The 144,179-nt window shown below is 44.6% G+C and overlaps 1 protein-coding gene across 2 annotated transcripts; it reads left to right on the forward strand.

Annotated features, from left to right (window-relative positions):
- The first annotated feature begins 15,596 nt into the window (after window positions 1-15,596).
- On the forward strand, window positions 15,597-108,068 carry SAMD4A (sterile alpha motif domain containing 4A). Of its 2 annotated transcripts, XM_073638463.1 has the most exons (13): window positions 15,597-15,903; window positions 17,041-17,517; window positions 79,892-80,410; window positions 91,890-92,153; window positions 96,616-96,725; window positions 97,021-97,107; window positions 97,190-97,478; window positions 97,846-97,931; window positions 99,104-99,222; window positions 100,556-100,784; window positions 102,227-102,353; window positions 103,220-103,303; window positions 104,862-108,068. In XM_073638463.1, exons 2-13 carry the CDS (start codon window positions 17,322-17,324, stop codon window positions 104,888-104,890), a joined length of 2,139 nt encoding a protein of 712 aa, XP_073494564.1. In that variant the 5' UTR covers window positions 15,597-15,903; window positions 17,041-17,321; the 3' UTR covers window positions 104,891-108,068. The 2 variants fall into 2 exon arrangements, with proteins under 2 accessions (XP_073494564.1, XP_073494565.1); XM_073638464.1 differs by lacking the exon at window positions 91,890-92,153.
- Window positions 108,069-144,179: the final 36,111 nt, after the last annotated feature.

Below are 144,179 nucleotides of genomic sequence, written 5' to 3' on the forward strand. Positions count from 1 at the left end.
CACCTTTGGGGGCGCTGCAGAATAATTAAACATATGCTGTAGACTTCCCAAACAGATCACAGCAGATTGCTGGGAACGTCTTGTGATCAGCTTATCATCAGGGGACGCTTCTAAAAAGAGATTGTCCAAGGCTGACTGTGTCAGTATTGAGTCCACGGATCTTGCATGTTCTTCCCTCCGTTTATATAAGCTATCACAAGTAATGGTGCGTTATGTGTATGTATTGTGCTGTCGGCTTGTGTTACATTGTCTCTAAACCCATTCATGCTTTTTTTTTTTTTCTTTTGAATGAACTTGCGGTGAGTCATCCGAGCGTCACGTGGGCCAAGTCTCCGGAGCTGCCACACAGGGCACACTGCGATGCCCAAGTAGGGTGTAATCTACAACTCTTCCCACTCCAGCTCTGTCAAGTTCAAAGGAGGAAGTTCATTTAGATAAAATACTGTGAATGCGTTACATTCTTGGGAAACTATGACGGCTATTTCGTCTAACATTCTTCAAGATCTTGTGTCTTTTATTATAATATATTTCTGAGCAGCGGAGCGCAATACGGGTCATTCTTGAGTGTTCTGCGCCCCAGGGCACTTGTGGTCATGGGCCCGATTGTTATACATTTTATATTCCCTATGGTGGGAAGCAGCTACATAAAGATACTGTATATGGTGCAATAATGATGTTAGCCCCCCAAATCAGTGGTCCACTGCCCACTGAGGGGCTTTAGTTGTTCCTGTGCCTGTCTGTGAGATGGAGGGAACTATCTGACCGTCACCAGGTGGTGCACATTCCTGGACCCCCAATGGTTTCACTTGGATAGTGAAGCAGTGAATGCGCTCATCAATCTCTAAATCTTTAGAATTTCAATATAAAAATGATACATTTATTTAGACTATAAGTACTACATATTTGGGATCCAGTGGTTCTACCCCCACAATCATAGACCTATGAACTTTCCTTCTGATTAGATATTATAGTAAGAGTTGGACTCTATATTTTAAAGATGCCAGAAGAAGTTATATGCAAAGAGACCTAAATATCATTCAAGAGGCTGATAACAGAGAACAACCCGAATTCAACATTGACCCAACCTGCTTTCTTAAGAATCGGCTTTTTGCAACAGCAAGAAAAAGGTCAAATCTGATTTCCTTGTAGATTTCACTCCTTTTATAGGTCTAAATCAATCATGTCCGCTGGAATAAAGTGGATATCCTTTTTCTGCAATATATGGCTTGTGGAAAAGTCTGATTGAGGAACACACCAGTGGAACAGGTTGGTATTCGGAATGCAGACTGGTTCCAAGAGCGTGTTCCACTGACGTCATAGGTTGTGATCAGTACAGCAGCGAGGAAGGGGCCAGCTGTCTCTTCTCCTCCCCTCTATCCAGGATCCCCTGAGTCACATTTTTATATTATTTGTTTAATCCAGACGTTCATTTACTGGAAAGTTCTACGCTATATAATAATAAGGATATTATAAGTTGCCGGCGATACAAAACAACTCACAGTGAGAACTACAAGTCCAAGGGTGCTATGACAGTTTTCAGGGCTGGTTCTAGTTTCAGCTGGATAGTCACAGATTGTTGGTTTCAGCCCCCCCCCTGGTAAAGGTTATTGAGGGTCTGGGGCGTTTTCCTTCATTGCTCCACTTGGAAAGAGTCACAAAACGTCAAATGAATTTCAGCTGCACGGTTCAATATCAGATTTCTACACAGAAATGGGAATGTTAATAAAAACAATTGAGCATAAAGCCAAAGATTTCTTAGATAGCACTTTCCTCTAAAATACATTTTATCTGTTTCTGCTACAGTTAGATGACAACCACACTTACCACCATTACAACAAATAGGTTTGCCGTCATCCCCCACCACAAGTTAAAGCTCCTTTTTGTGCACATACAGTTAGGTCTATATATTGTTGTGATCTGCTACAAGAACTAAGGAAAGATAGGAAAACTCCCTACAATAGGACTAAGCTGATTCCCTAGGATGCAGCGGGCAACCTGTTCCTTGTGAACAGACCCGCCTTCGTCCTCAGCTAGTCTGAACGCAGACCTATATATATATAAGGGAGGGGTCCCTAAAAGTACTAAGGACTGGGACAAAATTGGACACCTCCTAGCAGAAGTTGTAGCGGAGCAAAAAGACAAACAGACAAAAATACTTAGAGGTCCAAGGACCAAGCAAACTATAGAGATAGGTACAAAGCACCTGGCTAGATTAAGAGTCAAAGTAACACTGAAGTCCAGCAAAGCCAGAAGGGTGGAGCTGGAATAAATAGGCAGCAGGTCACGTGACCACAAAATAGAAAAAAACTAACAGGAGGGTTCTAACAGTACCCCCTCTTCTATGAGGATCCTCCGGATCCTCCAGGCCCAGGTCTATCAGGAAACCTCCCGTGAAACGCTCTGATAAGTCTAGGAGCAGAGACATCATCTGCCCTTACCCAGGAGTTATCCTCAGGACCGAAACCTTTCCAAGCGACGAGATACAGCAATCTCCCGCTATGCCTTCTGGAATTCAGGATACGAGAAATTTCATATTCACCATCTTCCACCACCGGAGGAACTGTGTCAGTGGCATCCCTATCCGATACATCAGCTTTTTTCAACAAGGAAACATGAAACACCGGATTAATCCTCCAGGAGGAGGAAACCTCCAACCTAACAGCAGACTGGTTAACCACCTGAAGCACCTTAAACGGACCCACAAACTTCGGACCCAATTTCTTAGAAGGAATCCTCAACCGCAGATTCTTTGAGGACAACCAAACCATGTCACCAACAGTAAACAAAACCTCTTGACGTTTCCTGTTAAAATACTTCTTAGACTTTTTGTTAGCCTCTTGAAGGTTATAACATACATCAGTCCAAACTCTCTCCAAATCAGCGGAAAAATTCTCCTCCTCCGGCACAGCCGACACCAATTTGGAGAATGACCCAAACGACGGATGTCTCCCAGTACAACAAAAAAAAGGAGAACACCCAGCAGAGGAGGATGTATGATTGTTAAGAGCAAATTCAGCAAGTGGCAGAAACTCAGACCACACCTCTTGATTGTCTGCCACAAAACAACGCAAAACTGCTCAACATCCTGGTTCTTTCTTTCTGTCTGTCCATTAGACTCAGGATGATACCCAGATGAAAATGACAAATGGACTCCCAACCTGTCACAAAAGGCACGCCAAAAACGAGCCACAAACTGAGGTCCCCTATCAGAAACAATGTTGGTGGGAATGCCATGGAGTCTGACAATTTCCTTGACAAAAGCCTTAGCGAGTGTCTTAGCGCAGGGTAGTTTAATGAAAGGAACCAAGTGACACATCTTGCTAAAACGGTCCACGACCACCCAGATGACAGTGAAACCCTCGGACACAGGAAGGTCAGTAATAAAATCCATTGCAAGATGCGTCCAAGGCACACTAGGAACCTCCAGAGGGCAAAGCAACCCCGCAGCAGGAGCATGTGAAGCCTTTGATCTAGCACATATTGACACACCCATTTAATGATTTCCTTCTGCCACCCAGGCCACCAAAAACTGCGACCTACCAGTCTCTTAGTCTCAGAAATTCCTGGATGACCTGCCAACCGAGACTCATGATACTCCACAAACAACTCTCTCCTAAAGGTTCTAGGTACAAACAACCTCCCATGGGGAGTGTTAGATGGGGCATCCTCCTGGGCTTTCAGAATCCCATCTTCCAAAACGGAGTCCAATGCTGCTATCACAACTCCTTCCTGTAAAATGCTCTCCTCCTCCTCGGTACCAACCATGGGAGAAAAGCTGCGAGATAAAGCATCCGCTTTAACATTCTTAGTACCCGGGATGTAAGTAGCAGAAAAATTAAACCGCAAAAAGAAAAGTGCCCACCTAGCCTGACGGGCATTCAAGCGCTTGGCAGCATCTAGATAGATCAGATTCTTATGATCAGTGAATACCTGAATGGGAAATTTAGCACCTTCCAAGAAATGACGCCAGTGTTCGAATGCGAGTTTAATAGCCAGTAACTCCCGGTTTCCAATATCGTAATTAAGTTCGGTTTCAGATTTTTTTTTTCTAAAAAAAGGCACAGGGATGAACCCCATCCTTGTTCTCCTGAGACAAAACCGCACCGACCCCCACCAAAGAAGCATCAACCTCGACCAAAAAAGGCTTGGTCTCATCAGGCTGCATAAGGATGGGGGCAGAACTGAACCTCTCCTTGAGATACACAAAAGCTTCAATGGCCTCAGTAGTCCACTGGACCGTATTCGCACCTTTCCTGGTGAGATCGGTCAGCAGCTTAACAATTATAGAAAAATTCTTAATGAATTTTCTGTAATAATTGGCGAAACCCAAAAATCTCTGTATTGATTTTAAACCAATAGGCCTAGGCCATTCTTGCACAGCCTGAACCTTCACAGGGTCCATCTCAAAGCCCTCGCTGGAGATAATGTAGCCCAAAAAACTAATTCTCTGCACAGCGAAATCGCATTTGTCCAGCTTAGCAAAAAGTGAATTGTCACTTAATAACTGCAACACCTCACGTACGCTCCGCCAATGGGACTCCAGATCTGGCGAATAAATCAAAATGTCATTCAAATACACCACCACAATCTTACCAATCAAAGGTCTCAGGATGTCATTAATAAGGTTCTGAAAAAACGCTGGTGCATTGGTAAGACCAAAAGGCATAACCAGATTCTCAAAATGACCCTCTGGAGTGTTAAAAGCAGTCTTCCATTCATCACCCTCCTTCATTCGCAACAAATTGTATGCCCCCCGAGATCAATTTTAGAGAACCACTTGGCCCCCACTAACTGGTTAAACAAGTCAGGAATTAACGGCAGTGGGTAGGAATTGCGTACGGTAATTTTATTAATTTCGCGAAAGTCCAGACATGGACGTAAACCGCCGTCTTTTTTTTTTTACAAAAAAAAATCCAACAGCCACAGGTGACTTAGAAGGTCTAATGTGACCAGCAGCCAAGCTCGTCTGTATGTATTCCTCCAAGGCCTTTCTTTCAGGGATAGTAAGATTAAATAAGCGACTCTTGGGAAGAGTAGCTCCAGGAACAAACTCAATGGTGCAATCATAGAGCCTATGAGGAGGTAGAATTTGCGACTCCTTCTCTGAAAAAAAACTTCCAAAAATCCTGAATAGGTACAGGTAATTCCCCTCTTTCCACAGCCGCAATGCGACCGTTACAACATTTATCATAACACTTAGGACTCCAAGATTTAATCTCAGTAGTAGACCAGTCCAGTAAAGGATTGTGCAGTTTTAACCAAGGCAAACCTAACACTACTGGAGAAGGTAAATTATTTAATACCACTAAATCCAAATTCTCTTGGTGAATACCATTAATAGTGAGGGGAAATTCAAAAACCTTGTGAGCAATACATTTCAAAGGAGTGTTATCAACAGCAACCACAGAAAGAGGAGATGACAAAGGTTTAGGTTCTAATTTAAGTTTTTCCAAAAATCCCTTATCAATCACATTCAGTGTAGAACCACAATCCACAAAAACCTGAAATTCAATCAACTCCTCCTGCACTGAGGTACTCCCTGAAAAAAATACTCCCTTAGAGTGTAAACAAGCAATACGGGCGTAACTGACTTTTTTTTTTTCTTTGTTTAACAGAAGCTCACAGTTCTTAACAAAATGGTCAGATTTACCACAGTAAAAACACAATCCCTTGGAAAACCTGCGGTCTTTTTCCTGAGAGCGGAGTGGCATCGCCCCAATCTCCATCGGTTCTCCGTCGTCCGAGCAGACCCTCTGATGACTAGGAGCTGCCATAGCAGGAGTTTTCTCCTCATTAACCCTGGCACGCAGTCTCCTGTCCACCCGTATAGCTAATTGCATGGCTTCTTGCAAGTTTCCAGGTGCAGGGAAAGCAATCAGCAGATCCTTAACCCTTCCACTTAGACCAGCAAGAAACAAACATTTTAACACTGAATCATTCCATCTCACTTCAGAAGAACACCTTCTGAAGTGAGTACAATAATTTTCAACATCACCTGACCCCTGCTTCAAACATCTCAATTCTGTCTCAGCAGATGAGACTCGATCAGGATCATCATACTATAGCCCCATAGCAGAAAAAAAATCTTCCACTGATCTAAAACACGGATCATTAGGTTGGAGAGAAAAGGTCCATCCCTGTGGTTCCTTGCGCAAAAGTGACATGATAAACCCAATGCGATGTGATTAATTCCCAGAGGACCTGGGTCTCAAATGAAAATATAATAAACAAGCATTTTTAAAGGAAAAAAAATCTTGTTGTTTACCATAAAAAAAATCAGGCAGTCCTACCTTCGGTTCAACAAAATGCGCTCCAGGACAGCTACTCACGTGTTGCTGGAGCTCGGCCACCTCAAGAGACAATCCCTGTAGGCGTTGAGCCAATTCCTGAACAGACACCATGCTGATCTCCGGATCTCGTTCCTTAGGAGTTTTTTCTTTTTATTTTGGGCTGGACTTACTGTTATGATCTGCTACAAGAACTAAGGAAAGATAGGAAAACTGTCCCTACAATAGGACTAAGCTGATTCCCTACGATGCAGCGGGCAACCTGTTCCTTGTGAACAGACCCGCCTTCGTCCTCAGATAGTCTGAACGCAGACCTATAGATATAAGGGAGTGGTCCCTAAAAGTACTAAGGACTGGGACAAAATTGGACACCTCCTAGCAGAAGTTGTAGCGGAGCAAAAAGACAAACAGACAAAATTACTTAGAGGTCCAAGGACCAAGCAAATTATAGAGATAGGTACAAAGCACCTGGCTAGATTAAGAGTCAAAGTAACACTGAAGTCCAGCAAAGCCAGAAGGGCGGAGCTGGAATAAATAGGCAGCAGGTCACGTGACCACAAAATAGAAAAAAGCTAACAGGAGGGTTCTAACGTATATATTTGGACAGAGACAACATTTTTCTAATTTTGGTTCTAGACATTACCACAATGAATTTTAAACAAAACAATTCAGATGCAGTTGATGTTCAGACTTTCAGCTTTCATTTGAGGGTATCCACATTAAAATTGGATGAAGGGTTTAGGAGTTTCAGCTCCTTAACATGTGCCACCCTGACAAAGACCTGCCCCCACTTCTTGTAGAGAGTGGAAGACCAGCCCCATATCCTGTAAAGAGTGGAAGACCTGCCCCCACTTCCTGTAGAGAGACAAATTCCCACCCCCACTTCCTGTAGAGTCGAAGACCCACCCCATATCCTGTAGAGAGTGGAAGACCTGCCCCCACTTCCTGTAGAGAGACAAATTCCCACCCCCACTTCCTGTAGAGTCGAAGACCGACCCCATATCCTGTAGAGAGACAAAGACCTACCCCCACTTCCTGTAGAGATTTGAAGGCAGCAAGTTATACGGAAGAGAGACACTTAGTGGCTTGCACTTTGGAGTGATTTTTCGGGGGTACTGCACAGGATACCTCCACTTTTCATGAGCCAGAGACGAAAGCAGCTCTGGCAGACCTGGCCAAATATTACATAGACTTTATCCCTTTTTATTATTATTATTATTATTATTATTTATTATTATAGTGCCATTTATTCCATGGTGCTTTACATGTGAAAAAGGGGTATAATACAAGAACAATTACAATAATCTTGAACACAATGTGACAGCGACTGGTACAGGAGGAGGGAGGACCCTGCCCGCGAGGGCTCACAATCTACAAGGGATGGGTGAGGATACAGTAGGTGAGGGTAGAGCTGGTCGTGCAGCGGTATGGTGGAGCGGTGGTTACTGCAGGTTGTAGGCTTGTCGGAAGAGGTGGGTCTTCAGGTTCCTTTTGAATGTTTCCACGGTAGGCGAGAGTCTGATACGTTGGGGTAGAGAGTTCCAGAGTAGGGGGGAAGCACAGGAGAAATCTTGTATGCCATTGTGGGAGGAGGAGATAAGAGGGGAGTAGAGCAGGAGATCTTGTGAGGATTGGAGGTTGCGTGCAGGTAAGTAACGGGAGACTAGATCACAGATGTATGGAGGAGACAGGTTGTGAATGGCTTTGTATGTCATGGTTAGGGTTTTAAACTGGAGTCACTGAGCAATGGGGAGCCAGTGAAGAGACTGACAGACGGGAGAGGCCGGGGAATAGCGGGGGGGGCAGGTTGATTAGTCGAGCAGCAGAGTTTAGGATAGATTGGAGGGGTGCGAGAGTGTTAGAGGGGAGGCCACAGAGCAGGAGGTTGCAGTAGTCGAGGCGGGAGATGATGAGGGCGTGCACTAGTGTTTTTGCAGATTCATGGTTGAGGAATGTGCGGATCCGGGAGATATTTTTGAGTTGGAGTCGGCAGGAAGTGGAAAGGGCTTGGATATGTGGTTTGAAGGAGAGTTCAGAGTCCAGGGTTACCCCAAGGCTGCGAGCTTGAGGGACTGGGGAGAGTGGGCAGCCATTGACGTTGATAGATAGGTCAGTTGGGGGGGTTGAATGAGATGGCGGAAAGATGATGAATTCTGTTTTGTCCATGTTAAGTTTTAGAAATCTGGCAGAGAAGATAAAGATAAAGTCTGGATATTGAAGGATCAAGGTGTTAGCTGGGGTGCCTGTCCTTAGAAGAGAGCTATCTCCATGAGACCACGCCATCTGGGACAGCTGTGGCTTAGAAAAAAGCTAATGGTGAATTCAGTGGACACTGTGGAAGACAAAAATGCTGCAATACAATTGTTATTATTATACTATTTTAATAACTTAGCAGAAACCAAACATCACGCAAGAGCTTTCCACCATCACTAAAAATATGACGTTGCAAATTTTGCAGTCAACGCAAGGTGGCTTGTGACTTTTCTTCCGATAGGGATATATCAGTCACAAATTTACACAGACTTAGGCTAATAGCTGTGGAAATCAATCCATGTTTTATAGACCACAGGTTGTAACCTAGAAAATGGGTCATCAGACCAGACAGCTTTAAATTGTGTCATTTTAAGGGTAAGTTCATCTGCAGCTAAAGAAATGTATGATCTATTTCTTGCATGTTAATGGGGCTTTTTCTGCAGCATGTGCATGGATTTCTGCAAGCCCCGTTCAGATACATGGAGCAATAGTAGACATTTCTACAAAATAATCCAGTTTACTGGTTTCCTTACCAGACTCATCATAGACAAAAATAGCCCACATTTACTGAAAATACTGGTCTAATGTGAAATAGAATGTGAGTTTTTACATATAACTGTGGATGTTATTAATAGCTTCTAAATTTAGGTCATTTAAAAAGCGTCCTTATGTCACCTACACTGCTGCATAGTTAATTACTTATTTGCCATTCAGTTGTCTAGGAAAGCTGAGTGACAGCACTTGCTAGGTGTCAGCCAACTTTTGCAGGAAGGGCTGCATGAAGGACAGGAAAGGACAAATGAATGACTTATATTTCCCAATGAAATTGTGGCCCCGTCCGCTCTTTCTTCGTCTATTCACCATCCCTTTTTCCTCTCTAAACGTCCAGTCTTTGCTGTTACACTCTATATTTAGACTCAGATCTGCCTGAGACTTCACGCTGCCTTTTGGCCTCTTTATCATACTGAACCCCAGCTACACCAAGCATAGGCACATTCTGTTCCGAAATGACTTACACTTTGGAAAAGTTTTGAATGCTTCTGCGAGGCTGTGAATAGTTGTTATTACATCATCTAATAACACTAAAAATAATAAATTATATAGTATTATATTAATACTCAAGAGACGCACCAGTCCCCGTCCTTTATTAGCCAAAGTGGAAAGCTGCTGCAAAAAGCGATCATAAAGTGATATTCCCTCTGGCATCTCAGGTAACTTTTCAGAATAAGCTGTCCTGTGTGTACATGAGAAATACCACCACTATTTAGGGCCATTACATGACTTTATTCCTGCACTATACACTAATTCTCACCTCTGCAGGCTGTATCTCACATTTTCAGTTGTCTCTCAGCTTTTGGGTGGAGATTAGCTGCTAGGATGTTTCATATGCACAGTACACATGGACTTGATGAATTCCTGCTCTACTGTCTCTGTGCAGCAAGTGTTCAGAAGCAGCAGCTGGAGGATACTACACAGCAGGACTGAGCAGTGTAGCTGTGAATCTAACTCTAGGTGAGATAAAACGCTTACTAGAAAAGAACAACACAGGTCTCTGGGTGTTCCTGCCTCTCTTTTTCACCCTGCATCTCCATCCTATCCCATCTCCATACACTTCAATAGGTAGCTGTAATCTAATCTCTCAGTAAGCCAAACCATAAACACAAATCCCTAGCCTTGTCCAGGCGCTAACTAAACAAAATAGACCCTGGCTACTCATACACAGCTGAGCTAGTCTAAGTTCGGTCAAACAAAACAGCTATTGTCCATAGCAACCAGTAATACTTACAGTGTGGTGCACATGGCCTGTGCAGACCCTTTTCAGAGATACTCTGGTTTGCTTCATTCTAGCTCCAACACAACTCACTCTGCTCAGCCTCCCCCAGCTGATAGAGAGAAAGGTGAACACATGTCCTGGTTCTTAGTCAAAGCTAGCCAGGTGCACCTAATCAAAATCTGCAGTGCTAGGATTTAACCCAGTCCTATCTTCCTAATATATATTACTTGTTTTTTTTAGTAGAAAAATAGGCAGCATGGTGGCTCAGTGGTTAGCACTGTTGCCTTGCAATGCTGAGGTCCCGGGTTCAAATCCCACCAAGGACAACATCGGTAAGAAGTTTGTATGTTTTACCCGGGTTTGCGTGGGTTTCTTCCTGGTTCTCCGGTTTCCTCCCACACTCCAAAGACATACTGATAGGGAATGTAGATTGTGAGCCCCAATGGGGACAGTGCCGATAATGTCTGTAAATTGTCTGAATGGAATATGTTGGCGCGATATAAATAAAAATATTATTATTATTATTGAAAGTACTATTGACTCAAGCAAAGTTTGTTGGAATATCAGTAAGCATTTATGCAATATTCACATAATATGCCATAAATGTCGGGAAAACACACCTTTTGGCAGAATGGGGGAGAGGTGACCCCTATTTGATATTAACCTGTTGCCACATTCTCTATACATTCGTTGGTTCCATGGAAGTCTATGGGAGTTCCTGAACTAATGGATGTGTATGGAAAATACAATGGCTGGAATCTGTCCAGAGAGGGTCAGCAGACCCTGTTCTTACAATAGGTTAGTGTCTGAAGCATTTTAGATAGAACGTCTCTTTTAATATACCTTTAATCCCAAGAAAATCACTGATGACTGTAGTGTAGGACAGCCATGTAGAAGAACGTAGTGAAGTGAGACGACCCCCAATAAACTGTTTCTTGCTGCTATGATTATTTGGGGAAGATATGCTACTACATATGCACCTCCTAATAGTTGAACCCTAAATGGTAAGCATCATTACTGGGTGCCACCACTCAGTTCCCCAGGGTAGTGTGGAAATCGTCTGGTGCCACTTGGGCACTACCAACAGGCCAGTCACTATTACTGGGCAGCTGTCCAAAATTATTTTGGTGCTGAAAAAAATATTCCTAATGGCATCAATGGCTTCCTAGCTCTTTGCAAGCCCTGCCAAAAAAAGGCTGGCAGTTGTAGTTTTGCAAAAGCTGGGAGCTACATTTTGAGACCAGGGAGTCTGAATGATTATTTATGATTTTTGATGGCGTTTTACTTTAAGACATGGTGAATGTTATTCATTAACCTATATTTAGTGCTGCCCTGATGTAAACCATTGTGCATCTTGTGAAATACAATCCTGCTGACATTATACAATTCAGTCATGTGATGATATCCTGCATTTTGGTTTACTTAGTTTATTTGCTTTCTTAAAAAAACTCTATAGGATAATTTCCTGTTTCTTAAAGTTTTGTTTTTTTTTTCAACTAAAACAAAGTCCTATGAGAAATAGACGTCTCTTCGCATAGGAGAGAATTTCTTGAATCAGACATTAAGTAGCCAAATGCATTCAGTTGTCTTTTGTTTTATTTTACGAGATCATATTTTCTTTATTTGTGGTCTGCTGTTCTACCCCAAAAATATAAAATAAAAATCAAATGTAAACTCGCTATGTGTGGTCCATTCATAGACACTGCTAAGTAATGTTGGTGCAGGACAAAGGTTATTGATAAAACACTACATAATGTTTTTTATTAATGTACTCAAAAAAATATCCACATCATTATTACACAGGGATAACAATCACAGGTAAGGGGAAAAAAGGTGATTACCCGGACTCAAAAGTCAAGGTACAATGTGATAGAAACAGTAATGTGGAATGGACATACAAGTGTTAATACATAATGTTACAGATACAAAGATGAATATACTCGAAGATAAAGGAACCACAAGAAAAAAACGATAATGAAATCAATGGAACAAGTCGACTATGGACAAGTCTCTCTGCCCTAGTCCATATGTATGTCACTTGACAAATGGTAAGGTTTTAATATTAGAGTTAGGACTGTCCCATAAGGGTTACCGTGACGTGGTGGGATGGCTTTTACATTATTTTGATCAAAATTATGTTAACTAAATACCCTTTATTATTTATCATTATTTTTGCACTGTGCGATTTATCCATTTACTTCCAGTTATTTGGGTATTTTGCTTGTCTTTGGTTTTTCTCAGTATAAAAATATATATCAATTGTATTAGTCAAGTAAAAAAAAGACGGAGGGGGGTGGACAACATACAAACACGAGAAGAAAGGCACAGTATGAATGATAAAATAGCATGTGCCAAAAATATGAAAGGGAAACATACTGTAAGATGTAAATCACTAGTAGATATAAAATAACAGTTTCATTGGGTTAGATATACATAGCGATATATGTGAGACTACTACAGTGCAATTGCTGGTGGAGTGAGCATGTCTATCAAGGAGTATAACAGGCTCTTTGCTCAAAATATGTACACAGTAATAATTCGGTAAATATAGCATATATCTAGTAGATGACAACAGATTAAACTTAATAATACATACTTGTTAGGAAACTGAAGTTCCCTTTTTATATGCCCACCACGACGCGCGTTTTTGCAATAAAATTTATATATCTTTTTATACTATGATCTACTTGTTCTATTGACGTCATTATTGTTTTTTTCTTGTGGTTCCTTTATTTTCATTGCTACCGATTAGTCTTTGCATTACAATCCGTGATATATTTACATATCACAATCACTGATATCTAAACATCATCCAATTAATTGCTTTGAGTTTACATGTACATATACAGTAAATCACTCTTGTTCCCGTGTAATTTTCTCAAAGGTTAAGGTATCACAATGGTGTATATTACCAAATGGAAGTATTCAATGCACGGTTCGCTTACAAGCTTCATCCGGGGATATGGAACGTTATCGGAAGTGAAAAAAATTATGAAACAGGAAGTTGGAATAGAGAAGGAAGAGTAGGGAGATTTCAATTGATGTAAATTACAATAGTGGTTAATTTCTAAACTTATATAGTTAGACATTAAAGGGGTAGACAACCCCTTCTCAATCACTATGTTTCCCCCTTATAAAATAATAGCAGCTACAGTATACTCAACTCCGGTGCCACTTCACTCTCCCGGCTGCTCTCTCACTTCCTCCGGATGTCTTATTTGTTTGAAGGATGGGAGAATGAAGCAGCCGCTGATTGACTGCAGGGATCACATGACATAACAATATCATGTGAGTCCTGGGAGAGCCAATCCCGACACCACTGGAACGATGCCCGCATCAAAAGGTGAGTATTGCTGCTATTATTTTATAAGGATAGTGATTGAGAAGTGGTTGTCCGAATAGTAGACAACCCCTTTAACTCTTAGGTTTCGGACTACTCTTGTAATGGAATACCCTATTAAAATAAATAGGATCCTTTAGGATTTGTTATACTTTTTTGTTGATATGGTGAAAAACAAACCTTCAGAAAAGTACAAGGAGCGCCTGAATGCCTTTCTTGAAAAATATAATATTACAGGTTATCAGTACCAAATACTGCAATGATCTGACAAAATTAACTTTTTGTCTTTCTATTTATTTATTTAATTATTTTACTCACTTATATAGCGCCATTAATTCCACAGCGCTTTACATACATTATCTATAAATATCTTTGTCATACAATGCCCCTTATCCACGCACTACACATAAGGGCTTATTCACGCATCAGTATTTGGTCAGTATTTTGCATCAGCGTTTCCAAGCCAAAACTAGGAGAGGCATTTACAGAGAAAAATGATAATTGAAAGATTGACACCAGTTCTGTATTTTTGGAGACTCGCCTGGTTTTGGCATAGAAATACCAATGTGTGAATAAAGCCTAACACAGTGAGTGTATCAGTCTTGCTCAGAGTGTTCCTGTAAATAGGTATTCCAGAAGTTATCACCTTTCCATATAATAACTTTTAGATTGATGAGGGTCTGACTGCCGCGACCCTCAGTGATCACCAGAACAGGGGACTTTTACCTCCAAAAGAATGAAGTATCAGTGCACATGCTCAGTCACCGCTACATTCATTCTCTGTGGGATTGCCGGGAGCTCTATTCACCTTTCCCCGGCAGTCCCATAGGTAATGAGTGTAGCGCTTATCGAACAATTGCACTGCTACTTCAGTCTAGTGGGGAGAAAAGTGCCCTGTTCTGACGATTGATATGGGTCCCAGCATGATCTGATTTTCTCAGATGAGGAGAAGATGTCAAAAAAATTTCTCCATTGTCTCCATTCTGTGAGGCTGCGGAAATCAGATTGCACTCAGATGTCATGTGAGTGCAGTCTGGTTTATCCCACTGACTCCTTGACTTGCATGGCCACGTGCAATTCAATAATTGGCTCCAACTTGTGCATGCTGCATTTTTTTCCTTTGACAGGCTCGATCCGAGGAAAAAATTGGACATGTGCACAGCCCCATAGAATAACATTGGTCCGAGTGTGATCCGATGTTTTGTCGGATCACACTTTGGACCAAAAATACGCTCATCTGCACGAGCCCAATTAGTTATGGGATAGGCGATAACTTATTCCAACCAGAACACCCCTTTAAGTAGCACTTAGAATTAGTGGATCAGCCAGGATAGGGGTGGTCTAATTATCAAAATGCAGCAGTGTCACCATTACTAAAATCACCCATCTATTCCGGCCTTATGCCAGTGGTGGACAACTTCTGCCACAGCTAATACATGGCGGACATATGCTTAGTGCAACCTGCGCGACTGCACAGGGGCCCAAGTGGTAAGGTGGCCCATTTCTATCTCCAAAGAAAGTGCAATTTTACATTTTTAGGAGCTCTTGGGCTGCAAATGGCCCATATACTGTTCTTGCACAGGGGCCCTTTTCTACCTGTGTCAACCAGTGGGCTATTATATGGCACAAAGGCATAATTTGCCAACCTTTAGCAGCAGAGAGGAAAAATTGCAACATAAGCAACTTTTGCCATTCTAGTCTGAGCCTGTGCCAAAGACTTGCCATGCATGTTTCATGCCACAATGAATGGGCAATTTCTATTTATACACTACTCACATGTCACTAGGAGAAAAAGAAAATGTAGCATGTGAATGAGTGTGCAAAAAAAAAAAAAAGTGTTAAATGATGCAGAGAGGGGAGGTGGGGGAGATGTAGCACACACACTCAGCTTGCCCTCAGCCCACCCCACCCACTGTCCTCTGCGGTCTCCCCTCCCAAAAGCCTGACAGCAGCAGCGGCGGCGGTGGCGGCTGCACAAGGAATGCGTCCTGCTCCTCCCAAGTGATCCCTTCTCTATTTTGGTGCCTCTCCCCCTCCTCCCCTCTCCTCAGTGCCGAACCCATGACGTAATGGTTTATGTTAATTATTAGCATGTGGGAAGCCTAGGCTGGCGCTTCCCAGCTTCACAGTCTCTGCAAGTGAGGGAGGGAGCACAGAGCCTGCAAGTCAACATGGCAAAGCCCAGGGAGGGAGAGCAAAAGCACCTCTAGCTCCAGCACAGGATCCCTGGTGCAATGCTCCTGGTGCAGGTAGGTGCTGCTGTCACACTGGGAATAGGGAGGTGGGGGGAGATGGTTGGGGAGGGAGACCTTTAGTGTTCTAGATGGAGCCTCTGAGAATCTGCAATACTGTATCTTCTGTTCTACATGATTTGTTGACTTTCATTGGAAACTGCAACATTGTATCCACTGTGCTTCCTGTATTTGTAAATATGTATCTCCCTGTTCTATCAGCTGTGTATATGGACAGTGAGTATCTGCAGTGCTGGATACTGTCTCCTGTAGGCTATAATTTAGTGCAGATAATAAAAAAAAAAAAAAAATATATATATATATATATATATATATATATATATATATATATATATATATATATATATATATATATAGGCATAGTAGTAATAGCATCTGTGTATTTTTCTGTCTAGCACACAAGCCATGTGAACCTCGCTCTATTTCTTGCTGTAGTGTATATATAATCTGTTGCGCTGCTGTCTGCTACCTCAATGACTGACATCTATGAATACATGCAGAGCTGCACTGACACAGGAAATCAACTTTTTCCCCCTTTTCTGCAGCCACTTGGGTACAATCCCCTTATTTCCCCCCTGCATTAATATCTCATTTACCAAAGCTCAAGTCAGTGGTATTATGGATAGGTTAACCCATTGAGTGATTTCCATACAACAGTTGGGCACTTTTTTTTTTTTTGTTAAAAATGTTTGTGCTATGGTTTGGGGGGGATCTGTCACTGGAGGGAATTTGGCTGGTTAATGTAGAATATGTAATAATAGTGGTTGATGCAGATGCTGCTGATTTGCTCTACCTTGGCCACTAAGTGGTTAAATTTGATTTAATCACTGCACCAAAGGAAAAAAAAAAAAGAAAAACATTTTCACCATATTTTGTGGTTCATTGAATGCGTTGTGTATGTTCGCTCCCCCCTGTGTGAAGGTTTAGGTCTTTGGATTTGGTAGAAAGTAGCGGTTTGTTGGAATGCAGATGTTAACTGTTGAGGAAAAAATTTAATAAGAGTATTTTAACTTGCAACATACCACCCCTTCCCAGGTCTGATTGTCTGTAGTGTAGCGAGGCTTGGATAACATTAAGTCAAACGTTTTTATTTTCTTGCAGAGTATGTGTCACACCAATATCTTATTTTCACAGTTGTGAACATTGACTTGGAATGCGGGTGTGGAAGAGTCCGAGCGAGAACCCAAAGGGACGTCAGATCTGGAAAAACACTAACCAGGACACCAGCAAAACCCCACAACGAGCATGCCTGAAGTGGAGAATACAACTATAGATTAATTTGTGCCAACACCAGTGATCGAGCCGACCCTGTATAAGAAAAAAAAATCAATTGAACCATCTTTTTGTGTTCTTTAATCCTTTTTTTTTTTCCATCTCCAAATTTCTCCGTGGATCCTGTAAATCTTTTTCTCATCATGATGTTTCGGGATCAAGTTGGAATGCTCTCTGGTTGGTTTAAAGGCTGGAATGAATGCGAACAAACTGTTGCACTTCTATCCCTGCTGAAAAGGGTTAGCAGGACCCAAGCCAGATTCTTGCAGATCTGCTTGGAGCATTCCTTGATAGACTGTACAGAACTGCACATACTTGAAGGGGAAGCCAACAATCCCGGTGAGTTTTGTATTCCGGAAATGTGGAGCTTAACGTTGCGTAATCTGACCGTATGTCCTAGGCCACATTGACATGTAATGCAGATGCGTCTATGATGCCATCAGTTCGGGTTGGTAGACTTGGATTTTAGCCATAGTTTTCGGCTGCAAAATGCCAATTACAGTTGAGTAAATCATTGTTTAGGCGACTTTCTTACTACGTTTTACAGTTTATGCTTCCTGCAAGCAACCATCTCTGGATGAACCCCAAGAGAGTGCCCTTCTGTCCCCCATGTGGTAGACCTTTTTATTGCTGGCTAGATTAGTGCAGCAGACAGCACTGTTCCATAGAAAGGCATTTCTTAAAAATATATAATGGGAACCTATAGGTGACAGATGTTACTATACGGCTAGGTATATCGCTCAGGCGCTGCAAAACACGGTGTGACCCATAGATAATTGCTTTTTTTAGGCATGAGTGGCGGCGTGGGCGTAACTACAATAGGTACAGGTGTTGCAATCGCACCCGGGCCCTGGAGCCTAAGGGACCCAAAGACTCCCTTTGGACTATATTAAAAGACCAATACTATTAAAAACTTGCAATAATTGGGGGCCCCATTGAAGCTTTTGCATTGGGGTCAGTGAGTTTCAAGTTGCGCCACTGAGTGTGAAGGCCGTCCTTATCAAGTTATTGCCAAAACTACAACTCTGTCTGAAACATGTCCAGTGCCGCCATAACAAGCAATGGCAAAGTTGCCTTAGACTGCAGATTTAGCACAACTTTAAACTGTTGTCACCCCAGTGGCTGGAATTACTTATAGAGTTCACTGTCTGTCCCCAACCTAAGGCAACATCAATGGTAAACTTGTGTCAAGGAAAAATAGTCTTTGGCAGCATTTTTGGAAGGGGTGGATTGGAAGATGCCTAAATTGTTTTCTGGATTATACTATGTCTTCTCAAATGGTGAAAGATGGATTGAAATTTACTTGTGGAGATTTTTTATTTTTTTTCTGCTGACATCAATTGCAGTTTATAGGATTCTTCTATAGGTATCCTAAGCTATTTAAAACGAAATTCTTGATGATGGGCTTGAATATTAATGGCCAGTGGTTTACAAATTAAGCTAATAGAATAATTTATCCTAAAAGTCATTTGATAGATTCTTTTGTTAACGTATATTTGGAGACCAAACCTAGTGAAAAAAAAGAAAAAATGCAGCAGTTGCTCGTCCAGGTTCAACTGGACTCCCTGCGTTTTTTTTTTTCTTTGGCGCAATAGTCATCGCTTCTTCATTATTGCACTTCTTTTATATACTTAGAGAATGAATGATTGACTTTTTTTTTATTTTTTTTCTTGCTGTCTTGCAGTTTCTTCTAGAATAACTAAGTCCGATCACGTAGAGTCTGGATTTTGTAGGCTTTTTGGCAAGGTGGCTAGTTTCATTTTAAGTAACGAGCGGATAATTAATTTGCTGTGCAGTTTATTTTCTGCCATGTGTTTTAACCTGGTCGCTGTAGTGATGTAGCCAGCACTTCTTCTTCTTTTTTTTTTTTCCCCTATGTACGATCTAAATCAATAGCCGGGAGGTTGTTAGAATTTTTGGGTGTATTTTTTTTCTCTACATGGATTTTTGTAAACAAGTAGAACAGCAAATCTGATTGCAATGTGGCCTATACCATACACTAGACTTCCTGTAATCGCAGAGCGTACAAGAGCGGGTCTGTGAGGGGTAAATTCCTCCGGCCGGCAGGGCTGCAGAGAAGAATCTAGGGGCTTATTCCAGCTGTTTTGTATTAGAGGCTCCAAGAATTGGCAGCTGTTTTTTCCTTCTAGTTGAAAAAGGTGGGCTGCTGTGGGCATGGTGGGGGTCCTATGTAGGAGATCTGAAATCTAGCTATATGATTTTATTTTTTTCTTCTTTGCTTTGTGAGACCAGCATTCCCAAGCTTTTATTCTATGTGAATGACATGGCTCGCTTGCTAAAATCACATGGTTTACTCGTGTTTTCAATGTTGTTCCCGACCCTATGCTGAGTCTTTTGACTGTCGTTAGGTAAACAAGTCGGTCATAATGTTGTTGTGTGTTTTTTTTTTTTTTTTTTTTTGTTTAAGTATTGGTTAGTTTTAAGGTGATCCAGCTGCTTCAAGGGTCTGTTAAAGAAGGTTATGCCGTCCTAATTCCGTCACTTTAGCTGAGGAAGTTCTTGTGGCTCCGGGTTAGTTTTACTGAGCGCGGTGGACTCTCAACTATCACAATACAAACTGCATACGTTAATAAATCTTAGACCAAATGAAGCTGGTGCACTAACTTTGAAAATCCGTGTCAGAAAGACCATATGCCGTATCCTGATTGCTAGCTCCTCAGTGCCCCTCTTCCCTGCTGCTGCTGAGATCTCGCTGTTTTTTTTTAAGTTACTTTCTCATCAAATGTTCCCCTTCTCAGATTAAAGCCAGTCTAAAGATGAGCTGATTCCTGTAGGTCTGACCTAAAGGATATTGTATCTGAACCAGCCAAAATAAATGGCCGTCCATGCAATAAATAGATGGGGTATGGCCATCAGAGCTTGTACCTCTTCATTGAGGGACCTGCCTGACATCCATGTGCCCTAATAGACCACATAGAAAGGGTTCCCTTAATAAAACACACATGGCTGCGTAAGGCCTCCGCGTTTCTTTTCACGGATGTCACGCGTACCCATTATAACCTATGCTGCTATGCACATGTCCGTTTTTTCCAGTAGCACTGATGTGAAGAGCCAATGTAAGTCTATGGGTTTGTGAAAAACAGGTAGAGCACATGGATGGTACCCGTGTTTAACATTGCAAAGTATAGGAGAAGCTTTGTAATTTATTTATTGCCTCATCCATACCAGGGAAGACACTGATGGTAAAAACCGACATCTGGATGGAAAAGTGACACCATTATGGGTTTACCATGATGTGTGAAGGAGGCCTTAAGCTGGCCATACACCTTGGATGGCAATTGACCCAATGGTTTCCCTTCTTCCAACAGTGATTGTTCCCGAGGCCCCCCCCCCCCAACCCTATGAACTTGGTTGAGTTTGCATGTGTTCTTAGGTGTCAGAGGAGTAAGGGTGGGTTTACCATAGCCAATTTGCACCATTAAATGATCACAGGCTACTAAATGACTGCCTTCGTAGCCAGTTTCGCCAAGCAGACGCCATTTCCCGTTGCTCACTGTAATCGTCTAGTGTAAATGCACCCTAAGCCACTGCTGGACATATCTAGCGATGGCTTATCTTGCGTGGTCAGCTGGACATGGATCGTTCGGCCGACGGCCATCTGTCCGAGTCCCCCATACACAAGAACACTCGGTTCAGTCACGCTCTCCTGTGTTCACTCTGAGACTCCTCTGCCATAGAAGAAAAAGATCTCCAAAGTGCTGGATCCTCCTCTCACCCGACATTATCTGTCGGGAGATTCGGACGCCCGCACCCACACATCAGACTGCCGGCCGATACTGGCAGGTGCGATCAACTTTAGTCTATGAAGTGTAAGGAGCATTTTGCTGTGCTTGTCTTATATAAGCTAATGAAAATACTATAAAAAGAGGAAGATGAATGGTATATTCCCATGCAAGATATAGTTTCTTGTAAATATTTTATATTCTTCTGGAATATAGATTAGAGGAAGTGAAGAAATAAGTGATGACTTCCTTTGTCCAAACTCCTTTTTATTTAATCTCACAGGTCTTCATTCCTGATTGTATTTGCAGAAAAAAAAGGAAACTTTTTATATCAACCAAGCAGGATATTGGCCTGTAGTAGTAAAATAAAGTCTATTTTTTAATGGCTGCTGTGCCATCACTCCAGTAAACTGTGAAAGCAGTAACGGGTGACTGAGAACTGGTCTAGTGATTGCAATCCTACATATTCTATTGATCAAGCTACTTGGTCCAAAATACCTTTTAAGGCTGGAGTCCCACGTAACATATGGCACACATCCAAGGTGTGTCGGCCAAGGAGCAAACGCCAACACAGGTGGACGTCCCCAACTTAAAGGTGTGTTTTCATTAGCCAACTTTACGGCATTAAACTATCTCCAATCATCAATTATTTTCCGATGGGCAGTGGTTTAACAACCTATTTTTATAGGCAGACCCCCCCCACCCCCCTCATCCTTGTAGATGTGCATTGATCACATGGGGGTTCATAAGATTCTGTGTGCTCATGGACTATGTGATTACCCATTCCTTTGGATTGACTCCATCTAATACCGTATTACTTTTTTCTCTTCTGAATTTTTTCCTACCAATATTCCATTTTAAAAAGGGTCATCTTCTATAAATAAATACCAATAATGCCTTGTAGTAAATTATTCTGGATTACCAGCCAGCATACACACCGAACGTGGCTTCCTCTGCCATTGATTGAGAACCTTACCTACTGTATGTACTTGCGGGGTTCTTCTTGCCACTTTTTTGATATTTTGTTTACCTAAATTGGAAAAATAGAAGTACGTTTTATTCCTCTGTTTTTCTATCTATTGTTATCTGTGTCCATTCTAAGAAGAAAGTGTGAATGAGGTCAAAGGCGAGATGCACTATTATTTCTATACACAGCAGCCCAATATCCCGGTGGAGGAGAGCCTGAAGTTCATCATGTCCACCGTGTGATCTATATCAGGTCTAAACATCCATGTATTCTCTCAATAACATGTTTTTTTTCTTTATTGCATCACTGTATTTGCGCTGTAACCTGATGAAACCATCCAGCCACAGGGACGATTATTGTGACCTCCGTGTGGTTCCACGTGCAGGATTGCATCCAATGTAATTTTTTTTTTTTTGCAAATTTGAGGCAGATTGTGACTTATACATTTGGATTACCTGTCACATTTTACCAACATTTGGCTAAATATGTATTCTGTTTAGAGTGATCAGTACCAGGGCTGTAGAATCGGTAAGCCAAACCTCCGACTCCTCAATTTCCATGATTCCGACTCCACGACTTCCTCATATATGGCTCATGTTAAGTGATAAATTTACTGTAGCACAGATTCATCTCGGCTAAAAGTCCAGACCCTTAGATCAGGAATAGGACAGACATTTATAGGACATTTCATAACTTTCCCAAATTCTTATGAAAAAATATTCCCACAAACTGCATTGAACTACTGCACCCAATTTATTATATATTTTAGGAGTCGGAGTCAGTCCATTTTATACCAACTCCACCAAAATGGGCACCGACTCGGACTCCACAACTCCGACTCCACCAAAATGGACACAGACTCCACAGCCCTGAATTCAGTACTTGCACTTAGAGGAAGGGGCATGATTGATATCTTAAACTTTCACTGGTGACTTCTTGCAACTTTTTGATGGGTAAATGTTGCATTGACAGCAAAGTTTGACTAATGCAGGAGACGCACAGACATGTTGAGGGTTTACAGAATCCATATATGTACAGTACAGACCAAAAGTTTGGACACACCTCATTTAAAGATTTTTCTGTATTTTCATGACTACGAAAATTGTACGTTCACACTGAAGGCATCAAAACAATGAATTACCACATGTGGAATTATATACTTAACAAAAAAGTGTGAAACAACTGAAAATATGTCTTATATTCTAGGTTCTTCAAAGTAGCCACCTTTGGCTTTGATGACTGCTTTGCACACTCTTGGCATTCTCTTGATGAGCTTCAAGAGGTAGTCACCAGAAATGGTCTTCCAACAATCTTGAAGGAGTTCCCAGAGATGCTTAGCACTTGTTGGCCCTTTTGCCTTCACTCTGCGGTCCAGCTCACCCCAAACCATCTCGATTGGGTTCAGGTCTGGTGACTGTGGAGGCCATGTCATCTGGCGTAGCACCCCATCACTCTCCTTCTTGGTCAAATAGCCCTTACACAGCCTGGAGGTGTGTTTGGGGTCATTGTCCTGTTGAAAAATAAATGATGGTCCAACTAAACGCAAACCGGATGGAATAGCATGCCGCTGCAAGATGCTGTGGTAGCCATGCTGGTTCAGTATGCCTTCAATTTTGAATAAATCCCCAACAGTGTCACCAGTAAAGCACCCCCACACCATCACACCTTCTCCTCCATGCTTCACGGTGGGAACCAGGCATGTAGAGTCCATCCGTTCACCTTTTCTGCGTCACACAAAGACACGGTGGTTGGAACCAAAGATCTCAAATTTGGACTCCTCAGACCAAAGCACAGATTTCCACTGGTCTAATGTCCATTCCTTGTGATCTTTAGCCCAAACAAGTCTCTTCTGCTTGTTGCCTGTCCTTAGCAGTGCTTTCCTAGCAGCTATTTTACCATGAAGGCCTGCTGCACAAAGTCTCCTCTTAACAGTTGTTGAAGAGATGTGTCTGCTGCTAGAACTCTGTGTGGCATTAACCTGGTCTCTAATCTGAGCTGCTGTTAACCTGCGATTTCTGAGGCTGGTGACTCTGATAAACTTATCCTCAGAAGCAGAGGTGACTCTTGGTCTTCCTTTCCTGGGGCGGTCCTCATGTGAGCCAGTTTCTTTGTAGTGCTTGATGGTTTTTGCAACTGCACTTGGGAACACTTTCAAAGTTTGCCCAATTTTTCGCACTGACTGACCTTCATTTCTTAAAGTAATGATGGCCACTCGTTTTTCTTTACTTAGCTGCTTTTTTCTTGCCATAATACAAATTCTAAGAGTCTATTCAGTAGGACTATCAGCTGTGTATCCACCAGACTTCTGCACAACACAACTGATGGTCCCAACCCCATTTATAAGGCAAGAAATCCCACTTATTAAACCTGACAGGGCACACCTGTGAAGTGAAAACCATTTCCGGTGACTACCTCTTGAAGCTCATCAAGAGAATGCCAAGAGTGTGCAAAGCAGTCATCAAAGCAAAAGGTGGCTACTTTGAAGAACCTAGAATATAAGACATATTTTCAGTTGTTTCACACTTTTTTGTTAAGTATATAATTCCACATGTGTTAATTCATGGTTTTGATGCCTTCAGTGTGAATGTACAATTTTAATAGTCATGAAAATACAGAGAAATCTTTAAATGAGAGAGTGTGTCCAAACTTTTGGTCTGTACTGTATGTCCACCGATAATTAGTAAGCGTGCCTGCAAAGGGGAAAAAATGTAAAGAGAAAATGTATTCTTCCTTTATGTACATATTTATTCTGAAAATTCACCTGAAACGATAGGTACGTTTGAAAGGTTCTGCAGTAAACACCCTGCAAACAGCTCCCTATATCTCAGCTTCATGGTGTCTCGAGTCTGCAGCAGGCAGGTAACAGGTCTACATGCACAGGAGTCTATGGACGTTCTCCTTCTAGAATATCCGGTTTTGGATCGATCTTCCTTTGATAGTTTTGTTACTTAATGCTTCATATTGTGAGCGCTCACGTCATGCAGCAATCTATGCTCTTACCTGCTCTTTTACCGTTACTCTGGCTTTTCAATACTGTAATTTATTTTCATCCCTTGTTGACTCATAATCTACGGGGGATCGGCTGAGTCACGCATGCATTGATCTGTAGGTGCACGGCTGCAAGAAAAAGGATGAAAGAAGAATAATTTAAAGCTTGTTCATCAAAATGAATTAAAGGGGGACACCCACCTTGCACATGCATGCTATATAAATGTGGACCCTATTTTGGGTATTTGTTCCCTTCCTCCTAAGAAATCTAAAAGTTGGAAAAACTTTAGAAATTAAAGACTGTCGGGTGATAGTTTGCATGCAATGACAAGAAAACCCCTAACAAGTCCCAGACGCCTGTAGCAGCTTTCTCTAATGTAGGGAATGCCGCAGTGGAAATATTAATACACCTACAGGCCATTCCTGAACTTCAGCAGACCCCAAAACCCAGACCTCCAGTTATATAGGGTTATCATAAGGTTTTACGTTAGATGGACATTATTATGTTCATAAAGCTGATTACAGAGGGTTGGAGGGGGCAAGCTGGGTCCTTTCTTCTTGCCCCTTCCAGCCCCCTTGCAGCTTCTTGTCATGGCAGCAGCTTTCTCAATTCAGCATTGTAGCCCCCATCTGATACCATTATTCAGGCAGAGGGCAGATATTTGTGTTTTTGAGACTTATTGGATTTGCTGACAATCTTATGTGTATTGGGGGGGGAAAGGGAGGTCTCTGGGATTCACCTCGACAGAGGAGGTCCGGTAATAGAAGGATCACGAATGTGTAATTTCTACACTTGGAGTATTTGCTCTCAGTGGGGAGAAACTGCTGCTAGAGGAGCCTGGCAGGGACCGAGGGGCCTGGCAATGGCTTACTTCCATCTCTCCATTAAAAAACCCATGCACAAATGGCCAAGTGTGCAAGTCTACGGATGGGGCGGGGGCTTGAAGTAATGGATGTTGAGCTGATCTAGCCAACACCCATTGTTGGTTAATGAGTAGCGAAAAAGGTGCCCATTCTCCCTTTTAGATGTCATCTATTAGATAAGGGATAAGTGAATCGCTGAGGTCCCATCCTGTATGGAGTGGAGGTGCACATGCTCGGCCTCTGCTTCATTCATTGTCTATGGGAATGCTGGATATCGCTGTACTTGGCAGTCCCATAGACAATGAATGGAACAGAGGCAGAGCCTGTGCACCTCCACTCCACACAGGACGGGACCCCAGCGATCAATTGATCCCTAATTTTTTTGAGGAATAAAACTTTAATTTGTATAGGGACCTTAATTGTAACAGGTCTTTGTCTATAGTTTTCTTATCAGACCTGTGTAGGGTTGTTGTTGTGTTTTTTTTTTTATTTTATTTTTTTGTAGCTTTTATCTGTTTATTTTATCCTCCCCATTTTCCAAAAAAAGTGCTACACCCCAGTGTTTTGCCCCAGGCCCTGACTATAATTCACTGATCCAGAAATGTCTTTATTAGCATCTCTGATGGTGTCAAGGTCGACCTTCTCTTTTTTTCCTCCGGCTATTAATAGTTTTGGGTAGGCCGGTCATTTATCTGTTACCATTTATAGCAGCGGCTTTTCTTTAGCCGTTTGCATTGTTTGGTCGGTTAGCGCGGCTTTTCCGAGGCTTCTGCATTGCAGACATTGTTTTAGCGTTTTCTAATCTGTTGCTCCTGTCTGCAGGCGTGCGCCGAGCCTCGCGTCTGTCACAATGGAATAAAGCTGTTTTCGTCAATGCTGCGCTAGGCACTTGATCCTTCTGACGGCTGTGGTTTTCACATAGAAGAATTATCAGTTTCTGTTCAATGCCACATTTACACTCTGGGCTATTTTAGTTTTTCTTTCCTTACCTGATCTACGTTCTGGTGAATGAAGCCTTGCCCTATAAAATGATTGCAGCAAAATGCGAGCAGAGCGCGGCTTTCCATAGCGCAGGCTTATAAGGACACACAGCCCTCGTCATTAAAGGTGTTCTCCACAATTAGAAAAACATGGCTGCTTCCTTCTATAAACAGCGCCACCTCTGTGCACTGGTTGTATGTGGTATTGCTGCTTGTCTGGGCTGCAGCTCCACACACAAGCTGTGGACAGCAGGTGGTGCTGTTTTTGGAAGGAAGCCGACTTGTATTTCTTATTAAGCACAATATAACGATCAATCGTTGATCATCCAGGAAGAAATCTGGAGGGATTTTAGTCTGACTACAAACCATGTTTCCATTCCTTGACTAGTAGCATAGATACTTACATTTAACATTCAATTGTAAAGTTGCAGGTGTGCCACCCGCCTCTGCCACGACGAGGGGTGCCGCCAGTCCCTGCCTGTGGCCTGTGCCGCAACGAGAGGTACCGCTAGTCCCTGCCTGTGGCCTGTGCCGCAACGAGAGGTACCGCTAGTCCCTGCCTGTGGCCTGTGCCGCAACGAGAGGTACCGCTAGTCCCTGCCTGTGGCCTGTGCCGCGATGAGAGGTACCGCTAGTCCCTGCCTGTGGCCTGTGCCGCGATGAGAGGTACCGCTAGTCCCTGCCTGTGGCCTGTGCCGTGACGAGGGGTGCTGCTAGTCCCTGCCTGTGGTCTGTCCGCGACGAGGGTTGCCGCCAGTCCCTGCCTGTGGCCTGTGCCGCGACGAGGGTTGCCGCCAGTCCCTGCCTGTGGCCTGTGCCGCGACGAGGGTTGCCGCCAGTCTCTGCCTGTGGCCTCTGCCGCGACGAGGGGTGCCGCCAGTCCCTGCCTGTGGCCTCTGCCGCCAGTCCCTGCCTGTGGCGTCTGCCGCCAGTCCCTGCCTGTGGTCTCTGCCGCGACGAGGGGTGCCGCAATCCCTGCCTGTGGCCTCTGCTGTTATGGGGGGCGCTATTAGCGATGTCTTACATTGTACTTCCTTCTGTAATGATGAATTATTTGCAGGCGCGCTGACTCGTTTTAATGCCAGCGCTTTTTATGTCTCCAGAATAGGATTCCTCTCCAGATTGGCACAGCCACGTCTGCATATGGCGGCTTGTGCCGAGGTCTGTGAGCACAGCTGAAAGATGTCTGAACACAAATGCCTATAGCAATCATTTATCTGACGGGATGTTTGCAAATATGTCCAGTAAGGATTCACTTCATTTACATTTTGCTCATTTCTTTCCCGGCTTTGCACTCTCTCGAGTGCTACAGAATTAAAGTTAAAAAAAAAACACGGACAAGGCACTGTCAGCATAATGAATATCCTAGGTTTTTTTTTTGTTTTTTCTTTAAAGGGATTTTCTACTTAGGAAACCACAGGATTGACCAAACAAAAAAAAAAAATTGATCCTCCAGCGATCAATGTGCGGAACGTGGCTGCGTGTCTTCAACTTTACTACAGCGCCACCACAGGTGACATAAAGCATTGCACAATTTTCATTGAAATCCTTGCGCTGTCCATATAATTCAGGGCAAAACCCTCTTCTAAAATGCAAACCTGGTGATGATCCCACATGTGGTTGAAGATAGAGGAATGATCGCTGTCGCTCCAGCGACTGAAATCCTCGGGTGGTGGCACAGGTGGAGTTGTAGAGAATTCTAAATGAATAGAGAGTGGGGGTTTCCCCATAGAGGAGTCTTATCTATTATTCAGAGCAAAGAGCTGGAGGACCCCGCACATCCACACATCACATAGACGGCCGGTGCAATACTGCATCTTTCCTGTAGTGGCGCTGCAGTAAAACTCAACACTTGCTGCCAGGTTTTCCAAAGAGTATAGGTGTTTCCTTGGGGGGGATCCAGCAGCAGGGCATCCATCCTATAATCCGTTTGTCACGGGACTTGAAGGTTAAAAGAAAAAAAATAACATTTCAAAAGAAAATTGGAAAACCCTTTAAGGAGCTTGGAACTGAAATGCTCTGCAGTCTGAACTCATGCAGCAGGTTGATGCTTTGGGGGAATTCCTGAAAAGGAATGTCAGTGCTGACACACCCAATGGGATTCTTCACCTCTTCTTTTTTTCAAAAATAGTAAAAAAAAAATAATAATAATAATTTTTATTCCACTTTGGTGACTTGAAGTTCAGAGTTTAGCCAGGAAAACATAGTAACATAGTACACCTCAAGCAGTCTACATAACCAGGTTATGGTGAGGAGACAGTCATGTTCCTAGCAGATTCACACATATAACATGCAAAAGTTTGGGCACCCCTGGTCAAAATTCCTGTTATTGTGAACAGTTAAAGATGAAATGATCTGTAAAAGGCCTAAAGTTAGATGACACATTTCCTTTGTATTTTAGGCATAGAGGTATGTATGTATGTATGTATGTATGTGTGTTTTTTTTCACCTTTTTTTACATTTTAAAAATTACAAAAGAGGAAAATAGGCCGATGCAAAGGTTTGGGCACCCTGCATGGTATCGCAGCTTGTAAACACTTTTTGTAGCCAGCCAAGAGTTGTTCAGTTCTTGTTTGCGGGTTATTCGTCCATTCTTCCTTGGAATATTCTTCCAGTTCTGTGAGATTCCTGGGGCGTTTTTCATGCGCTGCTAATTTGAGTTCTAGCCACAGATTTTCAATGATGTTCAGATCAGGAGACTGTGAGGGCCATTGTAAAACCTTCAACTTGCGCCTTTTGAGGTCGTCTATTGTGTGTGTTTAGGATCATTATCTATCTGTAGAAGCCATCCTCATTTCAGCTTCAGCTTTTTTTACAAATGGGGTTATTATTGCATCAAGAATTTGTTGAAATTTAATTGAATCCATTCTTCCCTCTACCCTTGAAATGTTCTCCGTGCCATTGGCTGCAACACAACCCCAAAGCATGATTGATCAATCACCATGCTTAATGGTTGGCGAGATGTTCTTTTCTTGAAATTCTGTGCTTTTTTCACCACACATACAAGTGCTTCTCACTAAATTAGAATATCATCAAAAAGTTAATTTATTTCAGTTCTTCAATTCAAAAAGTGAACCTCATATATTATATAGAGTCATCACACACAGAGTGATCTATTTCACGTGTTTCTGTTAATGGTGATCATTATGGCTTACAGCCAATGAAAACACAAAAGTCATTATCTCAGTAAATTAGAATACTTTATAACAGCTTGAAAAATAATTTTAAAATCCGAAATGTTGTCCTACTGAAATGTATGTTCAGTAAATGCCCTCAGTACTTGGTCGGGCTCCTTTTGCATCAATTACTGCATCAATGCGGCAATGTGGCATGGAGGCGATCAGCCTGTGGCACTGCTGAGGGGTTATGGAAGCCCAGGTGGCTTTGATAGCCGCCTTCAGCTCGTCTGCATTGTTGGGTCTGGTGTCTCTCATCTTCCTCTTGACAATACCCCATAGATTCTCTATGGGGTTAAGGTCAGGCGAGTTTGCTGCCAATCAAGCACAGTGATACTGTTGTGTGTAAACCAGGTATTGGTACTTTTGGCAGTGTGGACAGGGGCCAAGTCCTGCTGGAGAATGAAATTTCCATCTCCGAAAAAGCTTGTCGGCAGAGGGAAGCATGAAGTGCTCTAAAATCTCCTGGTAGACGGCTGCGCTGACTTTGGTCTTGATAAAACACAGTGGACCTACACCAGCAGATGACATGGCTCCCCAAACCATCACTGATTGTGGAGACTTCACACTAGACCTCCAGCAGCTTGGATTGTGGCCTCTCCACTCTTCCTCCAGACTCTGGGACCTTGATTTCCAAATGAAAAGCAAAATTTACTTTCATCTGAAAAACAACACCTTGGACCACTGAACCACAGTCCAGGTCTTTTTCTCCTTGGCCCAGGTAAGACGCATCTGGCGTTGTCTATTGGTCATGAGTGGCTTGACACAAGGAATGCGACACTTGTAACCCATGTCCTGGATACGTCTGTGTGTGGTGGCTCTTGAAGCAATGACTCCAGCAGCAGTCCACTCCTTGTGAATCTTCCCCAAATATGTGAATGACCTTTTCTTAACAATACTTTCAAGGCTGTGATTATCCCGGTTGCTTGTGCATCTTTTTCTATCACAATTTTTCCTTCCACTCAACTTTCCATTTATATGCTTGGACACAGCACTCCGTGAGCAGCCAGCTTCTTTAACAATGACCTTTTGTGGCTTACCGTACTTGTGTAATGTTTTAATGACTGCCTTCTGGACATCTGTCAAGTCAGCAGTCTTCCCCATTATTGTGGAGCGTACTGAAACAGACTAAGAGACCTTTATAAAGGCTTAGGAAGCCTTTGCAGGTGTTTTTTTGTTAATTATTCGAATTTACTGAGATAATGACTTTTGTGTTTTCATTGGCTGTAAGCCATAATCATCAACATTAACAGAAATAAACACTTGAAATAGATCACTCTGTGTGTAATGACTCTATATAATATAGGAGTTTCACTTTTTGTATTGAAGAACTGAAATTAACTTTTTGATATTCTAATTTTAGTGAGAAGCACTTGTACCTTTTGATCATTGTGGCTAAAGAGTTCTATTATAACCTCATTGGTCCACAGGACTTGTTTCCAATATGCATCAGGTTTGTTTAGATGTTCTTTTGCATACTTCTGACTCAGAATTTTATGGTGAGGACGTAGGGGAGGTTTTCTTCTGATTACCCTTCCATTAAGGCCATATTTGCGCAGGTGTCTCTGAACAGTATAACAATGTACCACAACTCCAGTGTCTGCTAAATCTTTCTGAAGGTCTTTTGCAGTGAAGCGGGGTCTGATTTGCCTCTCTAACAATCCTACCTGCAGCTGTCACTGAAATTTTGCTTGCTCTTCCATACCTTTATCTTGACCTCCACTGTTTCTGTTAACTGCCATTTCTTAATTACATTTTGACCCGAGGAAAGGGCAACTTGAAAACGCTTTGCTATCTTCTTATAGCCTTCTCCTGCTTTGTGGGCCTCCACCATTTTCAGAGTGCTAGGCAGCTGCTTAGAAGAACCCATGGCTGCTGTTTTTTGGCACCAGATTAGAGGAGGTTGGGTTTTTATAAAGCTGAGAAATTTGCATCACCTGGCCTTTCCTAACGATGATAGTGAACAAGCTATAACCCTAAAAAGCTAATTAACTTTGACCAAGGTTTCAGACCTTATCTGAGTACACAAATGTCACGCTGTCTCTGTATACTGGAGGTAGGGGGCCTAAGCTGACCCTAAGCTGGGGCCCTGACTAATCCCTCAACCTGGAGGTACTGTTAAAGGTACAGAGGTCCAGGCCGCCAGCGTAACCCCTACCTCCTGAAGATCCCTGCACCTCAGTAATCTAGTCCTGAGAAGGACCCCGATCACAACCAAAGGGAACAAGAAATAATATGCCCAAACACAGTATTTAGACGAACGAGACAGTACAAGGGAAAAACCAAAACCACCTTGCATACAAACAACTTCTCAACTACAACAGAGGGAAAACCAACGGGAAAGGAGATAAATGATAAAGCGAGGAAAGGGAAAAAACACTTCCAAATACACTTATCTCAGCAACTCCAAACACCACGATCCGCTCTGTCAGTCTGAATGAAATGCTTTCACCGACACCTCCCAAACAGACCAGCAGGTATATGAAGGAGTCTCACTACAGAAGTATTGATTGCAGCTGGGCGAGGCTGGACCTCATCTAGCCCAGAGAGAGAGAGAGAATTAACTCCCTCACTGCCGAGAAACACAAAGCACCAACAAGTCAGCTGCGAGAAGTCAGGCTGTGTACTCGTGACGATCTTCGTGGCAACACACCCGTGACAACAAGTCTCCAAGGGTGCCCAAACTTTTCCATAGGCCCAGTTTCCTTTTTGTAATTTTTAAAATTACTATATCAAACAGTGTCTGTTTGTGTGTGTGTGTGTTATTTTATTTTTATTTTATTTTTTTTAGTTGCCTAAAATACAAAGGCAATGTGTCATCTTTTAACCTTAGGCCTTGTAGAGAGAATTTTACTCTTCAACTTGCTTAACTGTTCACAATAGCAGTAATTTTGACCAGGGGTGCCCAAACTTTAACATGCCACTGTGTATATAAAATGGAAAAGCATAGTAATAGAACAGTATTTTTCCAATATATCGTGTCAAACAGCTAATGTGTCATAGCCGCCCAGTCCTGCCCATCCTTAGCGCTACTATATGCCACCAGGACCTTCTTTCGGGGTGCAGATGTTGCTGGGACGTCGGAGTCCTCTACCACTGGAGAGGACCTCAGCACGTGTTTTGGTTGAGTATCTGTAGCGCCCCGAGGGTTCGGCCGCTACAGGGGTATTGCACCTCAACCAGAGGTGTGGTATTCCACTCCCGGGTAAGGATGGAGTATGGACCAGGGCTCAGTTAGCTGCACACATATACACTCCTCATTTCCGGGGGACAGCTCTACGGTGCTCCCATTAGTATGCAGGCACGACTGACTATGTCCCTGGCTGGAGTGGGGAGGGGGGGAACCCTAGTGATGTGGGAGCAGATAGGGGCTGGTTTCTGGGCATAGGAAGGAGCTCATTGGTTGCAGGTCACCTGAGCTCAGACACGGAGGAGGAGGTATAAAAGGTGGGCACCATCTTAGTTCTAGAGAAGAAGTTCAGTCTGTGAGGAGAAAGTGAGAGTTGAGGAGAAGGGGAGCAGAGGCTCCGCTGGAGTTCTGCTCCAGAGCCAGGCCTAGGACATGGGCAGGGCGAGAGGGAGAGAAAGAAAAGGAACAGAACAGAAAGAGAAAGGAACAGAAAGGCCCAGAAACACAAAGGTAGAAGGGACCCTAAGGACCCAGGAGATTACGGGTGACGGGTCAGGCAAGAAAAGGGTACCGGATCCCAAGTTGGTGGAGGCAAATAATCCTCAGCCAAGAATCTGAGGTCGTGATCATTTAATTGTGCGACCCCTCGCTAAACCTACTAGGAAGGCACCACATAGGGCCAGGGAAGCTGGCGCCAAGTTCTCCCAGAGAAGGCCCGAGGCAGCCGGACAGAAGTTTGGTCACTGGTGGGGCACGGCCAGAGAAAGGATAGAAGGGAGTTCTGTGCCATGCTCCTGAATTGCCTGGGGGTTGACCGAGCCCCTCACCTGGTGGACGCAGCACGGCTTGGGCGGTCACTACCTGTACAGAAGTGGCTTGGAGTATACGAACTGTGAGTAAAAGACCCTGGACTGCGACACGTTGTCTTTTGTGTTTCTTACCTCGCCAGCACTAACGGTACTGTGACGCCCTGCACCACCACCCCCAACATTCACCTATACTGCCCTGAGGCTACACTCTTCCCGTGGGGAGTTATCCTATCCCTGTGCTGCATATCTACATCAGCCTCAGCGGTCTACCTTGCAGCGGCCGTCCTCCCTGACTGCAATCCACGGGTGGCGTAGTCGGACATTGCAAAACATATAGAAGACTGCCACTGGTCTGACCACCCTGAGCGAGTCAGCTTTGGCGTAGTCGGCAGGATTGTGACCAACCCGCCACAGACGGGTATTGCGTGCCTGAAAAGAGACTGTTTCACTGTATTAAAGATGGCGCCCGCCCCAGATGAACGGACGCCATAATGTGCACGCCGAAAGATAACAGGAAGCCGCCTCCCATCGTGGGCCAGGTCCCAGAATGGCGCCAAAGAAGGAGCCCACCCCCAACAGCCATGAGTGCGGCTGTGGAGATGTCCATCAAGGGGGGGTGGGCTGTCCCTGAAAGTGATTATCAGCAGATTGCCCCAAGACCACCCCCAGTGGGGGCAGAAAGAGAAGAAAACTGTGGGGCCGGGTGTGGTTTGGATTAGTCTCACCGGACCACACCCGGAGATGGAGAGAGGAGCCAGCTCAAGCACTCTGGCGAGGGGCCTGCTGCAGGCCGAACCACCATGCAGCTTCACGGAGCTGCTAGCACAACTCCCCAAGGAAGACCCGGAGTATGTGCGGGCTGCGCTGGAGGAGTTGGACCGGAGGATGGTCCGGGCGCAGCGGGACGTGATTGCCGGGTGGAAGGAAGAGATGGCCCGGCGGACCGTGACCCAGCAGCAGGAGGCACTGCCACCACCCAGCAGCACGCCTGCCTCCGAGGGCGGTGAGAGTGGATCGGAGGCCATAGCTGCGGAGGCCGGTAACGGGGAAGTCCTTACCCCGAGTCCAAGGGCCGCAACCCTGTCCCTGTCTCCCGTCACGGCACCCGAAGCCCCAGGAGCCGTAGCTGCCATCACACCTCCCCCGCTACCAACTGGGCCTCAGGCCGTAGACGCCGCCGTTGAGCCCCGCCCCGCGCCGTGCCCTCTGACCCCGGGCGCGACCAGAAGACTACCACCGCAGGCATGGTCGCAAGGCCTAGTGCCCCCGGGCGCTGCTTCCCCGTCAGCGCCCCCTGCCTCTGCTGTACCGCCCCTGGGCGCGGATCTGTTCGCCCAGCACACCGGTCCTGGTGGGATCCCTTTCATCTGGCCCCCCAGATATGTTAACCCCCGCCTGCGGAGAGGCCTGTCCGCGGAGGCCGGAGTCCCACCTGAACCCCTGATACCTGCTCCGGAGCACATGGAAGTCTCCCAACCCCCGCTCGAAGACGCCCAGTTTGAGTGGGACCCGACTGGAGAAAATCTAATGGGGTTCACCCAAGAGACGCGGGCAGACGCAGCCCGCCGACGGGAGTCCTGCCGCCAGCAGTTGGCAATTTTCGAGAGGGAGCAGCGGGAACGGCGTGTCTGGCAAGAGCAGCTACAGGCCCAAAGTGCAGAACAGAAGATGAGGACCCGGCGAGACCCCCGAGCTGCCCGCAGTCCCCGAGCCACCGGGACTGTCGTCAAGTTCCAAATGGAGCACGGCTGGGGTTTCATCAGAGACCCGAACACCATCAGCGACGTGTTCGTGACCCGGAGGGATGTTGAGAGCCACCTGCCGGAGGGTCACCGAGGGCGGGACCTGTATCCTGGGGACGTGGTGACCTACACCAGACATCAAGGCGTAAAGGGGTGGTACCCCCTACACATCCACAGAGTGGTAGAAGAGGAGGAACAGCGCCACTCTGCCCAAGAATATCAAGAGGGCCCGGACGGGTCTGAAGATCAGTACGAGGAAGAAGGAGCATCAGGAGGATACCGTTACTGATGAGCGAGTGTGTAGAAGGAACTGTTGCCCCGTTGGGACGGTTACCTGCTAAAGTTGTCCCTTTCCCTACCTGGCTGAGGACTGAGAGCAGCCACTCCCCTCTCCTAATCTGGCTGGGGACTGAGAACAGCCATCCCCTTCCCTACCTGGCCGAGGACTGAGAGCAGCCATCCCTGTAAATAGTTGCGCTTCCTAAAGCGCCCCCTATTGGTTTTATAAAAGAACTGCAACGTCTACCTCAAGACAAGTTTGCTAGTGTTGCACCTTTAAGAAGAATGAACACCTGGTCGCAAGTTGCACCGCGGCCAGTACCCAAGAATATGTTTTACTTAAAAATGTTTTATATGCTGCTAGGTAATAATGCAAATGTTTTATATGATGTTTTATATGACAAGAGTTCCGGTAGTATTAACAATGTCTTAAAGAAAAAGATGTTTCCCATAAAGGGAATTGAACAATGTCGTCCGTTTTCTAATGTGAAAAGTTTTGAAAAAGTTGTGCATGTCTTGTAATCAAATGTCTTTACTCTTTTCCAGCCCGAAGACGTGCTGTGGTTTACCAGGGGGGAATGTAGCGCCCCGAGGGTTCGGCCGCTACAGGGGTATTGCACCTCAACCAGAGGTGTGGTATTCCACTCCCGGGTAAGGATGGAGTATGGACCAGGGCTCAGTTAGCTGCACACATATACACTCCTCATTTCCCGGGGACAGGTCTACGGTGCTCCCATTAGTATGCAGGCACGACTGACTATGTCCCTGGCTGGAGTGGGGAGGGGGGGAACCCTAGTGATGTGGGAGCAGATAGGGGCTGGTTTCTGGGCATAGGAAGGAGCTCATTGGTTGCAGGTCACCTGAGCTCAGACACGGAGGAGGAGGTATAAAAGGTGGGCACCATCTTAGTTCTAGAGAAGAAGTTCAGTCTGTGAGGAGAAAGTGAGAGTTGAGGAGAAGGGGAGCAGAGGCTCCGCTGGAGTTCTGCTCCAGAGCCAGGCCTAGGACACGGGCAGGGCGAGAGGGAGAGAAAGGCCCAGAAACACGAAGGTAGAAGGGACCCTAAGGACCCAGGAGATTTCTTGCCTGACCCGTCACCCGTAAAGGGTACTGGATCCCAAGTTGGTGGAGGCAAATAATCCTCAGCTAAGAATCGGAGGTCGTGATCATTTAATGGTGCGACCCCTCGCTAAACCTACTAGGAAGGCACCGCATAGGGCCAGGGAAGCTGGCGCCAAGTTCTCCCAGAGAAGGCCCGAGGCAGCCGGACAGAAGTTTGGTCACTGGTGGGGCACGGCCAGAGAAAGGATAGAAGGGAGTTCTGTGCCATGCTCCTGAATTGCCTGGGGGTTGACCGAGCCCCTCACCTGGTGGACGCAGCATGGCTTGGGCGGTCACTACCTGTACAGAAGTGGCTTGGAGTATACGAACTGTGAGTAAAAGACCCTGGACTGCTACACGTTGTCTTTGTGTTTCTTACCTCGCCAGCACTAACGGTACTGGGACGCCCTGCACCACCACCCCCAACATTCAACTATACTGCCCTGAGGCTACACTCTTCCCGTGGGGAGTTATCCTATCCCTGTGCTGCATATCTACATCAGCCTCAGCGGTCTGCCTTGCAGCGGCCGTCCTCCCTGACCGCAATCCACGGGTGGCATAGTCGGACATTGCAAAACATATAGAAGACTGCCACTGGTCTGACCACCCTGAGCCACGGGATCGGGTTGCCACTACTACTCCCAGCATTGCCCTGAAGCCCGGTTCCGAGTGCCCCACGGCTCAGTGGGCGAGTCATATCCAGTTACAGGTTTTTGCACTGGGTCATCTACAGATCTGCACGTTTACCCTGGACACGAGGGTCAATATCACAGGAAGCCAATTAACTTTTTAGTTGTTCATGGATAGGAAAGCCATAAGTGAATGATTGGGGAGGATCTGGCCTCAGTAACCACCATAATCGCTAAAAGTAAAGCCGGCCATAAACATTAGATGAACTCAGCCAAATCCTATGACTTCTTAATATCAGCAAAACATCTCGCTTGGTGGGGGGGGGCTCCTGACTTTTCCCTGACTGCAGGGGTCATGGAAGAGAAAGATTGGGCCTTGGGGTTTCAAAATGCCAGTGCGTTCATCCTCGGGGCAGGGGAGGGGGAGTTTAGAGGGGTTGTCCGGTCTAAAACGACAAGTCTGCAGTCACTGTACTGTGTGCGGTTAGGATTCTCCGGTGCCTACGACAAGACTTGGCGGTCATGTGACTGAGTGTGCGATGAGCATATTCCCGACCACATTCCGACTAGACTGTTTCACTTGCGGTGAGTGAGGCCACGTCCAGCTAGTCGGATTGTGGCTGGGAATATACATACTCACTGTCACGATTGCTGTTCCCGTCGCTAACACCGGAGAACCTTCACAGCGTGCAGTAGTGACTACAGACTTGTTGTTTTAGACTGGACAACCCCTTTAAGTGTATGTGGTGTAAATGGTCTCTGGATCTAATAAAGTAGCACCACATAGAATGGAAACTCCACGCCAAAAATAGTGCAAATTTATAGGTCTTAAGTGGCCTGTGTGACAATGTTTCGGTTCATAGTGTGAACCTTTTTCAAGCCAAGCATCTATCTATATTCCAAGTTCATTTATTTACATAGCACCAACTTATTTTGCAGTGTAGTACAAAAACTATCAATGCTCTGAGTCCCATCTAAACCTCAAATTAATAATTAGCATGTTTTACGAGCGTGGATTCAACAGAAGGACAAAGTCCAGTACCTATAGTGCTGGTAGAATGCTTGTAAATGAACTATCCTCATGGAACATTAAAGAGCAGGAGGACCAGGACTATTCCTGGTCATTTTTAGAAATCAATGTGGCCCAAAAGCTGTACTTTATATACTATGAACCTACAGTCACATTTTCTGTTCGCTGTGTATGCGGACCTTCACCCGACATGTCACAACAGCTGAAGATTACATTGTGCGGGGAGGATGTGCCGTCATAAAGGATACTATTGTCTGACATACTCATTTCTATAGACAACTGTTCTTTTAGATTTTGGCCTCTCTGAATGAAGGCAGCAATATAAAGGGAGGGTCTCCAAGAAGAGAAAAATTACAGAAGAGGGGTGAAAATAATTCAGGGTCTCCTATTTGTGGTGGCCGATCCGTGTGCAGGTTTGTAATTTCAGCGAGCTCATTCATGAACCAAACAAGGGCTTAATCTGTAGTTTGTTTTAGTAAAGCGCAGTTCCTACGTCCAAGAGGAAATGATTCACAGTACGAGTCCAACTCCAGCTCTTCACCCGCTCCGCTCTCCCCAGCACACACAAGCCACTGTAGAAGAAATGAGATCAGCTTTTCAATTGCATCCACCCCTCCTGCCCCCACCGTGGATGCGGGTGAAAGTCACTGATGTAATACGGCGGATGATGGGCCCCCTTTTTGTCTTATGCTATTAATATTTTTTTATTTTTTGATGTTTGCAATGGGGCCTTTTTTTTTTTTTTTTTTTTGGGTGCTGTGGAATTTATGCAGCAGCAAATCATGGAATGCAAAAAGTGAAATAAGTGGTGTAAATTGACATGCCATGGATTTTTTTTTTATTTTTTAGATTTTAAAAAGTGTGTATACTAGATAATGCTTATATCTAACACTAGATACGGCCCCTTTCCGTTTTTGTGGTTTCGTTTTTTACTCCTCCTCTTCCCAGCCATAACTTTTTTTTATTTTTTGGTCAATATGGCCATATAAGGGCTTGTTTTTTGCGGGACAAGGGACAAGTTGTGCGTTTGAACAACACTATTGGTTTTACAATATTGTGTACTGGAAACGGGAAAACAATTCTAAGTGCGGTAAAATTGCAAATAAAGTGTAATTTCACAATTTTTTATCTTTTTTATTTTTTTATTTTTTACCACATTCACTATATGGTAAAACTGACCGGCCATTATGATTCTCCAGGTCATTACGAGTATGCAGATACCAAACATGTACAGGTTCTTTATTTTAAATGGTGAAAAAGAAAAAAAAATCACCATTTTCCGAGACCCGTAGAGTCTCCATTTTTCAGGATTTGGGGATGGGTAAGGGCTTATTTTTTTGCGTGCCGAACTGACATTTTTATTGATACCATTTTGGGTTAGATGCAATATTTTGATTGCCCGTTATTGCATTTTATTGCAATGTTGCAGCCACCAAAAAAAAAAACTTAACTCTGGCGTTTTTTTTTTTTTTTTCTTGTTACGCTGTTTACTAAGCGGATTCATTCTTTTTATATATTGATCGGATGATTCTGAACGCGGCAATACAAAATGTGTATGTTTGTATTTTTATTTTGAATGTGGCGAAAGGGGGATGATTTTTTTTTTTATATATATATATAATATAATATAATATAATATAATATATATATATATATATATATATATATATATATATATATATATATATATATATATATATATATATATATATATATATATATATATATATATATATATATATATATATATATATATATATATATATATATATATATATATATATATGGACCAAAAGTTTGGACACACCTTCTCATTTAAAGATTTTTCTGTATTTTAATGACTATGAGAATTGTACATTCACACTGAAGGCATCAAAACTATGAATTAACACATGCGGAATTATATACTTAACAAAAAAGTGTGAGACAACTGAAATTATGTCTTATATTCTAGGTTCTTCAAAGTAGCCACCTTTGGCTTTGATGACTTCTTTGCACACTCTTGGCATTCTCTTGATGAGCTTCAAGAGGTAGTCACTGGAAATGGTCTTCCAACAATCTTGAAGGAGTTCCCAGAGATGCTTAGCACTTGTTGGCCCTTTTGCCTTCACTCTGCGGTCCAGCTCACCCCAAACCATCTCGATTGGGTTCAGGTCTGGTGACTGTGGAGGCCATGTCATCTGGCGTAGCACCCCATCACTCTCCCTCTTCGTCAAATAGCCCTTACACAGCCTGGAGGTGTGTTTGAGGTCATTGTCCTGTTTGAAAATAAATGATGGTCCAACTAAACGAAAACCGGATGGAATAGCATGCCGCTGCAAGATGCTGTGGTAGCCATGCTGGATCAGTATGCCTTCAATTTTGAATAAATCCTCAACAGTGTCACCAGCAAAGCACCCCCACACCATCACACCTCCTCCTCCATGCTTCACGGTGGGAACCAGGCATGTAGAGTCCATCCGTTCACCTTTTCTGCGTCGCACAAAGACACGGTGGTTGGAACCAAAGATCTCAAATTTGGACTCATCAGACCAAAGCACAGATTTCCACTGGTCTAATATCCATTCCTTGTGTTCTTTAGCCCAAACAAGTCTCTTCTGCTTGTTGCCTGTCCTTAGCAGTGGTTTCCTAGCAGCTATTTTACCATGAAGGCCTGCTGCACAAAGTCTCCTCTTAACAGTTGTTGTAGAGATGTGTCTGCTGCTAGAACTCTGTGTGGCATTGACCTGGTCTCTAATCTGAGCTGCTGTTAACCTGCGATTTCTGAGGCTGGTGACTCGGATAAACTTATCCTCAGAAACAGAGGTGACTCTTGGTCTTCCTTTCCTGGGGCGGCCCTCATGTGAGCCAGTTTCTTTGTAGCGCTTGATGGTTTTTGCAACTGCACTTGGGGACACTTTCAAAGTTTTCCCAATTTTTCGCACTGACTGACCTTTATTTCTTAAAGTAATGATGGCCACTTGTTTTTCTTTACTTAGCTGCTTTTTTCTTGCCATAATACAAATTCTAAGAGTCTATTCAGTAGGACTATCAGCTGTGTATCCACCAGACTTCTGCACAACACAACTGATGGTCCCAACCCCATTTATAAGGCAAGAAATCCCACTTATTAAACCTGACAGGGCAAACCTGTGAAGTGAAAACCATTTCCGGTGACTACCTCTTGAAGCTCATCAAGAGAATGCCAAGAGTGTGCAAAGCAGTCATCAAAGCAAAAGGTGGCTACTTTGAAGAACCTAGAATATAAGACATATTTTCAGTTGTTTCACACTTTTTTGTTAAGTATATAATTCCACATGTGTTAATTCATAGTTTTGATGCCTTCAGTGTGAATGTACAATTTTCATAGTCATGAAAATACAGAAATTTCTTTAAATGAGAAGGTGTGTCCAAACTTTTGGTCTGTACTGTATAAGAAAAATATGGATTTCTCTGAAATAAATCATTGGATCGCAGATTTTTAAAAAAATCATTGCATACAACTTTTTATGACCTATATGCCCATATAGACGGGTAAGGGGGGGGGGTTGAATCTACTGACAGATTCCCCTTTGAGTAATGGTGTCATCATTTCATAAGGAGCTGTATATGACGCGCCCCTGGGCCTGAGTCGCGCTGCGTTGCGCACGCGGGAGCCTACCCGGAGCCGGATCAGATGGGGGTAGTAGTCTCGTGGCGATGACCCGGTCCGTGCCCAGGGAGTCAGACTAAGTGGCAGTCTATTAGCAGTAGATGGTAGATGACTACGCCACCTGTTGAATGCAGCTATGGAGCTGCCGCTGCAGGGCAGACCGCTGAGGCCGGTGGAAGGATGGTGCAGCGTGGATGGTATAACCCCCAACGGGAGGGGTATGGCCTCAGGGCAGCCGACGTGGATGATGGGGGTAGCAGGAACCACTCAGAGACGATGCGGTGTAGTTCAGGGTCTTTACTGGTGACAAAGATAGACCCTCCCGGAGTACTTGCTAGCAATCGGGGCCTGGTCAGTCCTTGAGCAGATGGGATCTCCCCTGGCCAGGCGGAGTTGTAGGCCTTCCCAACTAACTGTACTCTTCTGGCTACCTTGCTAGAGGCGGGTAAAAGTAGCCCACGTCCCTGAGTGTACCGTGTGGTGCTCACCCATATGGCCGGTGACTCGGGGCCTTCTAATGGCTTCCGCTCCACGATGGCGGTGCTGGTCCCACGCGTGTGACCGTGCCTTCGGGTTTCTGGGCCAGAGGACCTGCAATCCCCTGCCGGTTGGTTTCTGCTGCTGGGTAGAGATTAGTCCCCACAGCCTCGGACTCCGGGTCCGGTAAGAAATCTTCTCAGTCAGGGCGAGCTCTGCAGCTGCCAGCCCCTGACTCCTTGTAACACTGCTCCCACAGAGCTCCTGATGTTCTTTTCCTATATCTGCTTCTCTGTCTCTACTTCTTCTCTACTCACTAACCCTGCCTCAGCCCTAGGTTTATATAGGGGAAGTTCTTCCCCTCCCAGGACTGGGCAGGAGGTGTGGCATGCATAGGATTCCTGACCAAGAGACCTCCCACCTGCTCTCAGACGTAATATCTCTATCACTGTGGCAACCAGACCCCTGGGGTGTCACATATAGCCAAAACAAAGGGATTTACCATGTGTAATTTTTCCCCCACCCAAGACTCTTTGCTGGGCAGAATACATTTTTATTGACTTTGTATGTATACCTGTATAATAAAGCAAATGATCTTAAATCACCAAGAGCCTCATTGTCCCCCAGTTATTCTTCTGTATGGTATTTTGCTTAGGGGGTGTTTTTGGATGCACGATAATGGTGCAGCGCCCAGATAGGTTTTGCGTATAATGCGATCAGTGATTGACAGTTGTAATTTATGTCCTGGGCACCTCGTGGTTTCTGCCAGTTATGTGGACAGGCGAGAGTGGAATTCTTCCCGTGTTTTATCGCATTCTCCATTTCTTGTTGTGCAGGGCGGACGGGTACAGTGAGATTCTAAATGTATGTTCCCTGACCTGAGCGTACCTCAGATTGTTGTGATGTGTAGTCGGCCTCTAGTAGCTTTCTGCCGTACGCCGGATCGCTGCTCGCTAATGTACTGCAGAGAAAGCGGCAATTTTTCTGTGTTATCTGGAGTTCATGACCATTACTGTGAGTCAAGAAAGATCCTATAGGAGCTTGTTCTCCGCAAAGTAAACCTAAAATCCAATTCTGAGTTTGAGTGAAAAAAAATAAGTGAATATAGGGAACTTTTGTTTTATTCAATATATAATGATGTTCTTGGTGTCTGTGGGACCACATGGCCCCTTCAGTATGGCTGCACCTTTCTGTCTTGAGCTATGGCGGACTAAATGTAAGTTAAGTTTGGTCTCTAATTCTAAGATTCTGCCTTACTCGTGACCATATGTATACTAGCACCATATGAGTTTATGTAGTAATGTGTGAAATGCTTATTTTGCAGTTCAGCATGACAGAGACCTGTGTACGTGCATATAGGTGTTCTGTGTGGGTCAAATGAGCGTTTCAGTGGTACGTTGTAGACATCTCAAACTAGCCGCAAGTTATGTGAACGGGCAAGACTGAAATTCTTTCAATGTGTTGTATTTCTTGTGGTTTTTTTCATACTTAACATATATTTTATATTATATTTTAACATGGACAAAACAGAATTCATCATCTTTCCACCATCTCATTCACCCTACCCCCTCCCCCCTCTTTCCCCCAACAGACCTATCAATTAAAGTAAATGGCAGCTCACTCTCTGGACCCGCAAGCTTGCTGCCTCTGGGTAACCCTGGACTCTAATCTCTCCATCAAACCACATATCCAAGCCCTTTCCACTTCCTGCTGACTCCAACTCTAAAAAATATATATTTCTTGAGTAACGAATGTGCGGGTCTGGGAATCTGCAAAAACACTGGTGCACACCCTTATCATCTCCCGCCTTAACTACTGCAACCTCCTGCTCTGTGGCCTCCCCTCTAACACTCTCGCACCCCTCCAATCTATCCTAAACTCTGCTGCCCGACTAATCCACCTGTCCCCCCCCCGCTATTCCCCGGCCTCTCCTCTTTGTCAATCCCTTCACTGGCTCCCCATTGCTCAGAGACTCCATTTCAAAACCTTAGCCATGGCATACAAAGCCATCCACAACCTGTCTCCTCCATACATCTGTGACCTAGTCGCCCGGTACTTACCTGCACGCAGCCTCCGATCCTCACAAGATCTCCATCTCTACTCCCCTCTTATCCCCTCTTCTCACAATCGCATACAAGATTTCTCCCGTGCATCCCCCCTAGTCTGGAACTCTCTACCCCAACACATCAGACTCTCACCTACCGTGGAAACCTTCAAAAGGAACCTGAAGACCCACCTCTTCCAACAAGCCTACAACCTGCAGTAACCACTGTTCAACCATACCGCTGCATGACCAGCTCTACCCTCACCTACTGTATCCTCACCCATTCCTTATAGATTGTGAGCTCTCGTGGGATGGGTCCTCGCTCCTCCTGTATCAGTCAGCAACTTGTATTGTTCATCATTGTAATTGTTTTCATCATGTATACCTTTTTTTTAACATGTAAAGCTCCATGGAATAAATGGCGCTATAAAAAACAATAAAAAAAATATATATTTTATATATATGTGACACCCCAGGGGTCTGGTTGCCACATTGATAGAGATATTACGTCTGAGAGCAGGTGGGAGGTCTCTTGGTCAGGAATCCTATGCATGCCACACCTCCTGCCCAGTCCTGGGAGGGGAAGAACTTCCCCTATATAAACCTAGGGCTGAGGCAGGGTTAGTGAGTAGAGAAGAAGTAGAGACAGAGAAAAGAAGCAAATATAGGAACAGAACATCAGGAGCTCTGTGGGAGCAGTGTTACAAGGAGTCAGGGGCTGGCAGCTGCAGAGCTCGCCCTGACTGAGAAGATTTCTTACCGGACCCGGAGTCCGAGGCTGTGGGGACTAACTCCTACCCAGCAGCAGAATCCGTCAGGCAGGGGATTCCAGGTCCTCTGGCCAAGAAACCCGAAGGCACGGTCACACGCATGGGACCAGCACCGCCGTCGTGGAGCGGAAGCTACTAGAAGGCCCCGAGTCACCGGCCATACGGGTGAGCACCACACGGTACACTCAGGGACGTGGGCTACTTATACCCGCCTCTAGCAAGGTAGCCAGAAGAGTACAGTCAGTTTGGGAGGCCTACAACTCCGCCTGGCCAGAGGAGATCCCATCTGCTCAAGGACTGACCAGGCCCCAATCGCTAGCCAGTACTCCGGGAGGGTCTATCTTTGTCACCAGTAAAGACCCTGAACTACACCGTACCGTCTCCGAGTGGTTCCTGCTACCCCCATCATCCACGTCGGCTGCCCTGAGGCCATACCCCTCCCGTTGGGGGTTATACTATCACGCTGCACAATCCTACCACCGGCCTCAGCGGTCTGCCCTGCAGCAGCAGCTCCTTAGCTGTACTCAACGGGTGGCGTAGTCGTCCAACATCTACCGCTGATACATCGCCGCTCAGTTTGACTCCCTGGGCACGGACCGGGTCACCGCCACGAGACTACAACCCTCAACAGATCCGGCTCCGGGTAAGCTCCCGCGTGCGCAACGCAGCGCGACACAGGCCCAGGGGCGCGATATATACATACATACATACATACATACATACATACATATGTTTTTTTCCTCTTGAACACTGTGGCACACAGATCAGGGGTGCAGCATTAAATCTGGATTTCACCATAATACAGCTAAGTGGGTTCACACGCAAGAATAAAAAAAAACGCTGTGGTTTTGCAGCAATTTTGGAAAACTGTTGCAAAGAATAAAATAATGCACAAAATGCAACGTGTGAACCTGGTAAATCCTGAGTAATCTAGGTGACATTACAGCTTCTACAGAGGTTCTCATTCATCTTCATGAGGCTCCTGAATGCCAAACGTGCTGGGAAAGCTGATTAACAGCCCATGTAATTGGATTCATATCGCTTTCCCACATACAGATATAACCAAGTAGCGGCTATATAGACTTGTGAAATTTATTGGTGATTTTATTTTAGGGGGAAAATGCTGCAAAAAAAATTGCAATGAAAAAAAAATTTCACATTGCTAATTAAAGTTCTATTTCTTCAGAAATGATGGAGTTGCATGGAAATGATCTTGTCTTTCTCTGTAGTTTTTTGCCTCAGATTTGGTGAAAGGGAATATTCATGTTAAAAGCTGCTTAAAGAGAACAGAACAGCTTTGTATCCAGTGTCTGGTGAGTTCTGTAGGAACGCTTTACTCAGCAAAGAAAATACAAAAACAAACACACCCTTCCTCCATGAGAGAACGGCACAAGTAACGATCCAGAGCCGCAAAGTGCGCGGACGTGTGTCTGTCCTTGCTTTTGATCCAGTTCCGGTTTGGAGCTTCGTCCAGAATCTATGAAGGTCATGGGATGCTAATCCAAGTGTGTTAGTCGGCTTTGTACAGAATCTGAAAAACATGGCAGCTTCCTTCCAGAAATGGCGCCACACCTGTCCATGGGTTGTATCTGGTATTGCAGCTCAATTTCATGTAAGTGAATGGAGTGGAGCTGGTGCACCATATACAAACTAAGTGCAGGTGTGGAGTGGTTTTCAAAAACTGTTCTGATTTAGGACTCTCCCTTTTTAAGTTTTCCAGTTATGTTTTAATTTCTGTGGTCTCCTTACCGGTGGCTCTCCAGCCGCGAGCAGTTACCACTAACAGCACTGTAGAGTAATGTGATGTAGGGAAAACGACAAATACTTTCCAGCATTTGAATCCCTACAGCAAGATCTGTGCAGACACTGAACAAGCAAGGAATGCTGGCAGACTAGATGTCTGGACTTGCGTGCAGTCTCAGGCTATGTGCCCACGATCTGTAATGGCAGCGTTTTGGACGCTGCTCTGCGTGGTACAGTAGAAGCACAGTGGATGTAATTTATAGAAATCCCATGCCCACGGTGCTTCTATTTGACGCTGTGTAAACTCACCGGCGCTCTGCTTTACAAGCCGCAGCATGTCTGTTTCTGTTGCGGCAATATTTCCACAATAGAATGGATAGGGTTCAATGAACATATGCGGATTTACCTGCGTGATCGGATGCAGCGCTTTGGACGCAGCAACAATACACTGCGTCAAAAGCGCTGCTATAGCCTGATCGTGGGCACATAGCCTCTGACTATAACAGACTGTAACTGAGTTCAATATATGTAATGTATGCACACAGTGACTGCACCAGCAGAATAGTGAGTGCAGCTCTGGAGTATAATACAGGATGTAACTCAGGATCAGTAATGTAATGTATGTACACAGTGACTGCACCAGCAGAATAGTGAGTGCAGCTCTGGAGTATAATACAGGATGTAACTCCAGATCAGTAATGTGATGTATGTACACAGTGACTGAGTGCAGCATACCTGGCTGAAATGCCAGTACCGGTGTCTGATTTAGCTTCCTTGTCACATTACACGTGCAGTCCGATATAGGCAGTGTATTATACAAAGCAGATTTTGTATTTTATTTTTTTCCCCCCTTTTTCATTCTCATTCAGACCCATTATGGGTCTAGGAGTCCAGGAGGCTTTTTTCACTCACTGATTTATTTCTTGTGTTTCTCCTACGTTACAACCAGCATTATTTTCACATGTTATATTCAGAGGCCTGCAGTCATTGCTAGAACCAGCTGACCCTTTAATACCATTTCGAACACCTTGCCCGTCTGTTTATTGAATGCATCCAGAATACAAACCTGCAGGTTCTTAACAAGCAAGGGTTAATAATTATTGATGTTGGTGCTGAATTCTGAATGCAGCTCTGGATCACAATTGGCTAGAAGTCCTGTTTTATGGTTCAAGATAAGTAAAGTTTTTCCGGAGTTTTTATAACTTTTTACTTTGTATTATACCTGGGTGTCAGTTGCCAAAACTGTGTTTTTAAGTAAACCTCTCTAAGGCGCACGGCAATGCTGTGTTTTTGCTAAACGAGGCTGGAAAAATATGAATGAAGCCTTTATTCTCCCATTCATAATTTCGTTCCCTGCAGTATTTTTGGCTGTGTCACGGAGAGACTTTGACGTGTCTTTGCTGGATGGACATTTTGTAAGTTGATGAACTTGATAGGAAAGTAAAACTGTGTGGCCAACGCACATGACTGTTTCCACGTAGGTAATATTAAAATAGACCGCTGGAGTCCTGCCATAGTCTCCTCTGACCTCTTCCTTGTCGTCGGACTCTTGTAGTCCAACTTTCTTTATGACTTGTTTAGATCACACGGTCACTTCCAGGAAGGATTGTTTATCCAGGTAACTTTTAGTTTTGGTGTGTCTAATCATTTTGAAAAGTTTTATTATTATAGATTTTTTTGTTATAATCCCCCTCCCTCCTTCCTCCCATTCTCTGCTCCTCTGTTATTCCACTTGGAAATTGACATGTGGGTGTTAAGAGGGGAGTGTCTTTGCATAATATGACATTACCCAGTCTGAGACCATTTCAGGTCAAAAAGGGACACACCACTTCCACACCAGGAATAGTAACACCCATTTGTTAGGGTTCATAGATTTACAGGATGGAAAACTGGAGGAACAACACAATCCCTAGTGGATTCTCCAAAATTTTTATTTCATGGGAAATGCAAGTAGTTGATGAAATGGACACGTCAGGAGTAGTGACAATGGATTAAATGCAAGCTGAGAATTCATTGGGTTTGTTTGTAGTATTGTATTGTAGGGATCCACGCTCTCAGGTAGGCATTAGGTAGCGTTCACACAGGCAATGCGGTTTGGTGCAAACAGGTGCAGTTTTATTGCTTTCATAAAACTCCAAGGAATTCAAAACCAAAAAACAGCCTCTTCTGGGCACAAAGATATCTCAGCGAAAAAAACAGTCCATTCAGCAGACACATATATGTCCGTGCGGGCTCACCCGAAAAGATTAGTCCTTTCTCCCGGAGCAGACTTACAGTGGGTACGGAAAGTATTCAGACCCCTTTAAGTTTTTCACTTTGTTTCATTGCAGCCATTTGGTAAATTCTAAAAAATTCATTTTTTCTCATTAAAGTACACTCTGCACCCCATCTTGACTGAAACAAAAAAACAGAAATGTAGAAATTTTTGCAAATTTATTAAAAAAGAAAAACTGAAATATCACATGGTCATAAGTATTCAGACCCTTTGCTCAGTATTGAGTAGAAGCCCCTTTTGAGCTAGTACATCCATGAGTCTTCTTGGGAATGATGCAACAAGTTTTTCACAGCTGGATTTGGGGATCCTCTGCCATTCTTCCTTACAGATCCTCTCCAGTTCCGTCAGGTTGGATGGTGAACGTTGGTGGACAGCCATTTTCAGGTCTCTCCAGAGATGCTCAATTGGGTTTAGGTCAGGGCTCTGGCTGGGCCAGTCAAGAATGGTCACAGAGTTGTTCTGAAGCCACTCCTTTGTTATTTTAGCTGTGTGTTTAGGGTCATTGTCTTGTTGGAAGGTGAACCTTCGGCCAAGTCTGAGGACCAGAGCACTTTGGAAGAGGTTTTCATCCAGGATATCTCTGTACTTGGCCGCATTCATGTTTCCTTCAATTGCAACCAGTCGTCCTGTCCCTGCAGCTGAAAAACACCCTCATAGCATGATACTGCCACCACCATGTTTCACTGTTGGGATTGTATTGGGCAGGTGATGAATAGTGCCTGGTTTTCTCCACACAGACCGCTTAGAATTAACACCAAAAAGTTCTATCTTCGTCTCATCAGACCAGAGAATCTTATTTCTCATAGTCTGGGAGTCCTTCATGTATTTTTGAGCAAACTCTATGCGGGCTTTTCATATGTCTTGCATTGAGGAGAGGCTTCCGTCGGGCCAATCTGCCTTAAAGGCCCAACTGGTGGAGGGCTGCAGTGATAGTTGACTTTGTGGAACTTTCTCCCATCTACCTACTGCATCTCTGGAGCTCAGCCACAGTGATCTTGGGGTTCTTCTTTACCTTTCTCACCAAGGCTCTTCTTCCTCGATTGCGCAGTTTGGCTGGACAGCCAGGTCTAGGAAGACTTCTGGTGGTCCCAAACTTCTTCTATTTAAGGATTATGGAGGTCACTGTGCTCTTAGGAACCTTGAGTAATGCAGAAATTCTTTTGTAACCTTGGCCAGATCTGTGCCTTGCCACAATTCTGTCTCTGAGCTCCTTGGGCAGTTCCTTTTGAGCTCCTGATTCTCATTTGGTCTGACATGCACTGTGAGCTGTGAGGCCTTATATAGACAGGTGTGTGCCTTTCCAAATCAAGTCCTATCAGTTTAATTAAACACAGCTGGACTCCAATGAAGGAGTAGAACCATCTCAAGGAGGATCACAATGAAATGGACAGCATGTGACTTAAATATGAGTGTCTGAGCAAAGGGTCTGAATACTTATGACCATGTGACATTTCAGTTTTTCTTTAATAAATTTGCTAAAATTTCTACATTACTGTTTTTTTCAGTCAAGATGGGGTGCAGAGTGTACTTTAATGAGAAAAAAAATGAACTTTTTAGAATTTACCAAATGGCTGCAATGAAACGGAGTGAAAAATTTAAAGGGGTCTGAATACTTTCAGTACCCACGTAATACACAGAAGAGGCACAATCCCACTAGTCATGGTTTCCCCTTCAGCCTGAGCTCCAGCAGCTCCCAGCGCCAAACAGAAGTGTTGAACTTCGGGCACAGTTCACATTAAGCAGGCTGCAGCTTCCACATGTTTCTCTGCAGCTCCAACACACAGACTGCTCAGCTTTCCTAGATGACCCAAGTAGTCTCCATTCAGCGGGAGATCCCGGGATTTCTCTCTCGCAGCTACATCTCTTATTTTGGATGGTCACTCGCCAGCTTCAACACACTCAAATTTGGTCAACATCCAGAAGACTGACACAACTAGTGAACACCGGCCCTGGTTCTTAATCAAAGCTAGTCAGGTGCATCTAATCAAACCCTGCGGAGCTAAGTTTGAACACTGTCCTACCTGGCTCTGCTACACTATGGAAATGCATAGGGGCTGTATGCACGAAATGGCAACATTTTTTAATTAAGGCTGCAAAGTTGTTTTACTTTTCTTTTTTCTTCTTAAAGATTGTGTTCACATCACATTTTTGCCATGTTTAGCATGTACAGTGCCGCTCACCAGTATTGGCACCCCTTCATTTTTGTTTCATAAACTGGTACATTTCCATTTAGTTTTGAAGATATTGTACAAAGGTATATCCTCAGGATTTTTTAATTAGTAGTCCAAAGCAATTTCACAGAAGAAACAGAATAAACAGCATGTGCAGCAATAGAGGTACCCCTAATTAATACTTGGTTGCACACCCTTTGGCATTGTTGACAGCCCCTCCACACGTTTCTTGTAGCCATCTATAAGCTTCTTGCACTTCTCAGCTGGAATTTTCTCCCACTCTTCCTTTGCAGTTTGTTCAAGCTCTTGAATGTTTGCAGGGTTCTTTTTCCCAATGGCAGATTTCAACTCACGCCAAAGATTTTCAATGGGATTGAGGTCAGAACTCATTGCTGGCCATTTTAAAACAGTCCATTTTTCTTTTTGAACCATTCCTGTGTACTTTTTGGATGTTTGCTTTGGGTCATTGTGTTGCTGGGAGACCCATGATCTTCAACTCAAATCAAGTTTTCTTACACTGGGTAGGACATTTCGTTCTATAATCTCTTGATAATTCTGTGATTTCATGATTCCTGTGATACGGTCAAGGCCTCCAGTACCAGACGCAGCAAAGCAACCCCATAGCATTATGAATCCTCCATCATGCTTAACTGTTGGTAAGGTGTTCTTTTCCTTATAAGCTTCATTGCACTGTCTGTAAACAAATGTTACACGCACGCCGCTAGGTTCAGATTGGGTGAGACTGGTTTCATGAATTCTTTGGAATCCTGGGGGAACAGTTACTCAGGGCGACCATAGGCTGCAGCTTCTCTCAGGCACACAATAGATGAAGCACTGCCATTGCAATTCAGGGATATTACAGCAACAATCTTCATTACAGTACAGCATGAGTTTCTTGAGCAACCGGCTCCTGTAACAATACAATAGTTTCTTCACAAGGCACAGTATTAGTCTCTAAAGTAGCATAATTCAGCATAGATTAGATCTGTTAGCAGCACACTTGTATGCATGCACAACCACAGGCTTTTTCTTCACAAGGACACAATAGTACACAGCATTCTTTAACCTGCATGGAGATGGAGGGGGGGTGGGTTTGATGAGGGAGATGATCCCTGTGACACAATTCCTTCCAGTCCTTATCTTCCTGCCTAATAAATTCCCTGAACTAACAGTGCAGAGTATTATCTGACCTGTTCTAGTTTCTCTCCTGATCTGAATCCTGTTCTGTTGACTTCTGTCAAATCCAGATAACACACCACCTTTCTCTTTGGCTTCAGCCAGACTACAATAACAAGTTCCCCACAATCCCCCTGGGGCTCTGCTAAAACACTCCCTGTCTCCTGTGACTGTGTTAACCCCTCTAGTTGCTGGATGCTTCTGAAGCACACTTCCTGTCTCCTGTGCTTGTGTTCTTTGTAACAGTTGCTGGATGCTTTTGAAGCAACAGCACTACTTCTGCATGTCACACAAACTGTTGCTTTGCATTGCCAAAAAGCTTTATTTTTGTTTCATCTGTGCACAGAACATTTTCCCAGAAGGATTGTGGTTTGTCAAGGTATTCTTTGGCAAAGATCAGTTGTTCCTTTTTATGTCTCTTCTTCCTTGGCCTTCGCCCACAAAGCTCTGCTTGGTTTAGTGTGCGGCTTATGGTCCTTGTTGAAACCATGATCCCAGACTGTTCCAGGTTGGCTTTCAGGTCTTTGGATGTTTGACATGGTGATTTTTCCACCATTCGCACCAACCTTCGAAGACATCTCTTGTCAATTTTCCTCTTTCCCCCACGTCCAGGGAAGTTCTTGATGGTTCCATGCTTGGCAAACTTCTTAATAACATTGTGCACAGCTCGTTTGTGTTCACCATTGTGACAAAGGGACAGGGCCTACCATGTGGCTTTTTAAAACACTGAAGTCACCATTCATTGGCCAATTCATGTCACATAGGCACCGACAATCACAGGTGAATCTCTTGTGCTTTACCACGGGCAAGTCAAAATGTGTTTTTACATACTAAATGAATATAAAGCGCGCCAATACCAGTGACTCGGCAAGCTTTAGGTTTTTCTATTTTCCCCTCCCATTGTTTTTTTTGTTTTTTTTTAATTGTTTATCATTTGCACTTTTGTATTTAACACAAGTGTCTATACAAAAAAACTGTTTCACTTAATTTTTTTTCGGAGATATTCCACATTATGTATTTAAACTTCATGGGTGCCAATAACGATGAGCAGGACTGTACGCTGCCAATTTTTAAGCTAAACGTATGCACAAGAGTGGCAGAGAGCGTGGCCATTTGGCTTTCATCAGGCCTGTGTGCATCAGCAAATAAGTGTAGAAAAGAACTGACTGTGCTCTTCTATCCAACCGTGTCTTGTAATGAAAAGTACAGTATATGGTAAGAATATATGTATTAATAGTTGGGAATTCTCTGAGTAATGGATGAGATAGATAACCCACATTTGTTAAATGGAAGCAGACAATACAGTGTGGACCCAGCCAAAGTAAAAAAAAAAAAAAATAAAAAAAAATGCAAAAGTATGCACTACATTTTAAAGGTCTAATCCAGCAGGTCTCTGGATACTGACACGATCTTACAATAGTGCTTCTCATTTTTGAGTGGTGAAGGTTGTTTTTCCATTTTAAGGAACCAGGAAAACTGTGCTCCCTTTATGGATGGGGAACAGCGGAAATCTATCTCCCCTTCCTCTCTGGAAAATCAAGTTGATTTGATTTTTTATTTTTTTTTGTGGAAGTGACTGTTCCAGGTAGCTCGCAGGTATTGACTGGTCTTATCACTGGCACAAAATACAGCAAACTGCAAAAATAATAAGTATCCTCCCAAATTTTATTGTCCTTAACTTTGGCATAAGGTGAGAAATTACAGAAAAATACTCAACATGGAAATATATAAGCGATGTTTTATCTGGTGCAAGATTGTTTAATACGCAAGGAGGTACGTACCATGTAGCCAATTATGCAACTGCTATGGAACTCTTAGAAAGGAAGGGAGGGTGTCCTGGTTGGACCGACCATCTATATCCACAACCTACGTAGGGCTCCAATTAGAGATGATTGATCTTTTGGGCTCAATGCAATATTTGTAACATGGCCCCTATCTACCATACAGGGTTGTGGAGTCTGAGTCGGTATAAAATGGACCGACTCCAACTCCTGAAATATATAATTAATTGGGTACAGTAGTTCAATGCAGTTTGTGGGGAATATTTTTTTCATAAGAATTTGGTAAAGTTATGAAATGTCCAATTCCTGATCTAAGGGTCTAGACTTTTAGCTGAGATGAATCTGCGACAGTAAATTTATCACTTACACATGAGCCATGTATGAGGGAGTCGTGGAGTCGGTGTCTTGGAAATTGAGGAGTCTGATGTTTGGCTTACCGACTCCACAGCCCTGCTACCATATGCCATTTATAATATCGGTGGTATTGGGGTCTTTGTGCTCTGCACCACCTATAGCTACGGCTGAATGTTAGGAAACAAAATGGTTGGAAAATGGCCCAGTGGCCAAGAAAATGGCCCTTCTGATCTGTGTTAGAACCTGACCCCAAATGGGTGGAGTTTCCAGAAGTTTACTGGTGTTCTGTCGTTAGATCAAGTCCCGGAGGCATGGAATGGGGTGTGCACTCCAAAAAATGCGAAATTTCCAAAGCCATACTTTGGACAAAATACTCAAGATTTTCGTGGACTGTCAAAAGAATAAAAATTGGCAAGAATTATTTGCAGACAAATGGAGGGCACAGGGTGCAGTTCCTTTTTGAGACTGAGAGTTTGAAGAAGCACAAACATTTTGTGCCTATAGTGGCAAGTGGTGGTCTTGGAATAATTCATAGTTGCATAATGCTGTACAAGAAGTCATTTGTCACAAAAGGTCGGGGGCCGCCTTTTTTTTTTTTTTTTTTTTTTTTTTTTTTTTTTATACAAGCTTTTGTAAATGGTCTCTTAAAAGCTGTTACCTAAACATGACCTTGAAAGTTAGAACAGAGAACAAACTGCTCCATCTGGAACAGGAAGGCTACTTCATCAATGGGTGGCCAGTGACCGAAGAAAGAATGTAAACTATACTGGAAGAACAAGGCAAAGCGATCCGGAAATCATCAGTTATGACTGTTTATAACAAGGTGGCAGCTCTGTCATCCTTTTAATACTAGCATCCTCGCTAATACAATGCTTTGGTAAACTTCGCCTTGGCTCCAGAGGTGGAAGTTACAGATTTTGCGCCGAACTTTAACAAGGCTCCTCACCCCCCTCCTACCCTGTGCCATTTACAATACTGGGCGTTTTGGGCACCAGTGTAATTGCTAGCTTTACACTCCCTATATCTATATACCTGCTTAGTCTGTAAGCTGCCACTATTCCTAAAAGTATGGCACCGGTTGCAGTATCTGCTCTTGTGCCCAAGGTCAAACATGACTAAAGTTAAATACCGTGGTTGGTTGGTTCAGTTGGGTTATTTTTTTGGATGTTCTTTTTTTCCTTAAGTTTTAGGAGCGGCTTGTACCTCCGCATTACAAACTGCACAACCTAACCCATTTAAAGAGGCTGTTCATTTTGGATGACGACCAAGATAATGAACTGATCCTGGTTAGGAGGAGAAGAAACCTCTTCTGGGTCACAATTCAAAATTTCCACAAAGGTTACCCAGCTATCATGTCCCACTTTTTTTTTTCTTCCATCCTGTGGCCAATGGGTTAATCAAGTGCGGTAACTTATTGGATCCCCTAGTGCCTGGCATATAGCTATGGGATGGCATTGCTAGTGAGTGAGGCATGTGTCCGGAGTATGAAAGAGGGTGCCGCTTTATTTTATTTTTATTTTTTTAAACTTTATTTTTTTAACAGATTAGTCAGAGTCCTGAGACCCCACCGATTGCTCAAAAGGCCACAGAGAAGTGCACACAGCCTGAACAAGTGCATGGTACGGATTCAAAAGAGGGTCAATTTCCTGACCTGAGTACTTTTCAGCTGTCTTTTCAGAGATGAGTAAGGGAGCTCGAAATGTGTCCCCCATCGATCTTTTGGCAATCAAAAGGGCCTGAAATAAGTCAAAAGTGTAGTTACTCTTTTAAATACAAGTCTCTATTCTGTTGTCACCTACTTGGTTTTCAAGGAATTGTAATTTTTCACCATTTATGACTAAGTCACTAATTGTCTATGGAATATATGTATCAGTAGGTCTGACAGAGCAAGATCTCATTCTTCGTCTTGACCAATTTCCCACTTTACCTTCATATGTCTTTGCCTTTGCCCAAATAAGAATTGTTGGAAGTGGAAAGCCACAAGAATTTAGTCCCTAAACTGGGATTTTGGGCATGTACACTGATTGGCCAGCAGTTAATTTGCTGAGCCATGCAGTAGAGATTGGTTGTGCACCCTATTATCTATGTATAATGCTTGTACCTTCCTTATTTGTAAAGGTAAGTAGCTGTATCGGGGGGCTTGATGCCTATAATAACCAGCGGATAGGCAAATTTCACCCAAGAGACAAACCATTACGAGTTTTAACCATCTTATTGGCACTCCCAATTTCGGTACATGGGGCTTAATGTCACCTGAATCCTGGCTTTGATTTGCACATGAACCCTAAGTAGAAATGCATCGATAGGCAATCCATAACCTGAACGAGCGCACTCTTGCTAGCGGTTACTTTCTTTAGCCGATTAATGCAGTTTATTTTGATGGCTAGGTATGCCGCGTGTCACGTGTCTGGGTTGTAGCAAGAAAGTCTGCTTTAGTTCAAAAAGTATTCTGTTTTGTGGGACTCTGATCTTTCTACAGGATTTGTAAAACATAGATCCCTCCCCGAGGTTAAAAAGGTGAGAATAAGGCGGTACCATAAAGTATTCTGTGACCTCCATCGTCCTTCTAGGAAGTGGAGCAACTGAGTTGGACTTCCAGGTTCCAGAGCAATGGCTGGAATCCCAGGGAAATAATTTTATCCTGTGGACTCTGGATACTGTGTTAATGTCTACAGCTGGGTGTGCAGGTGGCGTCTGTTTAATAGAAACCTAATAAGGCAACAATGCCAGAACTGGGGCAGAAACCAGATTAGTGCTGCAGCGGGCACAGTCAGAAGCCAGGAAGGAGTGCCCCAGTGCCTGTACATGTCCGCCAAAGAATTTGTGCAGTGAGTGGAGTATGAACGTATAGCCAGTGGTGCAAGTCTGCACACAGCAAGGCACTAGGGGAAGAGTGGGCTCATCTGCTAATGGGAGATGATTGTTCCATTGCAACATTAAAACATTATTGTAGCGTCGGCGTCCCTGCCCTCTGCTAGGCAGGGACGCTGTTCCCCTCACCTCTCTGCTCCAAGCCCGGCGTCCTCCTCCCGCTCTGCTGGCAGCGTGCGCTCCTTCCCGGCCACTGTGCTTAGGGCGCGCGCGCGCTCCCTCCCTCTTAAGGGGGCCGCGCGCACCGTCCTAAGGAGTCCCCGGCCAATGGCCGGAGGACTTCACCATATATAAGGCACCTCCTCCAAAATGGAGGTGCCCGAGCAATGTTGTTGCACTGTTCACTACTCTGCTTCAGCCCTCAGGTCCCGTTGCCAGTTACCTGCCTGATTCCTGCCAGAGTCCTGCCAGTTTGCTGTCTGACTCCTGCCCGCTCACCTGGGAGCGCTCCTCCGCTACCTGCCTGCTTGCCTACCTGGAGGCTCCGCTGTCACGTGCTGTGACCACCTGCTATTCCAGAGACTCCTGCCCGCTCACCTGGGAGCGCTCCTCCGCTACCTGCCTGCTTGCCTACCTGGAGGCTCCGCCGTCACGTGCTGTGACCACCTGCTATTCCAGAGACTCTTGCCCGCTCACCTGGGAGCGCTCATCTGCTACCTGTCTGTTGATCTTCCTGGAGGCTCCGCCGTCACATGCTGTGACCACCCGATTATCCAGAGACTCTCGCCTGCTCATCTGGGAGCTCACGTCTATCATCTGCCGCCACAGGTCGTACCAATCCTTTACCCAGAGACTGCCCCGGTCACTTGCCGTGACCTCCTGCCCGTTCATCCAGAGACTGCCCCGGTCACTTGCCGTGACCTCCTGCCCGTTCATCCAGAGACTGCCCCGGTCACTTGCCGTGACCTCCTGCCCGTTCATCCAGAGACTGCCCCGGTCACTTGCCGTGACCTCCTGCCCGTTCATCCAGAGACTGCCCCGGTCACTTGCCGTGACCTCCTGCCCGTTTATCCAGAGACTGCCCCGGTCACTTGCCGTGACCTCCTGCCCGTTTATCCAGAGACTGCCCCGGTCACTTGCCGTGACCTCCTGTCCGTTCATTCAGAGACTGTCCCAGTCACCTGTTGTGACTGCCTGCCCGTCTACCCTGGTCGCCACCCGCTCCCTTACAAGGACCGCCCCCTTGTATAGTAGCTCAGAGGTTCCGTCTCCCAGACCCGTTACAGTTTGCTCGGGCCATGCAACCCGGTGGCACCCAAGCTCCCTCGCTCTCGGACCTCTGTCATGAACTGTCCCGTCAGAGGTCCCAACAGGAGTCCATCCTGGGTCACCTGCGGAATGTCAATTCTCGCCTGGACACTCTGACTGCTCCACCAGCAACCACCGCCAGTGCCATGACTCGCAACTCGGCAGCTCCGCTGCCCACCAATACCATGGTATCCTACCCCGGACCCCGACTTTCTGCACCTCCTCGCTTCGGAGGCGACTCCGCCCAGGCTCGGGGCTTCATAAATCAGTGCACCCTGCACTTTGAACTCCTGTCCCACCAGTTTAACTCCGACCGGGCCAAAATTGCCTTCATCATGTCCCATCTCACCGGGGAGGCCCTGGCCTGGCTAAATCCTCTATGGGAGAGAGGAGACCCCCTGGTGTCCGACTTGCCTGCCTTTCTCATGGCTTTCCGGAAAATCTTCGACGAACCCGGACGGAAGACCTCATCCGCATCATCTCTGCTACGCCTCCATCAGGGAAGTCTCACCGTGGGCCAATATGCCATACGGTTCCGTACCCTTGCCTCGGAGCTGGCCTGGGATAACGACGCTCTGGTATCCGTCTTCTGGGAGGGTCTGTCCGGCCGTATTAAAGATGAACTTGCCGGTCGGGACATTCCTACCACTCTCGATGACCTAATAACTCTTGCCACCCGGATTGACCTACGGTTCCAGGAGCGTGCCAAAGAGGTCACCCGTGAGAGGAGGTTTCCACGTCTAGCTCCTACTTTTCAGAAATCCGTCTCTCCCCAGGTACACTCTCCTGAGCCTATGCAGGTCGACCAGACCAAGATGGTCAAAACCCGTCAGGACTTACGCCGTGCCGAAGGGAGCTGCTTCTACTGTGGCAGCAAGGAGCACCGGATCCGTACCTGCCCGGAGAGGTCGGGAAACGCCTGTGTCTAGGTTCGCTCAGAGAGGTCAACCTAGACAAGAATAAATCCTCTCCATCTCTGCTACTGTCAGTCTCTATTATCTGCGGGGAGAATCGTTATTTAGAACTAGCCCAACTTGACTCTGGAGCAGCCGGGAATCTTCTCACAGTCCCTGGTAGAAAAATACCGCATTCCCACCAAACCTCTGGCTGTACCATTATCTGTCGCTGCTGTGGATGGGGGCCTCTTACCACGTCCCATCCAACTCATCACCGAATCCGTAACTCTGCAGGTGGGAATGCTGCATTCTGAGAGCATCTCTTTTCATGTTCTGCCTGGACTTTCTCACGCCCTCTTACTAGGTCTACCTTGGCTCCAGAGACATGCACCCGTGCTTGACTGGCAGACCGGAGAAGTCCTTCGCTGGGGACAGGACTGTCATAAGACTTGTTTGGTTCCTGTTCATCCCGTCCCTCCTTCTCCTACCCCAACTAATCTACCTGGACTTCCGATTCCCTATTGGTCATTTGCTGATGTCTTTAATAAAAAGGAGGCAGAGACATTACCCCCTCATAGACCATACGACTGTCCTATCGACCTGTTACCCGGTACTACTCCTCCCCGTGGGCGTATTTACCCATTGTCCGCTGCTGAGACCCGGTCGATGTCCGAATATATTGAGGAGAATTTGGCCAGGGGATTCATCCGGAAATCTACCTCCCCGGCGGGAGCAGGCTTCTTCTTCGTAAAAAAGGACGGCTCTCTCCGTCCCTGTATAGACTATAGAGGCCTTAACCAGATCATGGTGAAGAATAAGTACCCCCTTCCGCTCATTCCAGAATTATTTGATCGCCTGAGGGGGGCTAGAGTCTTCACCAAACTGGACCTCCGTGGGGCGTACAACCTGGTCCGTATCCGTCAAGGGGATGAATGGAAGACTGCATTCAGCACCCGGGACGGCCACTATGAATATCTGGTAATGCCCTTTGGCCTCTGTAACGCTCCTGCCGTCTTTCAAGAGTTGGTCAATGACATCTTCCGGGACCTTCTCTACTCCTGCGTTGTGGTGTACCTGGACGACATCTTGGTCTTCTCTCCGGATCTCCAGACTCACCGGAGGGACGTTCGTCAGGTCCTGCTCAGGCTTAGGCAGAACCACCTCTTCGCTAAATATGAGAAGTGCCTCTTTGAGCAGACCTCGCTTCCGTTTTTGGGCTACATTATTTCTCAGACCGGCCTACGAATGGATCCAGAGAAACTGTCTGCCATCGAGAAATGGCCCCGACCAGAGGGGTTGAAGGCCATTCAGCGGTTCCTGGGCTTCGCCAACTACTACCGCCTCTTCATACCGCACTTCTCTTCCCGGACTGCCCCAATTTCCGCGCTCACCCGTAAGGGTACTAATCCCAAAGAGTGGCCGCCCGAAGCAGAGGAGGCCTTTCTTTCCTTAAAACAGGCCTTTTCTTCCGCCCCGGTGCTGCATCGTCCGGACGGCAACAAGCAGTTCTTTCTGGAGGTTGACTCCTCCTCCTCTGGAGCCGGAGCTGTACTTACTCAAAAATCTTCTTCCGGGAGGATGGTAACTTGCGGCTTCTTCTCCAAACTCTTCTCCTCTTCTGAGCGCAATTATTCCATAGGAGACCGAGAGTTATTGGCCATCAAGCTGGCATTGGAGGAGTGGCGTTACCTACTCGAGGGGGCTCTTCATCCGGTAATAATTTACACTGACCACAAGAACTTGGCTTATCTCCAGCATGCCCAGAGACTTAATCCGCGCCAAGCCCAGTGGTCCTTGTTTTTTGCTCGCTTTGATTTTGTTCTACATTTTCGCCCGGCTGACAAGAACATCAAAGCAGACGCCTTGTCCCGATCCTTTCTGGTATCTGATCTCGAGGAAGAACCTAAACATATCATCGATCCCGCCAGAGTAATGCAGGTGGCTCCCGTGAGTCTAAATCGTCTCCCTCCCGGTAAGACGTTCGTATCTGTACCTGATCGGGAGAAGATCCTACACTGGGGTCATTCGTCTAAACTAGCTGGCCACGCCGGTCAGAAAAAGACCCTCCAGCTTATTTCCCGGCACTACTGGTGGCCTAACCTGCGCAAGGATGTAATAGACTTTGTTTCTGCCTGTGTGTCCTGTGCCCGCAACAAAGTTCCGAGACACCTGCCAGCCGGTCGCCTTCTTCCTCTGCCAGTACCTGCTGCCCCCTGGCAGCATATAGCGATGGACTTCATAACTGATCTTCCCGTCTCTGCCGGTTGTACGGTCATTTGGGTGGTCGCTGACCGCTTTTCCAAGATGGCTCGCTTCATTCCCCTGCCAGGCCTCCCGTCTGCACCCGAGCTGGCTAAAGACTTTATCCGCCACATCTTCCGTCTTCATGGCCTGCCCCGTCACATCGTGTCGGATCGTGGGGTACAGTTCACTTCTCGTTTCTGGAGAGCCACTTGTAAATTGCTAGACGTCACCCTGGACTTCTCCTCCGCTTACCACCCACAGTCTAATGGTCAAGTGGAGCGGATCAATCAGATCCTGACCTGTTACCTCCGGCACTTCGTTAATGCCCACCATTCTGACTGGGTGGATCTCCTGCCATGGGCCGAATTCTCGTACAACAATCACGAGAGCGAATCTTCCTCCAAATCCCCGTTTTTTGTAGTCTTCGGTCAGCATCCTCGGATCCCGTTTCCCGTCTCCACCTCGGTGGACAATCCGGCTGCGGAATCTCTTGTTAACAAATTTTCCTCCACATGGGAGAGTACCCGGTCCGCACTCCTGTCATCCGAGCGTATGAAAAGACATGCTGACAAAAAATGTCTGGATCCTCCTCAATTCCGTCCAGGGGATAAGGTCTGGCTCTCGTCCAAGTATGTCCGGCTCAAGATTCCTTCCTATAAGTTAGGGCCTCGGTTCATCGGTCCTCTGGAGGTCATCAGTCAGATCAACCCGGTGGCCTATAAATTGAAACTCCCGGCCAACTTGCGGATCCCTAACTCCTTCCATGTATCTCTCCTCAAACCTGTGGTACTTAACTCTCTTTCCAAGTCTACAGGCACGCCTCCTGCTCCGGTTTCCGCTGAAAACGAATTTGAGGTAGAGAACATTCTGGCCACCAAAAGGGTAAGAGGGAAGACCTTTTTTCTAGTAGATTGGAAGGGGTTTGGTCCTGAAGAGAGAACGTGGGAGCCCCGGGAGAACATCCATGCCCCTCTCATCCTTGCTAAATTTCTGTCTGGCCTAAAAAAGGGGGGGCCTAAAGGGGGGGGTACTGTAGCGTCGGCGTCCCTGCCCTCTGCTAGGCAGGGACGCTGTTCCCCTCACCTCTCTGCTCCGAGCCCGGCGTCCTCCTCCCGCTCTGCTGGCAGCGCGCGCTCCTTCCCGGCCACTGTGCTTAGGGCGCGCGCTCCCTCCCTCTTAAAGGGGCCGCGCGCGCCGTCCTAAGGAGTCCCCGGCCAATGGCCGGAGGACTTCACCATATATAAGGCACCTCCTCCAAAATGGAGGTGCCCGAGCAATGTTGTTGCACTGTTCACTACTCTGCTTCAGCCCTCAGGTCCCGTTGCCAGTTACCTGCCTGATTCCTGCCAGAGTCTTGCCAGTTTGCTGTCTGACTCCTGCCCGCTCACCTGGGAGCGCTCCTCCGCTACCTGCCTGCTTGCCTACCTGGAGGCTCCGCCGTCACGTGCTGTGACCACCTGCTATTCCAGAGACTCCTGCCCGCTCACCTGGGAGCGCTCCTCCGCTACCTACCTGCCTGCTTGCCTACCTGGAGGCTCCGCCGTCACGTGCTGTGACCACCTGCTATTCCAGAGACTCCTGCCCGCTCACCTGGGAGCGCTCCTCCGCTACCTGCCTGCTTGCCTACCTGGAGGCTCCGCCGTCACGTGCTGTGACCACCTGCTATTCCAGAGACTCTTGCCCGCTCACCTGGGAGCGCTCATCTGCTACCTGTCTGTTGATCTTCCTGGAGGCTCCGCCGTCACATGCTGTGACCACCCGATTATCCAGAGACTCTCGCCTGCTCATCTGGGAGCTCACGTCTATCATCTGCCGCCACAGGTCGTACCAATCCTTTACCCAGAGACTGCCCCGGTCACTTGCCGTGACCTCCTGCCCGTTCATCCAGAGACTGCCCCGGTCACTTGCCGTGACCTCCTGCCCGTTCATCCAGAGACTGCCCCGGTCACTTGCCGTGACCTCCTGCCCGTTCATCCAGAGACTGCCCCGGTCACTTGCCGTGACCTCCTGCCCGTTCATCCAGAGACTGCCCCGGTCACTTGCCGTGACCTCCTGCCCGTTCATCCAGAGACTGCCCCGGTCACTTGCCGTGACCTCCTGCCCGTTCATCCAGAGACTGCCCCGGTCACTTGCCGTGACCTCCTGCCCGTTCATCCAGAGACTGCCCCGGTCACTTGCCGTGACCTCCTGCCCGTTCATCCAGAGACTGCCCCGGTCACTTGCCGTGACCTCCTGCCCGTTCATCCAGAGACTGCCCCGGTCACTTGCCGTGACCTCCTGCCCGTTCATCCAGAGACTGCCCCGGTCACTTGCCGTGACCTCCTGCCCGTTCATCCAGAGACTGCCCCGGTCACTTGCCGTGACCTCCTGCCCGTTCATCCAGAGACTGCCCCGGTCACTTGCCGTGACCTCCTGCCCGTTCATCCAGAGACTGCCCCGGTCACTTGCCGTGACCTCCTGCCCGTTCATCCAGAGACTGCCCCGGTCACTTGCCGTGACCTCCTGCCCGTTCATCCAGAGACTGCCCCGGTCACTTGCCGTGACCTCCTGCCCGTTCATCCAGAGACTGCCCCGGTCACTTGCCGTGACCTCCTGCCCGTTCATCCAGAGACTGCCCCGGTCACTTGCCGTGACCTCCTGCCCGTTCATCCAGAGACTGCCCCGGTCACTTGCCGTGACCTCCTGCCCGTTCATCCAGAGACTGCCCCGGTCACTTGCCGTGACCTCCTGCCCGTTCATCCAGAGACTGCCCCGGTCACTTGCCGTGACCTCCTGCCCGTTCATCCAGAGACTGCCCCGGTCACTTGCCGTGACCTCCTGCCCGTTCATCCAGAGACTGCCCCGGTCACTTGCCGTGACCTCCTGCCCGTTCATCCAGAGACTGCCCCGGTCACTTGCCGTGACCTCCTGCCCGTTCATCCAGAGACTGCCCCGGTCACTTGCCGTGACCTCCTGCCCGTTCATCCAGAGACTGCCCCGGTCACTTGCCGTGACCTCCTGCCCGTTCATCCAGAGACTGCCCCGGTCACTTGCCGTGACCTCCTGCCCGTTCATCCAGAGACTGCCCCGGTCACTTGCCGTGACCTCCTGCCCGTTCATCCAGAGACTGCCCCGGTCACTTGCCGTGACCTCCTGCCCGTTCATCCAGAGACTGCCCCGGTCACTTGCCGTGACCTCCTGCCCGTTCATCCAGAGACTGCCCCGGTCACTTGCCGTGACCTCCTGCCCGTTCATCCAGAGACTGCCCCGGTCACTTGCCGTGACCTCCTGCCCGTTCATCCAGAGACTGCCCCGGTCACTTGCCGTGACCTCCTGCCCGTTCATTCAGAGACTGCCCCGGTCACCTGTTGTGACTGCCTGCCCCTCTACCCTGGTCGCCACCCGCTCCCTTACAAGGACCGCCCCCTTGTATAGTAGCTCAGAGGTTCCGCCTCCCAGACCCGTTACAATTATGCCTGCCCCGCTTTCCTCCTTTGGACAGGTATTTGTAGAGGTGACGTTGCATGCTCTGCTCGCATTTGTATGGGTATTTGTAGTGGTGATGTCGTCTGCCCCGCTCATTTCTGGATGAGTATCGGTAGAGGTGACGTAGTCTGCCCCTCTCCTCTGGATGGAAATCTGTAGTAGTCACCTAGCCTGCCCCCCTCTCCTGGGTGGTCAACGATAGTAGTGAAGTCATCTGCCCTGCTCTCCTCTGAATGGATATCAGTAGTAGTGATGTTGCCTGCCCCGCTCTCCTCCTCTGGACAGGTATCTGTAGAGGTGACGTCTGCCCCGCTCTCCTCCTCTGGACCGGTATCTGTAGAGGTGACGTCTGCCCTGCTCTCCTCCTCTGGACGGGTATCTGTATAGGTGACGTCTGCCCCGCTCTCCTCCTCTGGACGGGTATCTGTAGTAGCGATGTCGACTGCCCCGCTCTCCTCCTCTGGACAGGTATCTGTATAGGTGACGTCTGCCCCGCTCTCCTCCTCTGGACGGGTATCTGTAGTAGCGATGTCGACTGCCCCGCTCTTCTCCTCTGGACGGAAATCTGTAGTTGTAGTGACCTCGCCTGACCCACTTGCCTCTTGATGCAGAAGTGAGGTGGAGCAGGACTGACCCTTTTCAGGAAGGCCAGAACAAGGTGGCTTAACAATTTCTTGAAGTAAGACATGAGGATTTCCATCTGTGGTGCCAGGATCTTCTGAAGTTGGGGAAGGGATTCCTACAGAGATTGGACAAGGTCAAAGTGCTTATTTTGTAACGCGTCATCCATAATGCCGACATGTGACTATGGAATACTTGCCAACATTTACAACACACAATTTTGGTAATTTGAGCCCCACCCTTGAGGACTCCCCAAAATTTCTATTTCTTATGGATGTGGCCGTTAAGTCCACCCATTTTGCGACATGGTTTGTGGGAATTTTAGCAATTGGTGATGTGGATAAAAATTCACTGTGAACACGGACGTGACCAAGATCTTGATCTTGGTAGAGAGTAGGGAATTTCCTAGGGATCTTGAAATTGATTTTATAGGACTTTTTGTGGGGTTGGTAACGCTCCTCTAGGTTAGCGTCCCTTTTATAATTGTGTCTTATGGTTGTGGAGTGGGAACATGACGTTTCTGGGTCTAGTAAGCCTCTAGATACTATGTACTATTCTTAATATTAAGGCCGGTGAGCTTGACTAGGCCTCCGGCCCGAGGACTACTGACCTCCGCACCCACAAGATTAATGTATAGCTATGATAGAAAAGGACCCAGGGGGGATGAGTGCTGTCCAGGCGGCCACTGACATTGCTGGACTACAAATATTACTATGAATCATGGGAAATGTATTCCATTAACAGCTGTAGCTGCAGCCCAGCCCTGGTTTATGGATACAAATGGAAATGCTCTTGTGAAGGAGTTCTGTTCTGTATTTTTCCTTGCATCGTATGTTGTGTTTTTATCAGCGCTCCTTCGTCTTTATTGAGATTGTTGCGAGTTATCCGGACCTATCACTTCGTGTTTGCAGGCCGCCGTCTGATGATCCTTTTGCTCGGAGGGACCCTTCTCTTCTTGCCCGCAGAAGAAGTAGTGTTTGGTTGCTATGGTAATGCAGCCTCCATTGGTGAACGTTGCTATAGGATGTTGCTTAGCAATATTTTCAGACCCGACCGTCACTATTGCTCCTTCCTTACGGGTAGCGGCTGCAAAAGATTATTATTTTTTTTTTAAGTGAACCTGTCTGTGCGAAAAAAAAAAAAAATAAATAAAAAATGTATATTAGGGGTTAATTTTAAAATAAATGTTTGCTTTGCTTTGTTTTTTTATTTTATTAGTAGTTCTTTTTATTTTGTATCTCATACTTGCGATTAATACTTTATTACATCTTTTTTGTATTTTTTTTTTCTTTTTTTTTTTTTAAACCCTACAGTCAGAAATATCTTAGTTAAATCAACCAATGTTAACACGGTCAGTCCCATATTGTTGGCCTGTCCGATCCATTTCCTTTGCATCTTGACTATATAAGTGGAAATGTGATCTAAAATTGAAAGAATGTGGCTGACCAGCGTCATTTGGGATCCTGCGAGGCTGTGCGGAAACTCTGCATTCTTAAGTCCTGCGTGTGCGGTGTGCCAGCACATTCTTACTCTGTGAGATACTAAGAGGCGCTGATTTGTATGTAATACTCCGGAGAATAAAGGCTGAAAATAAATGAGTCTTTAAACTTTCATTCTTTTTTTTTCCACGGATGTTACCAGTGGAAAATGTTGCTTCAAACCTTCATTTGTTCTGGAGGGAAAAAAAATTGAGGTTTTCCGAATGTTGATCATTGTCTAAAATAGATGTGAAGTCAGTCGTGACTCTGCCTTCTGGGGAGGAAATACACCAGTGTGCAAACATTAGATGTGAAAGTGATAGAAGCCTTCCAAGGAGGATACAATGCATCACTAACCCTACATCGCCAAAATTTGCACCATTTTAATTTCTCACAACAGAATGTGTGTATGTGTCTGGGTTAGATGGCCAACTGCTCTTAATCTCTTCCCTTTATAGATTGCTGCTAGCATTTTGTCCCACAGTCACTCATGCTTTGTACCAGTGCATCGCCACTGTTCTATCTTGTTAAGTCTCCTCCTTTTTTTTTCTTTAAGTCTCCTCCTTTTTTTTTCTTTAAGTCTCCTCCTTTTTTTTTCTTTAAGTCTCCTCCTTTTTTTTTCTTTAAGTCTCCTCCTTTTTTTTTCTTTAAGTCTCCTCCTTTTTTTTTCTTTAAGTCTCCTCCTTTTTTTTTCTTTAAGTCTCCTCCTTTTTTTTTCTTTAAGTCTCCTCCTTTTTTTTTCTTTAAGTCTCCTCCTTTTTTTTTCTTTAAGTCTCCTCCTTTTTTTTTCTTTAAGTCTCCTCCTTTTTTTTTCTTTAAGTCTCCTCCTTTTTTTTTCTTTAAGTCTCCTCCTTTTTTTTTCTTTAAGTCTCCTCCTTTTTTTTTCTTTAAGTCTCCTCCTTTTTTTTTCTTTAAGTCTCCTCCTTTTTTTTTCTTTAAGTCTCCTCCTTTTTTTTTCTTTAAGTCTCCTCCTTTTTTTTTCTTTAAGTCTCCTCCTTTTTTTTTCTTTAAGTCTCCTCCTTTGTCCTCTCGGCCGTACACTAAATTCAATGCAAAGCCTGCTTTTCAGGAGACCATACAACTTCCTAACAAACTCCTCATACACTTGCACCCTGCCAGAATAAGTAGCTGCCAAAAATTTCTGGAAGAGGTACTCTCTTGAAAACGAAAGATTGGGCATGTTAATATTCAACCTGCCCGATCCTTTGATTTATTTTATTTTTTTGTAATCCTGTGCTGAACAATCATTGGTTGAACAGTTCTTAAACAATAATTTAACAGCTGGTCCCACTGAAATTGGCCGATTTTTGCAGGTGTATGGTCACCTTAAGAAAGCGAAGTTTCCAAAAACTTAATTTTGGGGAAGGGTTTGTTCAGTGGAAGATGTTTATTTATAAAAGGGCTGCTATTGGTGCAAAAAACAAGGGTTGTGGAAAAAAAATGGATAATTTCCCTCATCGATCCTCTGCAGTCTCTGGTCTGTTACTTGATCGGTCTGCGCTGGACTCTATATTCTGTTTCCTTTCCGCACTGAAAATGTGAAACCGGAAACAAAACATTCCTGACCAACCAATCACTGACCAGGAATTTCCTTTTTTTTTTTTTTTTTTTTTTTTTTTTTTAAGACCGGACCAGGAGGTAGATACCTGCTGGGATTGGGTAAGTATTGGATTTGGAGCAGATTGTCGAGGGTCAAAATTGGTACTTACTCCAGTCCTCCCCGCTTACTGGGTATAACAACTACCTGGCCTATATGATTTGTTTAGTTCTGATACATAGGAGGTGGTGGCGATTTTTACCATTTCCAGTTTTAGTTTTTTTTTTTTTTTTTATGTGGATCTTTATAACTTCCGTATTCTTGAATGATGGGGTATTGGATCTGTAGTCTGAGTTCTTTGTGTAGTATGCAGAACAGTGCTGCGACTGCTAAAATTGGGTCATCTAAGTGCTGCACTGTTCCTGCGACTGTGCTATATCCGGGCTGCTGACATTCAGTAGTCATACTTCTGTTGTCTGCTGAGGTGTGGGAAAGTTACTTCTCTGCATACATTGTAAGCTCTCCTTAATCTAAGTGGGGGTGCCCTTTGTGACATCATTGTGCTCTCTTGACAGCGTAAGGGTTTAGTAATCAAATACAGTGGGTTCGGAAAGTATTCAGACCCCTTTAAATTTTTTACTCTTTGTTTCATTGCAGCCATTTGGTAAATTCTAAAAAGTTCATTTTTTTTTCTCATTAAAGTACACTCTGCATCCCATCTTGACAGAAAGAAAAACAAATGTAGAATTTTTTGCAAATTTATTAAAGAAAAACTGAAATATCACATGGTCATAAGTATTCAGACCCTTTATATAAGACCTCACACCTCACAGTGCATGTCAGACCAAATGAGAATCATGCGCTCAAAGGAACTGCCCAAGGAGCTCAGAGACAGAATTGTGGCAAGGCACAGATCTGGTCAAGGTTACAAAAGAATTTCTGCATTACTCAAGGTTCCTAAGAGCACAGTGGCCTCCATAATCCTTAAATGGAAGAAGTTTGGGACCACCAGAAGTCTTCCTAGACCTGGCCGTCCAGCCAAACTGAGCAATCGTGGGAGAAGAGCCTTGGTAAGAGAGGTAAAGAAGAACCCCAAGATCACTGTGGTTGAGCTCCAGAGATGAAGGACTCCCAGACTGAGAAATAAGATTCTCTGGTCTGATGAGACAAAGAGAGAACTTTTTGGCGTTAATTCTAAGCGGTCTGTGTGGAGAAAACCAGGCACTGCTCATCACCTGCCCAATACAATCCCAACAGTGAAACATGGTGGTGGCAGCATCATGCTATTGGGTGCTCTTCAGCTGCAGAGACAGGACGACTGGTTGCAACTGAAGGAAACAACATGAATTCGGCCAAGTACAGAGATATCCTGGATGAAAACCTCTTCCAGAGTGCTCTGGTCCTCAGACTTGGCCAGAGGTTCACCTTCCAACAAGACAATGACCCTAAGCACACAGCTAAAATAACAAAGGAGTGGCTTCAGAGCAACTCTGTGACCATTCTTGACTGGACCAGCCAGAGCCCTGACCTAAACCCAATTGAGCATCTCTGGAGAGACCTGAAAATGGCTGTCCACCAACGTTCACCAACGTTCACCATCCAACCTGACGGAACTGGAGAGGATCTGCAAGGAAGAATGGCAGAGGATCCCCAAATCCAGGTGTGAAAAACTTGTTGCATCATTCCCAAGAAGACTCATGGCTGTACTAGCTCAAAAGGGTGCTTCTACTCAATACTGAGCAAAGGGTCTGAATACTTATGACCATGTGATATTTCAGTTTTTCTTTTTTAATAAATTTGCAAAAATTTCTACATTTCTTTTTTTTTTCAGTCAAGATGGGGGGTAGAGTGTACTTTAATGAGAAAAAAAATTAACTTTTGCAATGAAACAAAGAGTGAAAAATTTAAAGGGGTCTGAATACTTTCCTTACCCACTGTATTATTTGAATGTGGTACGGGAAGGGGGGTGGTTTCCGGAAGCATTTGTGCAATGCAAAATTTAAATTAAACTTTCAAAAACTTTTATATAAAGTTTTTTTTTAAACTCTCTTCTTCGCTCACTGAACTACATTTTAGAGTAAAGCATACCCCTGTATTTGGATGAGGAAAGCATGGCTGTATCTCTTGATTTAGCAGGCGCATGATGGACGTACCAAAAATATCTCCTCCGCAGGATCAAGTCCAAAGATTCGGGGGGAAGGAATGTGCGATGCTCACTATGTCTGACATGTAGAAAGTTTTTAGAGGCAGATGGGTTTTACAACAGCGCACATTTAAAACGTGGACTTTGTGCTAATTTCTTAACTCTTGTTTGAATGAATCAAGGAATATATGCAATGAAGAGCAACCCCTAAAGACCCAGCGGTAAAATATAAACAAACGCATCTTGGGTCACCTTAACTTTGCATTTACACAGATTTCTATCATTCTTTATAATTATTAATACTCTGCGGGTCATAGAGCATATCTCACAACTTTGCAGTCCTTACAATGAACTGAAGCCCTAGATTCCCTTTCATTGCACCCCAAGAAAGGTAACTTGTAATAATGAGAATAAACGGAGTTTTCCAGTAGGAGAGCATGCTGATGGCAGCAGTGGGGTCTCTAGAATGGTGGTATATGTGGTAGCGGTGAAAGCACGTCAGCTTTTCAGAGATTCCCTGGCTTCTATGGACTGTATTAAGCTGACTCCTATTAGAACCTTCCTTGTTCGCCAGTGACTCACCGAGGTTTTCCACTGAATGTCGCTCAGTTTTGTCGACTTTTCCTTGTTTTTGTTGTTGTCTGTCGGTGTTTTTCCATCCTGATCTCACCAGAAAAATCAGGAAGCTGCGTTTGTAGCTGAAATTTGAATTGGCAGGTTAAAAGAGAAGTATTATGCTCTTTAAAAAAAAAAAAAATCCTCCATTTAGCTCCTAGAGACGCACTGCTGCCAAATCAAATTGTCGAATCTAATTTAGAAGGGGGTTATTGCAGTTCGCGGAGGCAGTCCCTTGCTAAACTGAGCGCTCAGTCATACGGCTGCGACACCGATAAGCCCGTCACATGGACCCACGTGAGAGCTGGTATTTTAGGATGGACGAACCTCCCACTGAAGATGAGAAAAAACACAGATTTTTGTTATATTTGCTACCGTTTATATAGTTCACCCCTCCGGAGTATTGACGTGACATTGACTTTGGAGTTAAATGCAATCCATACTTTGGAGCCCTATTTTTTTCTTTTTCACACTTGTGGATTGAAGCAGGACTAAAGTGATGGGTCATGAAAACCCACTTCTAGCCCCCACACAGCTGTATTCATAGGGCTCTCTTCAACCAACAGAAGGGTCCCCTGAAAAGTCAGGGACATAACTAGAACAGGCTCAAGGGTTGCAGTAGTACTTAAGCCTTGGATCCTAAGGGGGCCCAAAAGGTCTGTTTGGTCCATATGAGAAGACCAATACAATAAAGCCTGTGACCGTTCGGGACCTTGTTTAAGATTTTGCATTGGGCCCAAAAGCTACTGCCAAAAGTGTATACTGTGTATAATACACCAAGGTCGGTAACTTTTGGCTTCCTGGATTCAAGTGTTTACTCCTGGTTACAGAAAGATCCATTGAGTTAAGCGATGTCCCATTCAAGCTGCGATCGCCACCCGTAGACTGTGTGTTTCTGTGGCTTATCCTTTATTTGGTTATTTTGAGGATTAACACTATTTCTGGCCATTATATATCTTGTATCTTGTATTAATCACCAGCTTTCCCCTTTGCAGGTTTCTTCTCCAATTTTCAGTTGTCTCTGAGCTAGTGGAGTTGAACTGCTATGATGTCTCCCAAACACGGTACACCCAGACATGAGGGGCTCCTGCTCTCCTGTCATTATGTAACACACAGACATGAGGGATTCCTGCTCTCCTGTCATTATGTAGCACACCCAAACATGAGGGACTCCTGCTCTCCTGTCATTATGTAGCACACAGACATGAGGGACTCCTGCTCTCCTGTCATTATGTAGCTCACAGACATGAGGGATTCTTGCTCTCCTGTCATTATGTAGCACACAGACATGAGGGACTCCTGCTCTCCTGTCATTATGTAGCACACACTGACATGAGGGACTCCTCCTCTCCTGTCATTATGTAGCACACAGACAAGAGGGGCTCCTGCTCTCCTGTCATTATGTAGCTCACAGACATGAGGGATTCTTGCTCTCCTGTCATTATGTAGCACACAGACATGAGGGACTCCTGCTCTCCTGTCATTATGTAGCACACACAGACATGAGGGACTCCTCCTCTCCTGTCATTATGTAGCACACACAGACATGAGGGACTCCTGCTCTCCTGTCATTATGTAGCACACAGAGATGAAGGACTCCTGCTCTCCTGTCATTATGTAGCACACAGACACGAGGGACTCCTGCTCTCCTGTCATTATGTAGCACACAGACATGAAGGACTCCTGCACTCCTGTCATTATGTAGCACACAGACACGAGGGACTCCTGCTCTCCTGTCATTATGTAGCACACAGACACGAGGGACTCCTGCTCTCCTGTCATTATGTAGCACACAGACATGAGGGACTCCTGCTCTCCTGTCATTATGTAGCACACAGACATGAGGGACTCCTGCTCTCCTGTCATTATGTAGCACACAGAGATGAGGGACTCCTGCTCTCCTGTCATTATGTAGCACACATACATGAGGGACTCCTGCCCTCCTGTCATTATGTAGCACACAGAGATGAAGGACTCCTGCTCTCCTGTCATTATGTAGCACACAGACACGAGGGACTCCTGCTCTCCTGTCATTATGTAGCACACACAGACATGAGGGACTCCTGCTCTCCTGTCATTATGTAGCACACAGAGATGAAGGACTCCTGCTCTCCTGTCATTATGTAGCACACAGACACGAGGGACTCCTGCTCTCCTGTCATTATGTAGCACACAGACATGAAGGACTCCTGCACTCCTGTCATTATGTAGCACACAGACACGAGGGACTCCTGCTCTCCTGTCATTATGTAGCACACAGACATGAGGGACTCCTGCTCTCCTGTCATTATGTAGCACACAGACATGAGGGACTCCTGCTCTCCTGTCATTATGTAGCACACAGAGATGAGGGACTCCTGCTCTCCTGTCATTATGTAGCACACATACATGAGGGACTCCTGCTCTCCTGTCATTATGTAGCACACACAGACACGAGGGACTCCTGCTCTCCTGTCATTATGTAGCACACACAGACATGAGGGACTCCTGCTCTCCTGTCATTATGTAGCACACAGAGATGAAGGACTCCTGCTCTCCTGTCATTATGTAGCACACAGACACGAGGGACTCCTGCTCTCCTGTCATTATGTAGCACACAGACATGAAGGACTCCTGCACTCCTGTCATTATGTAGCACACAGACACGAGGGACTCCTGCTCTCCTGTCATTATGTAGCACACAGACATGAAGGACTCCTGCACTCCTGTCATTATGTAGCACACAGACACGAGGGACTCCTGCTCTCCTGTCATTATGTCGCACACAGACATGAGGGACTCCTGCTCTCCTGTCATTATGTAGCACACAGACATGAGGGACTCCTGCTCTCCTGTCATTATGTAGCACACAGACATGAGGGGCTCCTGCTCTCCTGTCATTATGTAGCACACAGACATGAGGGGCTCCTGCTCTCCTGTCATTATGTAGCACACACAGACACGAGGGACTCCTGCTCTCCTGTCATTATGTAGCACACAGACATGAGGGACTCCTGCTCTCCTGTCATTATGTAGCACACAGACATGAGGGATTCCTGCTCTCCTGTCATTATGTAGCACACAGACCTGATGGACTCCTGCTCTCCTGTCATTATGTAGCACACAGACATGAGGGACTCCTGCTCTCCTGTCATTATGTAGCACACACAGACATGAGGGACTCCTGCTCTCCTGTCATTATGTAGCACACACAGACATGAGGGACTCCTGCTCTCCTGTCATTATGTAGCACACACAGACATGAGGGGCTCCTGCTCTCCTGTCATTATGTAGCACACACAGACATGAGGGGCTCCTGCTCTCCTGTCATTATGTAGCACACACAGACATGAGGGGCTCCTGCTCTCCTGTCATTATGTAGCACACAGAGATGAAGGACTCCTGCTCTCCTGTCATTATGTAGCACACAGACACGAGGGACTCCTGCACTCCTGTCATTATGTAGCACACAGACACGAGGGACTCCTGCTCTCCTGTCATTATGTAGCACACAGACATGAGGGACTCCTGCTCTCCTGTCATTATGTAGCACACAGACATGAGGGACTCCTGCTCTCCTGTCATTATGTAGCACACAGAGATGAGGGACTCCTGCTCTCCTGTCATTATGTAGCACACATACATGAGGGACTCCTGCTCTCCTGTCATTATGTAGCACACACAGACACGAGGGACTCCTGCTCTCCTGTCATTATGTAGCACACACAGACACGAGGGACTCCTGCTCTCCTGTCATTATGTAGCACACAGAGATGAAGGACTCCTGCTCTCCTGTCATTATGTAGCACACAGACACGAGGGACTCCTGCTCTCCTGTCATTATGTAGCACACAGACATGAGGGACTCCTGCTCTCCTGTCATTATGTAGCACACAGACATGAGGGACTCCTGCTCTCCTGTCATTATGTAGCACACAGACACGAGGGACTCCTGCTCTCCTGTCATTATGTAGCACACACAGACATGAGGGACTCCTGCTCTCCTGTCATTATGTAGCACACACAGACACGAGGGACTCCTGCTCTCCTGTCATTATGTAGCACACAGACATGAGGGGCTCCTGCTCTCCTGTTATTATGTAGCACACAGACATGAGGGGCTCCTGCTCTCCTGTCATTATGTAGCACACACAGACACGAGGGACTCCTGCTCTCCTGTCATTATGTAGCACACAGACATGAGGGACTCCTGCTCTCCTGTCATTATGTAGCACACAGACATGAGGGATTCCTGCTCTCCTGTCATTATGTAGCACACAGACCTGATGGACTCCTGCTCTCCTGTCATTATGTAGCACACAGACATGAGGGACTCCTGCTCTCCTGTCATTATGTAGCACACACAGACATGAGGGACTCCTGCTCTCCTGTCATTATGTAGCACACACAGACATGAGGGGCTCCTGCTCTCCTGTCATTATGTAGCACACACAGACATGAGGGGCTCCTGCTCTCCTGTCATTATGTAGCACACACAGACACGAGGGACTCCTGCTCTCCTGTCATTATGTAGCACACAGAGATGAAGGACTCCTGCTCTCCTGTCATTATGTAGCACACAGACACGAGGGACTCCTGCACTCCTGTCATTATGTAGCACACAGACATGAGGGACTCCTGCTCTCCTGTCCTTATGTAGCACACAGACATGAGGGACTCCTGCTCTCCTGTCATTATGTAGCACACAGACACGAGGGACTCCTGCTCTCCTGTCATTATGTAGCACACACAGACATGAGGGACTCCTGCTCTCCTGTCATTATGTAGCACACACAGACACGAGGGACTCCTGCTCTCCTGTCATTATGTAGCACACAGACATGAGGGACTCCTGCTCTCCTGTCATTATGTAGCACACAGACATGAGGGACTCCTGCTCTCCTGTCATTATGTAGCACACAGACATGAGGGGCTCCTGCTCTCCTGTCATTATGTAGCACACAGACATGAGGGGCTCCTGCTCTCCTGTCATTATGTAGCACACACAGACACGAGGGACTCCTGCTCTCCTGTCATTATGTAGCACACAGACATGAGGGACTCCTGCTCTCCTGTCATTATGTAGCACACAGACATGAGGGGCTCCTGCTCTCCTGTCATTATGTAGCACACACAGACACGAGGGACTCCTGCTCTCCTGTCATTATGTAGCACACAGACATGAGGGGCTCCTGCTCTCCTGTCATTATGTAGCACACACAGACATGAGGGGCTCCTGCTCTCCTGTCATTATGTAGCACACAGAGATGAAGGACTCCTGCTCTCCTGTCATTATGTAGCACACAGACACGAGGGACTCCTGCACTCCTGTCATTATGTAGCACACAGACACGAGGGACTCCTGCTCTCCTGTCATTATGTAGCACACAGACATGAGGGACTCCTGCTCTCCTGTCATTATGTAGCACACAGACATGAGGGACTCCTGCTCTCCTGTCATTATGTAGCACACAGACATGAGGGACTCCTGCTCTCCTGTCATTATGTAGCACACAGAGATGAGGGACTCCTGCTCTCCTGTCATTATGTAGCACACATACATGAGGGACTCCTGCTCTCCTGTCATTATGTAGCACACACAGACACGAGGGACTCCTGCTCTCCTGTCATTATGTAGCACACACAGACACGAGGGACTCCTGCTCTCCTGTCATTATGTAGCACACAGAGATGAAGGACTCCTGCTCTCCTGTCATTATGTAGCACACAGACACGAGGGACTCCTGCTCTCCTGTCATTATGTAGCACACAGACATGAGGGACTCCTGCTCTCCTGTCATTATGTAGCACACAGACATGAGGGACTCCTGCTCTCCTGTCATTATGTAGCACACAGACATGAGGGACTCCTGCTCTCCTGTCATTATGTAGCACACAGACACGAGGGACTCCTGCTCTCCTGTCATTATGTAGCACACACAGACATGAGGGACTCCTGCTCTCCTGTCATTATGTAGCACACACAGACACGAGGGACTCCTGCTCTCCTGTCATTATGTAGCACACAGACATGAGGGACTCCTGCTCTCCTGTCATTATGTAGCACACAGACATGAGGGGCTCCTGCTCTCCTGTCATTATGTAGCACACACAGACATGAAGGACTCCTGCTCTCCTGTCATTATGTAGCACACACAGACATGAGGGGCTCCTGCTCTTCTGTCATTATGTAGCACACACAGACATGAAGGACTCCTGCTCTCCTGTCATTATGTAGCGCACACAGACATGAGGGACTCCTGTTCTCCTGTCATTGTGTAGCACATGTTCAGGAGAAGTGGCTCATAACTGAAGACAAAGGCATTTATCTCTGATATATTCCAAACATTCTAGCATTTACTTGTGCTATTCATTCCAGTATTCTGGTCTTGTAGACAGACATCATCCTCTTTCCTGCCTGACTATTGCAACTTTTAAATGTTCCAGATTTTGCCTGTACGTTACACCCGTCCTCATTGATTATAATACCATCTGTCCGCTCCAGCTATTTTGGAGCCAGCATTGTGGGTGTTCACTTGACATATTGTATTTGTTTCATACGTCAATATTTATCCCTGAGAACTTCTGTTGTGATCACATCCACGCGTTTTGGGATTTCTTTGGATAACCACAGTAAAAACGCCTTGATTTGTATGTGTGTGTGTGTGTGTGTGTATGTATATATATATATATATATATATATATATATATATATATATATATATATATATATATATATATATATATATATATATATATATATATATATATATATATATATATATATATATATATATAAAAAATATATATATATATATATATATTTATGACTGGCACTGTAAAGTAAGTTGAAGGGAAATGATCATCAGAACACATTGTCCTGTTTGCATTTTATTTAATAGGTTTTTCTTTTTTGGCAATGGTCTTTTTTTGCATATCACAAACTGTATTTAAAAGGAAAAAAAAAAAATCTTGCAATTTTCACACGAGCCCAGGGTTTTTTTTTGTTTTTTTTCGACTGTAACTAACTTCCTGTTTCAGGAAATCCAGATGTACTTTAGCAGCAATGAACAGATTCTGATCATATCTTTACATCTAATGAGTGTGTGCAAAGGTCATTGTGAAGAGAGGTGGAGCAGGTGAGCTGTGATATCACCTATTATGATTTGTGGTTCCTGTGTTATAAACTGTGTTTCAGAGGCATTGCCTGTCATTGTCATTCTGCGTCTACTGTTGTACTCTACAAAGTAGGAGTCTTAAAAAAAAAAAAATTAAATAAATAAAAAAATAAAACCGTGTATATATGTATGTATGTGTATATATATATATATATATATATATATATATATATATATATATATATGTGTTTGTGTATATATGCATATGCGCAATTCTGTAGTTTTCACACTGGCCTCCAGGGATTGATTTTTTTTTTTTTTTTTTTAATTTAACTTTTTTATATAATGTGTGTGTGTGTGTGTGTGTATATAATTTTTAAATATACATGTATACAATAACCTGCTTTAAACAATAGTTAATTTTCTAATGATGGCTTCACTTAAAGACCCTCAAAGTAAATATCCATCCCGTGATGCTTCCCTAGTGTTTTTATACGATTACCTTCAGGGTTGGGTTTTTTGTTTTTTTTTGCCTCCATTTTTTTAGATACTTTTTTTAAACAAAAACCTCAGAGACAAAACTGTTACTGTGAACTGTAAGAAAGTTGGCTGATTTTATATTTTCTGCTTCTTTCCAGCAATCATTAACCAGTGGCAGCAGGAATCCAAGGACACGGTGATCTCTCAGCTTTTAACCCACCTGCCTTTACTAAAGCCTGGGAACATGGACGCGAAGGTGGAGTACATGAAGTTGCTGCCGAAACTATTGGCCCATTCGATAGAACACAACCAGCACATAGAAGAGAGTCGCCAGTTGCTGTCATACGCCTTGATCCACCCGGCCACGTCGCTGGACGACAGGAGCGCTTTGGCGATGTGGCTGAATCACTTGGAGGACCGTACGTCGGGGAACTTTGGTACCCAGGGGAGGTGTCGATCAGACTCTTTGGATTATGGGCAAATGCATTACTACCACCAAAGACAGAACTCCGATGATAAACTGAACGGCTGGCCGAATTCTCGCGACTCCGGAATCTGCGTCAGTTCTTCCAACTGGCAGGACAAGAACATGAGCTGCGAGAATGGACATCTGCCCCTCTACCCTTCTTCCTCGGTCTCCACAACCGTCAACGCTATTGGAACAAATACAAGCACAAGTAAGTCATCAGATATTGCTGATTTGGAAAGGTTTTAAGTAAAAAAAAAAAAAAAAAAAAAAAAAAAAACCCTCAAAAATTTGTTAAAAAAAACAAAACAAAAAAAAAACTGCAGCATCGGACTACACCGGTTTTGTAGTCTGTAATCATGGAGATGCATACTAAGGTTTTTTTTTTATTTCTTTTTATGTGTTTATGTAATTTGCCAGATAAGTATGTTTTATGGGATCCGACTGCTGGTAACTTCACATCACAAGAAGGAAGCTACCAAAAAAATCCCTGTGTGAACGGATCCATAGTGCATGTGTCACCATCACTGTATTTACTACTGTTTTCCGTTTTTCCATCAAACCTATAAAAAAAAAAAAAAAAAAAAAAAAAAAAGTGAATGGAGCTGAGGTCTAGCATACTACGCTACCCTACACAATTTCTCCATTCACACAAGGGTTTTTGGAACCCCATTATGTAGATCCAATATTGTGGTGTATTACATTTAAAAGTGGACAACCCCTTGAAAGGTGGACATGGATTTGCTCTGTATAGATGGTCTGACCCCAGAATTTTTTATTTTTTTGGTGGGATCATTGCACCCCAACACTAACTGGTTAGCAACAAAATGTAAATGACTACTCCTAATACAGAATTATAAAATTAAACTATTTAATTTGATGGGAGTGAAGAACCCAAGTACAACCTTGTGCCTGAGCATGACCACTACTCCATTCATGTCTTTATGGGAAGAGTCAGACGGCCATACAACGCGGATGGGGATTGCAACGTAGTGGTCGGACTGGCTGGCGGCTCTCCTGACCGCAGCGTGACAGCATGCATTTCTATGCAGCTGGAGTCAGGAGAGCCTCCAGCCAGTCCGTCCATTTTGTTGCGATCCCCGTCCAAGTTATATGGCCTTCTGACTCTTCCTATAAAGACATGAATGCAGTCTTGGTCGTGCTCAGGATCAAGGTTGTACATGGTTTTGAGTCATCAAAGACCTTATTGATATATATGATGTGTGTACAATGATAATTACAAGGTTTAAGTGGATGTGTTTTGGAGAGCAGGACCGCAATACTCCTCTGGTGGAGGCTCATTGTTCCTCAGTCCCAATACTGAAGTGTTTAAAGATTTAGGATATGAAACCATTTTAATAGAGTGCAGTACCTGTGTACAACCTATAGATGGCGCCCATGTGACCACAGCATGCCCGATGCAGCTCGACATGATACAAATGAATAATGCAATAAATGAGATATAATAAACACCAGCGTAATGAAAAGAATTGGAGAATAAGTTCTTTATTCGATGTTCCCATCTTCCGGCAGGCGTGGACAGGCTGATCAGCCTCAGTGACTGTTCGGAGGATGATTGATGCACTTTGGGTCTGGCATTAAAAACTCTGGTTTCAGAATCGGTGAACTGTGCACAAATGAAAATAAAGGAGAGCGATGCGTCGTAAATAAAGGTTTCCATTAAGCTCTTGAGACGCTTCCACTGTGTCTTGCTTCCCCGGTAACTGGAATTACACTGCGCCTTGGCTCCATCTCTTGCTCCATATTTCAAGCGTAGACTTAATTAGGATGCCTGGAACCGTTTATTGCGCTCCTGATATTCGCGGTGGATTTTATACCCTGTGCCTGGTTAAATTTTGCTTGTTCCTTTCACATATGATGCTGGCCAATGTCATCGATACTGGCCCATATAGCCAATACAGTAGCCCCCTTCCTTCCGTTCCAATCCGAGCATGTTGCGTACAATGGCTCCTGTAGATGGAGAAAAAAGAATTGCACTTTGCTAATGTTTTGTTTTCCAGTTTGTTGCCCTTTTCAAGATCTCTGCATTGTGTCAATGAATGGAAGCTCTCATGCTTACATTCACACTTGCCCCAATCAGGAGCAGATTGACCCTTAGGGTCCAGAGCCCGTTGCCAGCAGGGATCCAAAGCTTCTTGGTCAACTTCACAAATATGAAAATTATCCTTTGATGCCGATTATAGTTTAAGGCATGAAACTCGTGGGAAAGGAAACGCAGAAAGGGGCAGTTACTTAAACTGCAATCACATTTCTCTTTTTCTGAATTCATGGAAACTGAATTCGTACCCCAAAAAGTATTTGTTGCATTACTGATGCAGATAGAAGTAGAGGGGCCCCGCTGACTTTTATGGGTTCATTATGTTTCTGTTTTTAGAACAGATGAAAAATCACAGCAGCAAAACGGTTTCTTCCGCTGTGAAGACTGACACGAAATGAGACTGACACCGTGATTATCGATGGCGCCCCCTCTGTTTCCGTTTGCATCACTTGTGCGACTTATCCATTTTCAATAACTGAAACATAGGAGTTAATGTCCAAAACGGAAAAGAGAAACGGAATGTCTGAATGAAAGTGTGAACGTTTCTGATCCGCGTGGGTCCAAACCTTTTGAGTTCCCTTTCATATACCTGTCTTAAATGGAAACCCATTGGAATAAGATCTGCACAAGAGGCTGGTAATGTGCCACAATGCCCATAGCTGGCCGAGATTTCCTCTACAATTTATGCCAATTTCTTAAGTGAATAGTTTGAGCTCTTACTCGCCCTGCCCTCTATCCACGAAGACTGAACACTCTTTAGAAATTGGTAAAATTTACACAAATGAGACGTGCACCAAAATTTGTGACTATTTTGCTGCCATAAAAAGGCCTTGAGAAATATCTCCCGAAGTATTTTAGAAAGCTGTTGAATTTTTTTTTTATTGTATATATGTGTGTGTATGTATGTGTGTATATATGTGTATATATATATATATATATATATATATATATATATATATATATATATATATATATATATATATATATATATATATATATATATATATATATATATATATATATATATATATATATATATATATATATATATATATATATATATATATAGTACAGTACAGACCAAAAGTTTGGACACACCTTCTCATTTAAAGATTTTTCTGTATTTTCATGACTATGAAAATTGTACATTCACACTGAAGGCATCAAAACTATGAATTAACACATGTGGAATTATATACTTAACAAAAAAGTGTGAAACAACTGAAAATATGTCTTATATTCTAGGTTCTTCAAAGTAGCCACCTTTTGCTTTGTTGACTGCTTTGCACACTCTTGGCATTCTCTTGATGAGCTTCAAGAGGTAGTCACCGGAAATGGTCTTCCAACAATCTTGAAGGAGTTCCCGGAGATGCTTAGCACTTGTTGGCCCTTTTACCTTCACTCTGCGGTCCAGCTCACCCCAAACCATCTCGATTGGGTTCAGGTCTGGTGACTGTGGAGGCCAGGTCATCTGGCGTAGCACCCCATCACTCTCCTTCTTGGTCACATAGCCCTTACACAGCCTGGAGGTGTGTTTGGGGTCATTGTCCTGTTGAAAAATAAATGATGGTCCAACTAAATGCAAACCGGATGGAATAGCATGCCGCTGCAAGATGCCGTGGTAGCCATGCTGGTTCAGTATGTCTTCAATTTTGAATAAATCCCCAACAGTGTCACCAGCAAAGCACCCGCACACCATCACACCTCCTCCTCCATGCTTCACGGTGGGAACCAGGCATGTAGAGTCCATCCGTTCACCTTTTCTGCGTCGCACAAAGACACGGTGGTTGGAACCAAAGATCTCAAATTTGGACTCATCAGACCAAAGCACAGATTTCCACTGGTCTAATGTCCATTCCTTGTGTTCTTTAGCCCAAACAAGTCTCTTCTGCTTGTTGCCTGTCCTTAGCAGTGGTTTCCTAGCAGCTATTTTACCATGAAGGCCTGCTGCACAAAGTCTCCTCTTAACAGTTGTTGTAAAGATGTGTCTGCTGCTAGAACTCTGTGTGGCATTGACCTGGTCTCTAATCTGAGCTGCTGTTAACCTCCTATTTCTGAGGCTGGTGACTCGGATAAACTTATCCTCAGAAGCAGAGGTGACTCTTGGTCTTCCTTTCCTGGGGCGGTCCTCATGGGAGCCAGTTTCTTTGTAGCGCTTGATGGTTCTTGCAACTGCACTTGGGGGGGACACATTCAAAGTTTTCCCAATTTTTCAGACTGACTGACCTTAATTTCTTAAAGTAATGATGGCCACTTGTTTTTCTTTACTTGGCTGCTTTTTTCTTGCCATAATACAAATTCTAAGAGTCTATTCAGTAGGACTATTAGCTGTGTATCCACCAGACTTCTGCACAACACAACTGATGGTCCCAACCCCATTTATAAGGCAAGAAATCCCACTTATTAAACCTGACAGGGCACACCTGTGAAGTGAAAACCATTTCCGGTGACTACCTCTTGAAGCTCATCAAGAGAATGCCAAGAGTGTGCAAAGCAGTCATCAAAGCAAAAGGTGGCTACTTTGAAGAACCTAGAATATAAGACATATTTTCAGTTGTTTCACACTTTTTTGTTAAGTATATAATTCCACATGTGTTAATTCATTGTTTTGATGCCTTCAGTGTGAATGTACAATTTTCATAGTCATGAAAATACAGAAATTTCTTTAAATGAGAAGGTGTGTCCAAACTTTTGGTCTGTACTGTGTATGTATGTATATGTATGTATGTATGTATATATATGTATATATATATATATATATATATATATATATATATATATATATATATATATATATATATATATATATATATATATATATATATATATATAATAAATAAATAATTTTAGCTTTGATTTACATAAGTTTACACAAAATGTAATATTAGCCATGCAGACACTTTTTTATTGTAGGGTCCTAGTTACTATTAGTTAAATTTGCATTTACTTAAAGGTGTCTTCTGTTTTTTAAATACCCTTTTTAGAGCATCTAAAGGGGGAAATCCTCAACACCTCCATCGGTCAGCAGAGTAGATTGGTTACAAGTATCTAGATCTCTGGAGGACCCGACATGTTTGTTCATTGCATCAGTGGCTCATTGATTTTAATAGGCAATGTGTAATACTTCACTTTCCCCTCTGGAGGCGCTGCAGGGGCATTGTCACTTAGAGATGAATGACTGATACTGTCAGATATTGCGTGGTTTACAAAAATGAGAACCAGTCCGTATGGAGCGAGCAGCTGTGTTTAATATCTTTATATATCGGACACCATATATGTATTTTTGGAGCGGCTGTACATCACATTCAGCCAGTAATCCAACAGGTGCCTAGCTGTGAAAGTGTAAGTGCGGCCCTGGAATGACTGGTGTGCTGCTATTCATTCCATGGAGTTCTCTTACTGGAGTTTTAGTCTTAAACCAGTTGCTGAGATCAGGCCGAGCCGCACATTTCATTCATACAGCTGTTCCCGGGCCTCTCTAAGGCGACCAGAATCAAAGCGGCCAGGACCAGGGAAGGACTTTGATAGCTGACAAATTGTGCTGGGAGCCAAGTTTAAATTTATTTTATTTTACTCACTTATATAGCGCCATTATTTCCACAGCACTTTACAGACAATATGATAAAATATTACAAATAGTAAAATTATACTGCTAGTATAGTTAAAGGGATATTTTCAAGATTGCAAATCACCCATCTATATAATAGGTGATACTGTGCTGATTGGTGGCGATTCATCTGCGGGGGCTCCTAAGGATAGGGCTATAAAGTGGCCTTTGAGAATGAACCTACAGTCTGCACAACTATATACAGTTGGGTACTGAAATTTTTGCACAGTCACACGTTTTGACATTTTAGCTGTTCACCAAAACTTATTCAAGGTCCAGTTCCATAATCAAACTGGGCTGAAAGTGCAGTCTCTCAGCTGTAATTTGAGGGTAGTCACATCCTAATTGGAGTAAGGGTTTAGGAATTACGGCTCTTTACTTTTGGTTCCTTTAAAAAGAGGCCACTACATATTAATTAGACCATTATCTCAAGCTCTTTAATGGGCTGCATGGACTATTCCCTCATTAATCCATCATCAATTAAGCAAGTAGAAGGTCTGGAGCTGATGCCAGGTGTGGCATTTGCATTTGGAAACTGTTGCTGTGAACCAAGAACATGCAGTCAAAGGAGCGCTGAATTGTAGACAAACAGACCATCATTAGGCTGAAAGAATAAGACTTCCATCAGAAAGATGGCAGAAATGTTAGGGGCGGCCAAATCAATAGTTGGTTCGTTCTGCAAAAAAAAAGAGCACACTGGTGAGCTTTGGGAGCATAAAAAGGCCTGGACATCCACGGAAGACAGTGGTGGATGATCGCAGAATCTTTTCTGTGAAAAACCCCTTCAGAACATCCACCCAAGTGAAGAACACTCTCCAGGAACAATGCGTCTCAGTATCTAAGTCTACCATAAAGAGAAGACTTCATTAGAGCAAATACAGAGGGTTCACTGCAAGGTGCAAACCATTACTCGGCCTTAAAAATAGGCAGGCCAGATTAGACTTTGCCAAAAAAAAAAACATCTAAAGAAGCCGTCCAGTTCTGGAAAAGCAAAGTGAAGATCAACCTGTACCAGAATGATGCGAAGAACAAAGTATGGAGAAGGCTTGGAACGTCTCCTGATCCTCTGCACAGCACGCCCTCTGTAACACTTGGTGGAGGCGGTGTGATGGCCCGGGCAAACATGACTTCCAATGGCACCGGGTGGGTCACTAGTGTTTATTGATGATGTGACTGAAGACAGCAGCAGCCGGATGAATCCTGTGTGTACAGGGCAATACTTTCTGGTCAGATTCAACCAAATGGAGCAAGGTTGATTTGGACGGCGCTTCACAGGACAGATGGACAATGACCCAAAACATCCTGCGAAAGCAAGGAAGTGGAATATTCTTCAATGGCTGAGTCCTCACCAGATCTCAGCCCCATCAAGCTGCATTTCACAGGCTGAAGACAAAACTTAAGGCAGAAAGACCCACAAACAGGCAACAACTGAAGTCACTGCAGGAAAGGCGGCAAAGCATCACAAAGGAGGAAACCCAGCGATGGTGACGTCCATGGTCTCCAGACTTCAGGCCGTCATTGCTGCAAAGGATTCTCTACAAGGTATTAAAAATGAAAATTTTATTTACGGTAAAGTTAATTTGTCCAATTGCTTCCGAGCCCCTGAGATGAGGAGGCTTTATAGAAAATTGGCCGCAATTCCTAAACGTATCACAGGATATTTGTGCTCAACCCCTTTAATGAGACCTGGAAGTCTCCACTTTAATTGCATCAACGTTTCTTCATTTTAAATCCAAAATGGTGGCCTACAAAGTTGAAATCACGAAGATTTGCTCCCTGGCCAAATACAGTGGGGAAAATAAGTATTTGATACACTGCTGATTTTTTCCCACCAACAAAGAATGGAGAGGTCTGTAATTTGTATCGCAGGTACATGACGCGCCCCCCTGGGCCGTGGGGTACTCGGCAGCCGGGCCTCTGGTTGCGGGGGGATATCACGGTGGCTGGCCCAGTCCTTGACCCAGGGTGGTCAGTAAAAGGGGGGGATAGTTTCGTGGATTTGGGAAAGTTCGTGACGCCACCTGTAGATTGCAGCCAAAAGGAGCCACCGCTGCGGAGCAGTCCTCTGGAGCTGGTGTTATGGCAGCAGGGATGGTGTGGCTCTCCACAGGTAGAGCAAGCTCCAGGGCAGTGAAGGATGTGTAAGTTGCGCTGGGCGTTGTAGTGCAGTGAGGGAAAGATGGCGCAGATAAAGAATGGACGGAGGCAGTGTGGTGCAGTTATCCGTGTCTTTACTCAGTTTTTATGACCGTTCCACTGGTGCACTGTACAGGTGCTAGCCTCCCACGTCGCGCTGCTTTCACCAGGCAGGGGTTCAGCACTTCCTCAGGCAGATTAGGAGCACCTGACAGAACCCCTCTTTCTTGTGTTCCTAGCTAGACCGACTTCACGCTGGGTCTTTCTCCCTCCTGCCCTGCACTGCCCACTCTCAATCCTGCTCGGGTGCTCTGAAGTCCCTCCTGTACGTTGGAGTTCCCGGACCTGCTTGACCCTCCTGGGGATTAGAATGCAGCTTCGGCAACTGACTATATAAGCCAGAAGCCTCCGGTTTTTCCAGCCGAGACTTGAAGTACACGACTGGGCCAGGGGCCGGTCCCCTTCTTGCGGCCTACGATCCCTCTGTCTTCTGACAGATTTGGGGTGTACGGGTGCCTTCCTGCACTCGCTGTACCTCCTAGGATCCCTTCTTAGAACGGACCCTACTCCTCTGCTCCCCTCCTGGGCCTCTATCCTGGGCCCCTACTTGTGGAGCAGAGCTCCTACTGAGACTCTGCTCCCGGACTGTTCTTCTGAACTGTCCTCTCACTACTCCACTTAACTTATCTGCCACCCTAAGATGGCTTCCCTATTTTATACTCCTACTAAAGTGCTCCCTTAAACTACTTCCTCCACCCACACCCACTACTGGTTGCCCCCTACCTTTGGGTTCCCCCCACTCCAGCCAGGGTCAAGGCTCAGCAGAAACATACATTGCGTCTTGCCCTTCCAGCCGGCCTGGAGTAGTGTAGTGTTGGATGCAGGTGTTGGGGTTCCGGGCAGCACTCCCTCCTTACCTGAGAGAAGGGGATACCACACCTCTGGGTGAGATGCAGTACCTCTGTGGCGACTGAACCCTCAGGGGCGCCACATACACTTCACCTGTCTGAGCAGAATCTAAAAATAAAAACCAGGAAATCACTTTGTATGATTTTTACATAATTAATTTGCATTTTATTGCATGAAATAAGTATTTGATATAACAGAAAAACAGACCTTAATATTTGGTACAGAAATTTTTGTTGGCAATTACAGAGGTCAGACCTTTCCTGTAGTTCTTGACCAGGTTTGCACACACTGCAGTAGGGATTTTGGCCCCCTCCTCCATACAGATCTTCTCCAGATCTTTTCAGGTTTCGGGGCTGTCGCTGGGCAACGTTGAGTTTCAGCTCCATCCAAAGATTTTCTATTGGGTTCTGGTCTGGAGACTGGCTAGGCCACTCCAGAACCTTGAAATGCTTGTTAAGGAGCCACTCCTTAGTTACCCTGGCTGTGTGTTTTGGGCCATTATTATGCTGGAAGACCCAGTCACCAACCATCTTTAATGCTCTTCCTGAAGGAAGGAGATTGGTGGCCAAAATCATTTGATACATGACCTCCTCTATCCTCCCTTTAATACGGTTCAGTCGTCCTGTCCCCTTTGCAGAAAAGTGCCCCCAAAGTATGATGATTCCCCCACCATTCTTTACGGTTGGGACGTTGTTCTTGGTGTTATACTCATCTATCTTCCTCCAAACACGGCAAGTGAAGTTGATACCAAAAAGTTCTATTTTGGTCTCATCTGACCACATGACCTTCTCCTATGCCTCCTCCGGATCATCCAGATGGTCATTGGTGAACTTCAAACGAGCCTGAACATGTGCTAACGTGGGCAGGAGGACCTTGCGTGCCCTGCTGGATTTTAATCCATGACTGTGTAATGTGTTACTAACAGTAATGTTTGAAACTGTGATCCCAGCTCTCTTCTGGTCATTGACCAGGTCTTCCCGTGTAGTTCTGGGCTGATTGCTGACCTTTCTCAGAATCATCCTTACCCCACGCGGCAAAATCTTTTATGGAGCCCCAGACCGAGAAAGATTGACAGTCATCTTGGGTTTCTTCCATTTTCTAATAATTGTGCCAACAGTTGCTGCCTATTGTCCTGTAGCCCATCCCAGCAACTTTGTCCCAGGTGTCCTTAGAGAGCTCTTTGGTCTTGGCCATGGTGGAGAGGTTGTAGTGTGATTGATTCAGTGTGTGGACAGGTGTCTTTTTATACAGGTAATGAGTGCAGAGTAGGAGGGCTTCTTACAGAAAAACTAACAGGTCTGTGAGAGCCAGAATTCTTGCTGGTTGGGAGGAGATAAATTAAATTTTATTGCCTGAAATAATTATATGAATTTTGTAAAAATCATACAATGTAATTTTCTGGTTTTTACTTTTATATTCTGTCTTTCACAGTTGTACCTACGATAAAAATTACAGACCTCTCCATTCTTTGTAGGTGGGAAAACTTGGCAGTGTATCAAATGCTTATTTTCCCCACTGTATTTCTGGACCTAACTGTGTGTGTGTGGTGGTGATGTTTCTGGTTTATCCAATACATCCCCTTGGCCTTCTGTTAATTTACTTGTCTCTGGTGTCAGGATCTCTGTAGAAATCAGGGTATGTATTAACCAAAGATCCCGACCACGAGCAGCTGCTACTTTCTAACTTTCACTTGTACGGTTAGAAGTCCATTAAACTGTCAGTCTTAGTAATTGCCGAGAGATCCTTGGAGACGGCAGAAAACCCTGACAGTGAAGCGGCTGCCGCAGTCCGTCACTAAGCATTGGGCGCATTGTTATAATCTCCACTCAGGAGTCCTTCACAAGAGAATAAAGGCGACTAATTATAGGTAATCCCGTTACATCAGGTTCTGGAAGTGTCAGGTTTTCCTGTGATCCATTATATTAACAATGTATAGATCATTTCTAGTCTAGTTTTTCTACAATTCTTGCCTGTAGGTGGCAGTATATAACAGTGATAGAATAATTATATTCTGGCATTAGAGATTTTAAAGGGGTTTTCCGATCTCATAAAGTGATGGCAATCCGCAAGGACATACTGTTGCTTTTTTATTGTTTGGGGAGTTTTATCTCTGGGGCTTAGGAACCCACTAATCATCATAAAGTGATGGCAGATTTATAAGATTAGAATACCTGTTTAATAGGTGCTGAATTATCAGATATTCTAGATTATATATTGGCTGTAAAAGGTGATATTGCACTAACTGTCAAAGGTACAGAAATTTAAAGGGTTTGTTCAGAATCCTAAAAAAGAACCTACTCACTCCCCTTCCCCCAGAGACTGCTGCACTTTTGTTCTTGGAATGGGTTTGATATTGCTATTCAGCCGGATTAATTTGAGAGGAACTAAAGTGCAATACCATAGCTAGCCCATTGGTGGTGCTGTTTCTGAACCATGTGTTGTTGTTTTTTTTTTTTTTAAGTAGTAGAAATCCCCTTTAATCAGAGAGAGAGGTCTTTTTAAATGTCTTCTCTTCTCTACTTCCTAACTTCTGGAATAAGGGGAGATCTGTAGGACTCCAAACCTCCCCGAAACCTCCTGTAAATAAGCAATTTCAGGATATGGCTTCATTTAGGGAGGTGGGGGAAAGGTGCGTAGAGGCAATAAAGGGGCATGACCTCAGGAAAGAAGTGTGCCTACAGCCAAAAACTACAGGAATCCTCCCACCGGATAATATATATTAAATGTAGGCAGCTTATCTCCATTGAAGTGAATGGGGCCGAGCTGTAATACCACGCATGACATGTAGACATGGGAGGCGCTTTTTTTTTTTTTTTTTTTTAGTAATATATCCTCCATTTTTTTTATTTTTTTTTTTCCCTCTTCTAATCCTGGCCAATCCCCATAATGTAATTGTATTCTCTCCCTTTAGTTTATTAGTAACCTTACCTCTTCTTCTTTTTTTTTTATTTTTTTTTATTTTTTTTTATTTTTTTTCAGTTCTCTCAGGCCAGATGCACCACAGCCCCTTGAAAAGATCGGTGTCCCTTACCCCGCCCATGAATGTGCCGAACCAGCCACTAGGACATGGGTGGATGTCTCATGAAGATTTGAGAGCTCGAGGATCGCAGGGTGTTTCATCTGATCATGCCCCTCTGTCTCCCCAAAGCAGCGTGGCCTCTTCGGGGAGTGGGGGGAGTGAGCACTTAGAAGACCCCTCTTCTGCACGTAATACATTCCAAGATGAAGGAAGCGGGATGAAAGGTGAGTGTAGTAGGATCCCCTTGTAGGTAAATAGTCTGTTCTGTACAGGGATGGAATTTAGAATGGGCAACATCATCAGACCAGATTAGAGCAAGAACTACTACAGTGTAAAGCATGGAGAAAGCGTGCATGAGCCTGAGCTAATGAGACAAGCGATGAATTGGAAGTTGTGGAAGAGGGGGCACTATAAAACCCCCAAAGATGTTAAGGGTACAAATACTGGTAGATCACGTTGTCTGGCTTTATACCCCTAGTAAATGGACTAGAGTTCGATGGGCCCTGTTGCAGAATTTGGACCTGTGCCCCAAACTGCATATTGGTCAGATGTATGGGCCTTTGTAGCGTTCTAGATCTTCTAGAGACACGCCTGTTCACCCCCCATGTAATAATATTCCTGTTTTGTGCCCCTTTCTGTAATAATGTCCCCCGTCCTGGGGCCCCTTACTGGTGTAACGTCCCCCGTCCTGGGGCCCCTTACTGGTGTAACGTCCCCCGTCCTGGGGCCCCTTACTGGTGTAACGTCCCCCGTCCTGGGGCCCCTTACTGGTGTAACGTCCCGTCCCCCGTCCTGGGGCCCCTTACTGGTGTAACGTCCCCCCTTCCCCCGTCCTGGGGCCCCTTACTGGTGTAACGTCCCCCCTTCCCCCGTCCTGGGGCCCCTTACTGGTGTAACGTCCCCCCTTCCCCCGTCCTGGGGCCCCTTACTGGTGTAACGTCCCCCCTTCCCCCATCCTGGGGCCCCTTACTGGTGTAACGTCCCCCCTTCCCCCGTCCTGGGGCCCCTTACTGGTGTAACGTCCCCCCTTCCCCCGTCCTGGGGCCCCTTACTGGTGTAACGTCCCCCCTTCCCCCGTCCTGGGGCCCCTTACTGGTGTAACGTCCCCCCCCCGTCCTGGGGCCCCTTACTGGTGTAACGTTCCCCCCCCCGTGCTGGGGCCCCTTACTGGTGTAACGTCCCCCCCCCCCCTGTCCTGGGGCCCCTTACTGGTGTAACGTTCCCCCCCCCCCCCGTCCTGGGGCCCCTTACTGGTGTAACGTTCCCCCCCCCCCCTGTCCTGGGGCCCCTTACTGGTGTAACGTTCCCCCCCCTGTCCTGGGGCCCCTTACTGGTGTAACGTTCCCCCCCCCCTGTCCTGGGGCCCCTTACTGGTGTAACGTCCCCCCCCCCTGTCCTGGGGCCCCTTACTGGTGTAACGTCCCCCCCCCGTCCTGGGGCCCCTTACTGGTGTAACGTCCGTCCCCCCCCCCCCCCCGTCCTGGGGCCCCTTACTGGTGTAACGTTCCCCGTCCTGGGGCCCCTTACTGGTGTAACGTCCCCCGTCCTGGGGCCCCTTACTGGTGTAACGTCCCCCCCCCGTCCTGGGGCCCCTTACTGGTGTAACGTTCCCCGTCCTGGGGCCCCTTACTGGTGTAACGTCCCCCGTCCTGGGGCCCCTTACTGGTGTAACGTCCCCCCCCCGTCCTGGGGCCCCTTACTGGTGTAACGTCCCCCCCCCCCCCCCCCCCGTCCTGGGGCCCCTTACTGGTGTAACGTTCCCCGTCCTGGGGCCCCTTACTGGTGTAACGTCCCCCGTCCTGTGGCCCCTTTCTGGTGTAACGTCCCCCGTCCTGGGGCCCCTTACTGGTGTAACGTCCCCCCCCCCTGTCCTGGGGCCCCTTACTGGTGTAACGTCCCCCGTCCTGGGGCCCCTTACTGGTGTAACGTCCCCCCCCCGTCCTGGGGCCCCTTACTGGTGTAACGTCCGTCCCCCCCCCCCCCGTCCTGGGGCCCCTTACTGGTGTAACGTTCCCCGTCCTGGGGCCCCTTACTGGTGTAACGTCCCCCGTCCTGGGGCCCCTTACTGGTGTAACGTCCCCCCCCCGTCCTGGGGCCCCTTACTGGTGTAACGTCCGTCCCCCCCCCCCCCCGTCCTGGGGCCCCTTACTGGTGTAACGTTCCCCGTCCTGGGGCCCCTTACTGGTGTAACGTCCCCCGTCCTGTGGCCCCTTTCTGGTGTAACGTCCCCCGTCCTGGGGCCCCTTACTGGTGTAACGTCCCCCCCCCCTGTCCTGGGGCCCCTTACTGGTGTAACGTCCCCCGTCCTGGGGCCCCTTACTGGTGTAACGTCCCCCGTCCTGGGGCCCCTTACTGGTGTAACGTCCCCCCATCCTGGGGCCCCTTACTGGTGTAACGTCCCCCCATCCTGGGGCCCCTTACTGGTGTAACGTCCCCCGTCCTGGGGCCCCTTACTGGTGTAACGTCCCCCCATCCTGGGGCCCCTTACTGGTGTAACGTCCATTCTACCACTCTTTTCCAACACCTGATGATGAAAAAAACTATTCTTCTTACCTTCCACCACTGACATGGGGTTTTCGGCATGCCAGCTATGGACTGCGTATGACCTCACTGACATGCGCCCTGTTTGTGACTGACATGCTGATGTCAGCCGCCGGACTCTGATTGGCCGGCTGCGTATATTGCGGTGCAGGGAGTCTGCGGGTCTCTGCGCTAAAATACACTTCAGCTAAATGTGCGTCCTCAGACGCAGATCCAGCTGAAATGGGCTCTGGCATTGGTGGCCCCCCTCCCGCATGGCTCCTTTCGCCCCTGCTTAGGCCATTGCAATTCAAGGCTATGATAAGTTTTTTGCCGTGCATTGCTTCGAGTGGGCACCTTAAAATAGTAATTTGCTGTGGAAGTGGCATCGATGGCCATGCACAATTGCCACTTAAAGACTTGACAAAATTTTCAGCGGTCCTTACGTATGTCTAGCCCTATCCTTGGATGTGTGGAGTATCTTTAATCCAAGCGTTTTATCCGAAAGGTCGCACTTATTGGGTCTCAGATATTTTTTTGACAGCTGCAAAATTTCATGTCCCCTGAATGACCTGGGCTGCGAGTGGACGTGGGGTAGACTCCGAGGAGGAGCCATGTTTGCTGTGAAAAAAAACCCCTGGCAGCTGGGTAAAGTTGTGCCGTATGCAATCCGAAAATTAAACTAATGGGTTCTAGCTGCAAGTGGTACATTTACTGCTATCGAACGCTTCCAGAATGCTTGAAGCCAGCGGAGGGGCACACGAGGACATCCGCTGAAAGAAAGGGAAAAAATGGCTGCGCAGAAACACAAATATGTCTTACTAATCAGGAGAATGTTGTGGATTCTTTATTTTGTCATATCTTTATTTGTGCTAGATCCCCCCCTCCATACTGTGACTCACGTATCTGATCTTTCTGAATTTCAAACAGTGGAACTAACAATCCTGGACCCTCTGAGCACAAAGGTTTTCACGCCCTAAGGGTCCGCTCCCGGCACCAGACACTCATCTGTCCCCACATGCTGCAGACAATAATCTGCACTTTTCCGTCAGTCCTCGGGTCACGTTGCTTCAGTATATTTATCTTTTTAGGGTTATTTAGATATTGAATGATTTTAGGAAATGTAAGAATGCCCTACGCTACAGAACATGAACAGTAGGAAATATATAAAGACTCTTTATGGTAGGATTTTCATTGTCAATTTGCATTATTTTTCACCATGCCAGAGCCCCACGGACCCCATTATAAGTCGATGACGTGTCTTGGTCACCATTTGTGTCTGTTGTGTTGGGTCCATTGCATGACAAATACAAACTGCGTCCAATGAGCCCCATTGTCTTATATAATAGGATCTCTCTGACTATGTCAAGGTGTCTGCCATTTTGACAGAAGAATTGGAGCTGCATGCTTCACTAATTTTATTTTTTCTTGTAAAACATGACGGACTCTGCAGTTACGGATCTTGATAGATTTGTCACCAGATTTCACAATAAAAACTGCATATAGTAGTAAATAGATTTCTGACCTGATGAGGCTGGTGCACTTACTGTGAATGTCCACATGAGAATGGCTGTATAATTATATTTCAGTTCACTTAGCCTGACTGTCAGCTCCTCGCTGTTCCTCCTCACTGCTACTGCTGCTGCTGAATGTCAATCTACCTTCCATAATTGACAGCTCCTCATTGCCCACCCCCCTGCTGCTGAATCTCAACCTACCTGATCTGATTGACAGCTCCTCAGTGTCCCACCTCCCTGCTACTGGTGAATCTCTGCCCACTTAGCTTGATTGAAAGCTCCTCAGTGTCCTTCCTCTCTGCTGCTGAATCTCCCTTACCTGGCCTGATTTACAGCTCCTCAATGTCCCTCAATCCTGATGCTGCTGCTGCTGCTGCTGCTGCTGAAACCTCCCACTGCTAAGTACAAGCTGTAGCTGGGGGGGGTGAAGAATAAACACACTTGGACTCATGAGCTCATTTGATTTGACTCCTAAAAAGATCTTTTCAATATCTGTATTATACAGCCATTTTTTCATTTTCATAGCAAGTACGCCAGCCTTATTGGGTCCAAGATATTTTTAATGTGTAGAATCCAGTGATCAGATTTGTGTGGGAATAATTTTTGTTGGCTGATTTGCATTGAGTTCCACCAAACGCTTGTCTTTCAGATGTGCCCGCGTGGCTCAAAAGTCTTCGTTTGCACAAGTACGCAGCCCTGTTTTCTCAGATGACCTATGAGGAAATGATGTCCCTCAATGAGTGTCAGCTGGAGGCACAGGTACGTCAGAATTTTATTTTAATTCTATTCGTGTGAGAAGCCTGTCAGGACTTGCTGGGAGTTGTAGTTTTGCAATAGCCGAGGAGCCCCTGGTTGTGTAGCGCTGCATGCGTGATGGCTTCTTGCTGGGTCATGAGTGGAGATTACTTGGACACAAAAAGTGGTTGGACTCTTAGATTTCTTTGGGGTGGGGTGGGCTAGGAGCTAATCCTATCACACAGACTTGTATGTTTTGGGGTTTGTTTTTTATTTGAGATATTTAAAAAATATATATATATATTTTCCCTTATTTCAGAATGTTACAAAAGGTGCAAGGCACAAAATAGTTATTAGTATCCAGAAGCTGAAAGAGCGGCACATTCTGCTGAAATCATTGGAAAGGGTAAGTGTTCATATGGGACTCCGGGGTCCGAATTCCCACCAGTCCATATATATCATCAGCATCATTATTTTACATTGAACAGGACATCCTAGAAGGGGGTAATCTGCGGGGGCCACTTCAGGAGCTACACCAGATGATTCTCACACCCATCAAAGCCTACTCCGCACAAAACTCCACTGCTGAAGACCACAGCCGGGAGTCGGACCCTCACTCTTCATTACTTGGCACTGAGGGTCAAGGATCAGACAGCAAAGACTCTGCTTCTGGAGGGATTCAACAGCACCATATGGGCAACCTAGAGGGAGAGAGTGGGGGGATCCCTTTACCTGAAGGGGATCTTCCAGGACAGTTCACAAGGGTAATGGGTAAAGGTAAGCAATAAAAACCTAGAAGGATAAACTTTATAAGGGTTTAATTAAATGACTATCCAGGATCAGAAAACTTAAGGTCGATATTTTTTTTTTTCCTAATAGCACCACTTCTGCCAACAAGGTTGATTGTGGTATTGCAGTGTAACCCCATTCACTTCAGTCAAGCTGAACTGCAATATCAGACCCAACCAAGGTGTGGTGCTGTTTTTGGAAGAATCCTGTAATTTTGTTCCTTGCTTATAACAAGGGTGGATTGAGCATAATCTCCCCCCTAAGCAATAATGGTATATCGGCCACATTTATTTATTTTTCTTTCTTTATTGACCTGCCCCCAAGTATTATCCTGTTTTATTGTATTTGTTTCCAGTTTGTACTCAGCTCCTGGTGTCCAGACCAGATGAAGAGAACATCAGTTCCTATTTGCAGCTGATTGACAAATGCCTTATTCATGAAGTAAGTGACACATAAAGGGGTGTTCTCAAGTTATCCCCCATCCAACTTTCCAATCTCCCTTCCCACAGGGCTCTTCAGATCCCCTTTTCTCTGGATCGTTTGGGCAACAGAAGTTGGACCCCCAGTGATCGGAAAGTTAATCCCTAACCTTTGGCTAGCGAATAACTTTTAAACTTGAGAATGCCACCAATTAAAAGGGATTGTGCCATAAAATAAAAAACTGATCCAATGCTGTGAATAGATAGTAGAAGGGTTTGACCAGTGGGACCAAGTGTAAATATAGTGGTAGTGAGTGACTAGTGAGCATGTGGCAACGGTGCCCCCCCCCCCCCGTATATGGGTGCTGGCCATGGTGCCCTCCGTGTGTGGGTGGGTGTTTTTGTTTTGCACCAAATTCTTCTTAAGCTTTGCCTATTTTGAAGTCCAATTTCAATTTCTACGGAAATGTTTTTTTTTTCTTCTTTTTCCTCTGTTAACCATTGTGTGCTTTTTGTTTTCTTTCTAAATCCCTATGTTTGCTGCTTTTATTATTTGTGGCAAACGTTATGCACAAATGTGCTCTTGTATCCTCCTTGTATTTTTTTTGCACAACAGAAATTTGAGCAGACGTTAGCCACGTGAAACGTTTTAGCAGATCACACGACTCTTTGCTTTAAAAAAGCGGAAAAAAAATTAAAGCGGGGTGGGGACATTAGTGACTTTGCCCTAAGTGTCATTTTGAAAAAATTTGAAAAATACCGCGAAATGAAAATCTAAAAGTGACTGAGGTGGTGGGGAGGATGCAAATGATGAATGTGGCAAATGGTGCATGCACAAGCACTCATGCGCTAATCTGCGGGCAGCTGGGAAGACGGGTGGTCCCCACAGACATCTTTGAACCACAGATGACCTCACAAGTAATGCAGGGTAAAATCCTACTAAGGATCCATAAATTCTTTTTTTAGGGAAGGAAGCTGCTTCATTAGATTTGCCTATAGGAAAATCATATATGAATTTGCTGGGACACTCTGCTCTGCTACATCGGCAGTACAATTTCTATACATATTTGCAGCGATGTTCTATTTTTCAAACATTCTATCTGTGTTGCGGAAGTCTGATACAATGTTGCAGTTGCTTTCCATTGCATAGTGTTTTATTCTGGTGCAGTCCGATAAAATGATGTATTTGCACAGGCCTTTACGGAGACACAGAAGAAGAGACTGTTGTCATGGAAACAGCAAGTACAGAAGCTATACAGGTCTTTTCCACGGAAAACCCTCTTGGATGTTGCTGGGTACCGGCAGCAGAGAAAGTAGGTTGGGTTCAGATCCCCCCGTGTGCTAGTTACCTTAGTGACTGCATTTCATCAGCTTGTTGGGAAACCCATCTCTGTCTGCAGGCTATGGGTTTGTTTTTTTTTATTTTGCAGTAAAAATTCCTGTGCATACATTAGTGCGCTGCCAGCAATTTGCAAGTCGGGGATTGGGAAGTTCTGCGCAGGAAAAGCCTCCGATCATTTTCGCCTTGATCACTTCAATTAAAATTTATGACATTGATGTATTATTTTAGGAAAAGGATGAGGGGTTTCCTCACCTCCCCAAGGCTGCAGCAGCAGCAGCAAGGCATTGAAATTTCAGCTGCATAGCACAAGCATGGGGAATGTAAATCTCCATCACTTTTTTCTTTTAAAGGGGAAGTACACCTAAAATTCAAATCATTATGTACTTGAATCTCCATATGTGAGATCTGTCTTTTTTTTTTTTTGTTGTTGTTGTTCCTGTTGTCTTTTAACCCCAGAAACTTCACCTCTCCTGTCCGAAGATTGTGCATTGAGGATGAGCTCCATGGGGCAAAGTGTTTTATACAGGTTGTGCAATACCAGACACAACCTGTAGACACAGGTGGCACCATTTCTGGAAGAAAGCAACCATGTTTTTCTAACTTCATACAAGCCCCTTTTAAAAGGGTTATCCAAGATTTGAGAAATATAGCTGCCTTTTTCCAAAAAAAGCACCACCAGTGTGTGTGGGTTGTGTGTGGTATCGCAGCTCTGTACCATTCACTTTAATGGAGCTGAGCTACAATACCAGGCACAATTTGGCACTGTTTTTGAAGAAAAGAATGCATTTTTCTAATTTCATATTACCCCGTTAACGTTGCATCCATCTAGGTATTGCATGGTAATGACAGCCATTGTAGTGTTTGGACACCCAATTGTGCACAGAACCTCAGCTAACTCCTGGCGTTCTGCTGTGACTGTAGCCCCCTAGTCCTTGCACTTATACTCATGCACTAGGAGGCTCAGTATGAACAGCGTTAAGACCCGTCTACAATAAGGAATTGTAGCATTGCAATAATTAACTCTTGGAAGGAGCCCTCTCTACTCGCTGATGAGTAACTGGAATAGGAAGTCATAAAGACAATTTGCATACTTTTTCCCAGAAAGCATTATCTGCAGAAAATAAAAATCTGTTCTATAGGGCCACCCATAGGTGTCAGTAGACACTTTCTTTCCTTCTGGAAGAGAGGTAATTTATATAAAGTAACCAGTGTTACATCTGTGGCTACAATTTCTAAAAATGATATAAAAATTTTCTATTGTGTTTCTGATTTTGTTCTAAATCTCTAAATGTCCCCGTTGCCAGGACCAGCGTTGACGTCTTCATTGGCAGCCGAGGGTTTGGACAGTCCAACTCATTGCCCACAGCTGGATCTGTGGGTGCAGGATTGGCGAGAAGAAACCCCCGGCAGTTTCAGATCCCATCCAGGAACCTTCCCAGCACACGGCTTGGTTTGCTGGGTCCAAGCAGCCTCCTGGGGGCAACACAGCGAACAACGTCCAACAATCCCGCACTGTTGAAGCAGGGGAGACAGGTTGGTGCACCGAATATACGGGTTCATCTGCTAAAGGGGAAATTATTGGAGAGATGCACTACTTTGTATGGGAACAAATTTGCTGATTCTGGCTCTGCCTTCTTGTTCTCGCCATAATAAAAACTATTTCTGCATCATAAGATGCCAGATTATTGGAGTTTTATATTAGTAGGCAGCTAAGACTTTGCTGCAGGTTACTTGTGCAACCGCTACGGGGCCCTAAAGAGCGCTACCCTTGGTGCAACATATTCTTGGAGGAAGAGATGTAACTTGACGTTCCTGGACTTTAAAGCAAAATCTGCAAAACTGCCCCAACCTGCCACGTGCTACTTATAATACTGGCGTCTTATGGCAGGAGATCTAAAGGGTAACGTTCCTCCTTGTGGAGGGTGACAGTGTGAGGAGGCTTCTAAGCCATGCAATGCTCCTAGGAAGTTTACATGGGCATTGGTCCGGATGTGACCCCTTTATAGTTACATCAGTGATCCACGGTGTATAAAATGAGGTTGACCGCCCTAACTCCACACCCCCCTCCCCCAAATATTCAGAGATTTTTCACAATTTTTTTTTGTGACATCAGTGTTTTTTTCTTTCCCCTCTCGTTGTTTTGGAACCTAAATTACAAACCCTACGACACCACGATAAAATAAGTAGGAGCTGTCTCTCCCGGACACATGATTACTTAACCATGTTCTATTTTTTCCACATGTCTGGATCCTTTTAAAGAAATAATAAAAAAAAAAAAAAATAAAAAAAAAAGTAGTGAGAACAGACTGCAGGCATTTCCTGTGTTCCCTGCAGAGGGGGTACCAAAGGGGCCGCAAAGAGATTTTAAGATGTGAAACCAGGAGCGGACCAGGTGCAAAAAAAAAAAAAAAACCCAGCTCCAGCTGAAAAAAATGTACATTTAGGTGGGAAGTATGGAGTTTATCCTTAAATAATGGTTCTGGCCCTTTAAGAAACCATATTTCACAAAGGCTCCTTATAACTACAGATGTGGAAGAAGAGAAGGCTTATAATAAATCTATTTCTGGGGTCGACGTTGGTTCAGAGGTGTTGCCTGAAAAAATTAGGATCAGCATAGATTTTTAAGATACAAAAATAAATTCCCTGTTCTATCCCATACTGTCCATTATTTATAGTGCCCGCTTATTATCTAGCGCTCTACGTGGCCTATTGGGCTTTCATTAAAAGCTATATAGCAGTTTATTGTCCTCTGTTATCAGCCATTTCAAACTCGGGCTGGCAATAGATTGCCACTGTTGTCTTCTGTTATCAGCCATTTAAAGCTGGAGAGTGATTGACTGTAGTATTCTTCAATGGGTTGACCCATAAGTTGCCACAAAAGTACCAGAGTTGGGCATGGTGCCTTTTGTGCAGTGTTCCTGACCCCATATTGTACCATCTAATTAGTAATGGTTCCTACTTGGTTCTCCCAATAGAATCTGTGGTTTGCCAACCCTGGTGGGAGTAATAGTATGCCGAGTCGATCTCACAGCTCCGTGCAAAGAACGCGCTCACTGCCTGTCCATACCTCCCCACAGACGATGCTTATGTTTCAACAGCCAGGTAAGCGTGCTGCATGCTTAGCTTCTATATCTTACCTAAGGACTTGCATTTTTTTTCCTGATACACTGCTCCAAATCTCCAGCATAGACCGAGATAAACTATAAAATTCTGCTTGCCTGCAGCCACCACTAGAGGGAGCTCATTGCATGCTGTTTTATTATTACATTCAATATATATGGGAAGCTCCCCCTAGTGGTGGCTTCTGTAAATATATTTAGGTATAGAACCTCCTAAATTTAAAAGGGTACGTCCAAATGGAATGGAATAAGGCATGTGGATAGATTTTAGCAAATCCCATCTGCATGTTGCAGATTTTTCAGCAAAGGATCTAAAAAAAATAAAATCTGCAGCATGTTCATTTCTGTTGCAGATTTTATTGCATTTATTGTATTTTTTGGTATGTGCATAGGACTGCAGGCAAATAAACTTGGTGTTCTTATTAGAGCAAATGGTAACAATTGAGTAAATTGGTGTGAATTTTACTTTTTGTCTAATTAGGTTTGTGATTTTTTTTTTTTTTCCTTCTACTCTGAGGGTGCATTAGACCAGTGGCGCTACAGCTCCCAGCATGCCCTGGCAATCGCAGTTTTGCAGCAGGTAGAAATTTGTCAAATTGGGCATTTGAGAACGTTAAATGACAAGTTCAGCTCTGGATTTTCCACCTTTTAATGCCCTTGTCCTTATGCACCTGTTGGTTTTTAAATATATATAATAATAATGCACCTGTTGGTTTTTAAATATATATAGATCTCCATGGTACGGTCTCGTAATAACAGATTCCACGTCCACGAGGGTCTGATCGTGTGACCGAAATTCTAAAAATTCAAACATTGGGTCAATTTTTTTTTTTGTCTCTCCACCTCCAGATTTTCCAATACCAGCAACTGAACCCGATATCAATAACCGTCTGGAATCGCTGTGTCTCAGTATGACTGAGCATGCTCTGAGCGGTAAGCATTGCAAATATAGCTCAGCTAAAAATACCCGGGGAGGAGACAGCCCAGAAGAGGAATGTCTGCGAGACGTAATACTTGTACAAAATGTCTATTTTCTGGCTTTGCTTTGTAAATCCAGCCAATGAAATCAGCACTTAGACTACAGAGGAGTCTGCTGTTTGGAGTCCTGCAGCAGGAAAGCTCGGGCTCAGGCGGTCCAATGATAGAATGTCAGTCTGCAGCTGCCAAAGTCAGTTTTGCGGTGGGCTGAGGTATGTGAGGTTATTGCAAAGCAGGATCTGGTGGAACAGCAAAACAACATGTCTGTACACTGTGTGACTGCAGGAGCGAGACGCGCACAACTTATTGCCGTCGCTGAGCGCTGATTTTGTAAATCTGGTGCAGTTTTCCAGCCTGAGATCAATTGTGTGTCACATAATTCCCTGCAGTCAGAAAGGAGAGGGAAACTTGTGTGGATGGGAAGGCTGAAATTAGGAGTAAGGTCACTCCATTATAATCCACAAAATGGGCTATATAAAAACCTTTAAACCTGAGGACCCTTGTGGTGAGTGCACAGGAGCGCATTCCCTGTGTATATTCCCAATACAGAGTTTTACAGACCAAAAATCTCCTGTGTATTAGAGTGTATGAACTTTCTTTGTGCCCCTCTCCTTTTGTGTGGCTTTTCTCCCCGTGGCCCCTTGTATCTGTCGTCCGCCCCCTCCCCACAACTGCACAGGCCATCTTTCTTCACCCCACCCCACCCCATGCGGTCTTGCTGTGCACTCAACCCCGCCCCCCCCCCCTCCATCCCACTTGGCCTCTCTTTCTTCATTTCCCCCCTGCACATACTTTCTCTTTTTCCCTTCCAGCCCCCCCCATACATGGCACCTTTGGGTGGCCTTTTTTCCTGTGCGCCCCCATTGTCTCTCTGTTCCCCCCCACCCCATTCTTCTTGCTTATGCTTTTTTTCCCCCCTTTGGCACTACTGCTCCATCTACACTCCCCCCATCGTTAGGCGGCCTTACCTTCTATTCCCCCCTCCCCCCATTCTACTCGGCCTCTCTCTGTGCCCCCATGCACCGCTTTTCTTTCCGCTCACCCTCTAATGCAGCATTTCTCTTTGCGCCCCCACCCTCTCTCACAATGCGGCCTATCCCTTTGCACCTCCCCACCACCATTGGGCAGCCTTCCTCTCGGAGACCCCTTGTGCGGCCCTCTTCTTGGTAACCCCGGCCTCTGATCTGCAATTCCCCTGCCTCTCCCCTTTATGGCAATTCTCTCTGTGACTCCCACCTTCCATGTTCTGGGCTTCCTCCATCTTGGAGATTTTGGAGAGTTCCATGATGTCCATTTGGCAATACTCTGTAGCTCAGGTGGTAATTTATACATGTAATCTTAGTGTCTACACAAAAACGTGCCCATCTCCCCTATTTATGGGTGGGATTGTGGCCACCACCTAATATTTTGCTATCTTTTCTAGCTACCCATCTAACTTTCACAGCAGCAATGATGAGGTTAACCTGAACTTTCCTCTGACCATTCACTCCCCTCAATACATTTTTTTTTGCAGATGGCGTAGACAAAACATCCACTATCTAATGCGAAACGGTACTTCGTGGCAGCGCTGGGCGTAGCACACGGAACTGCTGGTCCAGTGTTGGGTTTTGCTGACTCTCTTCCCTGGATGCGCCAAACACAATTTTGCCTTTTTTGTTTTTTCCCCGTTATTGTAAAAAGACGGAGGGTTGGAAGCATAAGCTGAGCTTGCAAAGGAAAAAAATGGCTATTTTGTAATTCTGTGAAGTGAAAATATAAACTTTTTCCATATGATCAGTTTCCTGAATGAAAAGCTTCTTGTTATGAGCGGGAAACGTATGAAATGTGATCGGCAAGAAATTTTGCTGCCACTGGACAAAACATGTCTGACCCATCGCTGCGGACTGGACATGTGACCAAACCATGGAAGAAAGAAGTTTTTGTTCTGTTGCATTTTTTTTTCGATACATTTGTATTTTGAATTCATTTTCCCCCTTAGTTTGAAAAAAAAAAAAAAAAAACACAAATTACTCATGTTTACATGTTATTAAGGGTACATCGGTTCTTCAGGTATGCCTTCTGTATCTTAATTGTCATAGATTTTTTTTATTAATAGCAGCCGGTTTGCGTCATGTAAGAGACAAAATTTTCTTATGGAAATAGAAAGTGTCTTCAAGGTTTTGAATCTGGCTCTTGGGTCCCCAAGGGCCATTAGTGTTTTTTTTTTTTTTTTGTCAGATAGGCCTATATATAGCTTACTATAGACATCAGAAAAAAGTCTGCCCACTCTTGGATAGCTGGTGTCCCCACTGACCTATATTGTTTGCAAAAATAATTAGAATAATTTAAAACATTTCAAACAATTCACTTTTAAGAATAATAATTAAAAAAAAAAATTGAAACAAAAACAAAATTGTGGGCCAAACTTCTAATGTCTACGGGCAGCATTGTGGTGCCAATTATTAAGTAAAGGGTGAAGACTTGGGATGTTTATGGAAAGTCTTGGAATGTGAGTGGAAAGTGAAAAGAAGAAAAGAGCAGAGTTGTTTTTTTTTCTTTTTAGGTTTTTCTTTTTTTTTTTTTATCTTTGTTTCTGAAAAAAAAAACTTTTTGCTCAGCATCCTCGTCCTCTGCTTTATTTGGAATTGTATCATTTCAAAGTTTTTATTGTGCAGTTTTGTTTTCGGTTTTACTTTTTTTTTTTTTTTTTTTTTTTTTTGAGGGAGTGCAAAAGGCAATTCTGCTGTTGGTAGTTTTGAAATAAATGCTGCTGATGGGACTTTAGTGCTGCTTATGGAGATTCTTACATATATTTGCCAGAGGCAAAAAAAAAGTACTAATTACGTACTCTAAAGTAAAACAAATATTGCTGCAATAAACACCACTGCATCTGCTAAAATGCCAGTGGCTGGTCAGGGGATTCCAAAGTCTCCTGCTCATTCCTTCACTGGGCCACTCTTTTAGAGAAACTTTTTTTTTTTTATAGTAATTTTTTCAAAAATGGCAAGCTTAGCCATGAAAAATGTGATTATTAGCCTAATTGGTCAAATGTTTTGTACAAAGGATTATTTCCCCATTTAGTGGCCAAATGTCAGTACATCTACAGCCAGACTGAAACTGTCGATGTAGTAGAAAATGGTCAATGCACACAGCGCTATAGGTCCACTAACCGGTCGTCTGGAGCTTCTGAGAGGCACCATAGTCATCCCCCAAGGAGCAATGCTTCTAATGGCATGCACTGGAAAATGCCATGATTTTTTTTTTCTTTTTTTTAACAGATTCATATGGCATTCATGAGGAAAAAGACCCCATGCGGCTCCCTTATAAAATTAAAGGGTCATGGTGGTACAGTTTGAACCTATAGCAGGCTGTGGGCACAATACAACATTAATATCTAATATGGCTGTGTGCATGATATCACCCAAATGCAGCAAATTCATTAACACATGGGACTGTTTATTGGCTTCTGACTTTCTAGGAACAGATAATCATGCCATGCCATTGCATGGCTATTAATTAGACCTAGCTGATGGAAGAACTTATTTAACTATAGAATATACATTCTTTATTTCACCATATTGTCAGTCCAATACATTTTTTTGTATTGTTACAAAAATTGGGACTTCATCCTATCAGAAAAAAATAACTTCTCAAAAAACGTTATAACTAAATGCGCATACCTGAAATCTACAAAAACAAGAAGGTGAAATAAGAAGACACCTACAACTGGTGCTGTTGGCACATACTCAGTGTTACGAGCTATATCCATGTATTATTCAAACTTTAATTCCATTTTTGACAGAATTAGGGAAATTAAGTTGTGTTTTTTTTTTTTTGGCTATAATAGAATTTTTTTTTGGAAATTTTTTTTATCGCCCCCTAAAAGTATGTTCACCTGGAGTATTCACAAAAACCCTCTTGGTAGCCACACTCAGCTAAGCCCTATTGAACGGGGCTAATATACATACAGTTTTGCAGCACAACAAATGGCCAGGGATTCTATTGCAAATATTAGCAGACTTTTCAATTTCTGTATGAAGAATCGGCCTTGTGAACAGAACTGTCACATCTGGCACCCACCGATCAAGGTCATACTGCATAATGTAAATATTGCCCCGATGCTATATTTTAGTGCAGGAATGCCATGTATTTTTTTTATATTTTTTCTAATAGTCATCATCCACTTAGGATCAGAAATGACCCAATTGAGGGATGGTGGGAGTCCCAATTGTTGTGCCTTTTTTTAATCATTGACATTTTATGGCAAGTTATAAAAGTATTTGGGGAAAACCCTCTAAACAGGCACAATAGTATTTTATATTTAATTTCTAGATATGAAAGAGAATTGCTGTCCTATATGGGTAGTTTTTTTGTTTTTTTTCCTAGGAGGTCATTTTCCCATGATGCGTCTCTGAAGGTCCATTGTGGAATCCTTCATGTTACAGCGTTCTGGTGGTCCCGATCGATTAACCCCTTTTTTGTTTTCCCCTCCACTTGACTTCGATCCATCATGGACCTCTACTTAGTGATATGTATGAGTAAAATACCTCTTTGGGCCCATTGCAGTCCAGGAGCTCCTAAATGTGTCTGTGACGGGAGCTGCTATGGAGGTGGCTGCGGACCCCTTAACTCTAGGACCCCTTAACTCTAGGACCCCTTAACTCTAGGACCCCTTAACTCTAGGACCCCTTAACTCTAGGACCCCTTAACTCTAGGACCCCTTAACTCTAGGACCCCTTAACTCTAGGACCCCTTAACTCTAGGACCCCTTAACTCTAGGACCCCTTAACTCTAGGACCCCTTAACTCTAGGACCCCTTGGCATCTGCACAGGTTGCAGCAATAGTCTGTTCTCCTCTCCTACAAGTATTTTGCGACGGTCTGATTAATAAATAATACAGGAGGTATCAGGGCCTCATTTATCAAAACTATCAAACAGTAAGCCTGCCTTTGTTGCCCATAGAAAGCAGTCAGATCTCTGCTTTCATTTCTTAAACTGCCCTGGAAAAATTAAAGCTGACATCTTATTGGTTGCTACGTGCAACAAAGACCATTAATTGAGGCCTTAGCAGTAAAACTAGCCTTGTTGACCATAGCAACTAATCAGTGCTTGGCTTTCATTTTTGAATCTGCTCTAGAAAAATGAAAGCTGGTCTATGATTGGTTTTAATGGGAGATGTTAGACAGTCTTGATAAATGAGGCTTGGCCAATAAAACTGCCTATGCTGGCCATAGCAAAAAAAGTTCAGCTGCCATTTTTTCCAGGACAAATTTCGTAATGAAAGTAAAACTATGATTGGCTGCTATGGGTTACACTGCCAAGTTCACTGCTTAGGCCAATCAGAGCTTAGCTTTCATTTTTCCAGAGCAGTTTAAGAAATGGAAGCAGACTTCTGATTGGTTGCTATGGGCAACAAAGACCATTTTTACTGTTAGGCAGTTTTGATCATTGAGGCCTAACAGTAAAAATGGTCTTTGTTGCCCATAGCAACCAATCAGAAGTCTACTTCCATTTCTTAAACTGCTCTGGAAAAATGAAAGCTAAGCTCTGATTGGCTGCTATGGGCAAATTATTGTTTTTTTTACCTTTTACCCATCTCTCTCCCCCCCCCCCCCTCTAAAAAAAAAATTTATTATGTGGATATATTGCGCCAAATACACATACCGAAAGGACAGGAAAACGGTGCTTAACCTCCTTTGCGATCCATCTGGGGAAATGAATATAATTCTATAGGTCTACCCTTCCTGTTCATGACCAGCAGCGGTTCTCCGATAATTATGATATTACTTAAAGGGATTGTACAAGATTAGAAAAACATTGCTTCTGTCTTCCAGAAACACAACACCTGTCTATGGGGTTGTGCCTGGTATTACAGTCCAGCTCCTTTTTGAAGTGAATAGGCCTGAGTTGCAATACTATATACAACCTGTAGACAGGCGTGGCGCTGTTTTTAGAAAGAAGCGGAAGTATTTTTGTACAACTTAATTCTTTTATCTTTTCCTATGGCTGGTAACCATACAATTTTTGCATAATTGCCACACAGTGGTTGTGTTTTGTTTTTTTTTTCATATAAAATGTATGAATAGCTTTTATAGAAACATTTGTGTTTTTTTTTTTTTTTTTTTTCTGGTCAGTGTTAAGAAAAGTATAAAAATATATAGATCTATATTACTACACGTCATATCAGATTTATTCATTTTACTAGCAGCGAAATGGAAAGTCTATTTTTATTCCCAGAGGTCCTGTATTGACTGCAGGTTAAAAAAAAACAAAAACTAAAAAAGGCGTGAATTATTTATAACATAAATGTGCTGGAGGCGCTAGAGTCTATTTAAAGTGGCAGTGCCTTTATTTCTTTATACTTTTTTTTTTTTTTTTTTTTTTTAAAGCTAAGCTGTTATAGTGCTATATCATCTACGCTGGCTTTTTTAAAGATACTTTATAGGAAACGTTTTTGCCTTATCTCTGGTGCTTTATATCCATAGTGGTTTGTTAAACAAAGAAAAGTGTTCTCAGATGTACCAAAAAAAAAAAAACATTTTTAATAGATGTTGCTGCTTGTATAAAATTGTTTTGTTTGTTTTTTTGCTTGTCATTTTATCTTAATTTGTCTGTAGGCAAAACGCGCTGTTTTTTTTTTTTTTTTCTTTTGGTATTTTTTCTTTTCTTTAACATTTATTTTGTAATGAAAACCTGACTACGCAAGTGATCTATATACACTACAGTATTATAATAGTATTCTACCCCTAGACTGCTAGGGAATGAAAAAAACTGCCCCCTAGTGGCCTTCAGAGCAATGGCAAACAGTGTTTTTGTTAAACTTTGCTCATCTTCCACTGTGTATATTGTGATTGTGTTTTTTTTATGCTTTCTTTAAATTTTTTTTTTTATGTAACACAACTAGTTTACTCCAAGTAGGTTTCTGAATATGTTGTAGAACAATATATTTAAGCCAAACCAGAATGCCAAGGAATTTACTACTCATTTCAGTGCCATTTTAGAAGCTGCTGCTTGGCAAGGGTCCAGTATCCTATTTAATAACAGACTATAACTACAAAATTGTATATAACTATATATTTTTTGTTTTTGAGGGTGTAGGAAATGATGGGGAAACGTGCAAAAAAAACACAACTGGTTGCATGATTATTCATCCTTGTTTCAAAATGTCTGTGGTTTTATCCTTAAAATTGTGCTGCTTGCTCGTCTTCTGGAATTTAATGAGGCTTATTGGTAAGTATTAGGGCTTGTTCACACGTTGTGCAGCATTTTTTACCTTTGTAAAACGTAAGGAAAAAACACTTTACAGTACCAGAATAAGAAATGAGACTTCTGAAATCTCATGAAAAACGCTGCTTATTTTTTCCGGGCAGATTTGAACCATCAAAGTGTGTGTTTTGTTTTTGTTTTTTAAATCTGCAGCAGGTCAATTCCTTCAGCATTTCTGCAGCGTTTTTCACTCATTCAGACAAATTAGAATAATAAGCGTCAAACAAAGAACAGCGTTTTGTCCTGCCAACACTTTGAGTATTTGCAGCAGATTTTTCTGCACATACCCTTAAACAGAAGTCATTATGTTTTTCATCTTCCAGAAAAAAAACTAAAGGGTGTTCTCTGGAGTCTTTAAATATTGATGCTCTATCGTTTAGCTAAGACCATCAATGTTTAGTTGGGGGGGATGCGACGCCTGGGTCTCTGCTGGCCAAGACCACCAGGGGTCTACAGTGCTTGTGCAAGAGCGAAATCCTTATTAAAATGATTGAACATTGGTAGGTTATTCTAAGGACAGACCATCGACATTTAAATCCCCAGAGAACCCCCAATGTGCAAGTTTTAGTAAACTATTTAAAAGTTGCTCTCTATCTAAGGGCATTAGCAATGATTGATTATATATAATATTCAAAAGGCCACTAACCTCAGTGTTATCATATATAGAAAAATGTATATTCTTGGGATGTACTATTTCTCCTTGCGGAGAATAAACCAGTGTAGCAATGTTCCCCTGGAAAGGTATGTAAATGTGCTTTCCTCCAGAAAGAAGAATAGTGTGTCCCTAGTTTTATCTATAGGTAGCAACCCTGTAAGTTGATGTCTGATCTAATGAAGCCTTCTCTTTTCATAATTTCAGAAAAAAGAGTCTTTCAACCCAGTCACACACGGACAACCGAAAGTTTAGCCCTGTGTTTAAAGTTTTCCTTAACTTTTTTTCAACTCTATAATCCATATAGCGCTAAAACTTTTTGGGATATATTTGATGGGGATGCCTAACCATAGGGTTAGTGTGCCTTAAAATGCTGGAAGGGGATTCAGAAAGTGCTTTGGTCTTATTATCCGTACCAAATATCTATAAATCTATATATATATATATTTCATTCCAGAATATCAGATCAGAATAGAGAGTAGGTTTATCTCGGCATTCTCAAATGTGTCTTTGCCTGGCCCGGACTGGTATAAATTCTGCTTTGGGCACACTCTATAGTCAAAGTCCATAACTCTTGCCCCCAGTACCCCATTGTAATCTTTTTATGGTCAAGGTACTATGATCTGTATTCCTGCAATTATTCTGAGAGTACCTAGTCAGTGACCAATGGGTTTTTGCACATCCTAAAAGCCCCTTTAGAGGGCACTCTGGAAGCACCCAAAATTGACTACCTTTGGTCCAAGTCTGAGTGGACCTGGAGTGAGGTTTTAAAGGGCAATCCTTTCCGCACACAGAAGGGGTGGTCATTATTTGGGTCAGATGTATATTGTTGAGGCACTGGTGCCTAGCAGCATTATGGGGCTAAGTGCTGCCAATATTTGTTTAGATCGTAAAGGGATTGCCAATACGTACATGTGATGGCAGCAGGCGCTCTGTATGTATGGAATTGCCAATCTAGCCAGCAGAGCTGGTTTCAAAATAGGCGTTGGCCTCCTGACCTTCAGCGGCCTTTTGGCACTGACCAAGTGCAGCCTTATTTGCTTGTGTGCCACAGAAGAGCACCCATCTCCAAGCTCTGCCAACATGGAGGATAGCGGCAGCGTTCTCTAGTGTGATAATCATACTACGATGAACCCAACTGAGGCTTTTTCTTTGAATGTGCCTAAGTATAATCATGCAAAAATTATAAAATTGCACACAGCTGTAGTAACACTAAAGTTAATTTTATATAAATCATTACAGATTGCAAAGTGAGTTTTATTTTTTTGTATTTCTTTACGTAACCCCTTCGGTTGCCTAAAAGGCCCGCGCGGCGTCGCATTAGCGGCCTCTCCGGACAGCCAGCAGGTTAACGGATGATATGTGTAAATTCCTCTGGGAGGAATACAGAGAAAAATTAAGATTGTTAATAGTATTGAGCAAAATTTTTCCTCCCGTATTAATATAAATCGTGTGTATTTATGTATATTCTAAGCCTCCTCGTAAAAAAAAGTGAAAAATGTAAAAAAAAAAAAAAAAATTAAATATATATTTTTGCATGCTAAAACCAGGCATACCTCTGTTGTAAAATGCATGCAAACAGTTTTTTGTTTTATTTTGTGTGTATTTTTTTTTTTTTAATTTGTCTTTACCCGATTTTCCTTCCTTGTATAAAATTAGTGCACAAAAATATTTTTGGCTAGTTTAAATGTTGCCATGCAATGCATATTTTTTAAACGTTTTGTCTTTTATGAAATTAGCACGTTGGTTACATGTATTTAATCTTACAAGATATAAGAAGAAAAAAAAATAAAAATGCTGTTCTTTGCCAGTGTACAGTTTTCAGATGTTGTGAACGGTGAAAATACCCATGTTATTTCAACTTGCTACAATGTATTTATTACTCGTTTCCTCCCATGTTATTACAGATCACTGCTATATTTCATATCGGCATTCTATGGAAGTGAAGGGAGATGATTAATACAAGGTTTTGTAACACTGTTGTGTGTTTGCGTTTTTATTTCAATATATTGTGAGGGTGCAATGGAAACAGCAAAGCACATATTGAGCCCTGGCTTCAGGAGCGTACATAAAAATCATGCGGCCCCGTAGCAGAAGTCCTACGTGTGTGTGTGTGTGTGGGGGGGGGGGGGGGAGAAGTTGGGGGGGGGGGGGGATTGGGCATAGTAGAAGGGGGCCACCCCACCCCACCCCTAATATTCAGCAGCGATACAGAAGAGCATATCTCAAAACTTTTGTAGCCCTTATAAATAGTGTTCCCACGCAGTAAGATACTTTTGAGGGGTATGAAGAGGGTGTGATGTCAAGTGCCCCGCAAGTACAGTATGATACTCCCACAGTGAATTCCTCCATAGAAGACCTGGGCAAAATGCGTCCCGCGGGCCACATCTGGTCCTCTGACTGTCCTAGCCGGCCCCTCGGACCGAGACAGCCAAAGGTATGAAACAGTGGCCCACGGACCGCACCGTGTCCACTAGCTCGCCGTCTCCATCCGGACCACGCTGAGCCACTGACTCCATTGGTAGTCACTGATGCAATTTCATTCCTTCAGCGCATCGGAGACTGTCAGGAGCAGAGGCACAACGCCGGGGGAATGGGAGCGGGATGAATATGTGGTATTTTTTTTTTTTTCACGTGCATGAGATGTTCAGTTGGTCATGGACAGACTATGGGGGTCTGTGGCTGGACATGGGGAGGCTGTGGGGGTCTGTGGCTGGACATGGGGGAGCTCATACGGTATATAGGAGGATGTCAGCATACTTTTATTCTGCTCAATATTAAGTGATACAATTAATATTAATATAATTATAATTACTATGTTATTAATATTGAGCAAAATTTATTTCAGCCTATTGGTTCGACCCTCCACAACTGTCACGGTCTCTCGTGGTCCCTCAGGAAAATTAATTGCCCACCCCTGCTCCATAGGCATAGTAAGATGACCCTACAGTAGCCCCTGCAAAGTATGATGACCCCTCAGTGACACAACAGTGCTCCACACAGTATGATGGCCCCCACACAGCCCTCCACACAGTATGATGGCCCCCACACAGCCCTCCACACAGTATGATGGCCCCCACACAGCCCTCCACACAGTATGATGGCCCCCACACAGCCCTCCACACAGTATGATGGCCCCTACACAGCCCTCCACACAGTAATTGCCTGCATACAGTATATTGACCCCCCACATAGCCTTGCAGACAGAATACTGGCCCCATAATGTACTCATTGATAGAAAAAAATAAAATGCTCTGCAGAGCGGGCACGATGTAGTGACCTCATCACGCCTGATGCGCTAAGACGTCAGACGCACAGGGGAGAATGAAGGAGAAGGGAGCCATTGCTTTCAGCTGTATCTGCATCAGGGATACAGATACAAAGTGTGGTGCTGGCACCAGGCCCCTCAACTCACAGGTCTGGAGGGGGCTGTGTGGTCTACCACTATTAGTGGTACGCCACTGCCTGGCCTAAAGGACTGGCCATTGTACTGGACATCACGCACTCATTGTGGTATAACTACCATGCAGGCAGATCAAGACCATGTGGTGACAGTGGACCCAACCCTTAACTGCTCTATAGAGCCACAAGGAGAAGCTCACTGCTTACAATAAGTTACTACTGCTGCCATTAGGGGGAGCTCACTGCATACAGATTCATACAGTCACCACTAGGGGGAGCTCACTACATACAGATTTATACAGCCGCCACTAGGGGGGAGCTCACTACATGCAGATTTATACAGCCACCACTAGGGGAGAGCTCACTACGTGCAGATTTATACAGCCACCACTAGGGGGAGCTCACTACATGCAGATTTATACAGCCACCACTAGGGGAGAGCTCACTACGTGCAGATTTATACAGCCACCGCTAGGGGGGGCTCGCGACGTACAGCTTTATACAGCCACCGCTAGAGGGGGCTCGCGACGTACAGCTTTATACAGCCACCGCTAGAGGGGGCTCGCGACGTACAGCTTTATACAGCCACCGCTAGAGGGGGCTCGCGACGTACAGATTTATACAGCCACCGCTAGAGGGGGTTCATGATGTACAGCTTTATACAGCCACCGCTAGAGGGGGCTCACGACGTACAGCTTTATACAGCCACCGCTAGAGGGGGCTCACGACGTACAGCTTTATACAGCCACCGCTAGAGGGGGCTCACAACGTACAGATTCATACAGCCACCGCTAGAGGGGGCTCACGACGTACAGCTTTATACAGCCACCACTAGTCACCACTCCCGTATGAATACATATGCGGTAAGGTTTCCCTAAAGTTGGCTATTTAGGGTCTTATGATGTCTGTGTGTGTCCCCCTTCTTTCACTCTTATTCACAACATTGTGATTTTATCCCTTAGATTTTTGGAGAGTACCTTTTTAGAAGTGGGTAAAGCAGACAGATTTGTATTATTATACTTTTTATTTTTTTTTTGTCTTGAGTTTGGGGTAGAATCTGACTTACTAATACTGAGAGGTGCATGTTAGTCTGATTATCAAATATTTAATCTCCTGTAAAAAATCTCACAAAAATGACTTCTCGTAAAATCTCTGGTTAGAAATCAGCAAACATAGAATTATTGAAAACTGCAGCGTAAGGCAGAAATTGTGAGATTTTAAGACCTACTTTCCAAAATTGCAGCATTCCTTTTATGCAAATCTACATAATCACTGCCTCTTTGATTCTATTTATGGGGCAATTCCATGAAAAATGGGACAGTTAGCACCGTCCGCATTTACTGTACCTCACACAATTTAGCCACAGAATCGTCATCGTTATTTTTTTTTCAGTTCTGGTTCAATAAATGTGAAAGTAAAAATGGGTAAGGGTCTCATCCATTTAGGTTTTGCTTCAACGCTCTCATTGATATTACAAAGAATACTTTATCTGTTTCCTTTTCTGTAAAGAGAAAAGTTTAAAGAAATGGGTGCTTTAAAGGTATTTACTCTAGACAAATCCATGTTAGTTGGAAGGTTTTCCTGAAAATAAACGTATTATTGGGTGTCCTGTTATCACCACCAGAAAACAGATCGGCTGTGATCGCTGGAGCAACCTGGTAGTAAGTGCTCAATTTCTCTGCAGTGCCGCCACCAGGGCAAAGAGGGAATTGCATAGTGGTCATTGAATTCATTTTCTGGGTTACACATTGGGACTTCTAGACTTAGTTGCTTTTTGTAGCTATTGCTAATAGATAAGGGTCCCGAACTATAATCTTTCCTAAATCTATGACAATGTTTTCACATACCCCCTTTAAGGATGTTTATTATAGGAATATTCCCCATATGGTTTGACTACACCCAGCCATCACATCATTTAGTTCCTAGATGGTAATGAGGAATGTTTTCTAGCATGACACTGGGGAAGTTTAACTTTTTATTGTCTCCATAAAACTTTCCATCATGTAAGTTTTATCCAATGGCCATGAAAAATGCAGCGTGCTGAATCACAGCGAAAGAATTTGTCTAGTTACTAATCTTTTCTCCCCGATTACCCCATACTTGATCCGTCGCCAGCCCTCTGGGCGGAGAAGCTTTGAACTTTCTTTACAGGCATTGTCTTTGCTAAAATAAATACATTCCTGTGGAGCGGTCCAGAGCGTCGCGGCTACAGAAAAATTGGTGTCATTTCCTTTTACATATATAGAAATAATTGCCTGGAAGGAATCCCTGCCTCCACCCTCATGGGATTCCTAAAAACATGATCTGCCATTACAGTGTATTGCATTTAATAGCTGGTATCTTCCATCTCACCCAGGGACGTAGCGAAGAGTGAGTATTGGTCCCGGGTACTGACAAACCACTTTTGCAATGGCCAGCGTATTTAGATCCAGTCCTGGGGCAGTGAACTGAACTTTTATCCTACTGATGGCTCTAATCCCCCCTCCCTGGCCTGGGTCAGCCTGGTTTACCTTGAGCTCAACCTCATGGGCTCTGTTGTAGCTGGTGTCAATGGACGATCCCTTTATGGGCTAGTTTGCCCTTTCTCCTGATTGAGGCTCTTTCCCCATAGTCTATGTGCAGCAGTTACCCTGCATCATTGTCTCTGAGCCAAGGTGAGCAAGGAAATCTGCAGTATAAAGCACAGTTCACAAGTCCATTTAGTGATCCGTGCCTCCAGCTGTGCTGCATGGTCTGTGGAAGTCTGCTTCTTTCTCGCCACTCCTCATGCCATGCTTTGGGCTCTGTTCACATGTGCTTTTTTGAGTTCTATTAGAGTTGTGTGTTCCTAAAATTGAACAAACCATCAGATTTGTTTTCTAGCTGATGCAAACAGAAGCAGAGGGGCCCCATTGATTGATTCATTATTATACGACCTGGTTGGTTTCCACTTTTTTTTTTTTTATATAACCGAAGAAAAGTCCTACAAACTGTTCTGTTCTAAAATTTGACAGCAAACAAACTATCCTGACCCCATAATAATCAATGAGTCCAGTGGCGTAATTTGAAGCTTGTGGGCTCTAATGAAAAATCTCCAACAAGTCCCCCAACTTGAATGAGTTTTTAATTATATCGCTCTTCTCGAATGGGCAAAAGAAGACCTTGTGGGCTCTCAATGGCTCCTTGGGTGCGGCTACACCCACTATAATTATGCCCCTGAATAGGGCTCCTCTGTTTACGTTGGCAAACCGGTCCATTTTGGCCATGAATTCTGTTCCTAAAATGGAAAAGACAAACAGATATGTGAACTGAGTCTAAAACATGGTGGGGCGAGAGAAAGAAACAGACAATGCAGGGAAAGGGCAGCAATGAAACACTGATAATTGTGAAGAGAAAAGCAATATTTACTATATCCCAAAGCCGAGGGACCCCCAAGCCCTGCCACAGCGCCACCCATTCCCCCTGCAGTGGTTGTGTAGTGCACCGTGGTGCTGGCCATTCAGATGAGTGTTATAGAGCAGCTCTAGCCTATAGAGGGCGTCCTACATAGGAGATCCTTCTATAATATCCATATGTTGCATTCTCAGCTCCTACGCTTACAAATAGCATTTTTTTTTGTGGAAGGTACTGATCAATCATAAAATTAAAGGGGGCTTTCTGCCCCTGACTTTAATTTTACATTTGGCCCCCAGTATGGTAAAAACAACTAAATAATGATATATACCCTCATATCAATCTCCAGCCACACGTGAACGTTGATTGAGTAATGAAAGAAGAGGTCTGGTCTGATGCATGTGTCACTTACCTGGGAAGAGATGGCACCAGCGGAGACCGTGTGCTGGAGCAATGTTCTGCTGCGAAACCTTGGATCCCGGCATCATGAAGATTCTCCGTCCCATAGATGTGAAGACATCAGTAGCATTTATGTGTATAGTGTACAGCCGGGTACTTACACACTGTTCATGTGCGGGCTGCGCACACACACTGCTGGATAGTGTCACTAATATAAGGTATCAACCCGCAGCATGTATAACACTGTAATCCAATCAAACAAAAAACAAACATGCTATATTACAGGGACCACCTTGAAAATTAACAAATTTTATTGAACCACATTACAAGAACAATTAAAAATGTCCAAAAAATTACACAAAAACAAATACAGAAGCCCAAAATAGGAATACTAGCCTACTGGTCTTAAGACCTAATAAATAGAATAAGTCTAAATAATATACAGTGGGGAAAATAAGTATTTGATACACTGATGATTTTGCAAGTTTTCCCACCTACAAAGAATGAAGAGTTCTGTAATTTTTATCGTAGGTCACTTCACCTGTGAGAGACAGAATCTATAATCCCATTGTATGATTTTTAAATAAATTGCATTTTATTGCATGAAATAAGTATTTGATCACCTACCAAGCAGCAAGAATTCTGGCTCTCACAGACCTGTTAGTTTTTCTTTAAGAAGCCCTCCTACTCTGCACTTATTACCAGCATTACATCTGTTTGAACTCGTTAACTGTATAAAAGACACCTGTCCACACACTCAATCACACTCCAACCTCTCCACCAGGGCCAAGACCAAAGAGCTGTCTAAGGACATCAGGGACAAAATTGTAGAACTACACAAGGCTGGGATGGGCTACAGGACAATAGGCAAGCAGCTTGGTGAGCAGGCAACAACTGTTGGCACAATGATTAGAAAATGGAAGAAACACAAGATGACTGTCAATTTTCCTCGGTCTGGAGCTCCATGCAAGATCTCACCTCCTGGGGTAAGGATGATTCTGAGAAAGGTCTGGAATCAGCCCAGAACTACACGGGGGGATTGGAGAAAGGTCATAAATCAGCCCAGAACTACATGGGAGGGCCTGGTCAATGACCTGAAGAGAGCTGGGATCACACAGTCTTAAACACTACCATTAGTAACACACTACGCCGTCATGGATTAAAATCCTTCAGGGCACAAAAGGTCCCCCTACTCATGCCAGCACATGTCCAGGCCCATTTGAAGTTCACCAATGACCATCAGGATGATCCAGAGGAGGTATGGGAGAAGATCATGTGGTCAGATGAGACCAAAATAAAACTTTTTTGTATCAACTCCACTCACTGTGTTTGAAGGGAGAAGAAGGATGAGTATGACGCGCCCCCTGGGCTGTGGGGTACTCGGTGCCGGGCCGGTCGGTGCAGGGGATGTCACAGTGGCAGTGACCCGGTCCGTGACCCAGGGCGGTCAATAAAAGGGGATTGTAGTTTTTATAGTTTAATGTTCGTGACGCCACCTGTGGTATGCGGCTCTATGGAGCTGCCGCTGCGGAGCAGGTCCTCTGGAGCTGATGGTGACGCAGCAGAGTTGGTTCAGCTCTCCACAGGTAGAGCTAAGCTCCAGGGCGGTGCAGTGATGATTAATGAGGTAGATGTTGCTGTGCACTGTAGTGCAGGGGATGGCGCAGATAATAACTCTAGGACACAGTGGGGTGCAGTCTTCAAGGTTTACTCACAGTTGTCAGACTCCAGGTCACCAATACCAGGGTGACCATCCACGCCGTCCTGCGTTCACCAAGGAAGGGGTTCAGCAATCCCTCAGGTAATTCAAGAGTTCTTAACGGGACCCCATTCTGTGTGCCTTCCTCGGTCGTCTTCCTGCACTGGCTCTCACCCTCCTGCCCTGCGCCTCGCAACCAGTGTCCCAAGCCGGTAGCCTCGGATTTTAGCAGGCAACCTGCAGTTCCCTGAATCCTATGCGGCTACCTTTTTAGCGATTTAGTTGCGGTTGTGAACAACTACACCCTGAAAGTACAGAAGCCTCCGGTTTCTAGCTGAGCCTTGTAGTTCTCCACTAGTTAGGGGCCGGTCCCCTTTGCGGCCTGATCCCTCGACGTTCCTGCAGATTCAGGCGCACGGGTGGCATCCGCACTTCCCGTGCCCCTAGGATCCCCTCTGTTTCTCTTGGAGCCTTCCTCTGCTCCCTTCCTCGTTCTGCCAGTCCTCCTGGGCTTCTCACTCTAGGCCCGCTCCTCTGAGCAGAGCTCCTACAGAGCTCCTGCTCCCACTCCTTCTCCTCAGACTGACTGGTCTCAACTGTCCTGCTTCTAGATGGTTCCTTGCTTTCTTATACTCCTACTGAAGTGCTCGCATACCTGGTTCCACCCTCCAGCCAGGGACCAGGGAGTGTGCTCTCCCTTAGGAGCAATCTCGTCCTTCCTTCTGAAGTGGAATGTAATGGATGCAAGTGTGTGGGTCCCGGGCAGTACTCCATCCTTACCTGACAGTGGGATACCACACCTCTGGGTGAGATGCAGTACCTCTGTGGTGACTGAACCCGCAGGGGCGCCACAAGTACAACCCCAAGAACACCGTCACAACCGTGAAGCACGGTGAGGGAAACATCATACTTTGGGGGTTCTTTTCTGCAAAGGGGACAGGACGACTGAACCGCATTGAAGGGAGGATGGATGGGGTCATGTATCGCAAGATTTTGGCCAACAACCTTCTTCCCTCAGTATGAGCATTGAAGAGGGGCTGTGGCTGGGTCTTCCAGCATGACAATGACCTGAAATATGTTATGATCTGCTACAAGAACTAAGGAAAGATAGGAAAATTGTCCCTACAATAGGACTAAGCTGATTCCCTACGATGCAGCGGGCAGCCTGTTCCTTGTGAACAGACCCGCCTTCGTCCTCAGCTAGTCTGAACGCAGACCTATAGATATAAGGGAGGGGTCCCTAAAAGAACTAAGGACTGGGACAAAATTGGACACCTCCTAGCAGAAGTTGTAGCAGAGCAAAAAGACCAACAGACAAAAATACTTAGAGGTCCAAGGACCAAGCAAACTATAGAGATAGGTACAAAGCACCTGGCTAGATTAAGAGTCAAAGTAACACTGAAGTTCAGCAAAGCCAGAAGGGCAGCAGGTCACGTGACCACAAAATAGAAAAAAAACTGGAATATAAAGGCAGATGGTCACGAGACCGCAAACCACAAGATAGAAAAAACTAACAGGAGGGTTCTACAGTACCCCCTCTTCTATGAGGATCCTCCGGATCCTCCAGGCCCAGGCCTATCAGGAAACCTCCTGTGAAACGCTCTGATAAGTCTAGGAGCAGAGACATCATCTGCCCTTACCCAGGAGTTATCCTCAGGACCGAAACCTTTCCAAGCGATGAGATACTGCAATCTCCCTCTATGCCTTCTGGAATTCAGAATGCGAGAAATTTCATATTCACCGTCTTCCACCACCGGAGGAACTGTGACAGTAGCATCCCTATCCGATACATCAGCTTTTTTCAACAAGGAAACATGAAACACTGGATTAATCTTCCAGGAGGAGGGAACCTCCAACCTAACAGCAGACTGATTAACCACCTGAAGCACCTTAAAAGGTCCCACAAACTTCGGACCCAATTTCTTAGAAGGAATCCTCAACCGCAGATTCTTTGAGGACAACCAAATCATGTCACCAACCGTAAACAAAACCTCTTGACGTTTCCTGTTAAAATACTTCTTAGACTTTTTGTTAGCCTCTAGAAGGTTACAACGTACAGTACAGACCAAAAGTTTGGACACACCTTCTCATTTAAAGATTTTTCTGTATTTTCATGACTTTGAACATTGTACATTCACACTGAAGGCATCAAAACTATGAATTAACACATGTGGAATTATATACTTAACAAAAAAGTGTGAAACAACTGAAAATATGTCTTATATTCTAGGTTCTTCAAAGTAGCCACCTTTTGCTTTGATGACTGCTTTGCACACTCTGGGCATTCTCTTGATGAGCTTCAAGAAGTAGTCACCGGAAATGGTCTTCCATCAATCTTGAAGGAGTTCCCAGAGATGCCTTCACTCTGCGGTCCAGCTCACCCCAAACCATCTTGATTGGGTTCAGGTCTGGTGACTGTAAAGGCCAGGTCATCTGGCATAGCACCCCATCACTCTCCTTCTTGGTCAAATAGCCCTTACACAGCCTGGAGGTGTGTTTGGGGTCATTGTCCTGTTGAAAAATAAATGATGGTCCAACTAAACGCAAACCGGATGGAATAGCATGCCGCTGCAAGATGCTGTGGTAGCCATGCTGGTTCAGTATGCCTTCAATTTTGAATAAATCCCAAACAGTGTCATCAGAAAAGCACCCCCACACCATCACACCTCCGCCTCCATACTTCACGGTGGGAACCAGGCATGTAGAGTCCATCCGTTCACCTTTTCTGCGTCGCACAAAGACACGGTGGTTGGAACTAAAGATCTCAAATTTGGACTCATCAGACCAAAGCACAGATTTCCACTGGTCTAATGTCCATTCCTTGTGTTCTTTAGCCCAAACAAGTGTCTTCTGCTTGTTGCCTGTCCTTAGAAGTGGTTTCCTAGCAGCTATTTTACCATGAAGGCCTGCTGCACAAAGTCTCCTCTTAACAGTTGTTGTAGAGATGTTGCTGCTGCTAGAACTCTGTGTGGCATTGACCTGGTGTCTAATCTAAGCTGTTGTTAACCTGTGGTTTCTGAGGCTGGTGACTCAGATAAACTTGTCCTCAGAAGCAGAGGTGATTCTTGGTCTTCCTTGGTCTTCCTTTCCTGGGGCGGTCCTCATGTGAGCCAGTTTCTTTGTAGCGCTTGATGGTTTTTGCAACTGCACTTGGGGACACTTTCAAAGTTTGCCCAATTTTTTGGACTGACTGACCTTCATTTCTTAAAGTAATGATGGGCACTCGTTTTTCTTTACTTAGCTGCTTTTTTCTTGCCATAATACAAATTCTAACAGGACTATCAGCTGTGTATCCACCTGACTTCTCCACAACACAACTGATGGTCCTAACCCCATTTATAAGGCAAGAAATCCCACTTATTAAACCTGACAGGGCAGACCTGTGAAGTGAAAACCATTTCCGGTGACTACCTCTTGAAGCTCATCAAGAGAATGCCAAGAGTGTGCAAAGCAGTCATCAAAGCAAAAGGTGGCTACTTTGAAGAACCTAGAATATAAGACATATTTTCAGTTGTTTCACACTTTTTTGTTAAGTATATAATTCCACATGTGTTAATTCATAATTTTGATGCCTTCAGTGTGAATGTACAATTTTCATAGTCATGAAAATACAGAAAAATCTTTAAATGAGAAGGTGTGTCCAAACTTTTGGTCTGTACTGTACATCAGTCCAAACTCTCTCCAAATCACCGGAAAAATTCTCCTCCTCCAGCACAGCCGACACCAATTTGGAGAACGAACCAAACGACGGATGTCTGCCAGTACAACAAAAAAACGGAGAACACCCAGCAGAAGAGGATGTATGGTTGTTAAGAGCAAATTCAGCAAGTGGCAGAAACTCAGACGACCCCTCTTGATTGTCTGCCACAAAACAACGCAAAAACTGCTCAACATCCTGGTTCTTTCTTTCTGTCTGTCCATTAGACTCAGGATGATACCCAGATGAAAATGACAAATGGACTCCCAACCTGTCACAAAAGGCACGCCAAAAACGAGCCACAAACTGAGGTCCTCTATCAGAAACAATGTTGGTGGGAACGCCATGGAGTCTGACAATTTCCTTGACAAAAGCCTTAGCGAGTGTCTTAGCGCAGGGTAGTTTAATGAAAGGAACCAAGTGACACATCTTGCTAAAACGGTCCACGACCACCCAGATGACAGTGAAACCCTCGAACACAGGAAGGTCAGTATTAAAATCCATTGCAATATGCGTCCAAGGTGCACTAGAAACCTCCAGAGGGCAAAGCAACCCCGCAGCAGGAGCATGTGAAGCCTTTGATCTGGCACACACCGTACATTGACACACCCATTTAATGATTTCCTTCTGCCACCCAGGCCACCAAAAACTGCGACCTACCAGTCTCTTAGTCTCAGAAATTCCTGGATGACCTGCCAACCGAGACTCATGATACTCCACAAACAACTCTCTCCTAAAGGTTCTAGGTACAAACAACCTCCCATGGGGAGTGTTAGATGGGGCATCCTCCTGGGCTTTCAGAATCCCATCTTCCAAAACGGAGTCCAATGCTGCTATCACAACTCCTTCCTGTAAAATGCTCTCCTCCTCCTCGGTACCAACCATGGGAGAAAAGCTGCGAGATAAAGCATCAGCTTTAACATTCTTAGTACCCAGGATGTAAGTAACAGAAAATTTAAACCGCGAAAAAAAAAGAGCCCACCTAGCATGGCGGGCATTCAAACGCTTGGCAGCATCTAGATAGATCAGATTCTTATGATCAGTGAAAACCTGAATGGGAAATTTAGCACCTTCGAAGAAATGACACCAATGTTCAAATGCGAGTTTGATAGCCAGCAATTCCCGATTACCAACATCGTAATTAAGTTCGGTATCAGAAAATTTTTTCGAAAAAAAAGCACAGGGATGAACCCCATCCTTGTTCTCCTGAGACAAAACTGCACCGACCCCCACCGAAGAAGCATCAACCTCGACCAAAAAAGGCTTGGTCTCATCAGACTGCATAAGGATAGGGGCAGAACTGAACCTCTCCTTGAGATACACAAAAGCTTCAATGGCCTCAGTAGTCCACTGGGCCGTATTCGCACCTTTCCTGGTGAGATCAGTCAGCGGCTTAACAATTATAGAAAAATTCTTAATGAATGTTCTGTAATAATTGGTGAAACCCAAAAATCTCTGTATCGATTTTAAACCAATAGGCCTAGGCCATTCTTGCACAGCCTAAACCTTCACTGGGTCCATCTCAAAGCCCTCGTGGAAGATAATGTAGCCCAAAAAACTAATTCTCTGCACAGCGAACTCGCATTTCTCCAGCTTAGCAAAAAGTGAATTGTCACTTAATAACTGCAATACCTCACGTACGCTCTACCAATGAGACTCCAGATCTGGCGAATAAATCAAAATGTCATCCAAATACACCACCACATTCTTACCAATCAAAGGTCTCAGGATTTCATTAATAAGGTTCTGAAAAAACGCTGGTGCATTGGTAAGACCAAAAGGCATAACCAGATTCTCAAAATGACCCACCGGGGTGTTAAAAGCAGTCTTCCATTCATCACCCTCCTTCATTCGCAAAAAAATTGTATGCCCCCCGGAGATCAATTTTAGAGAACCACTTGGCCCCCACTAACTGATTAAACAAGTCAGGAATTAACGGCAGTGGGTAGGAATTGCGTACGGTAATTTTATTAATTTCGCGAAAGTCCAGACATGAACGTAAACCGCCGTCCTTTACAAAAAAAAATCCAACAGCCACAGGTGACTTAGAAGGTCTAATGTGACCAGCAGCCAAGCTCGTCTGTATGTATTCCTCCAAGGCCTTTCTTTCAGGGATAGTAAGATTAAATAAGCGACTCTTGGGAAGAGTAGCTCCAGGAACAAACTCAATGGTGCAATCATAGTCCCTATGAGGAGGTAGAATTTGCGACTACTCCTCTGAAAAAAACCTTCCAAAAATCCTGAATAGGTACTGGTAATTCCCCTCTTTCCACAGCAGCAATACGACCGTTACAACATTTATCATAACACTTAGGACTCCAAGATTTAATCTCATTAGTAGACTTGTCCAGTAAAGGATTGTGCAGTTTTAACCAAAGCAAACCTAAAACTACTGGAGAAGGTAAATTATTTAATACCACTAAATCCAAATTCTCTTGGTGAATACCATTAATAGTGAGGGGAAATTCCAAAACCTTGTGAGTAACACATTTCAAAGGAGTGTTATCAACAGCAACCACAGAAATAGGAGATGACAAAGGTTTGGGTTCCAATTTAAGTTTTTCCAAAAATCACTTATCAATCACATTCAGTGTAGAACCACAATCCACAAATACCTGAAATTCAATCAACTCCTCCTGCAATGAGGTACTCCCTGAAAGAAATAATCCCTTAGAGTTTAAAAAAGCGATACGGGCGTAACTGACCTTTTTTTTTTCTTTGTTTAACAGAAGCTCACAGTTCTTAACAAAATGGTCAGATTTACCACAATAAAAACACAATCCCTTGGAAACCTGCGGTCTTTTTCCTGAGAGCGGAGTGACATCGCCCCAATCTCTATCGGTTCTCCGTCGTCCGAGTAGACTCTCTGATGACTAGGAGCTGTCATAGCAGGAGTTTTCTCCTCATTAACTCTGGCACGCAGTCTCCTGTCCACACGTATAGCTAATTGCATGGCTTCTTGCAAGTTTCCAGGTGCAGGGAAAGCAATCAGCAGATCCTTAACCCTTTCACTTAAACCAGCAAGAAACAGATATTTTAATGCCGAATCATTCCATCTCACTTCAGAAGACCACCTTCTGAAGTGAGTACAATAATTTTCAACATCACCTGACCCCTGCTTTAAACGTCTCAGTTGTGTCTCAGCAGAAGAGACTCGATCAGGATCATCATACAATAGTCCCATAGCAGAAAAAAAATCTTCCACTGATCTAAAACACGGATCATTAGGTTGGAGAGAAAAGGCCAATCCCTGTGGTTCCTTGCGCAAAAGTGACATGATAAACCCAATGCGCTGTGATTAATTCCCAGAGGACCTGGGTCTCAAACAAAAATATAATAAACAAGCATTTTTAAAGGAAAAAAAATCTTGTTGTTTACCATAAAAAAAATCAGGCAGTCCTACGCTCCGGGACAGCTACTCACGTGTTGCTGGAGCTCGGCCACCTCAAGAGACAATCCCTGCAGGCGTTGAGCCAATTCCTGAACAGACACCATGCTGATCTCCGGATCTCTTTCGTTAGGATTTTTTATTTTTTTTATTTTGGGCTGGACTTACTGTTGTGATCTGCTACAAGAACTAAGGAAAGATAGGAAAACTGTCCCTACAATAGGACTAAGCTGATTCCCTACGATGCAGCGGGCAACCTGTTCCTTGTGAACAGACCCGCCTTCGTCCTCAGCTAGTCTGAACGCAGACCTATAGATATAAGGGAGGGGTCCCTAAAAGTACTAAGGACTGGGACAAAACTGGACACGTCCTAGCAGAAGTTGTAGCAGAGCAAAAAGACAAACAGACAAAAATACTTAGAGGTCCAAGGACCAAGCAAACTATAGAGATAGGTACAAAGCACCTGGCTAGATTAAGAGTCAAAGTAACACTGAAGTCCAGCAAAGCCAGAAGAGCGGAGGTGGAATAAATAGGCAGCAGGTCACGTGACCACAAAATAGAAAAAAAACTAACAGGAGGGTTCTAATAAAACACACAGCCAGGGCAACTAAGGAGTGGCTCCGTAAGAAGCATTTCAAGGTCCTGGAGTGGTCTAGCCAGTCTCCAGACCTGAACCCAATAGAAAATCTTTGGATGGAGCTGAAACTCAATGTTGTCCAGCAACAGCCCCGAAACCTGAAAGATCTGGAGAAGATCTGTATGGAGGAGGGGGCCAAAATCCCTGCTGCACTGTGTGCAAACCTGGTCAAGAACTACAGGAAACGTCTGACCTCTGTAATTGCAAACAAAGGTTTCTGCACCAAATATTAAGTTTTGTTTTTCTATTGTATCAAATACTTAGTTTATGCAATAAAATGCAAATTTAGGCTATGTGCCCACGATGCAGAAATGAAGCAGAAAATTTCTGCAGCATTTCTGCATCTCCCTGGCAGAAAAAACGCATGCAGATTGTGCATGCGTTTTTGCTGCAGAATACATGCGGATTCACATGCGTATCCACATGCGTTAACGCATGTGTTTCCGCATGCGGACTGACAAGCACTTTCCAGGCGATAGCATCACCTGGAAAGTGCTTGACAACTTGGTCACACTGTATAAGTCCATGCAAAAGGCATGGATTTATACAGTGTGACCGTAAAAATAAAAGCTATACTTACCCCCGATCCCCTGCCGCGTGTGCTGTCGCGCTCGTCCTGGCTTCTTCCGGGTTGCTGGCATCTCGCGAGACAGCCTGCGGTCACATGACCGCGACGTCATCTCAGGTCCTGGAAGGAGAAGCGCTGCAGGGGCCGCCGGACAGGTGAATATAAACTTTATTTTTTATTTTATTCTTTTTTTCACAGGTACAATGGTACCCAGGTCTGGATGAGAGTCTTCTCTCCTCCAGAACTGGGTACCATCCGCACATTGAAACGCATATAATCCGCTTGTACAAATGTACAGACGCGCATTATATGCGTCTCAATGCAAGTCAATGGCGGCAATTCCGCTGCGCTTCCGCAAAATTAATGAACATGCTGCGGATTTATGAGCGCCGCGGAAACGCTGCGGAAAAATCCGCAGCATGTGCATTGACATTGCGGAATGCCATTGGGGACCTTGGGGTGTGGATTACCATGCGTTTTTGATGTGTTTCCGCTGCGGAAATTCCACAGCATAAACGCATGAAAAACGCATCGTGTGCATGCAGCCTAATTATGTAAAATCATACAATGTGATTTTCTGTTTTTTACTTTTAGATTCTGTCTCTCACAGGTGAAGTTTACCTACGATAAAAATTACAGACCTCTCCATTCTTTGTAGGTGGGAAAACTTGCAAAATCGGCAGTGTATCAAATACTTATTTTCCCCACTGTTTGTAGTAATAAATTCAAGCAACACACACGTGAATTTTGTAAAAGCAGTCAGCCAACTAAACAACAGATCATAAATAAACATGAACAATAAAGTGCAGCAGTGCAAGTCAGAGATGGCCAGTTATATGCCCAATGCAATACAAGTTGCCATCACAAACATATAATATTGCACATCTGGCTAACCCCAGCATATTTCTATATATGTATGCAATGTTCAATCAAATAAACTGCTATAACTAGCAAACAGGTAAAGCAATTAGCTATCCATAGCATGTAAATATATAGCCATGCATGTGGAGCAGTTAGTCAAAATGACATTGGAAATAAAGCAGTCTTCTCACTGCACGCTGTCAATGGCAGTGGTTCAAGATATAGCCTATATGAAAATTGGGATCCTTGAACAAAAAAGGTCATTAAGAAACGGCAGGTAAGATGTAAGGGTGTACAGCACAGGTACAATGGAAGAATCGACAATGAGGTATTCCGCCAACTTTTGGTCAATGAGTCCACAGCAAAGGGAGCCATTGACCAGAAGCTGTAGTTCTGATTGAAAACGGGTTGTAGGAGTACAGAGGTTACAGGATTACGAGGTCGTAATTTAAAAGACAGATTGGTTAAAACTGACTTTGCTCTTCAAGGATGTTGTCACAAACCACACTCAGCACCCCCAGACTTGGGAATTTTCCTTGATTAAGGGGGATTTTTTTTCATGCCGGGAAGCGATTTTCCCTTAAGGAAAGATACACGTGTTCATCAAATTTCATAATATACATCATTTCTTGTCTATGTGGGCTGTATTATATAGGGGAGACCACGATGGAAATCAGGGCCTGGATTAGCAAACACAAAAGTACAATTTGCCTGTTCCAAAACATTTTATCAAGAACAGAAACTCAGTGAACCAATTGAGATTTAGGGTCATAGACAGCGTTCAGAGGAGAGGTGGGGACAGACTTATCCTGAAAAGAAAGGAGCTGAGAAGGATTTTTGAACTGGGAAGTTTTCAATCTACAGGGGTTAAACATTGACTATAATTTGAACAATAGTCTGCCCTGAACCTCCTCTATTGTCCTTTGTTGTCATCAGTACACACTATTTTATCTATGGTATTTAGATATGCTTTTAATTTTTTCTTCATTACTACAGATGTTTTCTCCTTATCAAGTCAGGATGGAGGTGGATTAAGGTTATGGGGACTGAGTTATGTGGAAACCGTATACAGACACTAAACGACGTTATTATAATGAACTTATATGACATTCGTATTCATTTGTCTGTTCCCCCCCCTTCCTAGTTTTTGTTTTGGATATTTGATTGTGTTATTTACGTTGTGGGTTGCTATGGGCAATTATAAATAACCAGAATGGGTCATGACTTGGATTAGTTGACCTTTCTGAACCCTTCGCTGCGATCATTTGACCGCTGCCTTGGTAACGCTTGGAGACGCTATCCTGCAGTGTGCGCCGCCCGCGCATGCGCAGTGTATCCACGTGTTACTTGGATAGCGGTCATGTGACCACTCCTTGATGGCGCTTGCCAGCCAGCTCATGCCTTTGCGCATGGATTGATGGTTACGTGAGTGGTGATCGGGCTTCGGTTCCCATATAGACACAGATGCCTTGTGGTGATAGGCAGGTTATAGACACGTCTTGATTATGCCTCCATGCTTGTTTTTTGGCGAGCTTTTATAGGAACCCTCTGGATGGATCTATGGATGGGGTCAATTACATATTCATGACCCTGTGTACACAGATTGGATTTCTGTAACTATGACAATGATGATGCCATCCTTTAATTGGATGATCACCATAAACTTGGGATATAAACAATGTCCGAATGGCTGTTTCTGGGGATTATCCTTCTTCTTTCTATAATATATTAAGCTATCTATAATATAACGGGAGATGCGTCCCTCTGTCTGAAGCCTCTATAGATTGCGCATGCGCGATGTGCAGTCTGGCTCCAGACAGAAGACCGCATCCAGCCGTTACAGGTAAGAGGAGTGTATGGCGCCGGAGAGCACGGTATGCGTAGACACTGAAAATATACCGCGATCTCCAGCGCCATACTTACATACTTACCTGACCGGGAGAAGCGTTGCCGCGGCGCCTCTCTTCGCCCACAGCAGCTGCGCAGGGCCCCTGCTTCTTCTTTCGGCCGGGCCAGCACTGCACCTGTAAAGTTTCTTGTGTGCTGGCCCGGCCGCGTCACAGCTTGGAGACACTGTCTGCTAACGTGACGTCAGGCAGTGCGCCCAGCACTGCTGCATCGGAGGGGAGCTGGATGACGGGAGCCGAGCAGAGGGATGGTGAGTGACGTGTGTGTGTGTGCACGCATGTATGATTGTGCTTATGTACACAGGCCACAATACATATTCATGAAATTAATTTTCATTTATTAAAAAAAAATAATGATAACAGGCATTGTAAGAAAAAGTGCACATTGCAAATGGCTATGTGAATAAAGGAGGCGCAGCCGTGGAGACATAATTCATGGTAATATCAATATAACAATATATACAGTACAGACCAAAAGTTTGGACACACCTTCTCACTTAAAGATTTTTCTGTATTTTCATGACTATGAAAATTATACATTGACACTGAAGGCATCAAAACTATGAATTAACACATGTGGAATTATATACTTAACAAAAAAGTGTGAAACAACTGAAAATATGTCTTATATTCTAGGTTCTTCAAAGAAGCCACCTAGTCTATTCAGTAGGACTATCAGCTGTGTATCCACCAGACTTCTGCACCACACAACTGATGGTCCCAACCCCATTTATAAGGCAAGAAATCCCACTTATTAAACCTGACAGGGCACACCTGTGAAGTGAAAACCATTTCCGGTGACTACCTCTTGAAGCTTATCAAGAGAATGCCAAGAGTGTGCAAAGCAGTCATCAAAGCAAAAGGTGGCTACTTTGAAGAACCTAGAATATAAGACATATTTTCAGTTGTTTCACACTTTTTTGTTAAGTATATAATTCCACATGTGTTAATTCATAGTTTTGATGCCTTCAGTGTGAATGTACAATTTTCATAGTCAAGAAAATACAGAGAAATCTTTAAATGAGAAGGTGTGTCCAAACTTTTGGTTTGTACTGTACATATATGTGTTTGTCCCCTCCATATCATGAAATCATGACCATGCTAATACACAATAATGCAGCACATGTATACATATACCTGCATGTCACCCCTATCAAAAATATATTCCCTGCCAGATTAGGGGTAATCCAGAACTGTAGGAGTCAAGAAACGCGGCCGCGTTGCTGTTGGAGCCTGTTGCCTTCCTTCACCCCTACAGTTCTGGATTACCTAATCTATCTATCTATCTATCTATCTATCTATCTATCTATCTATCTATCTATCTATCTATCTATCTATCTATCTATCTATCTATCTATCTATCAGTAAGACATAAGCACTAATGTGCTGTTTATACTAATGAGTAATTAATATTGCAAAATAGTATTCCCCATTACCATGCCCATAGGGCTAGGGTTATATCAGGGAATGCCATTATATTTTTGATAGGGGTGACATGCAGGTATATGTATACATGTGCTGCATTATTGTGTATTAGCATGGTTATGATTTCATGATATGGAGGGGACAAACACATATATGTATATATTGTTATATTGATATTACCATGAATTATGTCTCCACGGCTGCGCGTCCTTTATTCACATAGCCATTTGCACTGTGCACTTTTTCTTCCATTGCCTGTTTATTATTATTATTATTATTTATTGTTATAGCGCCATTTATTCCATTGCACTTTACATGTGAAAAAGGGGTATACATAGCAAAAACACTTACAATAATCTTAGCAAAACGTGACAGCGACTGGTGCAGGAGGAGCGAGGACCCTGCCCGTGAGGGCTCACAGTCTACAAGGGATGGATGAGGATACAGTAGGTGGGGGTAGAGCTGGTCGTGCAGCGGTATGGTGGAGCGAGGGTTACTGCAGGTTGTAGGCTTGTTATTTTTTTTTAAGAAATAAAGATTAATTTCATTAATATGTATTGTGGCCTGTGATTGTTTTTTTGTTCTTGTTGTGCTTTGTATATGTCTGCATATGTTTGTGTGTGTGCACATTTCTGGGACCCTTATACGTGCAAGTCTGCATGTGTATACGTGAGTGCATGTGCGTATCGGCATGTGAATGACCGTGTGTGTGCGTGATTGTGTGTGTACATACTGTATATAGGGTGTTACATGCGGCCTCATGCTGTATCTGGGGAGCACCGTGCGGCCTCATGCTGTATCTGAGGAGCGCCGTGCGGCCTCATGCTGTATCTGGGGAGCGCCGTGCGGCCTCATGCTCTATCTGAGGAGCGACGTGCGGCCTCATGCTGTATCTGGGGAGCGCCGTGCGGCCTCATGCTGTATCTGGGGAGCGCCGTGCGTCCTCATGCTGTATCTGGGGAGCACGCACACACACACACGTCACTCACCATCCCTCTGCTCGGCTCCCGTCGTCCAGCTCCTCTCCGATGCAGCAGTGCAGGGCGCACTGCCTGACTTCATGTTAGCAGACAGTGTCTCCTAGCTGTGACGCGGCCGGGCCAGGACACAAGAAAGTTTACAGGTGCAGTGCTGGCCCGGCCGAAAAAAGAAGCAAGGGTCCTGCGCAGCTGCTGTGGGAGCGGCCTGGCTCCCTATGCCCCTGCCTGCCGGGATATGTGCGACGCATCAGAGGCGTATACATTATAATGAGGGCAATCTGGCCAAGGGCCCCCCAGGAGCTTCGGGCCCCAGGCTGCTGCCTAGATTGCCCTCATTATAATCCGCTTATGCTGGGGGCCATACGTAAAATTAAAGTCAGGGGCTGAAAAAAAAAACTTTAATTTTATGATTGATCAGTGCCTTCCACAAAAAAAATGCTATTTCTAAGTGTAGGAGCTGAGAATGCAACATATGGATATTATAGAAGGATCTCCTATGTAGGACGCCCTTTATAGGCTAGAGCTGCTCTATAACACTCATCTGAATGGCCAGCACCCCGGTGCACTACACAACCACTGCGGGGGGAATGGGTGGCACTGTGGCAGGGCTTGGGGTCCCCCAGCTTCGGGATTTAGTAACTATTGCTTTTCTCTTCACCATTATTAGTGTTTCATTGCTGCCCTTTCTCTGCATTGTCTGTTGGAGTCTGTTTCTTTCTCTCGCCCCACTGTGTTTTAGACTCTGTTCACATATCTGTTTGTCTTTTCCATTTTAGGAACAGAATTCATACCCAAAACAGACCTGTTTACCAAAGGAAGCAGAGAAGCCCTATTCAGGGGCATAATTACAGTGGGTGCAGTCATGCCCAAACCCAAGGAGGCTATGAGAGCCCACAAGGTCTTCTTTGGCTCATTCGAGAAGAGCAGTATAATTAAAAACTCATTCTAGTTGGGGGACTTGTTGGAGATTTTTCATTAGAGCCCGCAAGCTTCAAATTACGCCACTGGCCTCATTGATTATTATGGGGACTGTATAGCTTCTTTGGTGTCAAATTTTAGAACGGAAGAAAAAGTGCAGCTTGTAGAACTTTTCTTCAGTTATATAAAAAAAAGTCACCAAATCCAAACCATCTACGTTGTATAATAATAATCAATCAATTGGACCCCTCTGCTTCCATTTGCATCAGCTAGCAAAATATCTAAATACGATAGCCGTTGCAAAAGTGGTTTGTGGTTACCCAGGACCAATACCCGCTCTTCACTACATCGCTGGGTGAGATGGCAGATCTTTGGAACTGAACACCCTGGAATGGACGCTGTCTACTTTCTCATATGCTGTTATACTTACAAGTGGGTTCCTTGGAGATCTTGAACTTGCGTCCCTCTCAGTAAGTGCTGCTAGCCACTTGCTTTCTTTGAATACCTGTCGTGTAGTAACCTGATGTGTCAGTGCTGAGTAATCTGGCTTTAAATCCACATGCAAATTAGCCTGAATGTGCCTGGGGGGTGGGGTGATGTTGATGTGCTCAGAGTATATTTGCACGCCCCCAAAGCACTTCAAGCCAAATTTACATGTGGATTCAAAGTTCGATTTCCCAGCGCTGACGCATTGGATTTCTACAAATCCAGTATCATTTATTTTGTAGCTCTAGGACTGATACAGCAATGCCACTAGGTGCAGAAGTAAATTCACCCTGACAGCTTCCTTTGCAGGCATCAATTGATCCACAATTTTGGCATACAATTTCCTTGGGTCCGTTGAAATCTTTAAGGTATTTGACAGGTGATTCGGAGCGATACAGATCAATGATAGCCCCAATGGGCTGATTGCAATGACAGTGTCTGGAGTTCCCCTTTAAGGTCCCTTATTAGCACAGTCCTTGTTCTGAGCTGCTAGGACGGGTGATCGGGGCAGACAGTGGGCACAGCAGCCTTACAGAGAACGCAAGAATGAGATCGGATTACGGAGTCTGCTCTTATCTGTTCTAAGGAGAATGTAATTATCTGGTGTTTGTTCTCCATCCAACTGATTTTCTCTGGACTGGAAATAACTTTCTTTTTTTTTTTTTTACAAAATTAGATTTTTTCCCCATAACCTTCTCTATGTAATTATCTGGTTCTTTTAAAGAAATACAAAAAATATATAGTATGTCCAGCAAGCTGAGATACAAGTGGCCGTTTGTTGAGGTCCTTAGACTGTAGAACTGCTTTAGCCGTCTGTCCTTGTGCAGCCTGTGGGGACCATGTCGTCACCCGGAATTTTTTTTAAAACTTTTGCAGGATTACGAAGATCACAAGTACAGCGGAAGCAATTTGACAGTGTGGGAACCTTAACAAACATCCCGTCATATCTCCTTCCTTTTACTGTCCAAGTAACGGGAGGATAGTGTCTTTTCTGTCATCCATGGCTGACTATATATGCCAAGAAGTATTGAAATTGCAAATAACACCCTTAGGCCTTATTCACACATCAGTATTTTCCACGTACGAGAAAAAACGGAGCGATTATTTTGATCAGAGTTTGGTCTGAGTGTCATCAGTTTTTCTTACATGGGGAAACAAAGAAACAAAAAATATTCTATTCTTTTCTTATCCAGCAGTCCGTGGCAGTCCGAAATTTTATGGACCTATAGATTTGCTTTGCTGATTTTGATTTGACACTCAGATCAATATCAGACATGTCTCCATGATTTTGCACAGACTGGTTTGTCAGCGAAAAATCACGGAAATGTGAATTGCCCCATTCACTGTTATCCATGAAAAAACACGGAAAGCACTCACACGAGAAAACTGACGTCTGAATGAGGCCTTACTGCTGGAAAAATCTTTTATCGTTTATATTCTTTCTGATATTTAGTGCTGCATACTCAGCTACCTGCTTCTATGTGTGCTGGAAACCTGGATTGTGTCACTGTCTTGGTCGCTCATTATACTATAACTGTTTTATAGAATTGTAAATTGCTACAGAATATGTTGGCACTATAGAAATAAAATTATTATTATCGACTAACCATTGTTTTGGGGTTTTTTTACTTGATGTTCACTAGTTTAACCACAAGATGGCAGAATTGCACTGCAGCACAAATATGACTTTCATATACAGTGGGGAAAATAAGTATTTGATACACTGACAATTTTACAAGTTTTCCCACCTACAAAGAATGGAGAGGTCTGTAATTTATATCATAGGTACACTTCACCTGTGAGGGACAGAATCTAAAAATATAAACCAGAAAATCACATTGTATGATTTAAATAATTAAATAGCATTTTATTGCATGAAATAAGTATTTGATCACCTACCTATTTAGAATGACGTCCATGTTGGCCGGAGCCGTGCAGTGTACATCTTGCGCAATGTATGCATTCCGTGAGCAACCGCTCGAGGATCCATACTGCTGCGAGAGATGTGAGCATATCGTGCACTTGGAAGCCCAAATTCTGGATCTAAGTGCTCAGATAGCGGTACTGAGGAGCATTGACAACATGGAACGGAGTTTGCTGCTCACCGAGCAGACACTCAATGAGTCAATACTGGGGGTGGAGCATAGAGGGGAAGTGCAGGCTGAACAGGCAGGGAGCTGGATAACAGTTAGGAGGGATAGAGGGAAGAAGTATAGGAAGGCTGGAGCACGACAGATCCTCTGACCGCTGGGGGAGTGTATTCTCCAGTAATGAGGGGGAGGGGGGAAGTGTAGGGCAGGCAAGACAGGTTCTGGTAGTGGGTGACTCTATTATTAGGGGGACAGACAGGGCAATCTGTCACAAAGACCGGGATCGCCGAACGGTGTGCTGCCTCCCTGGCGCTCGAGTCCGGCACATCGCGGATCGGGTTGACAGGTTACTGGGTGGGGCTGGCGAAGACCCAGCGGTCATGGTCCACATCGGCACCAATGACAAAGTGAGTGGTAGATGGAGGGTCCTTAAAAATGATTTCAGGGACCTAGGTAGGAAGCTTAGGGCAAGGACCTCCAAGGTAGTTTTCTCAGAAATACTACCAATCCCACGAGCCACACAGGAGCGCCAATGGGAAGTGAGGGAGGTGAATAAGTGGCTAAAGAGTTGGTGCAAGGCAGAAGGGTTTGGGTTCATGGAGAACTGGGCCAACTTCGCGGTCGGCTACAGGCTCTACCGTAGGGACGGGCTGCACCTCAATGGGGAGGGTGCAGCGGTGCTGGGGAAGAAGATGGCTAATAGGTTGGAGGAGTTTTTAAACTAGAGATGGGGGGGGGGGGAACCAAGGAAATAGGTGGGATGTGAGGCAAGCAAGGGGGAAGGGGAGAAGTGAATATAATGAGGGTGGAGAGGGGGGTGGGGATAGTACAGTTAGATCGTTAGAGAAGAATAGGATGCTAAATAACCCCAAAGTTTTATCTTGCATGCTGACCAACGCAAGAAGCCTGACCAATAAGGCGGATGAGCTGCAGGTGCTTATATCGGAGGAGAGGTATGACATCGTAGGTATAACAGAGACTTGGCTAGACGATAGCTACGACTGGGCGGTAAATTTATTAGATTATAGTTTATTTAGAAGGGACCGGAAACAGGGGAAAGGCGGAGGAGTCTGCTTATATGTAAAGTCATGTCTAAAACCCAGACTAAGGGAAGATATAGGAGAGGGAGAAGAGGGGGTCGAGTCCATGTGGGTAGAGATAGAGGGAACTAAAAATAATAATAAAATATTACTGGGGGTCTGCTATAAGCCACCAAATATAACAGAGGAGAATGAGAATCTGCTATTAGGACAAATAGACAAAGTAGCAAAACATAATGAAGTGATTGTAATGGGGGATTTCAACTACCCGGATATTGACTGGGAAACAGAAACCTGTAGATCTCAGAAAGGTAAAAGGTTCTTGACAAATATTAAGGATAATTATCTCTCCCAACTAGTGCAGGAACCAACGAGAGGGAAGGCCGTGTTGGACTTAATATTGACTAATAGGCCTGATAGAATAACTGAGGTACAGATAGGGGGGCACCTAGGTAATAGCGACCATAATATTATCGACTTCAAAATGCCCTTCAGTAGGGTTATCAATAAGGGAACAACAAAAACATTAAACTTTAGGAGGGCGAAGTTTGATCAGCTGATAGAAAACCTTCAACTTATTGACTGGGACAAAGTACTTAAAGGAATGCGAATAGTAAATGGGAAAACTTCAAAAGAATTCTGAATACTCAGTGTGAGAGGTATATACCGTATGGGAATAAAAGGGACAGAAATAAGAGGAAACCAATATGGTTGAACAAGAGCGTAAAAGGGGCATTAAATAGCAAAAAAGAGGCATTCAAGAGATTAAAACAGGAAAACAGTAAGGAAGCACTAATGTGTTACAAGGAAAAAACGAGAACCTGTAAAAAACAAATAAAAATAGCGAAGGAGGAAACAGAGAGACGTATTGCTAGGGAAAGTAGATCAAATCCCAAACTGTTCTTTACGTATATAAATAGTAAAAGGATTAAATCGGATAATATTGGACCGATAAAAAGTGAGGAAGGCAAAATCATAGAGAAAGATGAGGATAAAGCTAATCTATTAAATAATTTTTTTTTCGACAACTTTCACAAAGGAAATAGAACTAACAGGAGAAATGAGAAGTGACAAACTTAATCCTCCACTAAGTATGACAAATCTAACCCAAGCTGGGGTACAGAAACGCCTCAGTAACATTAAAATAAACAAATCACCAGGACCTGATGGCATACACCCACGGGTACTAAGGGAACTAAGTAATGTGATAGACAGACCGTTATATCTTATATTTAAGGACTCTGTTGAGACTGGGTCTGTGCCACTTGATTGGCGACAGGCGAATGTAGTGGCAATATTCAAAAAGGGAGCGAAAAGTGACGCCGGAAACTATCGGCCGGTGAGTCTGACGTCCGTTGTGGGCAAAATTTTTGAAAGCTTCATTAAAGAGGCAATTACGGAGCATCTTGATGCTAATAATCTTTTAATCCCGAACCAACATGGATTCATGAGGAATCGCTCCTGCCAAACAAACCTGATTGACTTCTACGAGGAGGTTAGCTCTCGAGTAGATCAGGGGGAACCAGTGGATGTCGTGTATCTCGACTTCTCAAAAGCGTTCGATAGCGTGCCACATAATAGGTTGGTATACAAAATGAGAATGATGGGGCTGGGGGAAAATGTCTGCAAGTGGGTAGCTAACTGGCTAAAGGATAGAAGGCAGAGGGTGGTTATAAATGGAATATACTCAGATTGGGTAAGCGTCACTAGTGGGGTACCACAGGGGTCTGTACTAGGCCCAATGTTATTTAATATCTTTATTAACGACATAGTCAACGGGATAAATAGTAAAATATCAATATTTGCAGATGACACAAAGTTATGTAAAACAATTAATACAAAAGAGGACAGTGCAGACCTACAGAGGGATTTGGATAAGCTGGGTAGGTGGAGCATTAAATGGCAAATGAGGTTTAACGAGGAGAAATGTAAGGTCATACATATGGGAAGGAAAAATGGAAGTCACCAGTACTCACTGAATGGGAAATCATTGGGGAATTCAGAGATGGAGAAGGACTTGGGCATCTTGATTGATAGCAAACTAAATTGGAGTGCCCAAAGTCAGGCCGCTGCTGTAAGGGCAAACAGGGTAATGGGATGTATCAGAAGAGGTATAGCTGCAAAGGATGAGAACATTGTTCTTCCACTGTACAAAGCACTGGTCAGACCACACTTGGAATACTGTGCTCAGTTATGGGCCCCAATATATAGAAAGGATATAAATGAGCTTGAAAAGGTACAAAGGAGGGCAACAAAATTAATAAAGGGAATGGAGGGACTGCAATACCCAGAGAGGTTGGCAAAACTAGGACTATTCAGCCTGGAAAAGAGAAGGTTGAGGGGGGACATAATAAATGTGTACAAATATGTTAGGGGACAGTATAGAGACCTTGCCCGGGATTTGTTCAAAAGGAGGGATATTACGGTAACAAGAGGGCACTCACTAAGACTGGAAGAGAAAAGGTTTCAGCACCAGCATAGGAAGGGGTTCTTTACGGTAAGAGCAGTGAGAATATGGAATTCACTGAGTGAGGAGACGGTAATGTCGGATTCACTACACCAGTTCAAGCGGGGACTGGATGCATTTCTAGATACCAGGCAGATTTCAGCATATACTTAAAAATAAAATAAAATAGTAGGTTCATACAGGGATTTATTCTGACTGCTGGTTTCAGAGTCGGGAGGGAATTTTTCCTCAGGTGAAGATTGGCTAAATCATTTGGGGTTTTTGCCCTCCTCTGGATCAACTTTAGCAATTACAGAACTAACAGGTCGAACTTGATGGACGCAAGTCTTTATTCGGCTTTACAAACTATGTTACTATGTTACCAACTAGCAAGAATTCTGTCTCTCACAGACTTGTTAGTTTTTCTTTAAGAAGCCCTCCTACTCTGTACTCAATACCTGTATAAAAGACAAAAACCAAAACAGAAATCTTCTATATAAATAAAAATGTAAATGTTCGTTTGTTCAAAATCTTAAATCTCTGAAAGTTTTTCACCGATTGCTTTGAAATGTTAAGGTGACTCGCCCAGGGGGGTGGGGACGACTCGGTACCCGGGCCTTCGCCTGGCCTTGGGGATGTCGCGGTGGTCGGCTCACGGGCCCGTACCCTGGGGTCAGCTTTTAAAAGGGGATTGTTTGTTAATTTTATGAAAGTTCGTGACGCCACCTGTGGTTTCTGGTGAGAATCACCAGCGCTGCGGCAGTCCACCGGTGATAAGGCAGCTCGATGGTATAGCTCCCCACAGGTGGAGCTAGGCCTCAGGGCAGCGTACGGAGAGGGGGATGCAGGACAGGCGAAACCCAGCCGGGTAAGAGCAAGAACAGGGACGGACACGGTAGTCACTTCAGTACCTTTTACTGGTGGTAGTTCAGGCACATCCCGGAGCACTGTAGGGTGAAGGGTGCATATCAGGATCCTCCCCAATGAGCGGGTGTAGGGCCTCCTGTTTCTTGCCTCTGCGTAGTAAGTTTCTGACCTGCCTGAAGCTAGGCCTAACTTTATCTCTGTCCTGCACCGGCTGACGTTGTGGTAGGGCCTTCTCTTGGAGTGCATGCTCCCAGTTTACGGGGCCTATGTGTCTCCTAGCTCTGTTACGTATCAGCTCTCTGGTGAACCTGGGACCTGTAGTTCTCCAGGAATTCCGGTTATGCCTTACTGGGTCGTAGAGATCCCGGTAAGCTCGGACCCAGTGTCCGGTATAGTTTCGGGGTGAACTGGGTAAGCTCCTCTGCCCCCACTGCTACTCACTTTCCGCTCACCTTTGGCCACGCTCGGGCCCTCACTAGGCTACTCACACTAACGGCAGCTTGCCGCTCTTCACCGATCTTATGGCGCCGGCACACCTTGGGCTCACTTACTTGAGCTACAACTGAGTCTGAACTATGCTCCACTGCAGGCAGACCTCGCTCAGGCTTCTCTACTGCAGGAATTCTCTCAACAGACTAACTGCCTGGCTCCACCTTCCCTTTTTATATCCCTAACGGGCTCCCTCTGCTGGTCTGAGGTGGAAGGTGAAGATGTGTGAATGTTTATGGGGGTCTCTTGTGGAGGATTCCATTAATACACCCTTCTAGGATCTGTGGTACCAAGCGCAGCTGGGCGCCACATTCCCCCCTAGTAAAGCTCAGCACTTCCGGGCTGAAGTACATTTTAAAACAACAATTGTAAACATTAACAATGCAATAACTCTTCCCTTTATGAGAGGCACATTTGTTAAATGTTGCATAATAACATAAACAGGTACAAAGCGTCCTCAGAATTCAAGTCTCTTGTGGTGAGGTTCCCAGGCAGGATGTCCATCTCACAGGGTAGAGTACTTGGTGGTTTGAGGGACCTGTCCCAAACCCTCAACGTAGGCCCTGGGGTAGCTGCAGGGCATGAAGATCCCGAGTTGGACCTCCAGTAGAGCCACTCCAGATAGGTTTTTCTTCTGAGGTCACCTAGAAGGGGCACTCCAGGGAGCGCAAATTATATACAATAAATAGTTTTTGGGCTGCACACAGTCCTCAGCCACGGAGTTCTTAGATAAATAAGGAAGTCATTAGGCAAAGTGTCCATATAACTTGAACTGTTCAGTAATAAAGCAAAGCACAAAATAATATACATATGCATGAAAACACACAGAAATACAGTTCAATACCCCAGGGGTAACTATCTACACTTGTCAGAGTTTAGCTATCTTACTGATTATACCTGACAGGGGGTTGACCTCGCGTGGTACGCGTTGATCTGCGTGGTACTGGAATGCCTGAGGCACTAATGTGGGGGTCGTGATGACATTCCACTCGTCCTCCAGTCACTCCAAATTCAAACTATGAGCATGGGTCAACCATTCAAAGAATGAGTCAGACAACAAGCTGGTTCAAGCTCAGAGCATGCTCAGAAGACTACTACAGTCAACCTCCTCAGCAATGTTCTGCCTTTATTTTTACATGCACAAATCTAAATACACTACATAATGGGAGGGAAAAGGGGTTGTCCGGGGCGGGGTAAACCATGAAAGTCCAATGTCTGGCCACTCCTGATTGGTCCACATCTCCTTATCTCAGTCTCTGGGCAGATATTGCAGCCGTCAGCTTATAATCTTGTTTCGTTTCTCTGAAATGTCTTGGCAACACTGGAAATGTCTTAGTTTAAGTTTCGATTTGAGTAATTACGTAGCAAGGAAAGCTTATTGTTATATGACACAAAATGGTGGTTAGTACATTAGCAAAAAAGCGTATAAAAGTTACAAGAATATAAAAGTTACAAATATATATATTCTCTTTTTCCCCGACATTCCCCCCTAAACACTAAGCTTTCCTTTGCTTCGGGGCCTTTGAGACTGTCCATGTGTGGGGAGAGGGGAGGTGGATTTCTTCACCCAATCATCTTAGAAGCTGCCCCCTTATGGGACGCCCCCAAACAATCGAGCCCTATCCTGGGTGACACATGGAGTTCTCCCAACTGTCCCTAAACTAAACCTTTCAATTGGACTTTGTTATGGGGGGGTCTGGTCAGACTTGTTCAAAGGAGTGTATTTCTCTATATAAGGGGACTATGCAGCACAGGACCACCAGGCCTAATACTAGTAGACCTCCCATTACTAGACAAACTTGTTGGAGGAATCCCTTGAGCCCTCCCAACCAACCTGAGAAGAAGGAGGTATCTACCCCTGTGTGGTAGCTGTCCACCCTGGGACAGACAGTAAGCATATGGAAAGGATATAGAAGAAGGTAGTCATCTTTTATAGACTCGTTCTGTCTCTCTTGCAGTGGGAGGCGTGAATCCAGGTGCTCTTGCCCTCAAGCTTCAGAGCCGTCGGGGTGGTGAGAAGCACAGTGTACGGTCCCTCGAACCGCCGCTGGAGACAGTCTCTCCGGACAAACTTCTTCACATACACTAGATCGCCTGGGATGAAATCATGTACTGCATCACCTGTAGATTCTGGGAGAGAAGCAGATACTGGAGAGCGGGTGTTAGTCAATTCTCTAGACAAGGCAATCACAAATTTTACCACTCTATCATTTGTTTCGGACAACTCTTGGGGCCTAATCTCTCCTATCTTGGGCGGGGCCCC

This window comes from Phyllobates terribilis, unplaced genomic scaffold, assembly GCF_046119375.1.
Source record: "Phyllobates terribilis strain yellow unplaced genomic scaffold, ASM4611937v1 Scaffold_7__3_contigs__length_470593459, whole genome shotgun sequence".
Classification (NCBI taxonomy): Eukaryota; Metazoa; Chordata; class Amphibia; order Anura; family Dendrobatidae; genus Phyllobates; species Phyllobates terribilis.

Bases quoted from the DNA above. Each gene is read 5' to 3' on its own strand.
- SAMD4A (XM_073638463.1), top strand. From the start codon at position 17,322: ATGATGTTTCGGGATCAAGTTGGAATGCTCTCTGGTTGGTTTAAAGGC. The intron at 17,518-79,891 runs GTGAGTTTTGTA...GCTTCTTTCCAG, and splicing joins AGGGGAAGCCAACAATCCCG to CAATCATTAACCAGTGGCAG. The intron at 96,726-97,020 runs GTACGTCAGAAT...CCCTTATTTCAG, and splicing joins AGTGTCAGCTGGAGGCACAG to AATGTTACAAAAGGTGCAAG.